We start from the raw sequence: 141,673 nt of genomic DNA on the forward strand, positions 1-141,673 counted from the left end.
GTACATATTAGACGCATGATAAATGGAGTCCTGATTGTACAGATATATAATGAAGAATGCATTCCATACACTGGCAAAGAGCATAAACGAACTCGAAATGTACTGCTCCTTGTGGAAGTTATCTCAGAATATTGATCAATTCATAGCTCTAGTTCTTGATCGATTGATGCAGCTTCCAGGTCTTCAACACAGACTGGTTGGTGCTGCTGCATTGATGAAAAGCAACTTTAACGAAGACTTATCAAAGACTACATCACTAAGTACCTAAAGCAGCGAAAATTAGCAACAATGATAAAGAGACCATACAAATGCATCCAGATCATTTCAATTGCAGCTCCTACATGGATTTCGTCTATATACTCATTTTCCAACATTAGCGTTCATAAGCATTTATCAGAGGAAAGACGACTAACGAAATTAGCCAAACATTTGGTCGCAGATTTGAGATTATTGGACTTATGTGGTACTCCTCCCCACAAAACCAAGTAAGATAGTCTGCAATTCATTTCTTCCTACGAAAAATAGTCAAACTTTGAAGTAGTATAATATACTCAATTTTTTAACCAAATAAGTAGCTGACTCAGTGAAGCATGTTTCGTCATCAAAGCTACAGTCCAAATAACATTTTAGGTGGCCAAGATGTCATGTCAAAGCAGGTATCATAGTCAGTAGAAACTGCTGTTGTCTAGGGAGCAACTTTGATATGAACACTTGCTTAGCAACTTTATAGATAATCAAACAGATAAAGCAGGAAAGGTAATCTCCTGGTAACTAGTATTAAGAAGAAACATACTGCTGTAGCAACAGAAAATAGGTCTAAGGCACGCAAATGAAGCATCGTTTTCTGAGGGAAGAGAATCATGGTTCCACAACGTTATGTTTTGGAACTTTGCCTTCATCTCCCAGCAACTTGAATCTTCCCCGGACCTTTTTCTTTTCTCATCAGGCATTTTCATTCCCAAGACAAACCCTGAAGAAGAAAGTCGAGAGGTTTCAAATAACACAAAGTTAAGAAGATTAAGGTCCTAGTATAAATTCAAACTATAATAATCGTAAGACTTTGGGTGGTGGATGAGTGATATAGGTAGGTTTACCACGAAGTTCAAGAAAGAAAAAAGGAAAAAGATGATATCATTGAAAACAGCAACACATGCGGTGATACATATTTTAGAAGTGCATGTCACAGAATTGAACTATCGAAATTGGAGTGGGGAGAGTACATCCTTTAAATGGTCCTAAATTACTACTTCATGTCCACCAATACTAGAGCTGTAAGATAACGGACTAAATGGCGGCCAGTGCAACTAAGATCTCCCGTACGCACGAGTGTCAGGGAAGGAGCTGGACAATTGAAGGGTCTATCAGAACTTTACAGTTACTCCAAAGCTCCCTTCCGTAATACAATCATTCAACAAACATAGGAATATATCTTAAGTTCATCTGGACATTTTCCTTCCAGAAAACTGTTCTAAGATTGACCAAAGTGTCTAATGAAACCAGAAGCTTAACCATAAGTTCTGTTAAATCATCAGAAGTTGGAAGCCAAACTACAACCCATGTAAACTAGCTAGGATCAACTCTCGAAAGATGAAACAAGCAAATAGCTCACCATTCTAGTTATTCCTCTCCCCCTTTCCCCTCCCTCAACCCCCACTACCCCAAAAAGGGGAAAGAAAATCAAGCAATTATGCTTCTAGTTGCAGGTGTAAGAATTCAATAGCATGCCATTTATACAGGATTTCACTGTGATTACATGGCATTAGGCTCTGCCACCTCAACAGCTAGCTTGTGGCATGTGATTCTCATAAAGTTCATATCAATTGCTTTAGAGCCATCCAGTAACTATGCCTCGTAAACAATTATGCTGGATGGGCAATAGTATCAACATATCAGTGTTTCCCCAGTACCATAGCGTATAAAGCAAATTTATATTGGCACCAAGTCAGCAAAGTAGTAATGGATGGTTATTATCCAAGAAGTAAGTATCCCTTCCTTATTTTCTAACGGCACCTTAACTTGGCCTCAACTGGTAACTAAGCACTCCAGCTATGAGAATGCACATCTAGACATCTAAACTCGTCCCCACTGTATCTCGTGGACACCTGACGCTGACGTGACACATACATTTTGGAGGTGTCTAGATGATCATTTTGTAAAGTTGGAGTGTTCAATTGACACATTGGAGACGAGTTGAGGTGTCTAGATGATCATTTTGTAAAGTTGGAGCGTTCAATTGACACATTGGAAACGAGTTGAGGTGTCTAGATGATCATTTTGTAAGTTAGAGTGTTCAGACCAAATATAAATGTCTATCTATATATTATGCCTTTTCTAACCATACTCTTTGCTCAATTTTTAATTTTAAAAGGCAAGCCAGTCCTAACAGCATTGTTATTTTTTGAAGAATAAAAAGAAGAGAAATTACCAGATTATCCATGAGGAATAGCAACAGTAGTTCCCTGAAGCTTCCTTCCTCTAAAATGAGCTTCCTCCACACTTAACCCATCAACAATCACACCTTCATTTCATTCACAAATTCAAACACCAATTAACCAAAACAATGAAAAAGGAATATTCTTTGAGTAACTTAATTTTAAGGAAACTTACAGAAACGTACCCTTCGGCCGTCTAGTTTACCAAATCTAGCCGAAGTATACACTTTTAGTATGCACAAGGCCGACCAAATGAAAACAAACGTAACATTATTCAACTTTTAGTTTTTTTTTTAAAAAAAAAAATTATCGTTCACCTTTATACCAATAAATTAGAAATTACGAAGCTGAGGGAGCATAAGCTCAACCCACTGTTCTAGTTTGCAAGTAATAAAGCGTAAAATCAAGCATTAGAGGGGTAAGATCTAGAAAGGCCATTCACAGACTCAAGAGAATGGTCAACAAATACAAGCTCGATATGGTTGCTATTTCGAGCCTCACGGTAAAATAGTAACAATATAGAGGGATACAAAAGATTTTTGGGATTCAAGCATTGCATTTCCAACATCAATGGAAAAAATCGTGCTTCCGGGAGAGATGGCCGTGTAGTCAATAAATACGACAAATAACCATGAACAACAAATTACCCTCAAAATCCAAAAAAAAAAAAATGTCGAAATGTATGTTCTGCCGTTTATGCTAAATGCACGCTGGTGAAAGAATGGAGCTTTGAGTAGCCTCGAATATTCTTAACAGGATATTAAGCTCCCATGGTGTATTGGAGGGGATTTTAATGTAATCCTTTATCCGAGGAGAAAATCGGAGGTTGCCCGGCAAGAATCCGAAAGCTATGATTTCTCTGAATGTATGGACTATTGTGGTATGGTGGATGTTGGTTACTCAGGATCCAATTATACCTGGTGCAATAATTGGAGGCCAAGCTTAAGGATTTGGAAAAGGCTTGACAGAGTTTTCATAAATGATCATTGGGCACAAAAATATAGTTCTAAGACTGTGAAACACTTATCGAGAGTTGGCTCTAACCATAGACCTCTATTTCTTAGATGCAAGAATGATTAGGTAGGGGGGATCAAGTATTTCAAGTTTCTAGAATTTTGGACCTGTCAAGAAGATTTCTTGGATGTTGTTCAAAGTGACTGGAATCTGCTCATAGATGGCAACCCAATGTGGAGATTTCAACAAAAGCTAAAAAAATTGGGGAGAAGACTTGCTACTTGGTCAAGAAATAAGATTGGTGATGTTCATGAAAATGCCAAAGTACGGGAAAATAAAATGCAAATCACAGGATTTAGACATGGAGAGCCAGGATCGAAAATAGTATAGAAGAGGTTAATAGGTCACGCCGAGTATATATCCCGGTTAAACAAACGAGATGGTATTCTTAAACAAAAATCCCAGGTTAGATGGTTTGAAGAAGGGGATAGCAATACCAAATATTTTCATGCGGTTATCAGGGACAGGAGAAGGAAACTCAAGCTAGAAAGAATCAAGAACAATAGACGAAGATGGGTATCTGGAGATGAAAAAATGGCAAAAGTGGCCATTAAGAATTTTGACGATTTGTTCAACCTCCATCCCAACAGTGTAGATCCTAACATTCTTAATTGCATTCCTAGATGTATCAACTCTGAGGATAACAACTATATGCTAAGTTGTCCTCAAGAAGATGAGATCAAAGATGTCGTATTCAACATGAGTGCTGATAGTGCCGCAAGGACAGATGGGTATTCAGGTAAGTTTTATCATAGTTGCTGGGAATTAATCAATATATGTGATAGAATTTGTTCAGTTTTTCTTTTCTGGAGGAAAACTGACAAAATTCTTTGCACATACTCTTCTAGTATTAATCCCTAAGGTAGAATACCCCCTCGATTTCTTCGAGGTCGTGCCTATCACCCCCAGCAATTTTTCTAGCAAAATAGTTACCAAATCATTTCTAGAAGGCTCAATCCTTTGCTTCCCACAATGATCTCTGATAATCAAAGTGGATTTCTCAAAGGAAGGCTTATTACCGAGAATATTCAGCTAGCCCAAGAGATTGTACAGGATATTAAATGTACTAACAAGGGAGGCAATGTGGTGATCAAGCTGGATATGGATAAAGCTTACGACAGGATGTCATAGCCCTTTTTGATTACCGTGCTACAAAAGTTTGGGTTTTCTGAAGATGCTACCAATATGCTGATGAGAGCAATATCAAATGTATGGTATTTCATTAGTATCAACGGCACCAGGAATGGCTTCTTCTCTTCAAGTCAAGGCCTTAAACAGGGAGACCCTCTATCACCTTCTCTTTTCATTATAGGAGCAGAAGTTTTAGCTAGATTGCTTAATGAGTTAAATTCCAATGATCATTTTATTCCTTTCTCTATGTCAAAGACAGGTCCTTTAATTAACCATCTTTCTTATGCGGATGACTTAGTGATTTTTTTCCTGGCAACACCAAGTCTTTAAAGATGGTTATGAAGCAAATTCATTGGTATGAGAGGAATTCGGGGCAGTAAATGAACAACAACAAATGCTTCTTCTTAACTGCTCCAGGAACCGGCCCCTTTAGGATCAACAAGATCAGAGAGGCCATGTGTTACATCCCGTATTCTCGTGCGTTGAGTTGCATCATAGGTTAGTCACATAAGCTCAAAGGACAGAATTATGTTTGAAGTTATAAGTGTTTATGTTATGTTCAACAAGTGATAAGTAAGTGCCGCGAAGGTTGGAGGCTAAACGAATCGGAAAAAAAAAAAAAAAAAGTTTCGCTGAGTTTGGGATGTTGAATAACTTATACGGTAAGGAGTTTTGGACATATCCAAGTATGCAAATAAAGAGATCGGTGTATAAAAGTTTTAGGTCTCGAAATAATTTCCGCGGATGAACGAATAACAAAGAATTCGGTGAGAACAAGATCGCTACAACACTTTTAACCAACTATATAAAGGGGTTTAACCCCTCATTTTCAGCCAAGAAACCAGCCCAAAAAATATTTCCCAACAATTCTAGAAAGTTCTCCAACCTTCCCTCCATTAAATTTCAACGCGAGTTAAGTAAAAATCTCCGGATTCGGGTTCCGAGCGGCGTATAGTTACGATTATAATATTGTGTTGCGGTGAATTTGTGGCTTGGGAGTAAGGCAAGTATTGGAGATATCACGGTATTAGCGGAAGTAAGGTATGAATCTTTCTCTTTTTGGTATCATTTAAGGCTTATTTACGGAGATAAATTTATGGAATAATTATGTAGCGAATTCGTTTGTGGAGGAGTTGGAGAAAATATCATATGGTGTATTTGATGAAATATTTTGGTAGTAATGAGATTGTTGTTGTTTCGTTGTTGTTATTGGTTGTTGATTGTTGGTATTGAGAATTCGGCTAGGCATATAAATAGGGAGATCTTTGCCCGATTTTTAGAGTATAGAGTAGTTTGACTTGAAAGTTTAGTATAAGTATACTATGATGAGTCTAATGATAGTGTGAATCCTCTTAAATGTAGACTCACGAATTCGGACGAATAAGTGTGGATAACTGGAGGTTGAACAGGTATGTTAAGGCTAGTCGCTTTCTTCTAAAGGCATGATTCCTATCTTATGAATCCAATAAGTGTTTTCCAAATGTCCCATGATCCCTTTATGTGAATCCATAAATGTTTTCCAAGAATATTCTTATTCTCAAAAGCTAGAAATTCATGATTCATAGAGTTCATGATTCAAAGGCATGACTTATTTCTTGATAATCCATAAATATTTTCCAAAACGTCCCTATTTTTTGAGTCAAAGAGTTATGATTCTATAAGCTTTTATGACAACAACAATGGACATGTTTTTACAATATGAATGACGATGTTAAAAATGAGAATGTTTCTATGATGATCATGATGATGATGATTTTAATTCTAGAAATTCCAAAGCTTATGATGTTAATACTATTATGAGATTATTGAGATTATTTCATGATTTTCTCGATTTTATTCATTGTTGTTGATCTCACCTTATAATAATTGTTCCCTCAAGGTGAGATATAGCGATGATGATAATTCCATAATGAAAATCGGAGGTTACCGACCTTACGTCACTCCGATGTATTTATAGCTTTTATTTGGCTCTCATGCATGCTTTATATATATGTATGTATTTTCTCACACCAAGTCGCGCTATAGTCGGCCGGGTACATCACCTATTATGCAACCATTGATCAGTTGGTATTACACACCGAGTCCCGAAAGGGCCGGGTACGTTACACACCGAGTCCCGAAAGTGGCGGTACGTTACACACCGAGTCCTAAAAAGGTCGGGTACGTTATGATGATGATATTATATATATGTATGTAAGAATATTTTTTTTTTAAAAGCTGAGCATGCATGACATCCGCCTTATGAGGCATCCAGATGTACAGGTTATCTCTCTTATTCCATGTTACCTTCCATATCTATATTATGTTGTTATTCATGCCTTACATACTCAGTACATTATTCGTACTGACGTCCCTTCTTGTGGACGCTACGTTTCATGCCACGCAGGTGTATACAGATGAGTAGAGGATATTAGTAGAAGATGTTCCAGTTTGGATTGGCAGCTCCATTTCCTTCCTGAGTGTTGCCGAGTCGAGTATCTATGTTATGGTATCTTGATTTATGTTAGAGACTTTGCGGAGACAGTCACGTATATAACATGTCGGTCTTGTAAGCGTACGTAAGCCGATGTATCATTATGCATTATGTTACAAATTTCATATGACTACAGATTTTACTTGATTTGAGAAAGACGAAAAACATATTTTGAAAAGCTTTCATTATGCATTCATTTCATGATTTAAGAGTCCAGTAAGATTATGAGTATAATGAGAACCGGCGGGTTTGCTCAGCCCTAAGCAAGGGTCGGGTGCCCATCATGCCCTATCAAAAGTTGGGGTGTGACACCATGGGATTCTTAGATAAGCAGTTCCCCTTCGACTATCTAGGGTGTCCGATCTATCTGGGGAGGAAAAAAGGAGAATACTTTGAAAAGCTACTCTCCAAGATCATTAAAAGACTCAATGGGTGGCAAAGTAACTTGCTATCCTTTGGGGGGGTGGGGGAATTGTTCTCATCAAGAATGTTCTCCAATCCTTGCCGCCTATACCTTATCGCTCTAACTCCCCGAAAGGTATTATAAATCAAATGGAAAAGTTGTTTGTGAGATTTTTACGGGATCCTGCAATGGGAAAAACAACTATCATTGGAGTTCTTGGGACAATCTTTGCCTGCCCAAAGAGGAAGGAGGGGATAGGAGTTAGGAAAATGAGAGACATTTGCGAGAGTCTAAATGTGAAGAAATGGTGGAGATTTAGGACTCAAGAGTCTCTTTGGGCTAAGTTCACCAAAGCCAAATATTGTATTAGAGCTCATCCCACAAGAAATGTTGGGCACCCGGAAACTCTCACTCTTGGAAAACTCGACTAGGATTAGAGTCAAAGCCGAGCCTAACATGATATGGAAAATTCAAGGTGGGAATAGTAGCTTTTGGTGGGATAACCGACGAGCTTGGGAACTGCATAAAGATTGCCCCGAATATGTCCACTCTGCAAACTTGAAAGTCAAGGATTTTATGGTTGATCGAAACTGGGACATGGATAGACTAAGTGTTATTCTCCCTAATTGGATTTGCCAAGTTGTTCAGAATCAGCAATGGAGACATTAATGCTAGTGACTATCTTATATGGAAAAAGGCCTCAGATGGAGTTTTCTCAAACAAGGAAGCTTGGAAAGAGATTAGGTAGCATCATCAAACCCATCCTTCGGATCGCAGTTGTTTGGCATAAAAACGTTCCTTTTAAAATTTCATTTCTTTTTTCCGGAGATTGTTTATGAATAGATTGCCCTTTGCTAATAATAATGTTTGCGTGTTTGTGGAAGATATGCCTACGACTGTTTATCTTTTATGGCTAATCCGTTGTTGGAAACAAGCCAACATTTCTTTTTTGAAGGAGAAACTACTCAGAGGCTATGGAAGTTTTTCGGACAACCATTGGGCATCATATACCAAAGGAAACATGGAAAAATCTGGCTGCAAGAGTAGGCACATACTCAGACAAAAAACGTCATGCATAGAATGGTTATTCAAGTGCTTCCAATCTTGATCTGTTGGGAAATATGGAAGGAAAGGTGTAGATGCAGATATGGGGAACAAACCAAAATGTACACTAGAAGGATAGAACATCAAATCATTTGGAACTTGAAAGTTGCATTGGATAATGCCTTCCCTTGCCATAAGATAGGTATGCAATGGCCACAAATCTGTTCTATGTTAGAAAAACTCAGGCCGAGGACCATCAACAAAATCGTTAAATGGACACTGCCTCAACATGGGAGGATTAAAGTAAACACAGATAGGAGTTATATGGAGCAATCTGGAAGAGCTGGCATTGGAGAGGTGGCAAGGGACGAGAATTGCAATATGATTTACGCATTATCGCCCAGTACAATGCAACAACCCATAATATTGCGGAAGCCATGGTCGCTAAGCACTCGCACAATGGATCAAGGAGAACGGAAAGCAGACACCGCATATTGAACTCGGATTCAATGCCGGTGACAACCGTTCAAATGGAGCAAACCAACAACTTGAAGTCAAACAGATTATTGATGATACCTTGGCTTTGATTATCAACAAAGAGGTGACTTTCAATCATTGCTATAGGGAAGCCAATAGAGTTGCTGATTATCCCAATAGAGTTGCTGATTATCTCGCTAAGCTGGCTACGAGTCTAGAAGATCCTCTTATCATCCATGACGTGAGGCATCTACCTAGCGGGGCTGTTGGTCCATACATTCTTGATAAAAGTCAAGTCCCTAGTATTAGACTTAGATATGACAAAGCCATTTTTTTGTTAGCTAGATGCATAGGTTTTGTTAATCTTTGAGAATGCGTACTGTAAGTTGCATTCCTTTTTTGTGTTGGTTTCTCGCAATCACGAGGAGTATGTATATTAGGGGTAAGGTCTATTCTCCCCCCCCCCCTCGATTTCAATAACAATATACAACCTTTTTAAAAAAAAAAAAAAAAAAAACTATGATCAAAACAATAAACGTCATTAGTAAAACAATGTTCAAACAACGCAACAGTATTTTAATAAAACCAAGAAAATAAAATGACAGAATAATATCCGAGACCACAGAATTCACTGTGTGTCCTTAAGGAATTTAATCCCCTTAAGTCCCGAGAATATAGATTACTTCCTCTAAAGATAAAACGGATAAACCTGTCAAAGGAGTAGCAGTATCTCGAATATCTATGACTTCACGCGAACTCAAAGATGGCAACAAATCGCACAAGTCACTGACTCGGTTTTTATTTTGTAAAAGTCTGCAGAATGCAAATGGTATGCAAAAATTTTGTTGTGCAGATAGGCATTGCCTCTGTATTTATAGCCAACGAAATACCTGTTCTAAACAGGTATGCTGTCTGTTCGGAAAGCCCATGCCTTTTCAGAAAATAGAAATGTCTATTGGGAAAATATTCCACGAATTTCTAAATTAATTTTAGCGGAAAAATACTAGAAATGGAAAAATGAATAAAATAAATTTGGTCTAAAAAGATTATCAATTAATTGACCGAAGCCGAGCCAAGTCGAGCGACAATGACAGTGCGAGGACAATCCCTCTTCTCAACTCTTTAAGAGCTAAAGAAGTGTTTCTCTATTTAAGCACGCTTATTTTCCTTTCCACCACCTATGTGGGAGAAAGCTCCTTTCCAAAAAGGACTACTTTAAATCTCATTTTCCCTCCATTTCCCTTTTTCCTCCGTTTCTCATTCACACCCCCTTAGCTAACTTCATTCGTTAGCTAGCTTCAACAATAACTGCTCGCAAAAAATAAAGCACAGGCAAAAGCTATACAATGTTTTGCACAAACATACAAGTCCTTTGCTCTCTCTAAGTTACCGTGTGCAGATGTCTCTAGGTCTCGTTGTCTTTTAGATTCTTCGTCAACTACTTTTCCTTTTCTCTGAACTGCATGTGGCTCTTGCTATTTCTATTCTGAAGATATATTCAATGTTAGAGGCATTGTTTTGTTGTAAGCTTAATGCTTCTACTTTTAGTTATCATGAAGTTCAATATATGAGTGTAAGAGATCATATGATTGTGAACCATAGTTTCATTCATGATGCAAGCAATACAAACACAACTAACAAATTAAATATATGTAAGAAAACACACTCTAACAAAATACATGGAACAAAAATGTGACTTTTAACTTCAGCTTCCTCTCTTATTTCACTCCATCAGCTAAATTAGCTTCTCTCTGTCAAGTTTACACAATGAATTTTGAGACCTCCTTTCCACTTTTTGTTCCAAACTTCATACAACCCAAAACAAAGCTTATCATCGGCATTCCCCTTCCCTTTTGTTATTGTAATAGTTTTTCGTATCATCTTTTGGTCCTTCTCAGTTGTCAAATTTACCTTTCTCCATTGAGTGTTATCTCCCCATTTAGCCATAATATAAACTGGTGAATCATTCCAACCGAACGCATCAGTCATCAATGACACTGTAAATCCAATGTCATATGTTTTCTTTTGTACAATATTGTCAATGCAACCAGTTACCTCCAGCCAATTTACTTGTATAAGTTCTGCACCATCATTTCTGTAATACAAATATATTTAATAACAATGTTAGCTCAAACAACAAATTAAATACGTAGTAGTAACACGTTTAATATGATAAACTTAATTAGATTTGATATGCCCAATCTTACTCGTATTTGGGTAACCTCCAAAAGCGCTCATCGTTTCCCCAAACAATATTAAGAGCTTTGGGATATACTATATAACCCTGCAAGCAACAAAAAAAAATATTTATTATTTGTCAAAGATCTTCGCAAAAAAACATAAACTAAGCATAATCCAAGAAGCAAAGTAATGGGAGAAACAAGAATTGCAATATTGGAAGAAATGCATGAAATTTCCTGCACCTTTTCTGTTTTACAGAATGTGTGATTGCCTTGATAGTGACATTTTGAAGCCATTTGCTATATAAGTTGAACTCACAAAATTACAAAGAATGTGGAGATTTGAGTGCCTTAGAATAATTTGGCCTACAATAATCAGATATATATATATATATATATAGACATGAAATTTTATGCACCTTCCAGCTGCATGCATGCACTAGCCGAAAGGAGGTAAAGCGAATCAAGTCATTAGCTAAGAATACCACCAGCCAACGTAGAAACAGCTTTCTCACACGGTATTATATTCTCACACGGCAAGTATTGGCCTGGAAACAGCTTTCCATTACTTATAAGTTAACTTTTAGACCTTTTCTCATTGCCTTTTTTAATTCAAAACTATCACCTGATCCTAGTCAGCCCAAATTATCTCAAGCGAAGTCATAACTTTCTAAAGTTCTAGAAAAAAGTTGCAAGTTGTATTCTAATTGACTTTTCTTAATCTTATATTCCCTCCGGCCTCCGTCCCACAATATTCTTCATGTTTCACTTTCCTCAAGTTGTAGTCTAAGTGACCGTTCTTAATATTATAAATAGTACTTTTTGTATAGTTTTTTAATATCTAAATTGTAATTTTAAAATATTGAACTAATCTAATTCAATTTAATTCAGAATTAGTTTAATTAAATGGACTCTTGAAAAACGAAATATGACAACTAATATGAAACGGAGGAATTAATGATTTTTCAAATTCACTCTTTAATTTGCTCTATTTAAGTTTACTATGCAACCTTCCACATAGAATATTTGACCACTTGATTTTTTTTTTTTAAATAATAATAATAATAACAATAATAATAACTTAATATTCGGTGATAAGGAGGCAAATAATCAATTTATGCCTAAGCCGACAGAAAGCATAATAAGCGAAGGGCCTAAGTGCGACCAAATTAAAGGGTCAAAATTCCTCTTATTAAATGTTGCATTTAATAACGAAAAAGAGAGTGTGGAGTTCCTTTTAATATTTCCGGCATATATCTTTATATACTAGTATGGAATAGAATAATCCTATATTTAATGTGAGATCAATGCAACTTTTTTACTATAAAGGAACTATTATATTGATCTCATCTCTAAATGATCTAACGATATTTTGAAATCACCTAAACTACTAATAAAAAGAAAATGTATCATAACTTTGCCGGTCCCAACTCCCAACTATTACGATGAAAGGTGCAATTTAAATGAATTTAAATGGAAGTTTCATTAAATAAGCAAGAAATAAATAGCTATGTTTTGAATCTCTGGCCAAGTTTTGTCCCAACTTCATCCCTTTATAGCACACTCCTTCTCTTACTTTTTCGTGAATTTTCCTTAATTTAAGCCCTTTCTGGTAAATACGTTTGAACAACTCTTATTTGTCGTGATTTCTAACAGTTGTCTCAAATTATTTGTCGTTTTAGAAGTTCAAGATAATTAATTCTTCCTTTCCTATTTTACCCTTAGCAGCAATTATTTTTGAAGACTACAAAATCTCAATTATGGAGAGATGACACAAAAATAGAGTAAATATTCAAAGAAAGAGATATTATATGTTAAGACATAAATTATGGTAAAATGGTCGAAATCCCTCTTAATTAATATCTTTTTAAAGATCGTGTAAAAATATAAATGCGACAAATAATTTGAGACAAAAAGAGCATCAAATTAGTGGCTCCATTAAGTTAGACTGATCATTTATTTGAAGAGACAATTGCAACCCTAGCTTATTCTTAACTAAGAAATCTAATTGTACTACCTATAATGAGTTAGTTAATTGGTTTGAATCACTATGGGTTGTCATTCTCAGTTTAGTGAAGCTAGTCCGTTTCAGCTCTCTTTCTCTTTTCTTTGACATTTTCTTTGTTTTATTCCCTTTTTAAAATTATGTACTTCCTCGACCAATAAACCTCCCTAAAAAGAAAAAACACATATTCAGTGAAAATTCTTATAACTATTTCAGTAATTCAAGTATTTGGGATTGAAGTAGATTTAGAACCCTAATTGATATTACCTAAATTTCGTTAAATTACTACTACTATTTTACTCTATACTAACCATAAGTACCTATTATGATTACATTTTTATCTCAGATGTAACATCAACCATAATAAGTCCAACAGTTATTAAGGAAAATAAAGTCCCACAATGCAAAATATTATACAATATTGAAATTCAAAAGAAAGTTAAACAGAAGAAAGGGAATATGAAATTATTATATATCTGATATGGTTGGGTATTATTAATGAAATTAAATGGGTAGAGGGCCGAGTAGAAACTTGTAAGTTACTAAAAGAGTAAGTAAGTGTAGAAATAAAATAGAATAATTATCTGCAGGTTGAAATATATTAAATTAATTTAAGAGAACTGAAAAGTAGGGATATGGAATAACAAGAAATGAGAAAGAGATTGCTATGACATAAAAGTAGGAAGTGGGCCCAGAAATATAAAATTATATAATCATCTCTGAAACGGCGGCAAGATGCTCAATATGGTGTGAAATGAAGATTGAAGCGGGATCCAGCTTTCAGAAAATTGTAATTTGAGCAAACTAATCCTGATCTTTTCGTCCAAAAGTGTAAGCGTACACTAACAACACGCTGAAATACAACAATATTAAAGCAGGAAAACGTTTAATACCATATATACCCCCAAGTCGGCAAGGAGGACTACGGGAAGCTCCCCAAAGTCTCCCTTACGTATTAGTACGTAGATGAAAGCAAAAGTAACTAAAAACAAAGAATTGACCGCAAAAAAGGGAGCATTTGATACGCTAGAAGGAGGGGTCGAACCTCCGACCTTGTGGTTAACAGCCACACGCTCTAACCAACTGAGCTATTCCAGCTTGTGCAGTGAAATACTGCTTTCTGGCTAAATTCTTGCATTTCGTTTTGAAATGATCGGACAAACTTCTCTCTTACTGATTAGGAAGTTTATCAAGGCCTAATTTGTTTTTACTAAGATTAAGACGGTTAAATCTGAATGCACATCTAAATATTAAGACACGCATTAAGATATAGATGTTTGAATAGCTGAATATATATTTGAATAGTAAGATGTGCAATAAGATTTAAATGTCTGAATTTGAATACATAACTGAATGCTAAGATGTATTAATATATGAATACTAAATAATTAAGACTCTTTGTTGTCTCAACAATATCTGAATATATAAAACTTTTCTTTATCTAGAAATTAATAAATAAAATACTAAATTAATCTAACCTAATTTATATAATTTTTAAAAAATTATATGGCAGTTGGTGGTGGTCGTGGATGCCGATTGAGGATTGTGTTGGTGGATGGTGATGGTTATAAGTAGTAAATAATGGTGATGGTTGCTATCATAATGATTAATAGTGGTTGTTGATCGTGGTTGTTGGTGGTAGAAGCTAATAATTGTGGTGGACGATAGTGATATCTAATGGTAGTTGTGAATGATGATGGTAATTGGCAATATATAATGGTGGTTGATGGTGGTTATTGCTCAGTATGTAGTGATTGATAGTTGTAATGGTGATTGGTGGTGGTGATTGTAAATGATGGTGGCTGATGGTGGTAAAATCGAGGTCATGTGGTGATTGTGACGGAGGACAAGAGAGGATCTAGGGTCCGGGAGGGTGTTCACCCGAACACCCTCGGCAAAAAATTATATCGTATATATAAAGTTTTTATTTTTTAGTTTTTATGTACATATATAGATTTTGAATACCTTAAACACAAGAGAAAATGTCGATCTAGTGGTTTAGTGAATTCAGAATTCACCATGAGGTTCCAAGGTCACATAAAAAACGGTCACTACATTTTTATAGACTCACTTAATGATTAATAATATTGAAACCTTCATTAAAAGCAAACCAAATGAGTCCTAAAAACGTGTTCAGAAAGCAATAGAATTGAATTTGAGCAATAATTGCACTCTTCAATTCTCAAGTAGGTGATGAGAGTTGATAGTAATTTATAGGGTATAATAACAAGATATGTTTTCAAATTCTCTTTTAGTTTTCTTTTCAAATTTTTATATTATTTTTACACTCTTTCTCTCACATTTTAAACACAAAAGTAACATTTGTTAAAAACTATTTCATATTTTACAAGTTTCGCTTTCTATTCATTAATATAAATATAAAAAAAAAAAAAAAAAAATCTAAACTCGTATGTTTCTTTTTGTTATGCAGAAGATATAGCAAATTATGAATTCCATATTATATTCACAATTTTTCACATGAGTCGTAAGATACCAATAATACTGTATGGTATCAGTTACTAATTTATAGTTACTTATATATGTTTTAAAGAAAATATGTATCTCAAATACTCCTTCCATTTCAATTTATGTGAACCTAATTGACTGGGCACGGATTGTAAGAAAGAAGAAAAGACTTTTAAACTTGTGGTGTTAAATGAGTCACATATATTTTGTGTGGCTATAAATCATTGTATAAAGGTAGGGATAATAGTCAAAATACCCCCTAATGTTTGACCAAAATGCCAACTACACACCTAACCTTTTTGTTGGTCCTATTACCCCCCTGGACAAATTTTTTCAGTATTAAAATGCCCCTTTTTTGCTGATGTGGCAGAGAACGTGAATACACCGCCCAGTGGCGTAAGTGATGGCCTTCAAAAATCTGCATCCGACGTGTTTGGACTCCAACTAAGTCGTCACATATGATGCCACATAGATATATTTAAATTCCCTCCATTTTTACACCCAACTTCTCATTTTTTAGCCTTCAACTTCTCATTTTTTTCTCAATCACAGCCAAACAAGCCCTAAACACAAAACCCATTTTCCTTTCATACCACCACCTAACGGTACCACAATAATCCCGTGGTTTCTTACCGATTGCATAGGGAAATTAAAGATCGTCTATGAGTTTGAAGTGTAAGTTGCCAAGTGAAGATTTGGATGTTTTGGTATCCATCTCCATTTTTTTTGTCAAAATAATATCCATTATAAACAAAAATAATCAAGAAAATCCACATATGATTCCCAACAACTTGTTAAAGAACAACTTTCCACCATAAACGAAAATCAAGGAAAAAAAAATGAAAAATCAAGAAAAAAAAAAAGGAAAAATGCTGAAAAAAAAAAAGTTGAAAAATCTAATGTTGTTAAAGAAAATCATTTGGAAGTTGCTTGTTTGGAGTTGCTACTTGTTGCTTGGTTGGAGTTGTTTAAGCACTAATTCTTTGAGTTGATATCGGGAGAAAATTAAACTCCATTGCTAGGAATTTGGAGAAAGCTATGAAGAACACCAAAATGGGTTTATTTAAATTCTTCATTGTTTGATCAAATTAATGGATGAACTTTGTTCTATTAGGTGTTAGGAAGCTTCCTTTCATATTCGGATTTGTTTGGATTAGATTTGAGAAGTTGGTGTGATTTTTTTTTTTCAACTTCTAATGAAGATGATGATGATGATGATGATAATGTTGATGAAGATGAAGAGGAGAATTGGTTATGGTTTTGGATCCTTACTAAAAATAGAGTATGGAAAATTGAGAGTTTTTTTTTTTTGAGTTGATTTGGTGTGATTTTTTTTTCCAACTCCTAATGAAGACGATGATGACGTGGCACGTGGGCCAGGCGCGTGTATACAAGCGCCTGTAACGAATTGGGAGTTGTCATATTGGACTGCCACATCAGCAAAAAAGGGTCATTTTGATACTGAAAAAATTTGTTCAGGGGGGTAATAGGACCCCCGCAAAGGTTACGTGTGTAGTTGGGATTTTGGTCAAACGTTGGGGGGTATTTTGACTATTATCTCTATAAAGGTAAATTGTTTCCAAATATAGAAAGAGGTCATTCTTTTTTGTACGGACTAATAAGAAAATAGGTTCACATAAATTGAAACGGAGGGAGTATCTAGTAATAAATATTATTCATTACCTTTTATATGTACGGTAGGGTGTGTTTGTGTCACACCCCTACCAGAAGTATGACGGGCTCCGACCCGTAGGCCGGGAACCACCTGACTTATCCGTTACTTTGAACATTATAAACCATAACTCAAAGAACACCTGCACGCAGAAAAGACCCAACATAGGAATATCCGATCATTCAGCACATATGTACATATGCGGACCGACAGGGTTGCCACAACATAACGTATATCATAAAGCCGGCAAGGCTAACAGTAAAGTATCAAGAGCTCAAAATAAGGCCGACAAGGCCATTGATATATTATACAATAATATGAACCGGTGGAGCTATAAAATATTTAACTGTACACACACGTCTACGAGCCTCTACATAGAATACAAATGATCATAGGACAATACCAAATAGACTGCAGCTCCGAAATAAGTGGAGTGCTCATGAGAATTCACTGATAGAACACCTACGGGTCTGATCCGTCTCCCCTAACTTTGCGAGGCATGAGCGCGACGTCCACGAAGGGACGTCGGTCAATAATGTACTGAGTATGTAAGGCATGAATAACAACATAATACGGATATGAAAAATAAACATGGAATATGAGGGAATAACTTTGTACATCGATGCCTCATAAGCGGTGTCATGCATGCTTAGCCTTTTAAAAAACATTTTTATACATATATATAGTACCATGCCTGGCCGTAAGGCTCGGTGTCATATATATATATATAGTATCATGCCCGGCCGTTAAGGCTCGGTGTCATATATATAGTATCATGCCCGACCATTAAGGCTCGGTGTCATCATCATTAGCCCGCTTCCAGGCCTCCCGCGTCCGGGGCGATATCGTAACATGCCCACTGCAGTGGTGTGCACATCTACGTGCCATGCCCGGCCGACTATAGCACGGTGTGGTGTGAGAAAATACATACATATATATAAAGCATGCATGAGAGCCTAATCAAAAGCCATAACTATATCGGAGTGACGTAAGGTCGGTAGCCTCCGATTATATTATGGATCAATCATCATCGTTTATCCCACCTTGGAGGAACAATTATTATAAGGTGAGATCAACAACAACGAATAAAATCGAGAAAATCATGAAATAAGCTCAATAATCTCATAATAGCATTAAAATCATAAGCTTTGGAATTTCTAGAATTAAGATCATCATCATCATGTTCATCATTGAAAACATCTCATCTTAAGTATCATAAGAATTTTTTAAGAATCATGAACTTCTAACTTTTGGAAGTAAGAGAGTTATGGAAACATATATGGAATCATAAAATAAGAATCATTCCTTTTGAGCAAAATCATAAGATGAGATCAACATCAACAAACATAATCAAAATCTTGAAACCAGCTCAGTAATCTCATAATTACATTAAACCATAACTTTGGAATCTCCAGAAATGGGATCATCATAATCCTCATCATGGTCCTTATAGAAAACATTCGTCTTTAGCATCATAAGGATTTTGAGAATCATGAACTGCTAGTATTTTCAGAAATAAGGTATTATGGAAGGCGTGTATGCGTTCATAGGAAATGAATCATGCCTTTAAAAGAAAGAGGAATAGCCTTAACATACCTTTTGGTCTCCTTAACTATTCAACGTTTATCCTTCCAAGCTCGTAAATCTACATGTAAACCATTCATACTATTGTTAGGCTCATTGTCACATGCTTATCTTAAGCCTTCAATTTAAATCCATTTAGGATACGCGAAATTGGGCAAAGATCTCCCCCGTTTCGTACATGCCCGAAATCATAATCCAATGACCAATAACAATACCAACATCACAACAACATTATCAACACCAATAGGCTCCATAAAACATCCCACACGATGTTTTCCAAGTTTCTCAACTATCCAACTTGTTATACGACTATTTAATAACTTTATCTCCGTAAATAAACCGAAATTAATATTAATAAGGAGAGATTCATACCTTATTCTTGCTAGAGCAGCAATATCTTCAATATTTACTTTGAATCCAAGCCAATTCCAACGCAGGACAAAACTATAATCGCGACTACACGTTACCCGGACCTCAATTAATACTCCGTCACTTGAAATTACTTAAAATCCTCACTTTTGTGATGTATATTTGCTCTCTTATGTTGCTGAATTTTCTGGAATATTTGGGAAATTATTATGGAGAAAAAAATGGGGTTTTAACCCTTATATAGGGTGTCCAAGTCGATGGCACTGTAGCGCCACTGTAGCAAAGACGCCCTGCTCTGCCCGCTTAACTTGTAACGTCCATAATTCTCTATTCCGACATTGTATCGATGAGAGATTTGTTGCGTTGGAAACTAGACTCGACGAACTTCATTTTAGGCTTTTGAAACACCTTAAAACTCCCCATATACCTGGAGATATACCCCTCCAAAGTTAACCCAAAATTCTATCCTTAATTCTGCCAACTTGTTCCAAATTTTTGACAAACTTATTTTCGTTGATTTGCTTGGTCTTGGCATCGTCCCCAACTCCCCCTACATGATATTTATCATTTATTATACTTGATAATGGTTATGTTCTTGTGTTTTAAGATTGTCCTTCCCGGTTACGACTTACAAGATCGTAATTCATCCTTTACTTCATTGTTACATACTTCCCATGTCTTGTACCTTCCAAAACTTCATAAGACATCTCCGATACTCTATTACTACGGTGAAGTATGTGGCATGCTCATGCTCTGAAAGTGTGGGGTGTAACAGTTTGCTATGGAGGAGACCATTTTCTAAAGGATGTTTTTAGTTTTTTCATGTTTGGTTGGTCAAAAAAAAATTTAAATTATTTCTTTAAAAAGAGGAAAATGACTTTCTATGAAAGTAGGTAAAACATATCAACAATCTTGATATCAAGATCAATGAGGTGCTTCAAAATGGTGTGTGGATTTGGGAAAACCTGAACATCAACATCCATGAGGACCTGAAGATTACCATCATGGCTAATAGCATTTCCATCAACTCGGACAATAATGACAAACCAATTTGGACTATATCACACACTGGAAAGTTCTCCATTGGCTCAGCTTGGAAGAATCTTAGACAGGAAAAACCACACAACCAGCTTTACAGTAGATTATGGCATACCAACATCCCTTTCAAGATGTCTTTCCTCACTTGGAGAGTTGTCCACAACAGACTCTCAACAGATCAAAGTGTTGCAAGACTTGGAATCCCTATGGATCCAAAATGCTACTGTTGTAACACTAACAGAGTGGCTACTGAAATTGAATCAGTAGATCACTTATTTTGTCATTGAGAACTAGCTAATAGATTATGGGCTTACTTTGCAGGTCCTCTTGGCATCAGCACTAACAATACAAATTTGAAATTTACACTCCTCAACTGGTGGAATCATAAAACAAAAAATCCATTTTGTGCCCTCATCATCAAGATCATTCCAGCTCTAACTTGTTGGGAAATTTGGAGATTGAGATGTTGCAACAAGTTTGAAGCAGAAAGGTACTCACTTTACAGATCAATTGCTAATATTCTCTTTTCTATCTTGCAGGTCCTTAAAAACAAGTTTGGAAATGCTAGATTTGGAAACTCATGGAACACTATTTGTCAAGCCTGTGAAGCAATATCCATCAGAAATCAACCTTACAAGTCAAATGGATCAGGCCCAACTCAACAGTGTCAAGCTCAATAGTGATGGGAGTTGTTTAAATGGGATCTGTGGAGGTGGAGGAATAGTCAGAGACCCCAATGGAAAGACTTTATTTTCCTATTCTATCCCACTGAGCCAAGGAACCAGCAGCATGGCCGAAGCTGCTGCAATGCTATATGGATTGAAATGGTGCTCAACAAATGGCTTTAACACAGTTTGGGGAGAAACTTATTCTCTACTAGTAACAAGATGCATAAATAGAGAATGGAAACCCCCCCTGGAAGATTGCAAAACTCATAGAAGATATTCAGAAACTAGTTGAAGAGAATGAATTTATCATCACACACTGCTATAGAGAAGCTAATAAACTAGCAGACAAACTAGCTGCATTTAGTCATGGAGGTGGTGTAATCCAAGCCTTGAACTTCTTCTCTGATATCCCAGCTTCAATCAAAGGGCTCCTCAACATGGATAGATGGGGTACCCCTTCTTTTAGGATCAATGCTATTAAAGACAACAACCTTGTTTATGATCCTCCATAGAAGAACTGGTTTGGAAGTTTTTGGTTAGGATAAAGGTAGTCTAGTCTCACCTCAATGATCATGTATAGTTTGAGATGCCAAACTCTTACTCAAATGTAACTTTTTGCACATCAATGATCAATGGAGACAAAGTTTGAATTAAAAAAAAAAAAAAGAGTAGGTAAAACACATTCCATAAATGACATCCCACATTAATTGTCTCATTGGTACACTCTAACACACCATGCCCCATATCCCCCATTCTCACCACCCCTGCCTCTATAGGGTTTGAATATTTTGTATATAAATGCTTTTGGATAATATCTTTTACTTAATTACTGATCACCACAAAAAAAAGTAAGAAAAACACTTAGTTTCCAAACATTTTCCTTCCTATACACACCCATAGTCGTTACAAATTAATACTCATTTACTTATTCATCCGGAAATAAAGTTTATTTCATTATATATAACTAACTTTTCTTTGAAATCAAGAATATCTAAATATTTAACTATATAATTACACTTGTGCAGCCAAACATGATGTTGCGAATCACAGTGTAATTATATTACGGCAAACAAACATATCTTTATAATTACACAGCCTAATAATTACACGGTGATTTTTAAACACATCCTGACTTTTGCTTTGTGTTCCTTAAATAATCATGAATCTTTCGCGTTTTACACTGTTCATTTTTTTGGAACCATTAAGTCCACTATACTTTTCTATATAAGAAAAATAGTTGACAGGTCCGAATAAAGGAAGGAATTATCATCAATTTGAACTCTTCGCTAAAAATAGTCAACTTTACATTCAACATGTGATAGAGCTCATACTAGCTATCGGTCTTCACTCATCAGTGTGACTATGTAGTAAATGCATTACTCCCAAGGATGTCACATAGAATGGGTATAAATCTATGTCACATAGAATGGGTATAAATCTATGAGGCAAAATACATAAATAGTCCCTTAAACTTGACCTCAGCTGGCAAGTACGCCCTCCAACTTAGGTGCACAAGTAGGCACCTCAACATGTCTAAAGTTGAACATGTAAACACAAATGCTGACGTGGCATTGACTTGGCACTAACGTAGCCCTTCAAAATTTATGTGCCACGACAGCATTTGTGTTTACATGTTCAATTTTATACAAGTTGAGGTGCCTACTTGCGCACACCCAAAGTTGGAGGGCGTACTTGCTAGCTGAGGCCAAGTTTAAGGGTTTGTTTATGTATTATGTCAATTTAGGACTATACCTCGAGAATGCGCACAATCTTACAGAAACGAACGAAATTTTTTGAGATATAAGAAATACATGTGTTAATATGTTCTCGCGTGTACATATTAGACGCATGATAAATCCTGATTGTATAGATATATAATGAAGAATGCATTCCATAAACTGGCAAAGAGCATAAGCGAACTCGAAATGTACTGCTCCTTGTGGAGGTTATCTCAGAATATTGTTCAATTCATAGCTCTAATTCTTGATCGATTGATGCAGCTTCCAGGTCTTCAACACTGACTGGTTGGTGCAGCTGCATTGATGAAAAGCAACTTTAACAAAGACTCAGCAAAGACAACATCACTAAGTACCCAAAGCAGCGAAAATAAGCAACAATGATAAAGAGACCATACAAATGCATCCAGACCATTTCAATTGCAGCTCCTACATGGATTTCGTCTATATACTCATTTTCCTACATTAGTGTTCATAAGCATTTATCAGAGGAAAGACAGCTAAAAAGAGAACCAAAATTAGCCCAACATTTGGTCCCAGATTTGAGACTACTGGTGCTTATTTGATACTCCTTCCCACAGAACCAAGTAAGATAGTCTCCTATTCATTTTTACCTAAGAAAAATAGTCAAACTTTGGAGAAGTAAAATATACTCTCAATGTTTTAACCACAAAACTAGCTGACTCGATGATGCATGTTTCTCAAAGCCCCAATCCGAAGAACATTTTAGGTATCAAAGCAGGTACCATATTCAGTAGAAACTGCTGTTGTCTATGGAGTAGCTTTGATATGACCACTTGCTTAGCAACTTTACAGATAATCAAACAGATAAAGCAGGAAAGGTAATCTCCTGGTAATTAGTATTAAGAAGAAACATACTGCTGTTGCATCAGAAAATAGCTGGAAGGCACGCAAGGAAGCATCATTTTCAGAGGGAAGAGGATCATGGTTCCACAATGTTATGTTTTGGAACTTTGCCTTCATATCCCAGCAACTTGAATCTTCCTAAGACCTTTTTCTTTTCTCATCAGGCATTTTCTTTCCCAAGACAAACCCTGAAGAAGCAAGTCGAGAGGTTTCAAATAACACAATGTTAAGAAGATTAAGGTCCTAGTATAAATACAAACTATAATAATAGTAAGACTTTAGATGGCAGATGAGTGATGCTGGTAGTTTTACTCTATGAAGTTCAAGAAATGATACCACTGAAAATAGCACTAAGCTCCCGCTATGCACAGGGTCTGGGGAAGGGCTAGACCAGAAGGGTCTATTGTAACTTTACCAGTTACTCCAAGGCTCCCCTTCCTGTAATACAATCATTCAACAAACATAGGAATATATCTTAAGTTCATCTGGACATTTTCCTTCCAGAAAACTGTTCTAAGATTGACCAAAGTGTCTAATGAAACCAGAAGCTTAACCATAAGTTCTGTTAAATCATCAGAAGTTGGAAGCCAAACTACAACCCATGTAAACTAGCTAGGATCAACTCTCGAAAGATGAAACAAGCAAATAGCTCACCATTCTAGTTATTCCTCTCCCCCTTGCCCCTCCCTCAACCCCCACTACCCCATAAAAGGAAAAGAAAATCAAGCAATTATGCTTCTAGTTGCAGGTGTGAGAATTCAATAGCATGCCATTTATACAGGATTTCACTGTGATTACATGGCATTAGGCTCTGCCACCTCAACAGCTAGCTTGTGGCATGTGATTCTCATAAAGTTCACACCAATTGGTTCAGAGCCATCCAGTAACTATGCCTCCTAAACAAGTATGCTGGATGAGCAATAATATCAACATATCAGTGTTTCCCCAATACCAGAGCGATTAAAGCAAATTTGTACTGGCGCCAATTCAACAAAGTATAGTAATGGATGGTTATTATCCAAGAAGTAAGTATTGAGACTGAGATCCAACTATGAGAATGCACATCTAGACATCTAAGCATTCCAACTATGAGAATGCACATCTATACATCTAAACTCGTCCTCATTGTATCTCGTGGACACCCGACGTTGATGTGGGACATAAATTTTGGAGGTGTCTAGATGATCATTTTGTAAAGTTGGAGTGTTCAATTGACACATTGGAGACGAGTTGAGATGTCTAGATGATCATTTTGTAAGTTAGAGTGTTAAGGCCAAGTATAAATGTCTATCGGTGTATTATGCCTTTTCTAACCATACTCTTCTCTCAGTTTTTTATTTTAAAAAGGCAAGCCAGTCCTAACAGCATTGTTATTTTTTGAAGAATAAAAAGAAGAGAAATTACCAGAATATCCATGAGGAATTGCAACAGTAGTTCCCTGAAGCTTCCTTCCTCTAAAATGAGCTTCCTCCACACTTAATCCATCAACAATCACACCTTCATTGCATTCACAAATTGAAACACCAATTAACCAAAAAAATGAAAAAAGAATGTTCTTTGCATAAGTTAATTTTAGGGAAACTTACAGAAACGTACCCTTCGGCCATCTAGTTTACCAAACCTGGCCGAAGTATACACTTTTAGTATACACAAGGCTGACCAAATGAAAATGAAGGTAACATTATATTCAACTTTTAATTTTTTTTAAAAAATTATCGTCACCTTTATATCAATAAATCAGAAATTACAAAGCTGAGGGTGCATAAGCTCAAACCACTGTTCTAGTTTGCAGTAATAACTGTTATTCAAACTGTGATCAAAATAATAAACGTCGTTAGTAAGACAATGTTCAAACAATGCAACAATATTTTAATAAAACCAAGAAAACAAAGTGACAAAATAATATCCGAGACCACAGAATTAACTGTGTGTCCTTAAGGAATTTAATCCCCTTAAGTCCCGACGATATGGATTACTTCCTCCAAAGATAAAACAGATAAGTCTGTCAAAGGAGTAGCGGTACCTCAAACGCCTATGATTTCATGCGAACTCAAAGATGGCAACGAATCACACAAGTCACTGTCTCGGTTTTATTTTGTAAAAGTATGCAGAATGCAGATGGTATACAGAAATTTTGTTGTGCAGAAAATGAGACATTGCCTTTGTATTTATAGTCAGCAAAATACCTATTTAGAACAGGTATGGTGTCTGCTCAGAAAGGCCAAGCCTTTTCAAAAAATAGAATTGTCTTTTGGGAAAATATTCCATGAATTTCTAAATTAATTTTAGCGGAAAAATATTAGAAATGGAAAAATGAATAAAATAAATTTGGTCTAATTAAGAAGATTATCAATCAATTGACCGAAGCCGAGCCGAGTCGAGCGACAATGACGGCGCAAGAGCAATCCCTCTTCTCAACTCTTTAAGAGCTAAAAGAAGTGCTTCTCTATTTAATCACACTTATTTTCCTTTCCACCACCTATGTGGGACAAAGCTTCTTTCCAAAAAGGACTTTGCTCTAAATCTCATTTTCCCTCCATTTCCTTTTTTCCTCCATTTCTCATTCACACTCACTTAGCTAACTTCATTCATTAGCTAGCTTCAACAATAACTGCTCGGAAAAAAATAAAGCACAGGCAAAAACTATACAATGGTTTGCACAAACAGGGGCGGATCTACGTGGGTGGCAGGGCGTTCACCCTCAGCAAAAAATTATAGTGTATATATAGGATAGATTTTCTGTGTTTGTGGACATATATTAAGTTTTGAACACCCTTAAAGCTCTAGTGGTGCAGGGTGTTCAAAATTGTCTCTAGTTTCCTAGGTTTGATCCCCGCGGCTGACAACATTATTCTTAACATTTAGCTTTTGTTGTTTTTTTCGACCCCTGAGTAAAAATCTTGGATCCGCCAGTGTGCACAAACATACAAGTCCTTTGCTCTCTCTAAGTTACCGTGTGCCGATGTCTCTAGGTCTAGTTGTCTTTTAGATTCTTCGTCAACTTCTTTTCCTTTTTTTCTGAACTGCATGGCTCTTGCTATTTCTATTCTGAAGATATATCCAATGTTAGAGGCATTGTTTTGCTGTAAGCTTAATGCTTCTACTTTTAGTTATCATTAAGTTCAATATATGAGTGTAAGAGATCATATGATTGTGAACCATAGTTTCATTCATGATGCAAGCAATACAAACACAACTACAAATTAAATATATGTAAGAAAACACACTCTAACAACATACATGGAACAAAAAGATGACTTTTAACTTGAGCTTCCTCTCTTATTTCACTCCATCAGCTAAATTAGCTTCTCTCTGTCAAGTTTACACAATGAATTTTGAGACCTCCTTTCCACTTTTTGTTCCAAACCTCATACAACCCAAAACAAAGCTTATCATCAGCATTCCCCTTCCCTTTTGTTATTGTAATAGTTTTTTGTATCATCTTTTTGTCCTTCTCACTTGTCAAATTCACCTTTCTCCATTGAGTGTTATCCCCCCATTTAGCCATAATATAAACCGGTGAATCATTCCAACCGAACGCATCAGTCATCAATGACATTGTAAAGCTAATGTCGTATGATTTCTTTTCTACAATATTGTCAATGCAACCAGTAACCTCCAGCCAATTTACTTGTATAAGCTCTGCACCATCATTTCTGCAATTCAAATATATTTAATAATAATGTTAGCTCAAACTACAAATTAAATACGTAGTAGTAACACGTTCAATATGAAAAACTTAATTAGATTTGGTATGCCTAATCTTACTGGTATTTGGGTAACCTCCAAAAGCGCTTATCGTTTCCCCAAACAATATTAAGAGCTTTGGGATATACTATATAACCCTGCAAGCAACAACAAAAAGTATTATTTGTCAAGGATCTTCATATAAAAACATAAACTAAGTGTAATGCAAGAAGCAAAGTAATGGGAGAAACAAGAATTGAAATATTGGAAGAAATGCATGAAATTTCCTGCACCTTCTCTGTTTTACAGAATGTGTGATTGCCCTGATAGTGACATTTTGAAGCCATTTGCTATATAAGTTGAACTCACAAAATTACAAAGAATGTGGAGATTTGAGTGCCTTATAATAATTTGGCCTTACAATAACCAGATATATATAGATATGAAATTTCATGCACCTTCCAGCTGCATGCATGCACTCGCCAAAGGGAGCAATGGGAATCAAGTCACACGGAAGAGGCCTTTGATTAAGAATACCACCAAACAGTGCAGAAATGCCTGAAATTTAATCATATAAAACTTCAGATACAATATATTTTGATGTTTGTCAAAACTGGCCGGTGCAAATTAAACAATTTTAAAACATTGACTACAGGTTAAATAATAGTGGTATCCAGATATGGTACCCGTAAAATTTTACAAATTTTTTTTCTAAGAATATGTTCTAATTATCCCTTATTGGCTTACTCGGTGCTAGTCTAACTAATCGAACCAGGACCGACAAAAAAAGTTAAGAATATACATACTCCGTGCTATAAGTTGTCAAAAATTGAAGCGAATATTGGTTAGAACCGCTCTTTGTTTTTGTACTAGAGATTGTGTCCAAATTGCTTAAAAATATTATACCCACTACAAAGTGCCTTTGTACTATATTCTCACACGGTTAGTATCATATTAGTTCAGATCTTCCACTTTCAGATCTCTTTCCCATTGCTTTTTGAATCAACTATCACTTGATCCTAGTCAGCCCAAATTAATTACCTCGGGCGGAGTCACACTTTCTAAGTTCTAGAAAAAAGTTGCAAGTTGTAGTCTAATTGACTTTTCTTAATCTTATAAGAATGGTTTCTTAATTCACTTTTTTCCTGTAATTAAGTTTCCTATGCAACCTTTCACCTGGAAGATTTGATCACTCACCCACGACCGGTGAAGTGTGGAAATCTAAATGAAATGGGAGGGAAAAAAAAAAACAAAAAAAAAGAACAAAAAAAAAAAAAAAAAAAAAAAAAAAGAAGATTTGATCACTTGATTCTGTTTTTCTTTTTTCTTTCTCTTTTTTGTAATTAAGCACGTCATATTTGGTGATAAGGAGGCAAACTAAATAATCAATTTATGACTAAGCCGACAGAAAGCATATAAGTGAAGGGCCTAAGTTGGACCAAATTAAAGGGTCAAAATTCCTCTTATATAATATATATATATATATATATATATATATATATATATATATATATATATATATATATATATATATATATATCCAAAGCAAGTGTGATAGTTCAATGAGTACAAGAACAATAAAGTAGTGGCTTAAAGATGATGGCTCGACTAATTCTAGAGAACGCTGATAATTAACAACAACGCGCATTGTTACTTCAATTCATTTTTGGAAAAGTATGTTTCAAATTTTGGACGAATTTGCTACTTAAACAAGGCAAAATGAAAACAAAAATGAAAAATTACTTATTTAAGCTATTTCCCTATGTGCCGAGGCAAGCAAAGTTGATGACTTGATGCTAATTTGTTATTTGATAAATTGACATAAACACTGAGTACTTGCCTCCATATTTCTATTATTTCTTATAATTCTTGATGATTGTTAATTCAATTCATTTTGGTAAGTATATTTCAAATTTTCAACGGATTTGCAATTTAAACAAGGCAAAATATCGATTTCATGAATGATCACTTAACTTTTATTTATTGCATTAATAACTCCAAATTATTTTTATAATGAATAATTTATTCACCTTTTACTTTTGTCGTCATAAAAAGTCGCTCAACTTTATATTAGAAAAAAAACATATAAAAATTCGAAAGAGAAAACCCCTCATACAAAAAAAGAAATTCTTAAGGTACGTTATTATTGTATTGGCGTGGAAGCAGAAGGTGGGGTGGGCGGCGAGCACACAAGATCATTAAAAATATAAAATATATTATGCAAAGAACAAAAAGAAAAATTGAACGCTAGAAGGAGGGCTTGAACCTCCGACCTTGTGGTTAACAGCCACACGCTCTAACCAACTGAGCTATTCCAGCTTGGTTACTAGGGCGCTGTTTCAAATTATAATTGTCAAGTAGGTTTCGGTTCCAAATATATTTGTCTCTTACTGAGTAGAAAGTTGGAAAGCCAGCATGGAATTGATTTTGTGTGTAATTATATGGGAAAATGATCTAATAATACCTATTTAAGACTCTATATTACAAAACATAAGGATACTTTTTCTTATTTATAAAACATACCAACGAAATTACAAAGTATATCAGATTTGGGCTTAATGGGATACCCACGATTTTAGGCTTTTTTTAAGGAAGAAAATCTGATTTTAAATGTGGACTTAATTCTAGGATAGTTACTATTCAACTTCTTCTTCTTTTTAAAAATATTTCTCTCTCTCCCTCTATGATAGACACCATTTTCATACCTAAAGTCTATCTTCTCTCCTAGTATAAATTTTCAAACCAATATTATAAAGTACTTTTGATTACTAACTTGTGTATTAATTGTATATAAAAATTAATTTGTATCGTTTTGAGATATATATGATCATTGTGTGTTTTGAAAATCTGTATAAATTATATAAACTGTAGTGTTAAAAAATGTTGAAAACTAATATATGTATGAAATGTGTATGGAGCCTGCTATATGTCATTTTTTAGATATGTGAGGCACAATGTGTATGAAATGTGAACAAATTCGATATCAATTAGTCTAAAAAATGTTGAAAACTAATATGTGTATGAAATGTGGATGGAATTTGGTTTGTATCAATCAGAAAACTTATTATACATATATACTTTCTCATAATCTATACCTACTTTGACCAAATTTTATACAATTTATATGTATTTTATCGTAATCACAATATACATACAACTTTTATACATATTTCATACGTAGAAATTATAAAGAATTTATACATTTATACATATTGCATATAAATATTAATATATATTTATTTTCTGGTGTATGAACTTTGTATGGAATTTGCTTTGTATCAATTACAAGTTTATTATACATATTTTTCTCAAAATTTATACATACTTTGATTAGATTTTATACAATTTATATGTACTTTATAATAATCAAAATACTCATATAATTTTTATACATATTTCATATATAAAAAATATAAGAATCTATACGATTATACATATTGCATACGAAAATTATACATATATGTTTTTTGGTGTATGAACTTTGTACATAAAAATTACCGATTATAATGGACTTTTTGAGTAAAAGTGGGAGAAAATTAGGTAACAATATCTCTTAATTTTGAATGGGGAGAGAAAAGTAGATGAAATAAGAAAGCAAAAGTTGGAGAAAATCAAGGAACTATATCTCTAAATTTTGAATGGAGAGAGAAAAGTAGATAAAATAAGTAAACGATTTCCTTACCTTATTTAATGTGTTTTATTTGCTTCTTTTTAATTTACCTAATTCGTGTAAATTTTGTAACAAGCCTACTGATATATTTTGTAAACTGAAAGATATCGTCATGTTCTGTAAATATATCCCCTTATCATGTACATATATGTTTTTTGCCCTTATATAATTTTGAGCCTTATTTGTTTTCATTAAAACTAAGACGTCTGAATTTGAATGCACATCCGAATCATTAAGATGTTATCTTTAGATCTGAATACTGAATAATTAAGACTGTTTGTTTTTGAACATCTGAATGTGCATAATGTATTTATTTAAACATAATAAATATACAATTCAAATAAAAAAAAATCACTAATTATTAAAAATATAAATTTAATAAAAAAAACATATTTGATTACAAAAACATTTATGTTTGCTAATAATGGGAGAGACGCTTTGTAGTGGTGGTGGTGGTCAAACGCGGACCTACATCAAAAGGCAGGAGTGCACGTGCACTCCTACCCTTCGGTAAAAATTATGTATATATATGTGTATATACCTTGAGAAATTAGTATATATTTAATTGTGCACTCTAACAAATGAAAGTGTCTTTGGGGCACGTTGGTTGCAATTGCTGCTTCCCTTACATGTCACCCCAGATCAAACCCGAATGTCACTTTTAATTATTTTTTTGAGCCTATTTTTAGAAAAACAATGAGCGTTAAATGAGCTCGCCCAGATTCAAACCTACACTATCACCATATGTTGCACCTGACCTTAGCCACCGAGCTGTCTCTTTCATTTGCTTCACTGTGTTAAATTTTGTTTATTACACATATTTGGCATTTATACTTATATTTTCACCGTTGCTACCCTATTAATGACCAGTCCGACAAGGTATTATCCCTCAGTCGTCATTAAAATTTTTATTGACGTTTATGTTAAGATAATAGTGTCCCCGCGGTCTTAAAATCCTGGGTCCGCCTCTGGTGGATGGTGATGGTTAATGCTAGTGGCTAGTCATGGTGATAGTGATAGTTCTGACAGTGGAGCTGGTTAGTGTTGTAATAACTGGCGTCATGGTAGCGTTTGGTAGTGGTAGTGGTGATTGTGATGGTGGAGTCTATTGATATTAGTAATTCACGATGTTGGTGGTGGTTGACGAAAGTGTTCGTGGTAGTTAACGGCGATGCTAGTTATGATGGTAGAGGTGGTTGGTAGTAAAATTGACCGTAGTGGTGGTAGTGGTGGTGGTGGCGGCGCCGGCGATGACGGTGGCTATTGATATAATTATAATGATGGAGGAAGTAGTGACTGACAGCAGTGATTGTTAGCGGTAAATGTGATAGTAGAGTGGTTGGTGATGGTGGTTGGCGACGGTGGTAGTAATTGTGATGACAGAGATGGTTAGTTGTAGTGGGTAGGGTGGTGGGGTTGAGAGTGTGGTGTGGGGGTGGGAGTGTGATGGTGGTGGGTGGGGTGGAGGGTCGGGGTGGGGTGGGTGGTGGTGGGGTGGATAGTTGGGTGGGGATGGTGGTAAAAATTATGCATATAAAAATACCTCTTAATGATATTAAGACTTTGTTCAAGATATTTATGATTTAGGCCTATTCAAACCAAATAAGTGTTTAGATCATAATGTAAATAAATACACTTAATGGCCTAAGGTCTGAAATATTCAGATTCGGTCCTTCATTAAGTGCGAACATATGAAGCCTTAGGGGTCGTTTGGTGTGAAGGATAAGCAAAAATAGTCCCGGGATAAAAATTTAGTGCCTCCTTATCTCATATTTAGTTGGAATAAAATTCCAGAATAACTAATCTCGGGATTAGAGTGTTTGTCTCGCCTTGATCAGCAGCGGGTCTAACCGAGAGGGAACAATTACATTCTTCAAGTATCAAGAAGGAGGTGAGAATTGATTTTGATTACATGGTCTCTTCTCTGATTCTCTTTTACTTTTTTCTCAAATATATACTAATATGTTATTTCACACTCCTTTGCCATTTCAAATATATGACGAACACTTGTTAAAGACAATATCATATTTTACAAAGTTTGCTTTCTATTCATGAGTATTAAGTATTATTATGAAAAGAATATTTTCTAAACTCATATCTATACTTTTGTTATTTAAAATTATATCAAATCATAGTTTCATATTATATTCACATGAGTTGGAACTTGGAAAATACAGACCATTCTTTATGGTATTAATTACCAATTTAAAATTACTTAATATATTTTTTTATATGTGTATTTGAATATCTAGTAATAATTAATATTTAATATTTCTTATATATACATAGTCGGTACACATTAAAGTTTCTTTACTTGTTCGTCTATGAAAAAAATGTTTATTTCATTTTTTTGTCATTAACTTTTATGTTGAAATAAAGAATATCTAATGTGTAATTGTATTTATGCAACCAAATATAACGCCGAGATTACATTGTAATTATGTTATAACAAACAAACAAGTCTTTCTTATTACGATCCTTAATGGTTGCACAGTCTAATAATTACACAGTGATTTCCAAACACACCCTAACTTCTGATTTGTGTTCCTTAAATAATCATGGATCTTTTGCGTTTTACTTTCTGATCATTTTTTTCAGAACCATTCAAGTCTACCATATTTCCTATATAAGAAAAATAATTGTAAGATGATGTATTAACAAATCCAACTAAAGGAAAGAATTATCATCAATTTGAACTCTTCGTTAAACACAGTCAACTTTACTTTCAACATGTGATAGAGCTCATACTAGTTATCACTGATCCTCTTTGTTCTCACCCTTTTATTTTGTGGAGAGAGGGATAAATGCTACTATCGACCTTCCCCAACCACCTCCACACCCAAAAACTTAAAAGGGAAAAAGAGGAAATGGAATTGCATGGACCTCTTCACGGCTTATTAGGAGTATGTAGTAGATGCATTACTCCCAAGGATGTCACATAAAATGGATATCAATTTATGACTATACCTCAAGAATGCACAATCTTACAGTAAAGAAGGGAGTTTTTGAGATACCAGAAAAAATACATCTGTTAATATGTTCTCGCTTATACATATTAGACGAATGATAAATGGAGTCCTGATTGTATAGATATATAATGAAGAATGCTTTCCATAAACTGGTAAAGAGCATAAAGGAACTCGAAATTTACCGCTCCTTGTGGAGGTTATCACAGCGTATTGATCAATTCATTGCTCTAATTCTTGATCGATTGATGCAGCTTCCAGGTCTTCAACACTGACTGGTTGGTGCAGCTGCATTGACGAAAAGCAACTTAAACAAAGGGCTCAACAAAAGATTGCTTCACTATGTACTCACAGCAACATAATGAAGAATGTACGATAATAAAGAATCAATACAAAAGTATCATGACCATCCAAATTGCAGCTCCTACATAGATTTCGTCTATATGCTCATTTTCCAACATTAGCGGTCATAAGCATTTATCAGAGGAAAGACAACTAAAAGAGAATCGAAATTAGCCAAACATTTAGTCGCAGATCTGAGATTTTTGGACTTATGTGATACTCCTCCCCACAAAACCAAGTAACATACTCTCCAATTCATTTCTAACTAAGAAAAACAAACTTTGGAGAAGTAAAAGATACTCTCAATTTTTTAACCAAATAACTAGTTGACTCAGTGAAGCATGTTTCGTCATCAAAGCTACAGTCCAAATAACATTTTAGGTGGCCAGGATTTCATGTCAAAGCAGGTATCATAGTCAGTAGAAACTGCTGTTGTCTAGGGAGCAGCTCTGATATGAACACTTGCTTAGCAACTTTACAGATAATCAAACAGATAAAGCAGGAAAGGCATCTCCTGGTAACTAGTATCAAGAAGAAACATACAGCTGTTGCAACAGAAAATAGGTGGAAGGCACGCAAGGAAGCGTCATTTTCTGAGGGAAGAGAATCATGGTTCCACAATGTTACGTTTTGGAACTTTGCCTTCATCTCCCAGCAACTTGAATCTTCCTCAGACCTTTTTCTTTTCTCATCAGGCATTTTCCTTCCCAAGACAAACCCTGAAGAAGCAAAGTCGAGAGGTTTCAAATAACACAAAGTTAAGAAGATTAAGGTCCTAGTATAAATTCAAACTATAATAATCGTAAGACTTTAGGTGGCGGATGAGTGTTATGGGTAGTTTTACTGCGAAGTTCAAGAACAAAAAAAGGAAAAAAATGATACCACTGAAAACAGCAATACATGCAGTGATACATATTTAGAAGTGTGTATCACAGAATTGATGTATCCAAATTGGGACAAAGATAGTACATCATTTGAATGGAGCTAAATTAGTACTTCCAGCCACCAATACAAAAGCTGAAAGCCACCAAACTACCATTTAAAAAGCATATATCATAAGTTCATCTGGACATTGTCCTCCCAGACTATTGCTCTATGATTGACATAAGCGCCTAATGAAATTGGAAGCTAAACCAAAATGTCTGTTAAATCATCAATACCATGGTGGTTACACAGGAATCCATGACCTTAGGCTCTATCACCTCAACAACTAGCTTTTGGCATGAGTTCATATCAATTGGTTCAGAGCCATCCAGTAATTAGCCTCCTAATGAATTATGCTGGATGGCCAATAATATCGACATAGAAGTGTTCCCTCAAATACTATAGCGTAAAAAGGCGCAGCTGTATGGGCACCAACTCACCAAGAGTACAAAGTAGCAATGGATGGTATTATCCAAGCTGCAACTATTGAGACTTAGATCCAACACTTGGGATTCGAGTGTTTAGCTTTGAGTTCTGGTCCCCCTTCCTTAATTTCTAACCCTACTGTTCACTCAATTTTATTTTAAAAGGCAAGCCAATCCGAAGTACAATTTTATATTTTGAACAAAAAAAACAGAGATTACCAGAATATCCATGAGGAATAGCAACATTAGTTCCCTGGAGCTTCCTTCCTCTAAAATGAGCTTCCTCCACACTTAACCCGTCAACAATTACACCTTCAATTCAATTCACAAATTCAAACACTAATTGACAAAAAAATGTTCTTTGGATAACCTAATTTTAAGGGAAACTTACAGAAACGTACCCTTTGGCCAGCTAGTTTACCAAACATGGCCAAAGTATACACTGCCTATCCACTTCGGCCGTATACGTATGTAGATTATGTGTATATATTATACTCCCACTGACCTTTCGAATTTCGAGAATCAAACTTCTTTATTTTGACTGTCAATTCGAACATACAATCTTTAAGTTTTTGAAAAATAATTTACATACTTAGAAACTGAAAAAAAAAAAAAAGAATTATAAGTATAAGTCACAATAATTAACAATTTAAAATATTTAAAGGGCACAAGAATAAATCGCGGTCAAAGGTTTTCTTGTTTGAATCTCAAAAATAAAAAAGTATCACATAAATTGGGACAGAGGGGTTATGGTGTAAACTAGATGGTCGAATGTAATTTTTCCCTAATTTTAATACCCCCAAAAAATGAAAAATTAAGTACAAAGAGGAGTATGGAATTGAGTTGCATAAATAGAAGAATTATTATACCAGTGGATTTAGGTTTGAAGTAGTGGGAAACATCAGATGGACCGTTGAACTTTATACAGCACGGCAGCTGGTGCACTTTTCCCGTGAGATCCACCACCAGATTGTTGTTTAGATCAATTGTGCCTGATATTCCACTGTTGCTTCTCTCCATTGAACAATTCATTTGGTAACGAGCATCAATAGAAGCCCTAATTTAAGGTTACTTTCTGTTTTCCCGCGCTTTTTCATGAGTTTTATCCTATATTTTTTTATAGACCACTTAAAATAAAAAAATAAAAACAGTGAAATCGCACAAAGTGGGATCTAGGAGGGTAGAGTGTATATGCACCCGTTTGCTTTGTACGTAGAGAGACTGTTTCCGATAGATACAAAAAAAAATGTGACCAAATATTATCTTGTTTGGCCAAACTTCTAGGATGTTAAAAGTATTTATTTAAAAAACAAACGAAGATATGCTTATATTAGAGAATTAAGATGTTTAGCCAAGCTTTTACGGAAAAAAAATAAGTGTTTTTGAGTAATATAGGAAAACCTGTTTTTCAAAAGGTGAAAAAATAATTTTTTTCCAGAAGCACTTTTGGAATCATAGTCAAGCACAAATTAGTGCTTAATATTGGTAAAATTATTTTTCAAAATGATTAATCAAACACAAACTGTTACTCTGTAAAATTACTTTTTCGAGAAAGGCTTATCAAAATAAATAGATTTTGAAAGTCTAGCTAAACATGTAATTGACTATGGAAGGGTGAAAATTTACTCCTACCCGGTGTTTACACTAATATAGTAGTAATTTACCTTCGTTAAATGATAAATTTAGGTGAAAATAATGATAATAGTATATCTAAAGATGTAGTCATTGCATTAGTATAAACATGAGGTATGAATGAATTTTTACCGGAAGGCAAGTGTTGGAAGGTGCATAATGTTTAACTAGGCTAACCCCACAGTTTGGAGACAAAGATAAGAGATAAGCTAGGTGAGTGAGATAAACTACACACCTCTTATTAGTACATAGCTTGAAGGGCACAAGGCTCTAGAACACTTGTACAAGGGTATTGTGGCTTGAGGCTCGGAAGCTTAGTTGATGAACTAACAAATTGGACAATGATCCTTGTTTACTTCAAAAATCAAAGGGGAAAAGGGAAAGAAAAATGTAAAATGAACTACCTAATTCTTCATAACAGAATCTTGCAGCCGATAACCCTTTAATGCCAAATAATTAATTGATAACGTTACTACTATTTGGATACAACAGAACAGGGGAAATAACAAGTACAGCGTTTCTCCTACCATCCTAACCTAACACATCACTTGCAACAGATACAACTTCTATGCAAGTCACTCTTTTTCTTTGGTACATCTAAATGCAAGTCACTGGGAAGTAATTAGACAATAGACAGCATTGTTTCAACTCTCAGGATCAGATAAATACACAGGGCTATCCAAATCACCCATTTGTGCTGAAGCAAATGACTCAGAACTATCTGCACTAGAGAGGGGAGAAGGCGATCCATCAGAGTCCGACATCCCCCCATCATGCATAATGATGTGATCGTCATCAATCTCAGATGCATCTGATCCAGAACCACCTAGGAGAAGCTTGTTTATGGCTCCTTTTGCAGTTTCGGTGAACCATTCGTCCTCAGGTAGCGCACTGATAAGAAAGATATTTTCTTTGATGACCATATATTAAAGGAGAAAAGAAGTAAGCTAACTGAAAAAGGTATACCTTTGTGGATCTATGCCCCTGGCAGAAAACGTCCTGACTGCACGTGCAATTATATCTGATGATATTTGATGCACATGCCTTGATGGATAGCCCGCAAATCTCGCGATTTCAACAGTGAAGTGCATGTCAAGAATTAACTGTCAAACAAAAAGTTGATATCAAGATAAAAGGAACGTTCTGTCAGAATATCAAAATATTTGCTTAAAAAGGCAGCATTTCTAAAGATGAGGAAGTAATAAGTGCATGGACAAGATACCCTCATTTTTAAACACCTAGACACCCAGAGAGTTACTTATAGAAAAAAGTATGACAAAAATGGCTGTCCTATACCCAACTACATATCCTTGAAAAATGTCCATCCAGGAATTTCTAAACAATTGAGGACTTGAATCTGCGATAGAGCCATACAATTTATTCCGTTGTGCTACTCTTCATACTGAGTACAAATTAAACAAAGCTATAACAGCTCCTACACACTATTCCAAATTGAATGAAAATCCGGGTAGGAGGTTTGATGTCAGGTGCGAAAAGTAAAAAGAAATTGCGCCAATACTCTTAAAATATATTCAGGTAGTACAGCTAACAACAGGGTAGTATATATCACAAAATACCTGCTGCAGACCCAGCGCCTGCAGAGGAGCTGACTCATCCTCTAGAACACTCCAAAATTCTTGTTCATCAGACAACCACATTACCACAGTCTCTGTCAGCCTGGCAAGCAAAACCTTCTGTATCTTCTCTCTTCCTAGAAGAACATCTCCTGCCACAGTTGCTAATTGCTGCAGCTTACCAAATAATGCCTACAGATTTTAACAGTTGTCACCTTTAAGTCACATAACAGGATTTCTAATATAAGCATTTTATGAGGTTCTCATTTAGCAAAAACTATTGAAAGCACTTAAGAAAAAGATCACAGAATATTAGCACTTGGATAGGTTGATAAGAATTGGCAAACAGTTGTAAATAACAAGCTAGAGAGACAACATAAATCTGTGTTTTCAGTGCCCAATGGTCCAAAATATCAAATCCCAGGGAACATCCGCTGCTTGAACTTTATAATAAAGACAAACAAGCATCTGTGGAATAATATGATGAATGACTGTCTTATAAAAAAAGATTTAGATTCTCCTTAAGGTCTCTGCAATAAAGCAGTGATAGATGACAAGCAGAAAAACTGGAATTGAAGGTTTTGACAGGGGAGTTACGTACTAACAGCAAAGCAACGCCAATGATGAACCAGAAACTCAATAGAAGCAGCACTAATCCACTTGGATATAGGGCTACACATCCGGTTCTCCCAATTCACAAAAAGGAAAACTTAATTAACCTTGGACCATTGTAGCGAAAAGGAAAAAGAAGAGAACACACTAAAGATTGGTAAAAGAATTAACTAGGGTGTGGGTTAATAGCATCAATGAGTAAGGATGAATTTGAAAACTAGGACAAAAATAAGGATCAATTTGGAAACTAGGACAAAAATCAATGTCAGTACCTGAAATGGCAATGATGGTAGCGGATCAGTGTCCCAAATTGAATCTTCCCCGACACCACTCAAATAAATCTGTGCATCTAATCGTGCATCGCCATCTCTTGAGTATATGAAATTAACAACATATTGTCGACAGAAATTATCTCTAAGTTTGTCCAGTGAATGCTGAAGTTGACGCCTCCAGTCCTTGAGTTCTACGGTATTGTTTGCGGCAGGCATAATATTTTCAGACCCCACTTCCTTGCTTTCATTAAGAACATTCCAAATTCTAGATACAACCATAGGCAATAGTTCCTCAGCAATGGTAAATGCAGTTCCCAATAGTGCAAGCTGCTCAGAGTCTGTTTCAGCTCTAAAAGGAACAGGTTCTTTCAGCTCTGTGAGATTATCATCCTCAGAAAGACCAGGTAGAGCTTTAATCAGTGAATCCACATACTTGTCAAAAAGTCGTGAAATTCTGGTCAATATATTAGCTCCAAAATGTAGAATGACTAACTGGGTGAGCTTCTCCACTATTTCCTGCAGAGAAGGTCAAAATTGGAATAAACTATTATCAAGCCATCATTAAAAGAAACAGCTATCTAATGCACTGCTATTGTTCTCTTGTCTTCTTGTTTCACATGGTGCAGTTCAAAGCAATCTCAAACATCTATCTGTGTTCCTAATAAAGCACTGACAAATACTTGAGACATCTATTTAAGTGGCACCACAGTGAAGGTCGTCGTAAAATTTGCAGCTAGCAGAAACCAGCAGAAAGAGAGAGAAATCACGTGCATTTATGCAATATATAAGTGATATATATATATATATATATTTGCACATACATACATATACACACACATCATATTCATATATAATTAATGCACTATTGTAAATGGTAGTTATTCCACCATGTTGAATATGCAGCTATAAGTATGTTACATACAGGACTAAGCTTTTTGCCCCTTCTTCATCGGAAAAGAGGAAATGTTCTGCGACACAGTGTACTTCCATTTTTTGAGACTATTTTCAGCTCAAGAAATGTTTGTTTTCCTGGACCAAGGAGACACACTTTAGTGCCCAAGGTTCTTTCTATTTCGGCTTAATGAATCAAGTAGTTGAATATAAGAGAGAGAGTATGGATAGAGAGCAAGAAAGAGAAAATTAGAGAAGAGAATGAACTATCTGGATTCAATCTACCAGTCAGTTGTGTTTAGAGGGGGGCGGGGGGGGGGAGGTCAACAGAGGTCTATCAAAAACAACATTATAGGTTACAAATTACTTAGAGTTCTTGCAATAATAGGTGCACACCAATAACAAGGGGAGGGAGGTCCTTATAGAGGGGAATAAAAAAAGCAAGGCGAGGGAGGTCCTTATAGAGGGGAATAAAAAAAGCAAGGCGAAGGAGGTCCTTATAGAGGGGAATAAAAAAAGCAAGGGAGGGAGGTCCTTATCGAGGAGAATAACAAAAACAATGGGAGGGAGGCAGGAGTGCAAATCTAAATCTGCACAGTGCAATTTTGTGAAGCTAGGTGCATTGAGAGATACAGCATTAACACATAAGCAATCAGATGATCAAACATTAATAATAAGGATTAAGACCTTACTTTGACTACATATATGAATCTCATTCCACTTTCAATAAGCAGAGTATCAGATGTAGTTGCAAATGTAGATAAAGGAGATGCAAAGCGAGGTGACAATGGTTTCCCTTCATCACTTGAAGCATCAAGAACCGCTTTCCTGGCTCGTATAAAGTTCAACTCAAGGACTTCTTCTATATATGGGCTCAAAAGCACCAAGAGTAATTTTGACAGTTTAAGGCCCTGTTTCTCCAAGGCGTTACAGTGGTTAAGACTGGCCTGAGCACAAACACTTGCTGCATGTAAAGCAGGAGCTCCATCAGAAGGCGGTGCATGTTCTTTAACCAACCGCACAAAGTATTCAATTTCCCTTTCTGCCCACTGAATAATTCTGTTGCTATAAACAGGATTGTCACCAAACATCGCACTGGATTCCTTAGTAGTCAAAGAAATGGTAGAGAATACAAGGTTAGATACTGTGGCCGAATAAGTCTCGGGATAACAAGGACAAAGGGGGAGGAAAGCCTCAATACTTTTCTGGAGACGAGATCTGTACGACTTAACAAGTAGCTGATGTGCCAAAGAACCTTTCCCGAGCTTGAGCAAATCAGACAAGGCCTTCTTAAGTTCGACAATGCCAATTGAGGGTCGTTCAGTGATCTCAACCAGCTGATTCTCAAGCATCTTTTTTCTTTTAGACAAAGCAGATTTAAAAGATGATGGTTCAGTAGATGAAGTGTCTCCTGAACTTTTCAGCTCAGGATGACTTCTTTCTTTAGCATCTATTGCATCTATTACTTCATCAATCTTGTGCTCAGCCAGAAGAACATCAATATTTTCCAAGAATAACACGTTTTCATCTTCCATGTCATTTATGAAAGTATCATCATAATCAGAGCTTCGGGAACTTTCATTAGCTTCTTGGATATCACCACTAGCTCGGCTCCATTCATCCAATTCTCTGCGTACACCATTCATGAGATCTTGAACAAGAATCCCCTGGGCGGATATATGCTTTCTAAGCTCATTGAGCTCGTGTTCTGTTTCCACAACTTCCTCAGACAATCTACAATGACAAGAATAGATTATAAGTTGACCTCTGCATGTAGAGGGGTCATGTACCATTACACGGACCATTTTTTACGTATCTGATGAGAGAGTATATAAGTATCCGATACGGATATGTTTTGGCCAATTATCCAGTGTGCTTTAAGGAATCTGCACAAAGGACCCATATCCAAATCGCACCCATTTCGCATGGGTGCATCAATGCAAAAAAAGGACAAAGATCGGGAGATTAAATAGAAGGTGATAGGTAGACAAAAATACATAATGCATAAAGCAGCCCTATGCACAAAGTGCCAGTGAAGCAAAAAAAAAAAAAAAAAAAAGAACAGCTGGACATGCAATGTCCAGAAAGACTAGTTGCAAGTATTCAGTCTAGCTAAATCTGTGGAGATTGTTAACACCATCTACATTTTCATCTAGAGATAGTAAGTAACTTTCTCTTTCAATGTGTTTTTTCATCTCGTGTTTTGTCAATAAGAAACTATGTCTTGTAGCCTTCTCCAATATAAAAGCTCCCATATAATAATTAGGAAAATATGAAGAGCAATGTGAACAGTCAGTAACTTTCTCTTTCAATGTGTTTTTTCATCTCTTGTGTTTTGTCGATAAGAAACTATGTCTTGTAGCCTTCTCCAATATAAAAGCTCCCATATAATAATTAGGAAAATAAGAAGAGCAATGTGATGCACATATTATGTCACATCTCTTTGAGGTGGTAGTACCTGTATTTGTCATACGATAATACACATGTACTCATTTAATGCAAAGTTTTAAGACACTTTTGCTATTGTGCCCTTGGAAGTTTATGTTTTTAACAGACTGGTAAGCGCAGCTTCCATAGGAAAGACAGGAAAACGGTTTATGAAAATGTGGGATTGAACAGAATATCTTTCACTTTTCTTTTGGTCTAGTGAAAGAGCTTCATCAACCAATACCTCAAGAAGGCCAAGCACTTTGTTCGAGTATTACCACACAGGTTCTCTACCGCATCCTTCAAATCCAAAAGCTCAAAACAGATTTTCCTGATTCCCTGCACAACCCAGAAAATTAAATTGGGAAACTCATCAGAAAGACAAAATCAGCAAGCACTCCAGAAATAGCAGAAAAGATAGACTTCTTTGATTTCACACGTGAAAAAAAGCATTACACCATCATATCCCAACTTTTCGAACACGGTTTTAACCATCATATCCCAACTAGAGAAACTTAAATCTCAAAACCATGGTCCAAAGAAAAGACCACATTGCAGCCTCCAAAATAATATCCTCAGCAAAACCCAACAATAATGATAACCATTTCCCCTGGGAGCTATTAAAATATTTATGAAAAAAAAAACGGAGAAAATCAAGATGCAGAGTAGCACTACCTTCAATAAATTTCTACTCAAGGAAATGGAGAATGCATTTTCTGGGAAGAAAGAGGTAGAAGTTTGGCACGTAAAAAGCACTTAAAGATGTTTGTACTTTCAAAAAATTTCCTATATATTCATGGTATACATATTCCTGTATCAACATAACAGATATTGTGCTTTGCTATTACAAGCTTGTTGACAAAGTCTCCCCACAAGGGGAACAGGTCCAAAAGGAAATCAGGTTCTCTTATTGCAGCCAACAGATATAGTTCAACATAAAATTAAGAAGAAAACAAGAAGTTAAGGGAAGTAAGATACTAGTCTTGAATATAAATGTCAGAATATACTGTCAAAGATTAATAGAGAACTCTTATTGTATTGGTTGAAGATATATAAAAGAAAAGCTCTAATACAGGAACCTTAGTCTACCTACTATACAATAAGTAATTATTCTGTATGTCCAATAATATATACTTTTTGGATAATGGGTTGTGTTAGCGTCAATTTGAGCATAAATAGACTAATGCATCGGCAGCCTGTCCAGCCCACAAGGACAGGTTGTCAAGACAATTCTGCCCACCAATGATGGATCATATAGGTGCACACCAAGTATTGTAGTGGGATTCGAACATGGGATTTCTAGGTTGTTACTCTCATGACTCAAACCTCTAGGTCATCCCCTTATGGACAAATAGGGGCATCTATTAGCTCTCTTCTTGAATCTTTTATTTGGGGAAAGCACTGGTTACAGTTTTGCACTTGTTGACAAAGCAGATTTTTCACTCCCCTACCTTGTTTTCCCAACCCTTCTTATTGGATCATAATTCCTCACTTCTACTCACTGATCGCCCACTATTTCCCCTATCCTAACCTTTACCCGAATGATGGTCGCAAGCATTCTAGTATGAGCCACTACATTTGCTCATTTTAACACTCAACTAAAGTTTGGAACTATTCTGGTCAAAACCAAGAACAGACAGTTTTCCAAACTCTAATATCATTAAAGTTCTCATAAATGTATTCATTTCAGGATAAGGTCCTCATAAATTTACTCATATTGTCAAGAATCATGTCAAACTACATATACAGAGATTACAGTAAGAACTATCCACTTGGAAGATGATTTGAAGAAATTTACTGAATCCACAATTAATAAAATTAAAGAAGGCACTACTAGCACATTAATACATCAATAAGTTAATATAGAGATGTTGAAAATTTTATTATTTGTAAAACTAGGTTTTTTTTTTCCCCCTTCTTTTAATACTATAAGAGGGACACCCCAAGTAACCAAACTAAATAAGAATATCAAAGAACAAATAACATCCACAAATTTAGCTCAGGAAATAGATCAACTTCAAGGAAAGAATAAATACAATTCCACATTTCATCTAAGACCAAAATTTTGACTTGCAGCACTTGAAATGAAAACCCAGCAAACAAAATTGAACTAGAACTCCAAAAATAATGAAAAAAATACAAACTTGGTTCCAGAATTGATCAAAATCCAAGAAAAAAGAAAACCCAACAACAATTAGAGCAGTTGAATTTGCTATTTCCTCAGCAAAGAAACAAAATGGGGGTGTCAAAAGCGCAAAGAGAGTACTTTTTCAGTGTTGGACTGGTAAAGGGAGTCGATCTTAGACTGTGGAGTAACACTTTCAATACATGGAAAATCATCTTCTTCTTCACTACTTTCCATCCTCATTTTGCAATACCAGTAGATTTTCCACTTCCTATGAAAATGGGAAATGAAGAGTGACAGAGCTCAGTGCATTTCGCCTTTAAAGTAGCCTTTCTATATATGGGAGGGTGACCCTCTATGTGTGTGTGTGTTTTGTGGGACTTGCTTGCGAATGGAGGTGTTTAATAGAAGAGCGATTATTTGTTTTTTACTAGTTTTATTTTCATAGAAAAGAATTATGGAGAATTATAAAAAGGCAAGTCTATCTCTCAAAATTCAGACTCCCTTCCCTCCAGTCTAAAATAAATGAGGTTTTAGCCTCTAAAAAAAGGTCTAAAATAATTGATCATTTTATAAAATTAAGAAAGTATTTAGTTCTCTTTCCCAAATTTGTCGCCAACATATTTGCTTATCTCCATAATAATTATGTCAATCTAAAAAGATAAAAATATCATAATTAATAGTATTTTAGTCAAAATCTCTATTAAAAATTAAGAGATAGTGAATTTCTTGATCTATACGTCCAAGCTTAAAACCTCAATTATTTTGAATTGGAAATAACGCTCTGCTAATGAGGCTAACTGTAGTGGTATAAGCATAACGGAAGTAAAATGTAGATAACTTTTGAAAATTAGGAGGTAAATCTGACCCTTTTCCCCTTTTTTTACTTAGTGGAGTGAGTAATCTTGATTATTGGCAAAACTAAAGGTAAATTTTCTAGAATGCACAATACTCATTTCAGTACCCTTTTTTTTTCATTTTATTATGTTAGCTTGAGTTTTTATTGTTAATATTATGTTATATGGTTCTATAATATTATGTAAGCTTTTCCTTAATCAAGGTCTCGAGTTCGAGCCCCTTGGATACGGAGCTACCATTATCAGGGAGTGCTTTGCCCCAATGTGGAACTATCCGGCACGAATCCGGATTAGTCGGAGTACGTCGGGGATACTGGACACTGGATGGGAAACCAAAAAAAAAAAGTAAGTTTTTCCTCTTTTTTGAGATTTTGTGAAACAAAACTAAGTTTAGTGCACAAATAATCATTTTGCCCGTCATTTTGATTAAATTCACTTTCTTTCATATATCCTAGTATCATTCATTCATCTTCTTCAAATAAGCTAATTATATTGACAAAGACAAAAAATTCCAATTAGACATATACAAGTTAAAAAATTTGATAATTAGAGCTAAATATCTAAGATGGGAACAGAAGGGCGGAAATAAAAGTAGCTCCACGAGAAGTATGGAGTATTTCACGAGAGGATGGGTAGCATAAAACAAGAGTAGAATCTGCATTAAAATAACAAAAGATTGTGTACATTTAAGTGCAATTTAATCTATTTATTATGCTATAATATAGTTTTGTAACGTAAACAGTAAAAAAGGGACCTTTATATAATATGTTTAAACTGTGACGAGTCAACAAAGAAGAATAAGATAGATGAATGGCATCAATAGGTGATGCGTATGCCTTTCTTTAATGAATACAGTACTTTTACTGCCAATAGTTCTAAGATCTCAAAATTCTATTTAAATGTAAATAACATCTAAGCTCTTATATATCTTTGTGAATTTTTCAAGTAAACTGAAAGATAATTCAAACATGATTCCATGTAAGATAGGAGTAACAAAAAGTTTTTATTTGCTTTAAAGACAATACTAAGATGTCACAATTCAAATCGCAATGTCAAAGAGATTTTCAAATTTCTATACATATCACAAGGATAATAATTAACTTCAGATAGCAATATCAAGCGCAAGTTTGATCACAACAGCAACAAGAAGGTACAATCCATTAAGAAAGTTTAGTACAATACATAATAATGTTACAACATTGCCAAGCTTGACAGAGTACTTCTGAAGAAATACATAACAGATACAGAAAACAGTTCCATTGATAATTAAGATTGTGGAACAATTGCAGATTACAGATGCTGCAGACAAATTAGGAGGGGAAGAATATGAAGCTTAAAATGTTATTATTCCCCAAGTCTTCAGAAACTTGAATCCTATTTAGTGTTTAGTTGAAGAATTAGCATTCACATTGAGGCGTCGAGGAAAGCATCAGAGACATCAAGTTCCACGTTCAGGTTTCTGGCTGAAGGCAATCCCCCAACCACTTCTTCTTCAATGCCACACTCGTTTGTTCCTCTTCTGATTTTAAAGTAGCCATCCTGCAATGAAGACAAATATACATTTTGAGAAGAACCTTATAAAGATGTACGCGCTGCTCAATTAACACATCTTCAAGAAGTAGCAATTCACCGCCCCCCAATCCAAACCAAAAACCCCAATAGGAGGAGCTCCAAATCCCCAAAGAAAGAAGCAGTTACTCAAGAATGCACATCTACAAAGTATTAGGAACATGTCGTGAACATTATGAGTGAAGTGTGTAAAATCAGATTTAGAAAGGGAAAAAAAGCTACGGTCTATCAAATTTTAGTCATTTTGCCGGATGAAGGAATTCTTCTCACTCAAGTGAAAGAAAAAGGATTAGATTGAAGACATACATCACCCCAGCCTCTGTTCCATTGATTGGCAAGAAGCTGCAAAGCCAAAAAAAAAAAAAAAAAATAAGATGATCAAGTTTAGAAAGGACAATGATTTTGAAGATCTTAATGGCACAATTTGAAGATGTAAACAAACCCAATAGTCCTCTCCATCCTCAGAGGTTCCCCATCCGATGAGCTTAACAGCATGGCCTCCCATTACATCACCAGTTACGTGCTTGTAAACTCCAGATTTGTAGTGAGCGAAATCCTGTGCTTGAGAAACAGTTTGTCATTCAGTACAGGAAGGACAAGGTAAAAATAGGAGTTAATAACAGATAGAGTAAAGAAAATAATCCAAGTCAGCGAATTGTAATTTCACCAGAATACACTAAGGACACCATGCTGAGGCAAATGAAAGAAATGCACCTATTGACAAACAGTACATTTATGCACAAATATCCCAGACTAGGATATTAGCACATTTACAATGACCTGTAGATATTACTCCCAGTACAATTAAACTTATCATTGGACTTCCCAACCGGTACTTCTTCATTTTCATGGACATAATTATCCTGGAACACTAAACCTCTACAGATCACTAATTGGCACAATTTTTCCACAAACATGGTTGATGGTAACACTAGAATTCAGAAAGGTAGAGTTGGTGACCAACAATTATTTTGAACTATGTCTAGCAGCTTATCAACAATTATTTGACATTGACCATAGAAAAAAAGTAGTTCCAATTAAATTTTACTATTTAATTCAGCCAAGCATTATCTAGTGTCCTCACATATACTTTGTAAGGAAATCTTGTAAAAACTTTAAGAAAAAGGTACTTCATATATTTAACTGAAGTTTCTCAAAGTATACTAGAGTTAGTCTGAAAGAAGCCTGCACAAGCTAACAATATTATAGGTATAGGGTATATTAAGAACTGCATTTTGATTCTTGTTTGAGATTGAGACATAGTTCTTGTTCGCTTAACAGGTTTATGCAACATCCAAATTTATATCATATAATATGAATTGTATCCCAAAATTCAGGATCGGAACTTTACTCTAATTCATCAATCATTCTTACCTCATAGACAGTAAAAGAGACCTCAACTGGTCCATTCTTGTAAACTTCAAGTTCTTGTTCGTTTAACAGGTTTATGCAACATCCAAATTTATATCATATGATATGAATTGTATCCCAAAATTCAGGATCGGAACTTTACTCTACTTCATCGATCATTCTTACCTCATAGACAGTAAAAGAGACCTCAACTGGTCCATTCTTGTAAACTTCTGTCATAATACTGTACGGATCGGAGCTGATAATGTATGCATTGACGCCGAAATGCTTGGACTTGGTCCAGAGTAGATTCTGTTTAACACACTTCCTCTGACACTTGGGGGTGGGATATGCAGGTTCACATCCAGGGTGGGAACATCCCTCATTATCAAAGTAAGGGTCACACTGCCAGAATATACTATATATTAGTTGGGTACAAGGATCCACTCTATCATTTTTTGATTGGTATAAGGATCCACAATATCTGAATGATGTAATTTCTCTGAAGTACAATGAGTCAAGAACAAAACCATATACCTCTTCTGTGACCACACCCTTGCGGACAAAGTATTGCCAAGCTTGTAATGGATATCCACCATCACAACCATCCCCACAGAAAAATCCACAGCATGCTAAGATATCATTTGCTGACAAAGAGATATTCTGCGACACACATTAAAATTGAACATTAGTGATACTAGATAGAATAGAACTTGCAAGTTTTTGCACCAAGAAATGAATTTACCAATCCATAATGAATACAGAAACGATCAGACAGTGACTCAGCAGCACCAAAGGCCCAACAAGAACCACAGTGTCCCTGAAATACAAACAATCAGATTATTAGAGTAACTGGAAAGAGCAATTAGCAAATTTAGGGGGAAAAACAAATAAGTGAAACTACAAGTCACCTGATCTGCGACGCGAGATAGTACCAGCGCGTGACATCAAAACATAGAAATCATCAGTACCCCTATGTAGAATTATAGCATTAAGCCAAGCACGAAAGTGAAGAAACTAACCAAGAATTCTCCCAATAGTGCTACAGTTAGGCCAAGCCACTCGTGCATCAAACTCTTGTGGTAACTTCGAAAGTTTTGGATGACTTAAAACAGGAATGCCCTTTAAATCTCCCTTTCTTGTGGGCTTAACTCCAAGAAGACGCTTAAATTGGGAAACCTGTGAATGAAGGGCGCACGTACTCATGAAATGAGTGGTGATGGATAGAGCATTGCACAAAAGAAAGTGCAACTAAGTTTGTCCTAACAAAATATGCAGCTTTACAGAAATCTCACCGTTAGATTCGAGAATCGAGGGTTAAAGGCAGCTTTCCATCCAGCTTTTTCATTTTCATTAACTTGTTTAACAATTGAGTCCTGTATGACCATTCAAAAAGAGTCCATCACCTTTTAGTTAGATCAGAGTACAACGACAGTAATATCTTCCCCATCATGAAGGAAATTGTACCTGAAGGATTGCAGATTCAGCTTTGGCTTGGGATATTGGATTTTCTGCAACAACCTGCTTGCCGTTCAAAAAAAATATGATCATTATAACAAAGGTGCTCAACGATGGACTACACGAGGAATAACTAATCCTATGTACAGGCTTCAGTAAATATGGTACTTTAACCAACCAAGACTATGCTTTCACATTAAAACATCCACCAGCGAAACATCCACCAGCGAACTGTCAAACTTCTTAATACTCCTAAATTAAATCCATAACATCCTAGACATTGACGATATAACCCTCGGGCCTAACTCAAACCCAAAAGTCAGCTCATTAGAGGAGGATTCTCCAAGTCCATATAAGCAGATCACCAGTCCGCTACATGTAGAGATACATAAACATATATTCCAGACAATATCTACACACATAAGACTATCCCCCCACCCCCCACCCCACACACACACAAAGGGAAAACAAACAAACAGACCCAAGCAGACCTCCTCCTCATGTATTGCAGGCAACCTAAACTGAAGCTTCAAGAAACAATTAAAAGATTTCTCTTTTAGGAGTACATTGTTAATCAATTAACCATCATCATGATTACCAAGATTAGGCCCAAACCAAAAGCTAAAAAGAAAAGAAAAAACACAACAAGTCAACAAAAAAGACATGTGGGGCTTTTGTCTGATACAATCACTTAATCCATCTATTCATCTAAAGCCATATAAACCAAACCAATCATCCAAAAACACAAAAATATGAAGAATCAAGAAACGAACCTGTAAAATAAAAATAGAGACAGCAACCAAAAGCAGAAGTGTAGCTAAGGACATTTGATTCATCCCCATTAGTTGGAGTTCTCCAATTGTTGTTTTGGTAATGAAGGAACCCCAAAAATATATAGATACAGAAAAAGGATAAATCAATTATTGGCTCGTCTTTGTTGACGTATTGAAATAGACTATCTTTATTATTGATCTCCTTTAGGATATTTTGAATTAAAGAATTGGACAGTGAAAAAAAGCTTAACGAATATTTGTCGTGCTTAGTTAAAAGTATTTGTCATATTATTTATTCAAGATAAAATTAATTAATTTTTTTTTTCATTTTACTATTTTATTAGTTATATTAATGGGCTGATTTTGTGAGTTTTTACACTAATATTTAGCAGGTTTTATTAATAGAGTAAATATTTGTTGAGGAGACAACATGATAAAATATGTAAAAAGGATAAAATAGTCAAAATGTTATTTTTATAAATGCTTTCTTAATAGGCCTATAAACGAAAAATCGACAATGGAGATGTTGGAACGAATATTTTGTGAAATGATGGATAGGTTTAATTGGATGTTTGGGGTTCGTTAGGAGGGAGTAAATATTTCTGATTCCGATGTCTGCCAAACTGAAGGTGTCCATATTGAGGACCACGTGTGATTTTGTTATTGGATAAGGGAGTGTACTAATTATGTCATTTTCAAGATGAATTAACGAGTGAGATCTCTTATCATGTTTTTGGCTGAAATTGAAGAGGAATTCCTTCAAGTTGGGAGTCCATTTTTTATATTATATTCCTTTGAAGTGAATGACACTCTGCACTTGCTGTTTTAACATTATTGGAAGAATGGGTGGCAATTTCAATTTTTTGTTCTTTTATGAAAATAAAATATAATGTAGTGGGTCCGGTAAATGTACTGTAATGAATAAAGTTGCACGGTTCGTCCTTCAAATGGGCTGATTTTAAGTTTTGTCCTTCGAAACCGAGTTTATGTGTAACGGGGCATAAGTTCTTCAAATAAATCAATCAGGCATAATTTATAAATATTATGATATAAAAATATAAATTTATACTCATTAAAGTTATTGGTCTTGGGTGGACAAAAATTAAAGACCAGGACAAAATTGGGACACAAGTGCAAATGACCCATTTAACTTGTGTGAACAACTCGGATGGGATGGCAAGGCAATTGGCGCAGGCGTGCCCACTGTTTCAGTTAGTAGCCTAGTCCCCAAACTTTATTGTTAGCAGTAACAAATAAAATTATTCTCAAGTCATAAAGTTGAAAACCGAAATGAATAACATAAATGAAACAGGATTATTATTTATGAATGATACACATAAAATCGACGAGATAAATTATTATGCAAGTACATATATAAGTTTTTCTCGTCCCCAGTAGTATCATATTATTTATGTAGTGTCCTGTTGAAGAAATACTAGTACTCGTAGCATTTCATATTGAGGCATCAAGGAAAGCATCATCAAGTTCCACTTTCAGATTTCTTGGTGAAGGCAACCCTGCCACCACATTTTGTTCAATGCCACACTCATTTGTTCCTCTTCTGATCTTGAAGAATCCGTCCTGTCATGTCATCATGGAGAGATATACATTATATTCATCATTTGGAGAAGAAGCTTTATACAAATAGAATTTAACTTCACAATGTGTGACTTGTTTAAGCAATCAGATTAAGGTGACATATGACAACATTCTATAATTATTTTAATTTAGTATAAATGCAGTAATAACCCGGTTAAAAAACGTCGATTGATTTTGCAAAACATTATTTACACTGTCAGTATAGTTAGCGCATCTACTACAACAAGTTCGCATGTCCATGTTCAAGGAATATGAAAGCAAAGGGAGAAAATAGAGGACATACATCACCCCATTCTGTGTTCCAAGAATTAGCAATGAGCTGCAAGAAGACATAAAGAATTAAGGTGATTAAATTTTGACAAAGTGATATGATTCTTTTAAATACAAGATAGAAAACCACAGCTTGAACATATACATCAACATACCCAATAGTTCTGTCCTTGCTCACTAGTTCCCCATCCAATAACCTTAACAGCATGGCCTGCCAAACGTTTCCCTGTTACATGCTTGTAAACTCCTGACTTGTAGTGAGCAAAATCCTGTGATCAACGAAAAAGTTTTAAATCATTGAATACAGGAAAGTATTGCTAAGAAAAAACAATCAGTTCTAATCAAAGTAAACAATTAATGTTCTATTTAAAACTGTATGATGACAAAACTTAGAATATTGAAACTTTACACTTCTTGTTAATTACCTGGTACACAGTAAAAGAGACCTCAACTGGTCCATTTTTGTATATTTCCGCCATGATATTGCGGATATTACGGTTGATCCTGTATGCATTGACACCATAATGCTTTGATTTCCCCCATAACAGGTTCTTCTTGACACACTTCCTATTACACTTTGGGGTGCGATATACCGGTGAACAACCAGGGTGGGGACATCCAATACTATCAAAGTAAGGATCACACTGCCAGCATAAACTTTTAATTTGTTAGCCATTGATCAGAAAAAGCTACACTACATTACACTACTCTAGATGTAATTTCACTGAGGTGATAACAAGTCACCATTTTACCTCTTCCGTGACCACTCCCACACGTTTAAAGTATTGCCATGCTGCTAGAGGATTTCCGCCATTGCAACCTTTCCCGCATAAAAAGCCACAGCACGCTAAGAGATCATTTACAGAGAGAGAGACACTCTGCATTACACATTAAAAGTTGACATCAGTGACCATACTGTAGTGAGATTTCATAAATGTTCTGTGCTAAGATGAGGTGGTGGTTACGCGTTTGGCCCATCAGAAAGAATCAGGCTTGTGCAAGCTAGGCAGTCACAACGTTCAACAGAATTTACCTTGTTTAAATGGATACAGAAACGATCAGACAGCGCCTCAACAGCACCAAAAGCCCAACAAGAACCGCAATGTCCCTGATCTGTGATTCAAATTTGTCCCAATGATTGATGTGCAAAGATGGAAAATATTAGCATCTTCTATTATAAAATTATAACTTAAAGGACCAAGCAAGAAAGTGAAGTAACTGACCCAGAATTTTTCCAATTGTGCTGCATTGAGGCCACGCCTTTCGTGCGTCAAATTCCTTGGGTAACTTCATAAGGTTTGGATGAGTTACAACAGGAATTCCCTCCAAATCACCTTCTCTTGCAGGCAGAACTCCAAGTAGGCGCTTAAATTGGGAAACCTGTGACGACCAAATTATATGGACATAATTATAAATGCATGTTTTGGGTGTATAGCTGCAAAATTGAATTGGGAAGTATGAGACATCCCACTAAAAGAAAAAGCAAATGTACGTCATTGGTTTACAAGTTGCTTTATTTTCAAGATTACTGATCCACTTATCTTTTAGGTGACATTATAGTGTAAAAGTTCTTTTACACTGTTAGACATTTAGAAGTTAAATTCTTTAGGTACTATATGATATGATGGTCTCACCGTGAAATTCGATAGTTGAGGGTTGAATGCAGCTTCCCATCCAGCTTCGGCATTCTCATTGACAGTTTTGACGATCGAGTCCTACATTATATTATCATCCAAAAATTAAGGAATCTCATTTTTAAAACTAGACCTTAGCACAATGACAATAACATTATCTTGTTGAATCATGAAGAGAAGATCATACTTGTAGGATTAGTGCAGATTCATCAAGTTTAGCTTCAGATATTGGCTTCTCTGCAGCAACCTGCTTTCAAGAAGAACACATGCAGCAATTCTTTATATTCATCAATACCAAAAAGGGTAATCCAAATAATCAATATAAACTAAACCATCAGCTATATAACAGACCTGTAAGACAAGGATAAACAAAGCACCCAAAAGCAAAGGACTTGCTAAAGATTTGAAAGTCATGGCCATCTTAATTAGCTTCTCTTTTAGCTTTCAAATTTTGGTGTGGAAATGGAGGAATTTCAAAGGTATATATAGATAGAGGAATACAAGAATAGGAGATTAACAATCAATTTTTAAACACAACGTGATGGCTACTGGTGGTTTTTTTATAGTAAGATATTTTTGGATACTCTTTGATTAAAGAATTTGATCAAGTTAGTCAGGTAAGATATTTTTGGATACTCTTTGATTAAAGAATTTGATCAAGTTAGTCACGTTTTATATTTCCCAAAAGTCTAGTTCATATTGGAACGGTAGGTATTCTAGTTGACTATTTTATAAGCAATACTGAATTCTCTCTCTCTCGTACCTTATGATTTATGAGTTATCACACGGCGAAAAATTTTAATAAGGAGATTTCAAGAAATAATACACTAATTTTATTTATTTATATATAGTGTATTTATGAGTTATCATAGAGCCAGAAATTTTAATAAGGAGATTTCAAGAAATAATACACTAATTTTATTTATTTATATATAGTGTACATAATTTTTATTTATTTATATATATAGGACAATTTTTCAGGGAAGAAGATTCATTTAGATCAGTTGGCCATACATAGCTCCGCCAATTTTGGTCCACATCAATTTTTAAGTCTCCATGTGAGATTGCTTGAGGAAAAAATTAGTCATAGGGATGTGAGTTACATGTGCACAACAGTTAATGTTGCCCTTAATCGAAGTTAATGTCTCTTAGCTTCCGTTAATCATTGGATTAAAATGAATATTTAATTTAATTGAAAGCCAAACGTGCTTAGATAAATAATGGAGGAACTATAACTAGAATAAAATAATCACTCAAGGTAATAACACAACACTCGGCATCATGCACCAATCGGAGCTGTCGTATCGGGTTTTTAAGCGCGGTTTACGTTTCACCATGTGGTTTGTAGAGTTTACGAGGCCGGGGAGTTATGCTATGTGCACCTAAAAGATAGCGGCTGTGGGTTTCCTGGAATTTCAAAAATAATAATTCAAAACACTATTAGTTGTAAAAGCAAATGGATATCACGTTTTAGCTGCGGCCTGCGGGTTTCCCCGGAATTTCAAAAAAATAATTCAAAACATTATTTTTATAAAAGCAAATGGATATCACGGTAAAAATCAACATTATCTCCCAAAATTGACTTAAAAATCAAAGCCTCCCCCATTTTTTCTATGTATAATTATTAGTTCATCTTTTAATTAGTGATTCAGTACACCCATCATTAAAAAAAAAAAAAAAAAAAAAAAAAAAAAATTAAGAAGAAGATCTTGACTATTTTGAAATTGAATCTCTATATATTAAAAAAATAAAAAAATCCGTTAAGGTCATAAAATGCAGTAACAAGCAGGATAAACAATTTGAGAAAGTGAATGAAATGTAAAACTAAATGATATTTAACCCAAAACATATGTGAAAATTGGACAGATATTCTATTCTGAAAGTATAAATTATTCCAATTATATTATTCAAGTCAATCAATAACGTGAAATTCTCAGGGATAACATGTTAGCTTATTTGTAATTGTGAGATGTGACAGAAGACTTAGTATTGTACTAATATTATAGAATTCGATTAAGTCAGTTTCATCCTTCCCAAAGCCAGTTATATACAAAAATTCAAACTATTTTTTGTTAATGATTTTCTTTTTGAGAAATTCACCCACCTCTGCAAAGTAAGAGGTGTTTTCACTAAATTACCTTAATAAAATAGTGTCTATTTAATATGATTTCTCGGTTGTGCAACACTTATTTAAATTAAGGTAAATTTATAAAAAATAATCAGCATCTTCTTGATTATGTAAAAACAAATTATTTAATTTGCACTAAATATAAAAGCTAAAAGTGTCATATTAAATTATCTGGGGGAATAGCTTCAAAAATTTGTCAAATTGATAGTTTGTTTGGTCAAACTTCTAAAATCAGCATATTTTAAAAAGTAATTTTCAAAAAAAGTACTTTTATCGAAAAGCAATTTGGACTTTCAAAAACTTGGCGAAACAGGCTATCTCCAAAAGCGAACCATGACAAGTTGATAACTAATTTGGGATGGATATTTACATATATATATATAAAAAATAAAACATAAAACTATTACAACATCTTAAAGAACTGCAAAAACAAAATGATTGATTGATTTTTTTTTTTTTTTGGGGGGGAATCCCAAAAGGGAAAATCACTTGCCATTCTTCTTGAGTCACACCGAATAGCACTATTCTCATTTGTCTGATAGCTTGCAACAAATTGATTGATTCTTAAAAAGTCAAATGTTTAACTAAACTAGAGTGACATGAATATTTAATAAGTTGAGATTAATTACAACTTTGTGGAGTTGATGTATTTGCTTATTTTAGATTCAATATATTTAAATGATTCATTTGTTTACTCTTAATGAAAGTCTGCAAAATAATTCTTCACTTTTTTGTCATAAAGTGTGTTTATTTTAGTTTGAATCTTAAACATCCAAATCTTGACCATTAAATACGTCTATTTTTTTTTCTGCAAGCACTTAATGAGTTCAAATAGATTTGAGTTAGTAAGATCTATAAAAAGACTTTATATTATTTAGATGTTATTCATTCAAAAAATTTCGCAGAGAAAAAACATTTCACCACTACTTGATCCATCTTCATTGCTATCCACCATTGTAATTGCCACTACCTAACATCAGCACCACTACCATCATTTTCTATCACCGGTTAGCACCCAGAACCACCATCTTTGCCATCACCATCACCAACCACCATATACATTTAGTTGTTTTATAATATGTTGATGTGGTACTAGATTAGTTAATATTGAGAAATAAACAGTTTTAATTATGAAATATTCAAGTTTAAATATTCATATGTACATTAAGACATCATAATCTTAATATTCAAATATCTATTTAGATTCATACTGCATATTTTTCTAATAAACGGGTCCAGGAGTCTTTTGAGTTGTGTAGGAGATTTGAGTATCCGTAAAAATGTAAAACAACTTCTAGTTTTAGATGTCTATATTATGTAATGTTGGATTGATATGAAAGTACACCGAGTGATATGAATGCACGCATTCATACAATCAACCACAACTAGCTTGAAATTGTCTATTAAAAAATCTTTTGTATAAAAATTTCAAATATGCACCTTTCGAAACTCGAAACTCCTAAACGAGAAATAATCTGAAATACTTGAGAAGGTAGAGAATATTTCACATTTTGTACACATAAGAAGCGTTTATTCTTTTTTAAAAATATTGTAAAATTAGTAGAAATTACCATTTGTATAATTTATGTTTTTTCTAACCTTGCGCCAAAGTTGTTATAGAAAATTGTGTAACTTGTGTGAACAACTCGGATGGGATGGCATGGCAATTGGCAGCCATGCTCACTGTTTCAGCTCGTAGCCTAGTCCCCAACCTTAGTTATTAGTAACAAATAAAATTATCCTTAAGTCATAAAATTGAAAACTGAAAAGTGACTATTGCAACAAGTATTAATTATGAATTATTATACAGATTAAATCGACGAGATAAATATGCAAGTTCATAAGTTTTTCTCGTCCCGGCATCATATATTATTGCTAGTATTATGTAGTGTCTAGTAGAAGAAATATCATTTTACATTGAGGCATCAAGGAAAGCATCATCAAGTTCCACATTCAAATTTCTTGCTGAAGGCAATCCTGCCACCACATTATGTTCAATGCCACATTCATTTGTTCCCCTTCTAATCTTGAAGTAACCATCCTGTCATCATGGAAAGATATACATTCACATTTAGAGAAGAAGCTTATAAAAATAGAATTCAATTTATGTGCACGGATAATGTACAATTTGTTTAAGCAATCAGGTTAAATTGACATACAACAACATATAACTGTCTATAGTAATTTTTAACTATCAGTATTACCTATATACGATGTCAGTATATATAAGTTAAATTCGTACAGATATAGGTCAGTTTAAGTCTTCAACAAGAAGTTAGGATGTCAATGGTTAAGGACTTTTTGTTCATATAAATGGTGAGAGAGAAAATCAAGGACATACATCACCCCAGCCTCTATTCCAAGAATTAGCAATGAGCTGCAAGAAGAAATAAAAAGGTGATCAAATTCTGTCAAAATGATATGATTTTAAATAGAAAATAAAAGACCATAAATTGAACATAGCGACATACCCAATAGTCCTCTCCTTGCTCACTAGTTCCCCATCCGATAAGCTTAACAGCATGGCCTCCCATACTTTGCCCAGTTACATGCTTGTAAACTCCTGCCTTATAGTGAGCAAAATCCTGTGATCGACAAAAAGGGTTTTAAGTCATCTAGCACCAGAAAGCGTTGCTAATAAAAAGAGACAATAACAGCTATTTGCAAACTGTTATTAAGGTTACCAGCTCAGACAATGTCTTGTATGAAAACTGTTCTCACATAATTAACAAATACTAGAACTTTACACTCTTCCTTCTCCTTGTTACCTGGTATACAGTAAAAGAGACCTCGACCGGTCCATTCTTGTATATTTCTGCCATGATACTTTGAGGATCATGGCTGACCCTGTATGCATTGACACTATAATGTTTTGATTTCCTCCATAGTAGATTGTCCTTGACACACTTCCTATGACACTTTGGGGTGGGATATGCAGGTTCACAACCAGGGTGGGAACATCCCTCATTATCAAAGTAAGGATCACACTGCCAGAATAAACTTAATTTGTTAGCGATTGATCATAAAGAGCCACATTACTCTAGATGTTTTTACAATAAGTCATCATTTACCTCTTCTGAGACCACTCCCCTACGTTTAAAGTATCGCCATGCTGATATAGGATATCCACCATTACAACCACTCCCGCATAAGAAGCCACAGCATGCTAAGACATCATTTACAGACAGAGAGATACTCTGCATTACACATCAAAAGTTAACGTCAGTAACCATAACTACAGTAAAAATTCACAAGCGTTTTGCGCTAAGATGAGGTGGTGGTCACTTGCTAAGATATAAGTAAGTAAATAAAAGTATGTCATTTCAAACAATTTAAGTTAGGCAGTCACATGGTTCGACAGAATATACCAAGTTATAATGGATACAGAAACGATCAGATAGCGACTCAACAGCACCAAAAGCCCAACAAGAACCACAATGTCCCTGAAATATATAGGATTAGACCACTAGAGAGAACCTGGAATGTGCCATTTAGTACGTATAATGGAAAGATATTCACCTGATCTGTGATGCAAATTTGTCCCGGTGATTGACGTGCAAAGATGGAAAGCATTAGCATCACTATAATAGAATTATATCTCGAAAAGACCGAGCAAGAAAGTGAAGTAACTAACCCAGAATTCTTCCAATTGTGCTACATTGAGGCCATGCCTTTCGTGCATCAAACTCTTTTGGTAACTCCTTAAGTTTTGGATGAGTTACAACAGGAATTCCCTCCAAATCACCTTCTCTTGCAGGCTTAACTCCAAGAAGACGCTTAAATTGGGAGACCTGTGACAACCAAATATTGACATAATTATAAATGCATATTTTCGGTGTATATAAACTTGAACTATTTTCAAGGTTACTGATCCTACTTTTATAGAAAGTTATTGGTAGTTATCTTTTAGGTGGCATGATAGTGTAAAAGTTCTTTTACACTGTCCGTGTTTAGAAGCTAAATTCTTTAGCTATATGATGGTCTCACCGTGAAATTCGATAATTGAGGGTTGAATGCAGCTTTCCATCCAGCTTTGGGGTTCTCATTGACATGTTTGACGATCGAGTCCTACATTATCATTCAAAAATTGAGTCTCAGTTTAAAAATTGACCTGAGCACAATGACAATAACATCTTCTTGAATCATGAACAGAAGACCATACTTGAAGGATTGCAGATTCAACTTTAGCTTCAGATATTGGCTTCTCTGCAGCAACCTGCTTTCCATAAGAACGCAGCAATTCTATTCATCAATAGATAACTTAAAAGCTTTTAGAAAACAGAGTTGCAACTCAAGAACAAAGGTATGACGCTGTGACAAACGAAGAACTAAAGGGCTTCACTCTAATCAAGATGAGCCACTTATACAATTCATATTGTCAACATCATAATACTCAGCCTGGATTTGTTTTTTTGAAAGACATATGTAGCAAATACATCATATGCTTAAAGCACTATAACATGGAAAAATATGATGAATCATAGAAGCAGAAGTTGTGACTAGTTCACTACTCCATTTCTCTTCTTCTCCCCCCTTTCTGTATTTCTCTATGAAGCAATACTTTCTCTCATGTAGACTCATGTATATATAAAGGCAAAGAATTTATGTATATATATAATATCTTGAATCCCCTTGACTTCTTTATATGTTTATTTCGTTATACTTGATTCCCCTCAGTGAATATTTTAGCCCGCCACTGTATAGAAAGAACCATGTAAGTTAGCCAATTCATAAGTATTTCACATCAAACCATATACTGACAGGGCAGAACCAGTTATGGTTAGGTAGAACCCGGTAGCTTAGGCTCAAACCTTATATTTGTACTGGAAAAATTCAATTTAATATGTATAAATAATATATCCAGAACTCAATAAATAAAAAGAATTATGATTCAAAACCCATAACTAAAATTCCTAGCTCCGCCTATGTTAATACTGAAGCTGCAGAAACATGTCTATACTTCTCTTTTTCTATTAGGTAATCATAAAATCATTAAAATTCAAGATTTCAAGTCAACGCTGAACTAAAGCACATGAATACAAAACAACCATGTAATCATCAAAAGCTATATAAACTAAACCATCAGCTAAATCCATCTAAACAAGATCATCAATTCAATAGCCAAGAACTACCCACAAAAGATCATTATAAAAAATACTAAAGACAGGTTCAAAGAATCAAGAAACAAACCTGTAAGATAAGGATAAAGAAAGCACCCAAAAACAAAGGAGTTGTTAAAGACTTCAAAGTCATGGCCATTTTAGCTTCTTTTTGAGCTTTCCAATTGTGGTGTTGAAATGAAGGAATCTTGAAGGTATATATAGTCTACAGATAGAGAAAAAGAAGAAAAGGAGAGTAACAATCAATTTGATTGGCCCATTCTATGACATATAAAAATGATGGCCTTATCAAACAGAAGATGATGGCTACTGCCTACTGGTGGTTTTATAAGATATTTTTGGATGAATGAATTTGATCAAGTTTAGTCTGTTTCACCTTTCCCAAATCCAGTTCAAGTTGTAGCGTTAGGTATTCTAGTTAGATTATTTTACAAGCAACTAAATCCTCTCTTTTCCATAATGGCAGTGCCAAAAATATTATAATATGGAGATTAAAAATTAATACAGTAACAGTTTTTTTTTTTTTTTTTCGTATAAAACAAATTTAACAGGTTATATATACATAGTTCTTTTCATTTATGTATACAAGATAATTTTTCGGCGAAAAGGATTCATTCGGACCTTTCGCCATACATAGCTCCAATAATTTTGGTCCATAGCAATTTTGAAGTTTCATGTGAGATTGCACGCGGCCCTTACATGTGTATCAAAATTAGAATAAAATAATAACTCAAGGGTAAAGATTAAAGACATTTTTTTGTAAAAAGTAAATGGATATCATTAGTAAAAATCAACAAAGCTCCCAAAATTGACTTAGAAATTAAAGCCACCCCGATCTTTGATGGTGTGCCCCGATTTTTTTTATTTTTTATAAAGCTATTAGTTTATCTTTTAATTAGTGATTCAGTAAACCTTTCTTAAAAAAAGAATATCTTGACTATTTTGGAATTGAACTTCTATATATTAAAGAATTTTAATTTTGTTTCGTTAAGGTCATAAAATGCTGTAATAAGCCGGATAAACAATTTGATAAAGTGAATGAAATGTAAAAAAAAATGATATTTAACCCAAAACATATTTGAAAAGTGGATTTCTAGAAGTATGAATTATTCCAACTATTATTCAACTCAATCAATATAGTGAAATTCTAAGGGATAACATCAGCTTTGCTTATCTGTAATTGTGAGATGTGACAGAAGACGTAGTATTATACTAACATTATAGAATTTGATTAAGTCACGTTTCATCCTTTCCAAATTCAGTGATTTACAAATATTCAAACTATTTTTTGTTTATGATTTTCTTTTTGTTTCCCTTGGTGTGTAGTGGATAGGTGAGTCAGGTGTACAATTTTCCTTCACAAATAAGTCCGCTACATGCCATAGGGAATTACTCTCTCTCTCCAATTAGTTAAATATTTCATTTGTAGCTTAAATCGTATAAATTTTGATTCATATTTTAATACGTGTTTCATCAAATTAACATTAGAAATGTTGCAACTTGTATTACTTTATATAATTTTTAAAAACCTATTTTAAATTCGTAAAAATTGAGTTGATTTAATCTAATTTAACTTAAAAATTTTGTCGAATTAACTCTCAAGAAACGAAAAATGACCGCTCCTTTAGGAGAGAGGAGGTATAAAACAACATACTCCCTTACTTTTCATCTCTTTTCCACTAACAATGTTTTTATCTTTTTCTCTCTCCTTTTTTTGGTACATTAGAAAAGGTTAAATAGACATGTTAATTTCATAAGCTACCCAATAAACTTCATTTTTTTGAGCGCATCTTCACGGATTAACAAATCTTCATGGTAGTTGTTTTATTAATACTATGAAGGCCAGTTTATTCTTCTCTCTTTTATATTTTGGTGAGCAGAAATAACTTTTGAAGTTTATAGAACATGACCACCTTTTATCTAATTTAACAAAACACTAACAACAGAAACAATAAAAGAGTTAAAATCTTTCTGTAAAACCTTGGTGATCTTTTTTATCGGATGTCCCCGAAGGGACACTTATGCTTTTTATGTTTCCGACTCGGTGTTAGATATCTGCATTGCAGCCCAACTAAATTCGAATTCAGGCTACACTTATACGGGTAATCCATAGTGGAAATTTAGAAACGTACAGCCAATTAAATCCATGAGATGAAGATATATTTTACAATAATTTTGGTTCCCCAGTTTCATAGACTTTGGTAGTATTATGTAGTGTCTAGTTGAAGAAGTAGCATTTTACATTGAGGCTTCAAGGAAAGAATCATCAAGTTCCACATTCAGATTTCTTGCTGAAGGCAATCCTGCAACCACATTAAATTCAATGCCACACTCATTTGTTCCCCTTCTGATCTTGAAGTAACCATCCTGCCATACACAAATACACATACACTCAGACAAGAAGCTTATAGAGATATTAAAACTCTTGCTCATATAAAGTGGTGAAAGTACATATGGTATAAATCGAAGGACATACATCACCCCAGCCTCTGTTCCAAGAATTCACAATAAGCTGCAGAAAATAAAAAAAGAAGGTGATTAACTGCTGATAAGTTAACATAGTCTATATAGATTATAGTTACAACATACCCAATAGTCCTCTCCTTGCTCGCTAGTTCCCCATCCGATGAGCTTAGCAGCATGGCCTCCGATATAATTCCCTGTTACGTGCTTGTAAACTCCCGATTTGTAGTGAGCAAAATCCTGTGATCGACGAAAATTTTCAAGTCATCAAGTAAAGGGAACCCCAGCTAAGGAAAAGAGAAAATAGTGGATATAACCAATTCCAACAAATCCTTATTCTAGGAGGGGAAAATATTGACCATTACATCACCAAGCAACTATGTTATTATTTTGTGCTAAGAGATAGGTGTTTTACTTTAAAGTATTTTGCCAGTAAATCCCACACAAGTTTCACAGAATAGATACTTATCCTTCTTACCTCGTAAACATTAAAAGCAACCTCAACCGGTCCATTCTTGTAAACTTCAGCCATGATACTGTACGGATCCCAGCTGAGTCCATATGCATCGACACCGAAATGCTTGGATTTACTCCACAGTAGATTCTCTTTAACACACTTCCTATGACACTGTGGGGTGGGATATGTAGGTTCGCAACCCGGGTGAGAACATCCAATATTATCGAAGTAAGGGTCACACTGCAAGAACGAGTTATTATTAACTTATGAGTCGTTGAGCATATCTCTCTGAGGTGACTCTACGTCGAGAAGAATATTATTTACCTTCTCTGTGACCACGCCCTTGCGGACAAAGTATTGCCATGCTGATATGGGAGATCCACCGTTACAGCCATCCCCACATAAAAAGCCACAGCATGCTAATACATCATTTACGGATAGAGATATATTCTACATCACACATCGAAAGTAAATCATCAACAACCATGGTTGAAATGAAACAAAAACAAGTGTTTCTTCGATTAACATGAACTGACCAAGCCATAATGAATACAGAAACGATCAGAAAGCGATTCAACAGCACCAAAAGCCCAACAAGAACCGCAATGTCCCTGAAATATATAGGATCAAAACCACTATAGAGCATTTGGCTTTAGAGGAAGAAGGAAAAGAGCGAGACTAGTAGCAAGAGCAGTCACCTGATCTGCAATGTAAAATATGGAAAACATCAGCATTCTTCTGATAGGAATATAGCATAAAAGGTCTAAGCAATAAGATGAAGAAACTGACCGAGAATTCTTCCAATAGTGCTACACTGAGGCCAAGCTGTTCGTGCATCAAACTCTTTTGGTAAATCCATAAGTTTTGGATGAGTTAAAATAGGGATGCTCTTAAGATCACCCTCTCTTGGGGGCTTAACTCCAAGTAAGCGCTTGAATTGGGAAACCTGTGAAAACAGGAGTGGGGAAGGATGAGATATCCCTCTATAAGGAACTATAATTGTTATTGGTTAGAAATATATAAAGATCTTACTGTGAAGTTCGAGAAACGAGGGTTGAATGCAGCTTTCCATCCAGCTTTGGAATTTTCATTAACCTCTTTGATGATTGATTCCTACATGATTATCCGAAAATCTCTCTCAGTTTTAAATTGAAAGGAACAAGGGGTATACAGGGGCGGAGCCAAGTGGTGGCCAGGGTGTTCACCCGAACTCCCTTCGGCAAAAAATTACCATGTATACACAAGGTTAAAATTATTTTTTATGTATAAATAGTAGATGTTGAATCCCCTTGGCTTCTTCGTTTCTTACTTTTTATATTTTGAACCCCCTTAGTGAAAATTCTGGCTCCGCCACTGGGAGTATAACATCTTATAAGTGAATCATGAACAGAAGGGTAGACCTGAAGGATTGCAGATTCACCTTTAGCTTCAGATATTGGCTTCTCTGCAACAACCTGCTATAATTTCCATAAGAACAAATGATAGATATAGCAATTGTGTTCATCAATGAATGACATAAAATAACCTTTTTGAGAATAGGCTTGCAACTCCAGCTCCACTAAGTTACATGACCAAGAATAAAGGTCTCAATTTTTAAGCAAGATGGAAAACATTTATAATTCTTAGTATAAACCTTATAAATACTTCTAACCTGGAAGGTTAATGTGAATATATGTTACAAAAGCATCATAGGTTTTAAAGTGGATTTACATAGGCTATCTATTTGGTTGAGCAAGCAGAACTTGTACACAGTCCACTTATTTCTTCTTCTTTTTCCCCTTTTCCTACTCCTCTACTTACCATTTTCAAGCAAATCTCACAACAGAACACTGTTCTCACTCTAGGTTATTTTAAATAAACTTTTAATTTCCTAGTCATAATACTCCATAGCTCTTCTCTTCCTTATACTAACTAACACATCTTTCTCTTTTTTCTTGTATTCATCAAACACACAGCCACAAAGTCTACAGGTGAGTAATGCAAGTGAATCTTGTCTTACAATTATTAGCTACCAGTTGGACATGAACCTTAGCTATAATCACATCTGTTCAATTAAAACAACAGCTACTAGCAATGGTAATCGATAGCATCAGAGAGAACTGAAATCCATGACAGTAGTATTTTACAAGAGGACTAGTTTTCAACAAACAAAAAAAATAGTACTTTAGCTCAGCATAATCCCTGAAACTGCAAAAACAAAGTCAACATGTACTCTCTTTTACACTAGTAAAAAGAAAATCAATTAAAATTCAAGATTTCCTAAGATTTTGCTCAAGTCAAAGCTGAACTAAGGCATAACAAAGTCCAAGAAAATACACAACTAACTGTCTTTGATCTTCCTCAACAAATACCAAAAGGTTAATTCATAATTCATCAAAAGCAGTGTAATGGAAGCCAATTTGCTAAATCCATCTAACTAACATGCAAGAAATTTCCATAAGAGATGGAGACAAACCTGCAAGATTAAGATAAGGAAAGTACACAAAAGCAAGGAAGTTGCTAAGGACATCTTGGTCATGGCCATTTTTACTATTTTTTTTTTTTTTTTTTTTGAGTTCCAATAGTAGTTGGAATATGGAGGAACCTTAAGAAATATAGATACAAGACAATAAAAAACATGGAATGATAATCAAGTAGTGGTCCACTCTTTGACATACAATAACTATTGGCTATATCAAGCAGAAAAGATACAACAGTGATTGGTGAAGAATTTTAGATTTTTTTTTTTTTGTTGGATACTGTTGTTATGTACTAGTGGAAATCCATTTAGCTGGTTTTACCTTTTCGATCTAGTTGTTTATAACTGTAGTATTAAATTGTCTTTCAATTTTAAAAAATACTGAAAGGTAAATTTGCCAATCAACTACAAATTTGATCTTTGTTGAAATTTGAGGAATGGTCGGGAGGATTTTGATTCTAAATGAAGGATATTACGTCTATGATGCTGCTCAATTATTACATGTTCAACAGTTCTCTTTACTGATTGAAAAATAATTATAGTGTCGAAAATTAGGTTTTATTAAACACAAAGTGATTGATATAAAAAAAAAAACTCTAGCATTAGCTGATTGAAGTTTTATAAAGCAAAAAAGGAATTGTGTCATCATCATTGCTTTATTTAAAGGACGGAAAGCAAAACGTAAACTTGAAATGATTGGAGTGCTCCTATTATTTTAATTTCATTTGTAATGCATTAGCAGGTATTTCTTTCTTCTTTTTTCTTTAACTAAAAATATACGGAGTACTAAATTGAATGCTTTTCGACAAACATGTGACCCCTTGACCAATTGATTTATTATTGCTTTATTGCAGAAAACTAGAAATGCAATTACCCTATGATTAATGAAGTACATTATAGTAACTGATTATAGATTTGAGCAAAAACAGATGATTTTAGTGGGTTTCTGAAACAATTACAAGAGAAGGACAAATTATTGGAAATTTCCTGGAAAAAAGAAACCGAATATTGGGAAACGTGTGAATATATAGTACAATTTTGTTACAATTATAAACAACTTTTAATTTATTTTTTTACGCACATTCATTTTTAATTTATTAGGAAAAGTAAATTCAATATTAGAAATTCAAAGGAATAATTTCACTAAATTCAATATTAGAAATTCAAAGGAATAATTTCACATACTTGTCCTCTCATGCACTAAATTATGTTAATTATACCACTATTAAATGATGAATCGAGGTAGACACACATATACGTTGATTAACCAGAATTCAGTGATAAATCTTATGCAAAATACTCATGCCATGCTGTCACAACAAAACTTATGCAAAGACTACACATATGATCGCCTTATTTTGATGCAAATAGTTCGATGTAGGTTATCTATAATTTGTTTGTGAGATGTGACCGAAGATATATCGTTTAGATAGCAGAATTTGACATCTTCAAGTTTATCTAGGCCAAAACTCAATCGAAATACACCTAGTTTTTAAAAAAAAATTATTATTGTTTTTTCTTTTCTTTTTTTTAAAGAAAAGTATCATTATCCATTTTTTGTTGCTTTTATTTGCGAAGGATGCGGCAGACACGTGATTCAGATGTACAATTTTCGTTCACAAAAAAGTGTCTACGTACCATAGTAGAAACAATTAAGCAACACGTACCCTTATCTTGCTCTCTTTATCCATTGGTGATATATCTTTTTCTCTTTCAGTTGGAAGGGGTGGGTCAAACTATAATGGACATTTATTAATCTTGAATTCATGATCATGGAGGAGGAAATTATACAATAGTAGAGAATATGTGGAACTGGTAATGTCTTACGTCTATAATCTTCACATTACAACTTGTTTATAGCGAAATATTCTTTTCTTGAAAAAAAAATTATACCTGTTCATAAATAGTGAATATAATGATGTTCAACTTAAAAATCCTAAATAAGAGACGTCTATGAATTTCGTCAGCATTTTGCTTACCATGTTTTTCATTTTCCCTTTGGAGTGCTTTTGCCATTTTGGTGACAGACTTCTTTCAATTAGTGAGAGCTTGATATCCAGTGTCGAGATAATAGATAAAAATTTACTTTGTAGCACAGTAAGAATAATACATCAATATAGTTTTAAAAAAAAAAAAAAATGATAACATCATTGGAATCTACGTTTGCATGATATTTACAGGTAATACACTTGTTTCTTCTCCGTTTTTTTTGCCCCCTCCACGTTTTTGTCTTTCAGAAATCCAAACTTGTCTTTCACAACTTTGGGTCAAAGGCCCCTTGCAAATTATCTTTTAAACCATTGCAACTGTTAATAGTTCTGAACTGCGTTAAATAAGCCAATAAACTACATTTCATTTCGTATTAATACAAGAAATACGTATATGATAATTCATCATTCACATGATCAACAATGCTGAAACGAGGTCAGCCCATGTCCCAACGCAAAAGCGCGCGATAATCTGGAAAGTTTACAGCTATAAAGAGAAACAGAACTACATAGGGAGCAAAAAGAAGCTCAAACCTTAGATTATAAGGCCAGAGCAATTATAAGGCCAGAGCAAATATAAGTAAAGACTGATAACCACAAAATCGTCACTTATCAGCATTCTCAGTGGATGCAGCGTCTGCAGAAGTGTAAGCAGCATCAGCTGAGGCGGTGTCCATGTCATTAAGACCCAACTCCTCGTTTTGCTCAAATGATCTAACGTACTCTTCATCTGCAGTAATGTTGTGATATGTTCACAAATGAGCAAAATTTAACATGTCTATCGTCAATTGAAGGAGGTTTATGTAAAAGAGGGAAAGCAAAAGATCCACAAACTTCGGGTTTCTTCTCAATATTTCCAAAAGAAATCACAGATATACCACTTAAGCGGAAAACATGGGGAGGAGGGGACATTTTGGCAAAAGTTATAACTAAACCATTCGATTCTTATTTTAGCGCAAATTTTCTCATCTGTCTGAGGTTCTTTCTCCTCCTTTCTCTCGTCTCAAGCCGCACCCTCATTTTTCCTTTTTTTTTTTTTTTTTGGTGTGGGTTGGATTTGCTCAATTCTGACCGATAAAAATATCCCAGTACAAACTTTACAAATAGGTAGAATCAAATGACATGAAAGACAAATGATGACCTTATGTGCTAACCTAAAAGCATGAAGTTAACCAGCCATCGACTTGTTTCCCATTGAAATTTCATATTATATTATCAAAACAATTCGAGGACCGTTTTGCCTGAACTACTCTGGAGCTGCAAAAATGACTTACATTTCAACTGTTTGTCATCCTTGATATCATCGGTAGCAGGTGCAACGAAAGAATTTGCAAGTGCATCATCGATGATCAATGTCCAAGGTTGTTCCAAGTTCAAAAGCTGTGGAATGTTTGAAATGATTACAAAAAATATATTAAATAAATATATCTTGGAATGGAGTTATATAGGGGAAAGTTAAAAGGAGTCTTGTATTTGGAAATACGGATTGTATCTTTACATCTCAGTCATGGACCAAAAATGGTTACAACCACCTAAAATAGCTCCTCCGAAGAAGACTAGAGGTAATTGAGGCATATTGGAAAATATTTTCCATTAACATATTCGGAGAACCAGATGATTCAGATCTCAAAATCTTGAATAGATATGAAATTCTTAATACGGAAATCACATATAAGCTTAAAATATGTGATATAGCAAGTAAGGAGGTATCTCTCCACATTTACCTTGTCTAGTCTTGCTCGGAAATCCAACCACTTGCTCTTCCTGTCTTCGGGAAGACTGTCACCAAATGTGAATCCATGTACTCTCTCAAGACCTACATTTAAAAGAAAATGTTCATCCAAGAGGATGTTTAAATGACAGAAATTAAAAAAGATCAAATACAAACACCACGAAAGTATAGGTCATTCAGATTCAGTAGTCCATGTAAACTAATCAGAGTATTCGCGCAACTCAAGATATTGATTAGACAAATGCCATTTGACACAAAAAGTTACTCAGTTAACGGGAGTAAAATAAACGAAAGAAGAAATCAGAAACATGTAAAGAGTCTTAAATACGACGACTAATCTACAGTGTTCAACTGAAGCTCGACTTTCGGTGAGTTTGAAAATTTAAGTATCGAAATAATCGATATGCTGAATGTGCATCCGAGATATTGTTGTCCAAGAAAGTGAAACAAGGAAAAGGAGAAAAAAAACAAGGTAAAAGAAGATACTCACTTTCGCTGATCTTTGTGATTAAACCCTCAACTGTCGTCACCATTCCACCCAAAGTACCACTAGTAAGCTCTAACTCAAGCTCAGGAACTTCCACCCCAGCACTATCCGACTGGTAAATACAAAACAACAATTTGTAGTCAGAGAATGCAAAGAAACAGAGATAGGTCCAAGCCGTTAAACACACTTTTCCCTATTTGTAACATGCGGAATATCAAGCAGACTCAAGACAATTAGGGCTCAACACTTGGGATGGAGGAACTGCAAATAGAAGTCTGATACTGTCAAGATGCCTACTCTTGAACATGATCTTGATGCTATTCCTCTCATTCCATTTCTTATTCTTTTTACTAAATAAATTAAATTATGAGCATCTGGGTGAATCCAGAAAGGCGCGCTCCAATGTTGAGCGCTTTGCCTAGCTTTATGTGCGCTTCAGTGTCGTCATCAAGGCAAAACATACTTTTCCTTGCCATTGAGCCTCTCTTGAAGAGGTGACACTAGATGATTGATATTTCACTTCACAATTTCTTTGTCCATATATTTGTTATTCATGCTTACTATTACCTAAACATACATATATTTGTAATTTTGCACTTTTTTTTTTTTTTTTTTTTTTAAAGTAACCTGAGGGTTGAATCCAATCAGTATTAAAGCACAGAATTCACAACAAAACCACTAATATTTTGAAACTTTTTTTTTTTGGGTTAAAACTAACAAACACTAATATGAGGAGAAAGGAAACGGACAAAAATCCTGAATAACCCTATTCAAGACAACAGAGGATCAGCATATAACTAGTGCGCCACTGCAACAAAACTACCAAGTGGAACAAGAAGCAGCTGCAAATAAAAAGATGAAGGTCAGAAGAAACAGCAGCGAAGAAAGTGGATCCTTCTGCATTGCTGCAATGGCAAGGTATGGGGCGCTCTTGTAGTTTTTTTTCTTTTGATGATGGTTATGTCTGAGCCTGCTTGCAGCACACTCAACTATTCTAATGGGCATCCGCAACCTCCGACCACCACAAACACCGGATAATTCTGCCACCAAAGTTTAGGCAGATGGGAAGAAATCACTTATTTTTATCTCTGTGGGGATTTGAAACCTGCTCATGAAAGTTTTCACCTACTTCATTGACTACTAGGTCACAGCCTTACCCTTAGGTGTCGTGAAAAAACAATTCTCTCAAAGCTGATGTTGGAAAGTTGGAAGTTGATATCGTTTGTTCATTAGTTTTTTCTTTGCCACCCATCATGTAATTTTTTTGCTTTTTTACTTGTGGCTATTATAATCTTGGGTTATAAGCATGAAATGCATTCCATTTTCGGATACTGTGTCGTCTTTGTTCTTCAAGCATGTTCTCAAATGCTGTATCAAGTATCAACAAATCCACAAGAGAAAGAATATAACAAAGATGATACAAGCATCTTGGCATTCATGCCAACATGCTGGAAATTTTACATCCTTGCTTTACTTTGCTTTCACTGATCATGATCTTCAAAGTTTGAGAAGTAGATGATACATGTGAAAGCAGTACGCAAATATGCTTTCTAAAGTCAAATGTAACAGAGTTAATTAAAAAAAAAAAAATTGTGAGACAAGTAACAACAGTGTAGATAGAAAATTTATTAAATATGGTCTTCGAAATAGCAGTATAAGAGTAAATATAAAAGTAAAATCAAATGTTGCACCTTCAGGGAAGTTGCACAATGAATGAGATCACCAAAAATAAAACTAGAAAACAAAAAATTAGCTAGTATTTCTGCCAAATACAGGCTGGAGAGTTATACCTTAATCACATCACGGCTTAGATCTTTAATGTTTTCCACACGAAGTGTAATTTTCTTTCCCTTCTCAGATATAGGACCACCAGGTTTCAGCTGCAAAGACGAGCATAATGTCATCAATAAAAATTCCATAAGCTATTCTTTTCTAGTACATGACAGCAATTACCTCAGAGTTGCGATAACCACACGCATCACAAGCGGATGCCATAACTATTACTTCTTGAAAGTATGGAATATCTTTAAGTGGTCAAATTCAACAATACCATAGAAGCAAAAAAGCTTGCAGCAGATGGGCAACAATTGCAACTATTAATATTCCCTTCTATCTCGCAGCAAGGGACCGTGTGAGCGAGGAACGCATTAATCATGAGGTTATCTATTGTGTAAATGTAGAAAAGGATACTGGTAACAAACATTTTACAGTCACACTTCGCAGCACATGCTCCACAAGTTGATGGAAACATCATCACCTGTCGAAAAGAGGAAGCTATCAGAAAAGAAAGTTTAAAAGGGAGAGATATATGTAAGAAACCCCAGCAGGTCGACGTACCTCTTCAGGAGCTGAATATCGAAATAGAGCTTCAGCCATTTCTGCACTGTTACCCTGAGCAATAGCCTGACGTCCTGCTCTTGCTCCAACTGATCCATGTGGTTCATTTAGTTGTCGATGAGGAATATTATTTATCCCCTCACTTGATACCTCATCACGTTGTCCTCCAAGCTGTGAAGGGTCAGCAAGATACCCTAAAGCTGCCTGTTGTTCAGGAGTTCGCTCATAGAATGTGATTTTCAATGAGGGATCAGCAGATGGAGCTAACCTGTAAGATAAGCATTGATCTGAGCATAAGGTCAACAATAATACATAAAACGTAGTGTAGCTCAAGTAAGCTACTGCTTGCACGTTTTATAAATCACATACTAACAAAGACGCTTTTGAAGTGAAATGGACCTAACTTCATACTCCCTCTGTCCCAAAAAGATTGTCCTCCTTTCCTTTTTAGTGTGTCCCAAAAAGATTGTCACCTTTCTATATTTAGAATAAATTTAACTTTATGAGATGATTTACAGCCACATAAATATCTAAGGCTTGTTTTGGACCACACATTTCAAAACTCTTCCTTTATTTCTTAAATTTTGTGTCAAGTCAAAAGAGGACTGTCTTTTTGGGATGGAGGGAGTACTTTTTTACCGTCAAATTAACAAACACAGTTTTGAGATGAAATAGACATGAAAAGAGCAAATTGGATACAGAGGATTCATAAAGCCAACCTGCACTGAGCCATAGTTAATTAATTGATCGATTCATGAACAAAGGCAGTTCGCATAAGCTAGGCTACACAGAATTCTGTTTATTGTTCACCAGAAAGAAAAGCAACTCCTTCAGATGAGTAGTGGCAAAAGATCAGCCACATTACAACTTAAACTCAGATTTTTAGATGAAGAAGTTATTAAGCGTAAACGTTGCACCTCAAACTTCCCATATTTTAAGTGATTAAGGTCCACATGCAGAAGCCTACTTGCTAGAGTTATCCTTCCTAAAACCTGCGGTCTCACGGTATGTTTTCAACAATTGAACATTATTTTGTTTCCCCTGCAATTCATCGTTGCTACCTTCTTTTTCTTCTTCTTTTTTTTTTTTTTTTTTTTGAAATGGGATTCATCATTGCTACTTTCCCTACCCTGTATTCACCAGTGAAGAAAGAAGATTAGTTTTAGGTTTTGTATCAGAGACAACTAGTCCGACACGGAATACCAATAGCAGTACCACTTAAACAAGTCTTATCATCTAGCAATTACTGTACTAATTATCTACTTGATTTTTATTATGCAGGGTGGCGTTACCCCAGTTTAAACATTTGCTTTACACAATACTGCACAATGTCCGGGCCGTACTCAGTAATTCACTTCCTAATTTTATGTGAGTTGAAAGAAAATTTGTTCTTTGAAGGACAAGATAATTTTTTTTTTAATAACCACTAAATCGTTAATCAGAACACACAGCAAAACAAAACTCTTAGCCACTCTGTAGAACGAAAACCTTGATCAGAAAGGAAAAAGAGACAGCAATATATAACCATTCAAGTTAGATCTTTTAAGTTGTTTTTGTATTCTAATGACTAGTATTCTTCTAAAACTTGACTGTGATCATTTCTTGATCTGTATTAATGGCATATGTTCTGCCTATATATTCACATTTAGTAATAATGCTTTTTCTTTTTTGAAAGATTAATGGCTAGTTCCAAATTTAAACCCTAAAAGTATTTTGGTTCTACTCATCCATCCCCAAAAAGTTCAGAATTTCAGGTAACAGCATCCAGCATGCCGCTAATGTCTGTGATGGTACCATGATACATCCGTATTATTGATCAGCAATATTTTCAGTTTCAGGCATGAAGCACTCCAATATATATAACTAGATAGGGCAAGGCAAAAGCCATAACATTTTTACTGTAAGAAATGAGTTTCTTACGGGTTCTCAATGAAGCTGTTACCAGCAGGATCATCAAGAATGAAAGTGAAGGATGAATCTCCTGATGCACATGCTCTTAGTTTTATCAAGAACTGATCTATTGCTTCAGCCATCTGGGGATCCACTTTCTGCCAACACCATGAGATGAAAATATCAGAATGCGAAAAATATAGAGAAAAAGACAAAACCAGAGCGTGTAAGCCTATAAAGCAATAGAAAAACTCCACCTTCCGTTCATCTTGAAGGGCCTCCAGACCTTCGGCAGCTCGAGCCAGTATGCCTTCTATCTGTAATGTAGCACAGAGATATTTATTATAACAAGAGGCGAGCATAAGTATTTTTCTGTTTCTAAGGTTTTCTGTATTTGCAGCTGGGAGAACAAACAACTACTGCTCCTACATCCTTTTGCCTTTTGAATCTCCCACAAAATCATAAACTCCACATCCTAACACACACCATCAGGATGTAAAAGAAAAAATTTGAAGACAAGAATGAAGATATCTGAACGACTTATGCCTAAAATTGCATTAGTGGAACATTGAGATGAAGGCATAACATAAACCATATAGTGAAACAGGATAATTTTTTAAAAAGCCAAGCTAGTAAAAAGGCAGATACCGATGACAATGATCCACGTTGAGCCTCAGGCGGGATCTCAAAATCCAGTTCAGGGATCTGCACAGCACAACCATAATAAATATGTATACGGGTAACTCCAGAAAAAGATAGCTTGCTTAGGACCCTAATTAAAATTTGCTGATCATTCACTAAGAAGTACAAGCATCCATCTAAAATATACATTATGTTCTATTCCTGTATGTCTGTATCTGTTAAATACAGCCGACATCAAACATGGAGATTTAAGAGGTTTACTAACAGCGCATGTGTCAAGACACTAACAAATTACAACAGAGTTTTAATTAAAGTACCTTGATGGTAGCACTTTCAGACTTCACAACTGTTCTGTCGAGCATCTGTAGTTTCAAAATACCAGTAAGTCAAGTATCGCGAAGAGTTAAACTCAAAATTATCATTGGCTTAAAACTAGCCCAGGATGCACAACATTCTTTATTTCACAAAATCATGCAGGCCTACTAGCTTTCTAACATTGCCAAAATAAACTTTATTGTCATGAAATAAAGAAAAGGAGAATCAAGATGAGCATTCAACTACGTGCCGTATAGCAATAAGACATTATGCTACTTTAGTAACGGCCCGAGAACTTCTTGGAGAAAAGATAGTAATTTTTTTTTCTTTTTTATATCTTGATATTTTTTAGTACTACTCTAACCCAAGCTTCGGAGTTCTGATGGTATCCGGCGCACTAGTGCTGGTATGATCGCATTCTTAAAGGTTTTTTTGTCATAAAGACATACAGAGACCCACACCAGCCAGAATCAAACTTGAGAACCTTGCTCTCTTTGAACACCCTTGACCACTGGGCTGCCTACCTCAGTATTAAAATAATACAGAAGAAAAATATAAGGAATTCAATGTCCGCCCTTTTTCCCAACTTTTTTTTTCTTCTAAGGATTAGTTGTTTTTCCAAACTACAGCTGTCCGCTCAACCAACTGAGCTAAGGTCGGAACTATAAAATGGTTCTAATAATAAGTGGAGATGCGGGGTATCGATCCCCGTACCTCTCACATGCTAAGCGAGCTACCATCTAAGCTACATCCCCTACTGGAAACTGATCCTTATTCTTCTGGATAAATAACTCAGCATTCAACGTGCACCATTCAACCTTATTTCTTTTCCTTGGCGCTTTCCGCGTAAAATGACTTGAGGTTTCCATTGAAGAAATCCCTCCAAAATTGGTGTATGCCACTATTTGCAAGAGCACAATAAAGAATTCATTGTGCATCCTACTTCCCAAATCCTTTTTTTCTTCTAAGAATTAGCTGTTTTCCAAACTACGGTCTATGCTTACCAACTGAGCTAAGGTCAGAATTATAAAATGGTTGTAATAATAAGTGGAGATGCGGAGTATCGAGCCCCGCACCTCTCGCATGCTAAGCGAGCGCTCTACCATCTGAGCTTCATCCCCTTATAAAAGGAAGTATCCTTATTCTTCTGTATAAGTAACTCAGTATTCAAGCAAGTGCACCATTCAACCTTACTTATTTTCCTTGGCACTTTCCTCGTAAACTGACTTGGGGTTACCATTGAAGAAATCCCTCCAAAAATTGGTGTATGCCACTATTTGCAATGAGCACAATAAAGAATACATTGTTCATCCTTCTCCCCAACTCCGTTTTTTCTTCTAAGGATTAGTTGTTTTTCCAAACTACAGTCCTCTGCTCTACCAACTGACCTAAGGTCGGAACTATAAAATGGTTGTAATAATAAGTGGAGATGCGGGGTATCGAGCCCCGTACCTCTAGCATGCTAAGCGAGCGCTCTACCATCTGAGCTACATCCCCTTATTAAAGGAAGTATTAAGTGGGAACTGATCCTTGTTCCTCTGGATAAATAAACAAGTGCACCATTCAACCTTATGTCTTTTCCTTGGCGCTTTCCGCGTAAACTGATTTGGGGTTTCCACTGAAGAAATCCCTCCAAAAATAGCTGTATGCCACTATTTGCAATGAGCACAATAAAGAATACATTGTTCGTCCTTCTTCCCAACTCCTTTTTTCTTCTAAGGATTAGCTGTTTTTCCAAACTACAGCCCTCCGCTCTACCAACTGACCTATGGTCGGAACTATAAAATGGTTGTAATAATAAGTGGAGATGCGGGGTATCGAGCCCCGTACCTCTCGCATGCTAAGCGAGCGCTCTACCATCTGAGCTACATCCCCTTATACCAAGTGCACCAGTCAAACTTATGTCTTTTCCTTGTCGCTTTCCGCGTAAACTGATTTGGGGTTTCCACTGAAGAAATCCCTCCAAAAATTGCAGTATGCCACTATTTGCAATGAGCACAATAAAGAATACATTGTTCGTCCTTCTTCCCAACTCCTTTTTTTCTTCTAAGGGTTAGCTGTTTTTCCAAACTACAGTCCTCCACTCTACCAACTGACCTAAGGTCGGAACTATAAAATGGTTGTAATAATAAGTGGAGATGCGGGGTATCGAGCCCCGTGCCTCTCGCACGCTAAGCAAGCGCTCTACCATCTGAGCAATATCCCCTTATAAAAGGAAATATTAAGTGAGAAATGATCTTTGTTCCTCTGGATAAATAAATCAGCATTCAACCAAGTGCACCATTCAACCTTATGTCTTTTTGTTGGCGCTTTCCGCGTAAACTGACTTGGGGTTTCCACTGAAGAATCCCTCCAAAAATTTCTGTATGCCACTACATGCAATGAGCACACGGTATCCTTTAGTAAAACGCGAAAGAATAGTTTGCAATGTGCTCATCGTCTGGCTGTGTAAAACCCCGGTCTATTGCTTGGAAGGAAATTATCCTAACCGTTGAACTAAAGACGCTATTGTATATAGCAACTTATTGCTTTATCTAACAGCATATAACAACGTCAACAGATGCAATAGAGGAAATACCTTTTGATCGCCTGAAGGAACACGCAAGCTATAGCAACATCCTCGAGGCTGAATCTCACCAGCAAACTCCACTTCATTATTTCTTTAGAAGGGAAATGAAAAGAGAAGGAAAACAGGGTAAAGTAGGTTATTGAGCTGAAAGTTACTCCAATTTCCAATGTCTTCGGAGATTAAATGCCTTACCTTTCACCACAATGTGGACAGTCAAATGCTGACAATAATATCTGGAACAACATTCAATGTACCATTTAGAATGACAACCATTGATACAAAAGAGAGAGGGTCTCACACAAATGAAAACAAGGTTTCTAACACGCCTTTTTTTCTTTCCAAATTTTCAAGAAGCTATAACTTCTATCCCACATGCTGCTGTTCTTTTAGGTTTTCAAATGCCAAAAATAATTCTGGTCCAAAAATTGCCGATAAGGTTTAATTGGTTTAGGATGAAAAAACAAAAACTTACAACTATAAGCTAGGCAGCACTATAGGAAAGAGAAGGAGGAAGCCAAGTACCTTTCTAAAATGTGGAATCAGTGTTAAGAGAAACCTTGTTGTACCCTGTCAACAGAAACAATAAGACCATTAGGCAAAGAGAAGTATCCAACTGATATTTCCATACAAAACTGATACAAGCACAAATCTCGAAAGCAATAAAGCGGAAAAAAAACAACACATTTTCCACCAATGTAGCTCTAACAAAAATCCCAAAATTGGAAAAGGAATTTAATGCACCACAATATTAAACAAAAAGCTAACTTCATAGAAAATAGTCAGATAAATACCATGTATAAGAAGTAAAGAGACAAACCAAAGCATATGAATTCTTCAATTCAGCATATTTTCAAGAAGAAAAAAGCTATAGCACTCTTTGTCCCTTCTCCAGCTAACCACCAAAGGAAAAGATTTAAGACGAACAACATCTCATAAAAACTGGAACTTTATATCATACAAGAGCAGATAATCTCTGTAAAAGTAGATTAATCAAAAAAAGCTTCCACATTTTATAGCTAAAGCAAACTTTCCATGTTTTATAATCTCTTCAACCTCTTTCGTAAACGTTCTAACGAAGCAAAAAAAGATTACCCTTTTCCTCAAATAACACAAAAATCATCAAGAAAGAAAAAATAAAACTCCTTTCTTCAAGTAAGTTTGGAAAACAGAAAAAAAGACTTAAAAAACACATCATCTCATAGAAACTGTAACTATATAGCAGACACATATCATATCTGTAAAAGTAGATTAACCAACAAAAGCTTCTACATTCCTCAACTAAAATAAATTCCCCATGTTTTATAATCTCTTCAACCTTCTATAGTAAACGTTCTAACGAAGAAAAAAAATTACCCTTTTCCTCAAATAACACAAAAATAATCAACAAAGACAAAAAAGAACTCCTTTCCTCAAGTAAGCTTGGAAAAGAGAAAAAAGACTTAAGGAGCACAGCATCTCATAAAAATTGTAACTTTATAGCATACGCAGAGCAGATAATCTCGGTAAGAGTAGATTAACCAACAAATGTTTCTACATTCTTCAGCTAAAGTAAATTCCCCATGTTTTATAATCTCTTCAACCTTCTCTAGTAAACGTTCTAACCGAGAGAAAAAAAGAAAAAGGCTTACCCTCTTCCTCAAACAACACAAAAATCATCAAGAAAGACAAAAAAAAAAAAAAATCTCCTTTCCTCAAGTAACCTTGGAGAACAGAAAAAGCAAAGAAGAGAAAGAAGCACATACATTTTCAGCATACTTTCATGTTATTACCCTTTCATCATTCTTTTACAGTAATTTCAAGAAGAAAATAGCTATACAACTCTTTGTCCTTTCCCCTATTAATTAACCCCAGAAAAGAAAAGACTTCAGAAACACAACATCTCATCAAAACTGTAACTTTATAGCATACACAGAGATCAATTAACCAACCAAATCTTCTATTTTCACCAGCTAAAGTAAATTCCCCATGTTTTATAATCTCATCAACCTCTTTAATAAATATCTAACGAAGCAAAATAAAGACTACCCTTTTCCTCAAACAACACAAAAAACATCAAGAAAGACAAAAAAAAAAAAAAAAAACTCCTTTTTCAAGTAACATTGGATAACAGAAAAAGGCAAAAAGAGAAAGAAGGTAGATACATTTTCACCACATCGCATACAGAGGCTTTCAACAACATAAAGAGGGGTATCAATCTCAACATCATCTCCAGCAGCTTGAACTGCTTCCACCACTGACCTTACATCCATTATCTGTTCCTTTGGCACTGCCATTTCAAGAAAGTATTTTGATTATTTCCCAATCAACCTTCTCTTCTCCTCTATATACTGCAACGGTTAAGGTTTTAGACAATGGTGGCGGAGAGGGAAAATATTAAGTTCTGGAAGTTTGGGGTTTAACGAACCAGAAGAATCCAGTGCATACAAGAGATTATACTAGATGTCGCAATTAAATTAGTGATATAAATAATTTGGATGGGCTATATGCACAAGCCGTCTTAGCTCAGTGGTAGAGCGCGTGGCTTTTAACCACGTGGTCGTGGGTTCGATCCCCACAGACGGCGTTTTATTATGTTTTTTCATTTTTACGTTTAAAAATAACTTAACGGCACTGATAAAAATAAAAAAATAAAACTAATTTTGCCCCTTACCAAAAAGGAAGGCCAGAAACGTGGAGGAGATTAAAAAATAAAAAATAAAAAAACAGAGAAGAGAAGGAAAGCCAGTCTTGAAGATGACAATGATTAAACTAGTTCCATTACCATTACCATGTCCAACATACCTATATTCATGCCATGGCCACAAAAACTCTTTTGCTTCCTGTTCTTCAAGCCCCAAATCAAGAAGAGTTATTTCTCTTTCTGCAGTTACTCTTTCACTCTCTGCTCTATCTAGTTCTATTTCTTGGGCAAATCCTCAAGTTCCAAAGTTCTTGGAGCTGCCCAATTCAGGTGGTGTCAAGGCATTGGACCTTCGTATTGGTAATGGAGAAACTCCACTTGATGGTGATGTGGTACCCTTCTTTCTCTTTTTCTACTTTCTTTTTTTTTTTTTCCCCACTGTTTTCTGTACTAAGCTGTGTTAGCCAAATGCAATGAACTTGTGCTTTATATGTAATCACGTATTTGTTGGTAACAAAAGTCGATTCTTTGGAAACCAATTAGTGAAATACAACAAACAACATACCCAGTGTAGTTCCATAAGTGGGGTCTCGGAAGGTAGGATGTACGCAGACCTTGCTCCTATCTTGTGAGCTAGAAGACTCTTTCCGATAGACCTTCGGCCAAAACCAATTAGTGAAATATGTTTGCAAAATTGTGAAAGGAAAGGATTATTAGTTAGCTGGGATTAAGGATTGTTGAAGTATTTAGTGTGGGGTTTAAAGAATCTAGTTTAAATAACTACTAATGTGCTCTAAAAGACAAATTAATTGGAAAGAAATGAGGCCAATTAGAGAGAAATGGATATTGGATTCAGATAGCTCGATCCAATTAGCTTTCGATTGAGGCATAGATAATAGATTGATAGAGAAAAAAAGTCTCTTCCTTTTCAAAATTTCTGCTGTTTCTAGAGAGTTGGGTTTTCCTTTTTTCCCCATGTAGTGGAGAAGATTTTGAGTTTGGTTGAAATTCTATTGTTAAGTTTTCACAATCATGAAAGGATGATGTGTATGTTGACATAGTGAAGAACATGTTTTGGTTTTTGCTTAAAAACAGGTTTCTCTAGCATATATATATTGTCTACTGAACAATTTACCTAGACAAGGCTCTTTTTATCTGGAGCTATCTGCTTTTACTAGATTATTATGGCATATGCTATATGTGCACATTAACTACTTTTTATGACCTCTAAAACTAATAGAACCAAAATATTAGTAGTGGAATAAGTCCGAATTCAGGAAGTTTTGCTTAGATAACTCTGTCACTGCCGATCAATGGTGTTGCATATGATTTCTCTTTGTGCTAAAGGATAGGATAAAAGTTGAGGAAAAGCAAGGAGGAATCAGTGGTCATGCTTGAATGGAAGACGCTCTTGCACATTTTTATCAGCTTTACATAGAACTGTACTGGTAGTGCTTTGTGATGTCTGTTCAGTTGTGGAGAGTAATTATGTGTGATTGGACAGGTTGCAATTCATTATTACGGGAGACTTGCTGCAAAGCAAGGATGGCGCTTTGACTCAACCTATGATCACAAGGACAAAACTGGTGAACCAATTCCTTTCTCTTTTGTCCTTGGTTCAGGCAAAGTGAGTTAACCTGTCTTTCACACTTGTCCATTGAAGTCTTTTAATTTGAACAAAGAGAAGTCAAGGTAATCAGTTGAACCTGAATGTGGTTGATGAGTGACTGTTTGATGCTTTGGCCAAGAAGCATATAAAACTGCTTGACCACTAATGAACTCCAATGCTCAACTTAACCTGGCGTTTGAGTTTTTCTGTCGGACATGAATTCATCTTTTTTTCTACTTTGAATTCCTTGTTGCTCAATCTCTTTGAAGTGGTATCTGTTCGACTGTTCTGAACCTACTAAATTACATAGCAAATAAAACTGTAGCAATTAATTTCACATCTTTGTCTATCTATTTTTGCAGGTTATATCAGGGATTGAAACAGCTGTGAGATCGATGAAAGCAGGCGGCCTTCGTCGAGTTATTATCCCACCATCTCAAGGATATCAGAATACATCCCAAGAACCCCTGCCACCTAATGTGTGAAGTTGCTCTTCTTCCTTTATAATCATAATTTGGTTCTTCTCAGTTGCATTCTTTTGGCAGGGAAGTCTATTTAGTCTTCTGAATACTAGAGCTCTTTCTACATAAATTAAGCTGTGGGGGAATCATGTATTTAATCTCCCCTTTTCTGTTTGATGTATGTTTCTGTGAGTGAGCTCTTACCCTTTTTCAAGAAGATGTATTACATCTCTAATAGTTAGTTAGGAGAAGGGAAATTTGTGCAAGAATTACTTTGCTCTTTTAGACATAAATAAGATCATAATTCTACTGTAATGTTATAATCCCACCTTCCATGTTTTAAATTGCAACCCATCTACCATCTTTAATTTTAATTATAACAACAAAAACAACAAACCCAAAGATAGTCCCACCAAGTGGGGTCTGGCAAGGGTAGAGTGTACGCAGACCTTACCCTTAACTTGTAAAGGTCGAGATAGTTTTAATTATAAGAAACAAAATATTAAACGTGTTATCACCATTGGAGTTTCTTATTCTTGAGTTTGAAATCATAGGGTTTGGAATCACTGGTCCAAGCCTGCCACACTGGATTAGAATTCCCAATACACCCAATGACAGATAGCTACCAAAAAGCATTAGTTAGAAAACACAATATGTGCTTCAGCTACACCTTCGTGATTGAACATGCATAATAGGAATCCATACAACTAATTATTTTCTCTTTCTTTCCTCCTTTCTATTCTGGTTATTCTTGGACCATCTAGATTTTGGGGATTATGTACTCGAATTTGGTAGAGTCTTGAAATGATTTTGGAGTTCTATTGTGCCAGCCTTTTTCTGTTGGACGATTCAGTCATTCATAATACCTGCAGTAGGAAAGTCTTTAGAACTGATTGATTGTAATTGGTGTTGAAATCGAGATTAATATTACTTTAATTCTTATTAAAAGAGATTAGAAGTATTTTAAATTTCATGAATATATTTTCATTTGGGACTTAAGTTAGTAAACATTTTCTCCTTGTTTCAGTATTTTGATCGGCAAAGGCTTTTTACTACCATTTTCAACCCAACCCGTCTTGCAAATGGAGAAGGCACAACATTGGGGACAGTCATATTTGATATTGAATTGGTCAGCCGGAGGCATCTCTGATCTCGATACTTAGGCAGCCGTTTTTCTCCTCTTTACTGGAGTATGGAGCAATTGTTGTCAGTTCGATGATGACGGAAGGTAAATCTATTGTTAATAGGAAAAGTTTTAATCATTATTAATGGTTATCACCTAGTTATTGCTTTCTTATTTGGAATAAATATTAGACAATGTGTTTCATTAGAAAGTCTGTCCTGAATCTCTACTTAGACTGCACATATTTTTGACAATACTCGTTGTACAGCATAACCTATATAGTTGTTGAATGCTTTATAGAGGATTTAATACTAAGGTGAGATAAATATCTCTAACTCTCGGCTATGTAGAATGGAGATCCATTAGCCTGTTAACTCGAGCTCACTTTGTTTCTCTGCTCGACAAAGTTTGTTGTTTCTAGTTTTGCTTATACTGTAGCCTAGTATAATACCTATAAGTTAAAGATATCTCCTTCTTAGTCAATTCATTGTTGTTCTTCCAGGTTTACAGATAATGAAATAGTTTCTAGCTAATGCCTGTGGGTGTTAAAGAAGCCTCGGTGAAAAGTTTGGTCCTATGATATGCCCAATTGCCATATACACAAAGGCAAGGAGAGAGTGCTTGAAGGAGTTTTTAGAACTCTGGACGAAAGAGTACATGTGTGTGTATCTATATATATATATATTTTATTCTTCATTTAGTTTATCGATTTTTATACCATTTAAAAGAAATCGATATTCTACGACTTGCTAGAGATATCTTTGTTCAAATTAGAAGCAGGTTCGGTTGTTCAGTAAGAATGTTGTAAATTTAGGGAATTTATCTGAGAAAAAAAAAAAAAAAAAAAAAGGAATGTGTGTGGCTTGAAATAGGCTTCAACTAGCCTCAATATCCCAACATCTACTTACTTTGATCATCTGAAAAATTCTCTCCAAAAGTAGCATTTTCAGTTTTGACACTGCCATCATTATTTAGTTTAATCTTTCCTGCGAAAAGAGAAGACCAAGCTATTAGTGTGACTTGTTTAGATTGAGAATTCTGACAATGCGATGATTCATCAATTTTCCTAGCATAATTTTTTTTTTCTCTGCATAAATAGATAATTTTTTTTCAGTCAAATTTCTGTTATGCTCTTCATATACGTCACATAATTTTAAATATATTTATAGCACAGGAAGGTTGCCAGGTAATATTATTTATAACTAGACGGTCTATGCTCGTGCTGCGCACGGGCTCAACACTTTAGATTATAGTGCATCTATGTGTATGTAGTTGTGTTTAGATAGTGAATATATATATATATATATATATATATACATTATGTTCAAAACACGATTAATATAATATTGTAGTTTGTGCTCCGTATCTAAAACTTTATTATATTAATGTTTGCTACGAATACAAAATCGGCAAATTTATTAGTATTTTTTAAAAGAGAAGACGTGTTTAAAAAGAAACTATTTTCCTCTCTTTAAGATAAAACAATAGCAATATTTAAGCATTAGTTGATACTTTCAATTTTAATTCTATTAATTTAAAGGTGTAAAATACTTATTATTTTTTATCAAATTTTGATTTGGATAATTCTAATTCTAATTATTAAATTAATTTTACTTGTTTAAAAAACGAAACAAAAAGTAGAAATTGATTTTCTATTTAAACGAAGAAATACTATTTTTTAATTTTTGGTAAATATTCTCAATTTAGCTCATTACTTGTCATGTTATCTTTTGCATGATTTTTTAAGAAAACGTTGATTAGAATTATAATTTGACATTTACCTTATTCATTATTTGATCTTCATTTGGTATATTTTTTTACGACATTAATCTCTTTTCACATTTATTAGAGTAAGAATAAAAATAAAAAAGTAATTAAATTCTATCTTATTTTAAAATATGAATATTTTAAGTATATTTATTTTAGTAAACATAACAAATAAATCACATGGCGAATAGCAAAAAAAAAAAAAAAAAAAAAAAAAAATTGTATGGTTTGACTACTTAACCTTTTGAAGAAAAGCAATTTCATTTGCTCCCACTAATGGATTGATACGCACGTGGCAATGAATCCATCATTATTAACTTAATGAGATACTTTAGAAATTATATGAATATTGTTTGATTTTTTAATAAGGGGTGCACCTTTTTTTTTTACATTATTAATTTGCACTATTTTTATGCATATATATATATATATATATATATATATATATATATATATATACTATGTTCAAAACATGATTAATATAACATTGTAGTTTGTCTTTCGTATCTAAAATTTTATTATATTAGTGTTTGCTACGAATAAAAAGGCTGCACTTTTTTTTTAACATTATATTTTTTTTAATATGGGGTTCACTTTTTTTTTTTTATATTGCTTGATTTTGTTAATATGGGGTTCACTTTTTTTTTTTTTTTTTCCGAGTTCGGAGATGGTGAGTTCCACTTTTTTTTCCTTCCTTTTTTTGTTTTTTTAATATTGCTCGGTATTATTTAGTATGGGGCCCACACCATTTTTTTTTTTGGGGACAACGGACGACGAAGCATGGGTCTAAACCCATGCTTTATATGTTTTTTTTTTTTTTTTTTTTTTATTTGCTTGGTGTTGTTTAGTATGGGAGTTCCTACTTTTTTTTTCTTCTTTTTTTGACATTATTAGTTTAGCACTATTTTTATGCATATATATATATATATATATATATATATATATATATATATATATTCAAAACACGATTAATATAACATTGTAGTTTGTCTTTCCGTATCTAAAACTTTATTATATTAGTGTTTGCTACGAATACAAAGTTTACAGTTTTTTTTGTTACATTGTTTGTTTTTTTAATATGGGATTCACTTTTTTTTTTTTTTATATTGCTTGATTTTGTTAATACGGGATGTTCAAAATACGATTAATATAACATTGTAGTTTGTGCTCCGTATTTAAAACTTTATTATATTAGTGTTTGCTATGAATACAAAGTCTGCACTTTTTTTTTTTAACATTATATTTTTTTTAATATGGGGTTCACTTTTTTTTTTTTTTTTTATATTGCTTGATTTTGTTAATATAGGGTCCACTTTTTTTTTTTCCCATGAGTTCGGAGATGGTGAGTTCCACTTTTTTTTCTTCCTTTTTTTGGTTTTTTTTTGTATTGCTCGGTGTTATTTAGTATGGGGCCCACACCCCCTTTTTTTTTTAAAGGGACAACGGACGACGAAGCATGGGTCTAAACCGATGCTTTATATGGTTTCTTCTTTTTTTATTTTTTATATTGCTTGGTGTTGTTTAGTATGGGGCCCACCCTTTTAGACATTGTTAGTTTGCACTATTTTTATTTATATATATATATATATATATATATATATATATATATATATATATATTCAAAACACGATTAATATAACATTGTAGTTTGTGCTCCGTATCTAAAACTTTATTATATTAGTGTTTGCTACGAATACAAAGTTTACACTTTTTTTTTTTTACATTGTTTGTTTTTTTAATATGGGATTCACTTTTTTTTTATATTGCTTGATTTTGTTAATACGGGATCCACTTTTTTTTTCCGTGAGTTTGGAGATGGTGGGTTTCACTTTTTTTACTTCTTTTTTTTTAATATTGGTTGGTGTTAATATGGGGACCACACTTTTTTTTTTTTTTTTTGCTTAACTTATTGAAGACGGGTTTTAACGCTTTTAGATTACGGTCGTATGTGTATGTAGTTGCGTTTGAATAGTGATTATATATATATATATATATATATATATATATATATATATATATATATATATATATTATATTCAAAACACGATTAATATAACATTGTAGTTTGTCTTTCGTATCTAAAACTTTATTATATTAATGTTTGCTACGAATACAAAATCGGCAAATTTATTAATATTTTTTAAAAGAAGACATTTTTAAAAAAAAAACTATTTTCCTCTCTTTGAGATAAAACAATAGTAATATTTAAGCATTAGTTGATACTTTCAATTTTAATTCGATTAATTTAAAGGTGTAAAATACTTATTATTTTGTATCAAATTTTGATTTGGATAATTCTAATTCTAATTATTAAATTAATTTTACACGTTTAAAACGAAACAAAGTAGAAATTGATTTTCTATTTAAACGAAGAAATACTATTTTTTAATTTTTGGTAAATATTCTCGGTTTAGCTCATTACTTGTCATGTTGTCTTTTGCATGGTTTTTTAAGAAAACGTCGATTAGAATTATAATTTGACTAATTTACCTTATTCATTATTTGATATATTTTTTTTATAACATTAATCTCTTTTCACATTTATTAGAGTAAGAATAAAAATAAAAAAGTAATTAAATTCTATCTTATTTTAAAATATAAATATTTTAAGTATATTTATTTTAGTAAACATAACAAATAAATGACGTGGTGGAATAGCAAATACAACGGTTTAATATCTAGATTAGATCTCGAGTTAAATATAAAAAAAGAAAGAAAATTCTATGGTTTGACCACTTAACTTTTTGAAGAAAAGCAATTTCATTTGCTCCCACTAATGGATTGATACGCACGTGGTAATAAATCCATCATTATTGACTTAATGAGATACTTTGGAAATTACATGAATATTGTTTGATTTTTTAATATGGGGTGCACTTTTTTTTGGACATTATTAATTCGCACTATTTTTATGCGTATATATATATACACTATGTTCAAAACACGATTAATATAACATTGTAGTTTGTACTCCGTATTTAAAACTTTATTATATTAGTGTTTACTACAAATACAAAGTCTGCAAAAAAAAATTTGACATTATTTTTTTTTAATATGGGGTTCGCTTTTTTTTTTATTTTTTTATATTGCTCGATTTTGTTAATATGGGGTCTACTTTTTTTTACCGTGAGTTTGGAGATAGTGGGTTCCACTTTTCTTCTTCTTCTTTTTTTTTTTTTTTTTTTAATATTGCTTGATGTTGTTTAGTATGGGGTGCACTTTTTTTTTTTGACATTATTAATTTGCACTATTTTTATGCATATAATATATATACATATACTATGTTCAAAACACGATTAATATAACATTGTAGTTTGTGCTTCGTATCTAAAACTTTATTATATTAGTATTTGCTACGAATACAAAGTCTGCAATTTTTTTTTTAACATTATATTTTTTTTAATATGGTGTTCACTTTTTTTTTTTATATTGCTTGATTTTGTTAATATGGGGTCCACTTTTTTTTCCCCATGAGTTCGGAGATGGTGAGTTTCACTTTTTTTTATTTTTTTTTATATTGCTCGGTGTTATTTAGTATGGGCCCACCCCCCACCCCCCCACCCCGTTTTTTTTTAGCGACGAAAAAGACGACGAAGCATGGGTCTAAACCCATGCTTTATATAGTTTCTTCTTTTTTTTTTTTTTTTTTTTTTTTTTTTATATTGCTTGGTGTTGTTTAGTATGGGGCCCACCCTTTTAGACATTATTAGTTTGCACTATTTTTATGCACACATATATATATTCAAAACACGATTAATATAACATTGTAGTTTGTGCTCTGTATCTAAAATTTTATTATATTAGTGTTTGCTACGAATACAAAGTTTACACTTTTTTTTCTACGAATACAAAGTTTACACTTTTTTTTTTTGACATTGTTTGTTTTTTTTAATATGGGATTCACTTTTTTTTTTTTTATATTGCTTGATTTTGTTAATATGGGGTTCACTTTTTTTTCCGTGAGTTTGGAGATGGTGGGTTTCACTTTTTGTACTTTTTTTTTTTTTAATATTGGTTGGTGTTTTTTTTTTTTTTAATATTGGTTGGTGTTAATATGGGGACCACACTTTTTTTTTTTTTTTTTTTTTTAATGCTAACGGACGACGAAGCATGGGTGTGTAAACCCATGCTTCTATATAGTAGTATTTTTTTTTTTTAATGCTAACGGACGACGAAGCATGGGTGTGTAAACCCATGCTTCTATATAGTAGTAATATATTGTCAAGCCATTCAAGCCTTGACGTGGCATTCATAGTAGCAATCTCATTTGGTGGAGATGAACTTGTTCCATCATTTGTTTCGATATTGGACAAGCCATAATATGTGAAGGGTCCTTGATATCACAATTACATGTTCACATTTCGGTGATTTGGTGATCTTCGTGATTAATCTAAGCTCATTTGTCACAAGCTTATTATGTTTGACATGCCACGTGAATTTTTTTTTTAAATCAAGTCAATGTATTGCATATCATAATCAAGGTCATAAAGCTGTAGTATATAAGTGGCATACCACAAGTTGAAGAGTCTACTAAAGTAAATGATTCTGTACGAACTTTACTCAATCATATACACAATAGGGTACTTTCTGAATGCACCAAAAGAAAATAAGAGAACGAAGGCTACTCCTTAACTGGGGGAAGCTCGATTCTACACCTTCAAGAGCTCTTCTATTCCTCTCTCCAGACAACCCACATTAATGCAAGTGGCACCACATTCCATGCCTTTCTTCTTCTCTTCTCCTTCCGCTCTTCCAACTAGACATCAACTCTTTCACCATTTTTGGCATCACCCATTAAGGAGCCGTTTGGACATAATTTGAAACCATGGTTTCAAATCACGTTTATTGGGATATTTTAAGTTGTATCTTCTCTTTAAAAACCCCACAAGTTGTGAAAACTATCAAAACATTCTCAATTCTTATACAATCTTACCAAATGAGCAAGTCATAGTTCATAACAAAATTAATACGCTACTAGAAGGCCTTTCTAAAAAATATAAGATCAATTGATCAAACTTTAATTCAATAAAAACGAAAATTTAACATGAATATTAATGAGGTTGGTAGACATAAATAAAGGTTGGTAGATATAAATAAAGGTTGGTGGATGTTAATGAGGTTGGTAAATGATTGGTTGGTTATTGCTAAAACTATCTACCAACTTATGGGTTTCTTTTTACAAAATATGAACTTATGGGTCAAATTTTATATTTAAATTTTTTGAAACCATGAGATAAACTGCATGTCCAAACGCTAGTTTCATCTCATGGCTTCAAACCGCATGTCCAAACGCCTACAAAATGTCAAATCACCTAAACATATCCCACCATAATCTCATGTCAATCCGCACCATGTGAAGTATTTTATCTTCTCATGAAGGCAAAATTTCTATATATTAGTCCATGCCATTTCATTTGGGGTGATTTCATTATGACAAGCACTCTCATACGTGGATTTGGTACTTCCTATTATCAGTTTCATTCCAAGTGATTTTATCTGTAAAATCAATATTATCAAAAATAAAGTGAGATGAAATAAAACTGAATTTCATATAGATTAAGGAAAATAGCTATAGAGGTGATACCTCATTACCATGTACCAACACGTCAAGAACTTTAATAGAAGTGTCAGCCTGATTAATATCCATATTTATTTTGTGTTTGTCCAATAAGTAGCTACTAGTATTATTTTCTGCAAATTAAACAATTAACCCTGAAAGAAAGAACTAAAGGAAAAAAGAAATCATCAAGAAGCCACATGAGATAACAAAATCTAGTGGGGCGAAATTGCCTAATCCTACTTTTGCAGGGACCATTTAGAAAATTCAGTGGTAAAGCTTAAAAAAAAAAATAAAAAAAAATAACAGTTCCCTTCAGCTAAAACCCTAATAAACGTGATCCTTCTACTTCGATTTTCATTTCTTCACTGTGGCGTCTCATACACTGGGAAAATATTCACTTTACCCTAAGCAATTTTCATCATATGTTATATTTCCCTTCAATTTAAGCAATTCAAGGTAATTCTTTTTCCTATTTTTGTCACTTTCTCTTTTTTTTTTTTTTAACCTCTCAATTCTTGAATTGTACTTTTGTTAGTAATAGTGTTAATTTTCTCGAACCAGATCATTATGCTTGATTTTCTTTCATTTTTCAAATACCCATCATTCTTATGTTGAATATGAATTATAAAGTGTCAGTCTTTGGTGGGTTCATTGATAAGTTGTTTTTATTTTTATTATTTATTTTAGTTTATAGTAGTAAGTGTTTCATAGCCATCATCCTTAATGCTGAAAATTTATCATAAAGCCTCAATCTTGGGTAGGTTCATTGATAGGTTACTTCTGTTTTTATTGTTTATATTAGTTTTTAAAGTAGGTATTTCATTTACTTAATTGTTTGGATGTAGTTTTTTCTTTCTAATTCTGTTCTGCTGATATTTTCAGTTTACAAATAGTGTTTGATTCCTCCATTGCAGATAGGGCCTTAAATGAAACTGTACATGGTTCTAACATTACGTGAATTTCTCTTACTGCAAGCTGTTATGCAATGTTTGTACTGGTTGTTATTTCATTTTTCATGATTCATAATTGATTGTTGTTAATGTCCTTATCACATTATTATTATTATTATTTTTTTATTTTTTATAATTGATTGCTGGTAATGGACTTAGTTGAGATCAGGTAATTCCTATGTTTCAGCAATCTATTGAGTATTCATTTTGGGACGCGGGGGTGGGGGTGGGGGGGTGGGGGACGGAATTAGACGCTTAAGCAGATTCCTTTTGGGTGGTCCAGCAGTTTGGTCGTTTTGTCTTTGTAGCAACTTGTTGGTTTCTTGAAGGAGATGGTAACTGGTTTACTATTGCTCTGTTCCATAATTGCTCCTCGTGAGGAAGACTCGGAAATTCTGTGAGGCGTATGGAATTGATGCCTTGAGATCACTTGTTATTACCGAAGATTTTGTTTTGGTTATCATAGTGTTCCAGAATATTAAGTTATCACATCTATTTGTGTATGCGATGTTAGCCTGTGTATGCGTCGTTACGTGGTTTTAATGTGAATAAATCCCAACATAAATTAATTACTACATCAACTTTTGTTAAACTACAATTTCTAAATAAGTATTCTACTTCTTTTCCAAATTCCAACTAAACTTCAAATGGATTTTTTTTAATGAAAATAAATCAACCAATTCATATCTTTTTGCCTACTGAATTGGTTCTCAATTTTGTAATTTTGTATTCCCTCCTGTTCAAAATAAGTGTCCACTTAATTTTTTTCACATTCCTTAAGAAAACAGTAATTTCTACAAAAAATAATTATTTTGACTAAACTATTCTTAATTAATAAGACTCTTGTTTACTTATGACTTTAGTAAATAGGAGCAAATGTTATGTAAACGCTTATTTTCAACCAAAATAAACAGGTGAGTAGACATTTATTTTGCACCGGATGGGAGTACCATCTATGTCAAAGGCTGCCCAATTTTTGAAAAGTCAAAGCGTTTTTCATTTAAAAAATATATTGTTTAATTAAAGCCAAGTTTTCGATAAAGACCTAAGTGCTTTTAAGTAAGCCATTGTTTTCAAAATATAGTTTTTCCAAAAAATAAGTGTTTTTTAGGACAATTATGAAGATATAATTATGAAGATGTTCTTCTGTTATGATTTTTCCTATTTTATCAAGATTCTGCAGGTTTGCTGATAGAGAAGTGATGGCAGAAGAAGGTGGCAGAAGTTTTGCCCGAAGGAACCAATTGTTAGACATAGAGAAACAGGTCCATAAGTGGTGGACAGAAGGTGATGTTTTCAGAGCTGAACCTAAAGAATCGCCTCCTAAAGTGGGTGAAAAGTTCTTTGGGAATTTCCCTTTCCCTTATATGAATGGATATCTTCATTTAGGCCATGCTTTTTCATTGTCGAAGCTTGAATTTGCAGCTGCATATCACCGATTGAGAGGTGCTTCTGTTCTTTTGCCTTTTGCATTTCACTGCACAGGGATGCCCATAAAGGCATCTTCTGATAAGCTTTCGAGGGAGGTGTCGATGTTTGGGAACCCTCCTGTGTTTCCTGTTGTGAAGGAAGAGGAGAGTGTTGAAACAGAAGTGAAGGTTGAGACCGAAGGAAGTCAGCCCCCACCGGGTGGAAAATTTAATGGAAAAAAATCGAAGGCAGTTGCGAAGACCGGGGTTGTTAAGTACCAGTGGGAGATAATGAGGAGTTATGGTCTGTCTGACGAGGAAATTGGCAGGTTTATAGACCCATATTACTGGCTAACATACTTTCCACCACTGGCTGTAGAGGATCTGAAGGAGTTTGGCTTGGGTTGTGATTGGCGTAGAACTTTTATTACAACTGACATGAATCCATACTTTGATTCGTTTGTACGGTGGCAAATGCGGAAGCTGAAAGCCACGGGAAAAATTGTTAAAGATCTTAGGTACACCGTATATTCACCCCTAGATGGTCAGCCATGTGCTGACCATGACCGTGCTTCTGGTGAAGGAGTTATTCCCCAGGAGTATACTCTTATCAAGATGGAAGTTCTTCCACCTTTTCCACCAAAGATGAGTGTTCTGGAGGGGAAAAAGGTATATCTCGCAGCAGCTACACTGAGACCAGAGACCATGTACGGGCAAACAAATGCTTGGGTTTTGCCAGAAGGAAAATATGGGGCATTTGAGATTAATGATACTGAGGTTTTTGTGTTGACATATAAGGCAGCTCTCAATCTAGCCTATCAAAGGTTGTCTCGTATCCCTGAGAAGCCTACTTGTTTGGTTGAATTGTCTGGTCAGGATCTTATTGGTTTGCCCCTGAGGTCTCCCTTGGCATTTAACAAGACAATATACACTCTACCCATGTTATCTGTTCTTACTGAAAAGGGTACTGGAATTGTAACTAGTGTTCCCAGTGATTCTCCCGATGATTATATGGCCCTACATGATTTGAAGTCAAAGCCAGCTTTCAGGGCCAAATTTGGTGTGAAGGATGAGTGGGTCTTGCCATTTGAGATAGTCCCGATTATCAACCATCCAGATTTTGGAGATAGGTCAGCTGAGAGAATTTGCATTGAAAAAAAAATCAAGAGTCAGAATGAGAGAGATAAGCTTGATGAGGCAAAGAAAATAATTTACAAGGGCGGGTTTTATGAGGGAACAATGGTTGTTGGGGAATTTTCTGGTATGAAAGTCCAAGAAGCGAAAGGTCTGATCAGGAGCCACCTTTTGGAGATGAATCAAGCTGTAGTATATAGTGAACCTGAGAAGAAGGTCATGTCGAGATCTGGGGATGAGTGTGTTGTAGCTTTGACTGATCAATGGTATCTCACTTATGGAGAATCAGAATGGAGGAAGGCTGCAGAGGAGTGTTTGGCCAGTATGAATGTCTACTCTGATGAGACGCGGCATGGCTTTGAACACACTCTCAGCTGGCTTAATCAATGGGCTTGTTCTCGCAGTTTTGGGCTGGGAACTCGTATTCCTTGGGATGAGGATTTCTTAGTTGAGTCCTTGTCAGATTCCACTATTTATATGGCATTTTACACCGTGGCACATTTCTTGCAGAAAGGGGACATGTATGGTACTGATCATTCTTCAGTGAAACCAGAGCAGCTGACAGATGAGGTCTGGGAATTCTTGTTCTGTAATGGACCTTTTCCCGAAAATTCTTCTATATCTTCTTCTCTTCTCAAGGAGATGAAGAAGGAATTCAACTACTGGTATCCGTTCGATCTCAGAGTTTCTGGCAAGGATCTTATTCAGAATCATCTTACCTTTTGCATCTATAACCACACCGCCATCTTCCCTAAGCACCACTGGCCACGTGGTTTCAGATGCAATGGGCATATAATGCTGAACTCTGAGAAGATGTCCAAGTCTACTGGAAATTTCCGTACTCTCCGGGAGGCAATTGAAGAGTTTTCAGCTGATGCCACACGCTTTGCTCTTGCAGATGCAGGTGATGGGATGGACGATGCTAACTTCGTCTTTGAAACAGCTAATGCTGCCATCTTACGTCTCACAAAAGAAATAGCATGGATGCAGGAGGTTCTTGCTGCAGAGTCATCTCTAAGAAATGGGCCACCATCCACATATGCTGACCGTGTATTTGCGAATGAAATAAATATTGCAGTCAGGACTGCAGAGAAGAACTATAGTGAATACATGTTTCGGGAAGCTCTGAAAACTGGTTTTTATGATCTTCAGGCTGCCAGAGATGAGTACAGGCTTTCCTGTGGTTCAGGAGGCATGAACCGGAATTTGCTATGGCGGTTTATGGATGTTCAAACACGGCTTATTGCTCCAATCTGCCCACACTATGCTGAATATGCATGGAGAGAGCTTTTGAAGAAGGATGGCTATGTCATAAAAGCTGGGTGGCCAGAGGCTGATTTGCCAGATCTTACCCTTAAGAAGGCCAACAAATATTTGCAAGACAGGATTATCTCGATGAGGAAGCTACTTCAGAAGCAGGTTTCTGGCTCAAAGAAAGGAAATGTAAATGTGAGTAGCCAAAACAAACCTACAGTGGGCCTGATATACGTGGATGAGCAGTATGGTGGGTGGAAAAGGGAATGTCTGGAGATTCTGCAGAGGAAATATGACACTTCAACCAGCTCCTTTGCACCTGATAAAGAAATCCTCTCCGAATTGCAGAAGAGTCATATCGCGCAACAAGGCAATTTCAAACAAATACAAAAGCTCTGTATGCCCTTCTTGAGGTTCAAGAAAGATGAAGTTTTGTCAGTTGGAGTTCAAGCATTGGACTTGAAGCTTCCTTTTGGTGAGATTGAAGTCCTTGAGAAGAACTCGGACTTGATCAAGAGACAGCTTGGTCTCGAGAGATTGGAGATCTTATCTATGATAGATGATGCTCTGGAGAAAGCGGGGCCTCATGCTGCGGTCGTGAGGCAGAATCCTCCGTCACCAGGCGATCCAACGGCAATCTTTCTATGAGTAAAACATTTTTGCAGCATAAGACTTCTTGTTTGAGACCTAAATGATGCGATAATTTTCTCTTTCTAGGTCTTCATTTATTCAGATCATATTTGTAATGGTTTATGCACGTCCCATTTCTTTCTTCTTATGCAACCTTCACTTCAGTGGATCTATAACGTTACTTCAGTGAATGAGTTAATAGAAAGGTATATGATGTTTGTTTACTTCTCTGTTCCTTAGAAACCTTTTGAAGTTGTGATAAACTAGTTTCCATTTAAGGTTAAGTTGAATGAGGAGGTATATTGATATGGATTTATTCTACTCTTTGATGTGATGATTTAATTTACTCGTGCAATATGATCAAGTCATTTTGCCTGAAGATTTTGAAGTGGCATTGAGGTTTTCGCCTTTGTTCATTAACATGATCAATCAATTGTTGAAAAAAATTAATGAATCATCTTTGCTGTTGTTGTAAAAGGATGAAAGAAAAACCCTGGTTGAGGAAGATTGTGAAGACTAGAAATTACTAATTTGAAATCCTATTCTAAAAGTAAAAGATAAAATTGGGAAAATAAAGTAATAGTAAAGCAAAGTCATAGTATAAAACAATATATTTCATATTCTGAGAATGCTGCTACTTTAGATTTGGGACCTTGTACTCTGCTGGATTATAATCCATCAGTCTCAATTGAAAAAGACATGCGTTTTTGCAGCTTATTGAAGTAATCGATATAATTAAAAGAAATATCATATTTTAAATGATTAATTTATTTATATAATAGACATTCTCTTGAGTGGATTATTTTATATCAATGTTTAAATAAAATATAACGATAAATCTAATTGTTTATTTGTTATCAAGAGCTGACCATTCTTCTAGGCAGATATGAAGTAACTTAGTAGTATGAAAACCAATATTTTTTTTTTTAATTTTATTTGGTATAAGAGTTGAAGATAGATAATTTTTTGAAGGGTTATTTGAATCTCATCTTTTAAGTTGGTGAAAAAAATTACATTTTATATCTTGTTTGGATACAAAATTATGTATAAATTTATCCCATGATGAAAAGTATTTATAAATTCGTGATTAAAAATTCTACCAAATATGACTTCTAAAATAAAACCCTAATTTCCTCTAAAAAATTAGTACAGGCTGGATATATCCAACAATTATTTGTAGCATTTTTTCATACAAATTTACGGAGAAATATGCACCAAACGACCTCTTAAAGTCTGCAGATATTTTAGAATGACAAATATAAAGACATCAAAAAAATGTTACTACTAATATTCGCTGAAGAACAAGATATTGTTTCCTTACCTTCCTAATATGAAAATAAATAAATAGGACCTTCTACTTTTTTCGGTGCTTTGAAGTGTGAACATTTAATATGAATCGTTACAAATAATTAGCTTGTTTTAGCACTTTATCAAATAGTAATAATCATAATTATTAATTTATTAAGTAAATTTTGTACCTTTTTTCTTTTTCTTTTTTTGTTCGATATGATGCTGCTACTTTAGATTTGGGGACAATACGAATCTTTGGCAGACCATGGATCTTGTACTCTGCTGGTGAAAGCAATTTTTTTAGTTTTGAGTTAGGTTTCTGAGATTTGTGATATATTTATGTGACATACAATCTTTAAGTTTAAACTTGTACATGAAAAGTACTATAAATCACAGTAGAAAATATTTAAAGGGCTATGTTCTCTCGAAATGCGAATTGTATCACATAAATTGAGGAGGTGTGTTCACATCAATCTCAATTGGAAAAGACATGTGTTTTTGCAGCTTATTGAAGTAATCGATATAATTAAAAGAAATGTCATATTTTAAATGATTAATTTATTTATATAATAGACATTCGAGAATACATGCAAAAGCTTAATTTAAAATTTGAGTGGTCAGAAGTGTTTAACATGAGCATTTTATCATGTATTAAGTTGTTCAATTGGAAGATATCATAGTCCTAATGTTTAAATAAAATATAACGATAAATTTAAGGGGTCCGTTTAAAATTAGGAAAATAAAGTAATAGTAAAGCAAAGTCATAGTTGATGTGTTCGGCCATTGGTTTTTCTTGCTTTGGTTGTTTCTTGTTGATTTGTTATCAGAGGATGGACCATTCTTCTGCAGGATTTTAGAATGACAAATATGAATCAAAAAAATGTAACTTATTCGTAGGAACGTTTGGCCTTTATTTCCTAATATGAAAACCAAATATTTTTTTGAATTTATTTGGTATTTTGGAGTTGAAAAAAATTAATGAGTTGAAGATAGAGTTGTGTTTGGTTATATTTTTTGCAAAGAATATTTGGTTATTTGAATGTATTGAAAGTGAAAAAAGTGGAGAAAAAAATAAAAAAAAGTGAAAAAATAAGTTTTGGTTGTTTTTCAAATTCCAAATACAAGATCAAGTTGTATTTGGAATTTTTATTTGAAGGCGAAATATAGTGACAAAAAACTTGTCTAGGAAAAAAAAATTGAAAAAATAAGTTTTTGCAGCTTATTTAATCCATATAATTAAAACAAACACCATAAAATGAAAAAAGTGAAAAAATATTTCGGAAAAAAGTAAATAATTCTCATGGACGAATGGGCCCTAGTACTAGATGACCTCCCAACCAGTTAATGATTATGCTCAATTTCTTTGATTTAATCAAAGATTTTGTTACTCTTTGATTTAATTATGTGACGCTATTTGATTTGACACGAAGTTTAAAAGAGAAAGTATTTAAGATTTTTGAAATTTGTGATTCAAAATAAACCTTACATATTTGTGTGACCGTAAATTATCTCATAAAGTTAAATTATTTTTAGATATAAAAATGTGATATTCTTTTTTAAACAGACTAAAAAGGAAAATGTGTCATATAAATTGATATAGAGGGAGTATTTTATTGTAAATATTTTTTATAATGTTTAAAATATTCTTCTAAAATAAAACCCTAATTTCCTCTAATTTCTATTTCCTTTGTTCATCCTCCTCCCTATAAAAATGTTTTTTAATTTATATATATATTTTTTGAAATACAGGCAAGGATATTCTAGTTACTTTCAACAATTATTTGTAGCATTTTTTCACTAAACATATCAAATTTATAGAGAAATGGATCTCGAAAGAAATGGATCTTGAGCCTAACTCAATCAAAAGATAGATTATGAGGGAAGAATTACTCCAGTCTATATAAGGGGATTATCCATCTTATTAACCGCTTATGTGAGACTTTTTTCACTCTTCAACACCTCACCTCACAATAAGATCTCAACATATGAAGTGTGAACGATTTAATATGGATCCAACATCTACTACCATGTGAAAAAATGGATCTTGGGCAAAAGCCTTATAATTAGTGTTAGCACTTTATCAACGCGAGACAATTTTACTCTTCAACACAAATGCTTATAATTAGCTTGTTTTAGCACTTTATCAAATAGTAATAATCATAATTATTAATTTATTAAGTAAATTTTGTACTTGAAAAATGCTTTTTTTCTTTTTCTTTTTTTGTTCGATATGATACAACTTTGGGTCACACTTACGCCAAAGGTGACCCCTTGTATTGTGGTGGAATCACTTTCTCTCTCTAACAAGTCTAAGAGAGAGAAAAAAAAAAAAACCCACAAGGATATAGAGAGAGAGAGAGAAGTGTATCTATCCATAGTCTACACTTTTTCTCTCCTTTGAAATTCAACTTTGTTTACTTCCTAAGCAAACCCAAAGAAACCCCAGATCGGCAATCAGGTTATCAAATGGGTCAACAAAAGGCTTTGATCTATGCATTTGTGGGTCGTGGGAATGTAATATTGGCTGAATACACTGATTTCAGTGGTAACTTCAACTCTATAGCTTATCAGTGCCTTCAAAAGCTGCCTGCTTCAAATAACAAGTTCACTTATAACTGTGATGGTCATACCTTCAACTACCTTGTCGATAATGGATTCAGTTAGTTCTCTTTAAACCCCCCCACTTCCATTTTTCTTCTTAAAAATTGTGTTTTTGCTCTAAATTTCTAGATATAGAAGGGATCCAAGAAATTTTGAGTTATTATCCATTTTTGGTTTCTGAGATTTGTGATTTGTTAGGTATTTATGAATTTGGACATACAATCTTTAAGTTTTTTGGAAGAATAATTTACGTTTTTGGAAACTACATGAAAAGTACTATAAATCACAGTAGAAAATATTTAAAGGGCATACGAATAAATCGCGGGTCAAAGATTCTATTGTCTGACTCTCGAAATGCGAATTGTATCACATAAATTGGGACAGAGAGTGTAATATATTTATTCTTAATCCGAAAATATGATGATTTAAGTCTAGTAATGGGAACCGTACTGATCTTGACAATAAGGGCTTGTTTTTTGCCCACGATAATTGTGAAATTTGAAAAAAAAAAAAAAGTTTTTGTTTTCAAAGTGAAAAATGGGGAGTATTTGGAAATTGGAGTTTGAATTATTGTGAGTGATTTGGAGTGAAAGAACTTTTTGGGGTTTTTAAATTCCTGAATTTATGGCCAAACACGATTTCCAGAATTCAAGTCTGGAAAAAGTAACAAAGTATTAATTGCCAAACGACAACTAAATCTAGTACTGTGAACCATGATATGCTTGTTGAATGGAGACAGAGTAAAATTTTCTCTGATTCTTGATCATATTGGGGGTTCCTAAGTACCTTGCCGATAAGATATAGTGCTCAAATGTTGTTCTCCATTGGTTTTTGTATGCTTTCGAGTTGTTTCTTGTTGCATCTGAATACGGGAAATGAAAGGGGTCTGTGGATTTGTGGATTGGTTTTTTTTTTTGCTTCATGAAAACCATGGAGGACAGGGTTCAAATGCCAATGGATTCAGAAAAAGCTAGGTGATTTTTTCCATCAGCCTTGGTGGGCAGAATTACTCACTACCTATGCTGGTGGGAGATTGCAGGCACTGAGTGGAATAGTTGATGTGCGCGCAAGTTGGCCAAGACGCCATTGTTAGCGAAAAATACTATATGAGGCTTCACTTTTGCTGTGACGTTGTTTCTATCACATTTTTTGGATTTTTTATGCTTGTCTATGGTGGAAAGACGAATGTGGTGGTCAAGATCATTTAATTTGCTCTTTTGATATTTCTAATTCCATGTTGTGTTGTGTTCTTCTCTCTTAACCTCTCTTCCGTAACTTGTCATCCCACTGACAATTGGATTCATAGTTGTATTTTTCATTAGATGCACTTTTAATTGTTTTCAGTTACTTATAGTGCATTGAAAGCACCAATGTGAAATCTACGATCACCGTTAGTCAAAATTGTTTATTTCATAATTCTTAGCAACTGGAAAGCATTTTTTGAAAGAAAGATAGATGTATGTTTAAGAGAATGTTTCACCTTCCAAGATACATTACCATAGCTTCTTACTTTAATGTGATCTGCTGATCTTATATTTACTTTCAAGTGAAGAGCATCATAGCTTACTGTCTAACCCACAAATTGAATAGCTATTATGAGGAAAATCTGAGTGCTATTAGTAAATTGTTTGTTATCCTGCTCTCTTGCACTTCCCGAAATATACTGATATTGCACAGTTAGTTGATTAATGGACTTACCTATGCTAACTTTATGATTCATCTTACAGCATACTGTGTGGTTGCTGAGGAGTCAGTTGGAAGGCAAGTTCCAATAGCCTTTTTGGAGCGTGTTAAGGATGATTTTGTGTCAAAATATGGTGGTGGAAAGGCTGCGACAGCTCCACCAAATAGCCTGAACAAGGAATTCGGGTAACTTAGAATTAAAATTTTACTTTAGTGGCATGTGAAGGCAGAATATTCTGTTGAGTCATCTAATTGCAGTATTCTCTTAAGTGCAGCCCTAAGTTGAAGGAGCATATGCAGTATTGTGCTGAGCATCCTGAGGAAATTAGCAAACTTGCCAAGGTGAAAGCCCAGGTTTCAGAAGTTAAGGGTGTTATGATGGAAAACATTGAGAAGGTAAAATGTCTTTAATAATTGCCTACCTTTGTATTATTGTATATGGTAGATGGTTTAACATTTTACATGAAATCTTGACTTTCCATGTCTTCTCTTTCTGTGTAATAATGACATGAAATAATACAAGACAAAACCATCCATGACGGAGCTTAAGTATTATTTGGATCTTGGAAAGGTTCCTTCCATTAACGTGACATCAAGGAAAATAGTTATAATACTATTAAGGACCATAATATTTTTTAACTAGCAGCTTTCTGCATGTATACTATTCTAAAACTGCTTGCTCACCAGACCAGAGGCTGGACCTTTTAGAGTATTTGAAGCCTGTATGCTTCGTTATTTTTGTTTAAATTATGTAACTTACGCGAAACAAGATGGGAAAGGTTGTGATTAAGGGGCGATAAAACAGGCTTTTGTTTGAATAAATGAAGAGGGTAACTGTCCTTTGTTATCCTCTGATCTTGGTTTCGAAATTGTCACATTTGTTTTTTGTTTATACTGACAACATAAATAACAGCGCATAACTATTCCCCCGGACAACCACCTAGCTCAAATCTCGGATCTCTAGGTGAGCGATGTTAATAATGTTGTAAAAATCTATACATTGTGGTGGAACAACGTCCAACTTCTAAGTCTTACATAGAAGGAAGAACTTTTAAAAAAGGCAGAAGAACATGCAAGAAAGCTATGTGAGAATTAGATCATATCTATCCCCTATTTTCTTGGACAAGGTAACAGTCATATCTATCCCTATTTACAGAAGGAGTAGATAACTAATTAAGTGAATGGAAGAGTCTCTCACTGCATGTTAAGAAACAGAACGATGAAATCTAAAACTTGGAATGCCTAACATCTCAATTAAGCATATTCTTCTTATCTTGGGGATAGAGTCAACAACAAAGTAATAAGAATCTTGTTGACCATCAGCTGCATAATAGCCAAGGCTTCAGCAATTCACAGACATTGACCTCAGTAAAGCTTGTATTCTTGATGTTAAATAGGTGTGAATTCTAAGTTGCTCGGACTCAGCTGCGGTATCCTATACGGGTACGGATCTAAGTGTCGGATTGGGCAAAATCTATAATTTAAGATTTGGGGGTGCGGATCCAGGTATGGATACGGGGGTGCGGAGTTGGCTAAAAAAATTCAAAATTTATAAAAATAGAGCTATAAGTCCGAACTCAGAACACGATCCCTTGAATTCTTGGTTTCTCTCTGTTTGGCCTGAAAAAAAGCAGTGAATATGAGACAAAAGGACTATTAACATTGAAAGTATGCCATTTCGCATGTCTTAAATATGTTTTATCTTTCATTTTGAGAAATCAAGATCTCAATTTTCCCCCCAAATTTGTCCATGGACTCCTGTCAAAGTATCCGAAGTTGGTTGACCGAATCCGAGACGTATCCCGTACCCGCACCCGTCCCAGTCTCATGTGGAGACGGGTTCGGCATCAAAAACGAAGAATCCGCGCAACTTAGGGTGTGATGAGTTACTTAGGTTATGTACTAAATTTCTGAGTGTAGTTTATAGATCTTCCTACTTGATAGATAGAGGGTGACAGTGGGATCGTAATGATACTTTATTTACTCTCTTTATCTATCATTTGATGGTTGATCAGTTCTTATTTTCTTACATGATATTATTATTGAAGGCCCATATCCCTGGAGCAACTATGTGATTTCTCATAATATTCTGAAGATATACTCGCCCTTCTTTCCTTGTGCTAACTGTAGAGATCCTAGAGCTAAATTAGTAAATTTCCTTGATCATTACACTAACTTTCCAAATGGAGTGAAATGAGTAATGAGGATTCATATAAGTCGACCCTAACTAGCCTGGGTTTGAAGCGTAGATACTGATGTTGTACTCCACTAACACTCCACTGCAGTACATTCTTAGCTCAAGTTGTTCTGGATAGAACAATGCTATTTTTCAGAGCGCAAGTTGATCAATTCATGTAAAGAAATGACTGCCTACTCAAAACTTGTAGTTATGGAGTTTTTGGAAAATTTACTACCAAAGGGGAAGTGATTGATTCAGAATGGGATTTTTGGGTAGCTCTGTTATTGAAGAGTGAACTTCTCAAGTCTTCATAATTTCGTAGAATTCAAGCTTGCATAATATGAACATATACATAAAACCTTACTAATTAGTCCACTTGAATAAACTTTGGGTGCATCACTCCAATATAAACTATTAGATTGAAGGTAGTACTCTTCTCCTATCAACCCAATTACGGTGTTATAATGTGATCCAAGGATGAGTCCGAGGGATTAATATATTTGAAGTTTTAGTGTTTATAATATTTGGCGAAGAGTGTGGAAAATGTAAAAGATCATCATATCAAAGTTGCAAGTGTATAGTATAAATGTTTATATTCCATTAATTGCATAATTTTTAAGTTGAAGAAAGAGGTTCTTGTGGACGGGATAGGTCAATAACTAGTAGGCAGTATTAAGTATATTTTCGATTCTTTGGGGTTCTACATTCAGAAACAATTAACCGTTATTAATATCCTTAACAGAAGGAAGAGGTTCTTGTGGACGGGATAGATCGATAACTAGAAGGAAGAACCTCTCTTTTAAAAAAATGCAGAAGAACATGCAACAAAGCTATGTAAGAATTAGATCATATCTATCCCCTATTTTCTTGGACAAGGTAACAGTCATATCTATCCCCTATTTACAGAAGGAATAGCTAACTAATTGAGTAAATGGAAGAGTCTCCCCATTGCATGTTAATAAACAGAACGATGAAATCTAAAACTTGGAATGCCTAACATATCAATTAAGCATATTCTTCTTATCTTGGGGAAGTAACTAGAGAGTCAACAACAAAGTAATAAGAATCTTGTTGACCATCAGCTGCATAATAGCCAAGGCATCAGCAATTCACAGACATTGACCTCACCGAAGCTTGTATTCTTGATGTTAAATAGGTGTGAATTCTAAGTTGCTCGGACTCGACGGATGCGAGTGTCGGATTGGGCAAAATCTAAATTTTAAGATTTGGGGGTGCGGATCCAGGTATGGATACGGGTGTGGGGAGTCTGCTAAAAAATTCAAAATTTATAAAAATAGAGCTACAAGTCAGAACTCAGAACACGACCCCTTGAATTCTTGGTTTCTCTCTGTTTGGCCTGAAATAAGAAGCAGCGAATATGAGACAAAAGGACTAAAGTATTGAAGTTATGCTAATTTTCATTTCTTAAATCTGTTTTATCTTTCATTTTGAGAAATCAAAATCTCAATTTTCCCCCCAAATTTGTCCATGGACTCCGGTCAAAGTATCCGAAGTTGGTTGACCGAATCCGAGACGTATCCCGTCCCAGTCTCGTGTTGAGATGGGTTCGTCATAAAAAACGAAGAGTCCGCGCAACTTAGGGTGTGATGAGTTACTTAGGTTATGTATTAAATTTCTGAGTGTAGTTTATAGATCTTCCTACTTGATAGATAGAGGGTGACAGTGGGATCGTCATGATACTTTGTTTACTGTCTTTATCTATCATTTGATGGTTGATCAGTTCCTTTTTTATTTACATGATATTATTATTGTAGGCCCACATCCCTGGAGTAACTATGTGATTTCTCATAATAGTTCTGAAGAGGAATTCGCCCTGCTTTCCTTCTACTAACTGTAGAGATCCTAGAGCTAAATTAGTAAATTTCCTTGATCATTGCGCTAATTTCCAAATGGAGTGAAATGAGTAATGAGGATTCATATAAGCCGAACCTAACTAGCTTGGGTTTGAAGTGTAGATACTGATGTTGTACTCCACTAACTCTCCACTGCAGTACATTCTTAGCTCAAGCTGTTCTGGATAGAACAATACTATTTTTTTAGAGCGCAAGTTAATCAATTTATGTAAAGAAATGACTGCCTACTCAAAGCTTGGCAGTTATGGAGTTTTTGGAAAATTTACTACCAAAGCGGAAGTGATTGATTCGGAATGGGATTTTTGGGTAGCTCTGTTATTTAAGAGTGAACTTCTCAAGTCTTCATCATTTCGTAGAATTCAAGCTTGCATAATATGAACATATACATAAAATCTTACTAATTAGTCCACTTGAATAAACTTTGGATGCATCACTCCAATATAAACTATTAGATTGAAGGGAGTACTCTTCTCCTATCAACCCAATTACGGTGTTATAATGTGATCCAACGATGAGTCCGAGGGATTAATATATTTGAAGTTTTAGTGTTTATAATATTTGGCGAAGAGTGTGGACAGTGTAAAGAATTATCATTAATTGCATAATTTTTGTGTTGAAGAAAGAGGTTCTTGTGGACGGGATAGGTCAATAACTAGTAGGCAGTATCAAGCATATGTTCGATTCTTTGGGGTTCTACATCAGAAACAATTAACCGTTATTGATATCCATAAGTTACATATTGCCCCTAGGGCTTTGGTCTAGTGGTAAGAGCGCTACAAGTGATGGGCAGGAGTTTGAACTCTGCTGTAGACAAAAGCCCGGTACTAAGTGGAGAAGGGTAGAGGGGCGGACCCAATATCCACCTAAGTTTAGAACCTTGAATCACTTGCCCTAAGGGATTTCTTGGTTATCAAATCATAAATTCCGTTTAAGAAATGATTATTGTGATTATGACTAATGCTTTTGTCATTTCAAAATCTTGTTTAGAACCTTGAATCACTTGCCCTAAGGGATTTCTTGGTTATCAAATCATAAATTCCGTTTAAGAAATGATTATTGTGATTATGATTAATGCTTTTTCTCATTTCAAAATCTTTCCTTCTTTCATATGTTATGATTTTTGCCCTACTGGCTGACATCATGAGAGTTGATGTGGTATGTTTTCTTTGTTTGAAATTTTAGGTTCTTGATCGTGGTGAAAAGATAGAGCTTCTTGTTGATAAGACGGAGAACCTTCATCACCAGGTGATCAATTTAATATATATTTTTTTAAAAGCTTACATTTAAATCCTTCTTTGAGAACGATTTAAATCAGATGGTTTCAATTTTATTTTACAGTTTGCTTTCTGTGTTGCCTTACCATTTTGGAATGGGATCGACTCTTACTGGTGTTCAATCTTCATATGGACCACTTTCCTCATAGGATATCTATTTTATTTTTTGCATGTTAATTTGTACTTGAGGTTACTTATAGCTAATGTTACTATCTGGTTTCTAAGTGCGCAAGAAGTGTACAACCAACTTGCTTCTCAATGTCCTTCAGTTGTTGGGCCCCAATGCAGGTACCGGACACGGGATGGGAAACCAAAAAAAAAAAAAAAAATTCCATGGGTTGGCTGCCAACTTTACTGAGGGTGGGGCTCATCAAGCATTTGCTTTGCCGGTTGCATGGCATTCTAACTTTATCCGTAGGCTGAGGTGGTTTGCGTGTCAACAAGATGATGTCGCCTTTGATTTGCTTGATTGTTGCCTACCTTATTCTTCTATTAGTCTGTCTTTTTCGTAACCCAATTACGTGGGGAGACACTGGTGCGCATATCTTCCTCAACTTACATAAAAGAACTAAAAGAAGCTTACCTGTTTGCTTGCCCCTTCTGAATGTTGTAATGAGATGTGTTCTGGTGCTGTATAGATAGGTTACCCATCTGATGCTTGGCAATATCTGTGTGACATCTAAAGATATTATGATATGTATCCTTGTCATATTGATCTGCTTATTCCCCCCAAAAAAAGTTCCTTGTCAAGGTCTGACTTCAATTTTCATCAAGATAACAGCAACTTTTGTCGGTCTTCCCTCCAACTTTTGTGCGATTAGCCTCCAACTTTGTTGTAGTTAACCAATATTATTGAGCCAAACGCAGTATGGGGCTCAACTGGCTGTTGTTACCATGTTTTCTTTTGCCAAAGTTTTTGCTATCTGTACAAGCACCAATGCTAGTGGTTTTTTTTTTTAATTTATTGTAACAGGCACAGGACTTCAGAAATACGGGAACCCAAATCCGGAGGAAAATGTGGCTGCAAAACATGAAGATCAAGCTGATAGTGTTAGGCATCCTGGTAGCTTTGATCCTCATCATTGTTCTCTCAGTTTGCCATGGATTCAATTGTGGAAAGTGAGCATATTTCTGTTGTGATGCTACGGTTCTACGAAAAGCTTTGTCCTATATCCGCATTTACGAATAGAGACGATGTTATGTTCTGTATGTATTAGCCTACTAAGAGTACTCAATATTTCTGTTTGCTGGAGCAGAAAGGATCCGTTTTTCTTTTCTTTATGTTTGGGTCTAAATGTCGTAGTATATGATGCCGCCATTGAGAGGTCATTTTGTGCTGTCAATGATTTGTTCCTTTTTAGAAGAAAAAGACCTGCAATGCTCGACACTCTTATTAATGAAATTCAATTTTCATCCAGTTGGTTTATGTTGAATCTTTTGACTATTTTATATGTTTGTAACCCTACATACCCTTGAGCATTGCTGAAGAATATCTGCTATTCCGTTTGGGTGTTCTATAGAATTCTTTAGGTGAAAATGCACTCGGAGAGTTCTCAAGCCCTGTGAATAATGTTGACATATTACGAGTGTTTCTGAGTGAATACTACAGGTGTTAAGGCGGTGTGTAGATAGAGCTTCTGGGCAGTAGCAACAAATAAGCTCAGGAGCAAAATTGTCCAAAGTTATTTTATACACTATGGGTGTGTTCGGTATATCGGAAAATATTTTTCAATTTTCTCATGTTTATTTGGTAAAAAATGAAAAATATTTTCTTTAGGAAAATAAGTTCCTTAAAAATTGGGAAGTGACTTCCCTAATAAAAGTAGGAAAAATAAGTCCACAAATGCATTGCAAATCACCCTATCACCCCCAATCACCAAACCCTCCACCCCAACAAAAAAAAATTGTTTTGAAAAAAAGGTTTTGAATTTTTTTATTTTTTGCACCACCTACCCCTCACCCCCACCTATCAAACCCCAATCACTCCCCCACCCCCCAACTATCAAACCCCAATCACTCCCCCGCCCCTCAAATACCAAACCCCAACCACTCCCCCACCCAACCCACCCCAACCACGAAATCCCAACCCCTCCCGCAACCCATGCACCACTCCATCGCCCTCCCCCCCCCCCCCCCCCCCCCGCCCCAAATTTTATTTTTTCTTTTGGGTTTCTACACCATCACATCCCTCCGCCCTCCCCCACCCCCACCTCACCAACCACCAAACCCCAACCACTCTCGCAATCCATGCACCACTCCCCCCGCCCGCACCCAACCCCCTCGCCCCCTCACCCCACATTTTTTTTTTCTTAAAAAAAGTTTTGAAAAGTTTTCTTTTTTGATACCCTACACCCACCCCCCGCACGCACCTCCTACCCCCTCCCGAATTTTATACTTCCTATTTAATTTTATCTTTATTAAAAAATTATAAAAATTGAAATTTTGAGTGGTTAAAAATTAAAATTTTTGGAGGGGGTGGGTCCACGCGGGGGGGGGGGGGGGGGTTGTGTTGGTTTAGAAAATCAAAAAAAAAAAAATTAAAAACTTAAAAAAAAAAAAAAAAATGCGGAGCCGTGGGGTTTGGTTGGGTGGTTTAGAAAATCAAAAAGAAAAAAATTAAATTAAAAACTTCAAAAAAAAAAAAAAAAACTTATTTTCAAGAAAGCACATTGGGTGGGGGTGGGGAAAACACCCTACATAAGCAAACTACTGGAGATTTTTAGGGACTTTTGTCACGTTAGATTACCTACTGAAATGCAGCAGCAAAGACAAAGAAAGCTCCAAGTTCAACATCGAGTTTTTCTTCTCTTTGGTTTTGAGGGAATTTTGTTCTTTCAGTTACCAACCAAAAAGGGAAAATTACACTTTGAAAAATAGTAAGAAATTTACTTATTTTAACTAAATTATACGAACATCTTATAGGGTCAAAATAAGTAGAAATTCCTACTTATTTTTCAAAATTATTTTACCCTCAAAACATTTTTTACTCCATAACTCAAACACCCTATATAAGCTAACTACGGATAATTTTTCCAAAAAAAATATAAAAATAATGTCACGTAGATTACCTACTGAAAAAAAAAAATGCAGCAGCAAAGACAAAGAAAGCTCCAAGTTCAACATCGAGTTTTTCTTCTCTTTGGTTTTGAGGGAATTTTGTTCTTTCAGTTATTGCTTATTTCCTTTATTTATCCTTGTGATCTTGGACATAGCACATTCATCCTTCAATTAAATGGAGCGTGTGAAGCTCACAGAAAATGTTATGTTAATTTCAAGAAGGCTATATAAATTTTTGAATCCACTTTACATGAAGGAATTTTTTTTAGTTTAGAATTTTGTTTAAATTGCAGGTTCTGATCCCAAGTGTGATATTCTTATATTTCTTTTTGAATCTCGACAGTATTTCAGACACCCAACCAAACATTACACTATAGTCAATTGGTTGTTTGTTAGAGTTGTACAAGTATAAATAATGAGGGGATTAGTGTTACAGAGATTAGTTATGTAGAGTTTAATTGCACAGGATTTAGTTATTCATGTAGTAGTAATTAATACATAAATTTTCTCATAACTTATATATATTAATTACGTGGTACTTTATACATGTATTAACTATGCAACATTGTAACTGGTAACCAAACCCCATACTTGGTGTGCTGACTTTTATACATAGCAATTAAAATGCTACCAAACATAGTACAAATTAATCTAATTTTTATACGTGAATAATTCACTTCCTAACTAGCAATTATAATCCTTCCGACCAACGAGGATCCAAACGTAATATATACATTCCGGAGCGAATCCAGGATTCCTACGTACGTAATATATACATACGATCCCAAACGTAATATATACATCGGTAGGAGCGAATCCAAGATTTAAATTCTACATACGCTATGCATATCGGTACATCTGATCTTTTAATGAATCATCTTTTCTGTTCTTGTAAAAGAAGAAAAATCGTGGTTGGAAAGATCCTGAAGATTATCTGGACTATTTCAAGTCTATGTAGACTTCAAATTGGCAAAACATAAATAATAGATGTTAGAAACTCGAAATTATCCTTGCTTCACTGAGAAAATGACAATGTTCTTCCCAATCTTCCTGATATGAACATAGAACGGACCTTTGAGTTTCCAATCCTCATAGAATGGGGACGTTACATGAATTCTGTTGTTAGTAAAAGCCAAATCTAGGTTCCTCTCTCCCCTCTCCAAATATAGGTTCCAATTAATTGCACAAAAGAAGCTCATAATTAAGTAAAACATCACTAATCTCACTCCATTCAGATAAATTAATAAATTAACATCTTTGCACTAAAAAACTGAATTGAGTTTCTGTTTGTTACATAAACTAATGAAACTCATGACCACTTTAGCATAATTAATAGACAGAAGATGCGACCCTCTCCATGTAAGGCTCGAGTGCAAATGGTCATAAAATCAAAAATGTTTGTTTTGTCGACCAACACGTCAAGGGTTCAACCCCTGCTAAGTTCAAACCAATAAAATAAGTACTAGTTAGCAACGTTGCCGCCCTCTTTTTCATACATACTATCATCATCTCATTTTTTTTTTTTTTTTTGTTCATCTGGATTACCTCTTCAAGCTTTTCTTTTGATTCTCATCATCAAAAATCCAATTGTCACATAAAACTCTCTTGCCTATTCCACCCCTTCTTCTACACACCCCTAACACCCCCAATCTTAAACCTCACTCTCCCTCCTCTCTTCAATGGCAATTCAATTCCTTTCCTTTCCCTCCCATTTTCCTCCTTTTTCAATTCCCTATGTCTTTCCTCAGTTTTACAGGTAACGTGCGTGTACACTCTATTATTTCCTGACCCCACTTTGTTGGATTTCACTGCATATGTTGTTGTTGTTTCCCCATCCTCCCCAGACTCCACGAAAGATTTCACCGGTTGAGTCGTCGTTGTTGTTTCCTCAATTTCACCACAAAATAATCCCCAAATATCCTTCCTTTTCTTCTTTTCCTCCTCCGTCTCAATCACCGGCATTACAGGTAACCATTTCGGTATATGCTTCCTCTCTCCTCCAATATACTCATTATTATTAATCCCTATATTTCTCAAACCTTTTCCTCTATCTACTTTAAATATCTTCCTCGGCAACGATTTTGCAAACGGAATTTCTTCAGAATAATCCGAAAACCTAGCGAGTTCCTTAACCGCACCGGAATTGAGAAAAGTCCCTCCGGTAGAAACTCTCCATGCTCCGGCGAATCCAGTGACGGAGCTCAGCTCCTCCACGCCGGCGACTGTGTCGACGATATTCGACTGCGTACGGCCTGCTGAGTTTGCTGAGTCAGCAGCGGACTTAGCGATTGATCTCAGATACCTTGCGGCGATGTCCGATAGGATACGGAGAGCGGGAGTTTCCGCTGATGCGAATCCGATTGAGTTGCAGATCTGCGCAACGGCGACTCTGGTTAGGGTGACGGCGTAGGAGGATTCTGTTGATGACGTGGACGGAGGAGGAGGAGGAGGAATCGGCGCTATAGGACGGTTGTTGCGCTTTGATATCGGTCTCATTGTGGCGGCTGATACCTAAAACCCTAGGTTTTCATTGGTGGAAAGTGAGGCAGAGTGGGGGCTCGAACTCGTGTTCCCTTCATGTATCTAGAGGGACTCGACCTGTACACCTCTTGCTTTTCTTTTTTTGGTTTTTTATGTGGTTCGGTATTCACATTGGGGTCCGACTAAAATCGGATTCGGGTCGAAAAATCACACTAATGTGATAAACGCTCCTTAACAAAGATGACTGCGTACCAGGAGGACTCAACCGGTACACCCTTGTCTATACACCGTATCGTAGCCTATAAATTTATCGTGTGATAAATGAAGACAAAAATGTATGTCGATAAATTGTATTATATTTTTCCTTATTTGTTTACCAAAAGAATAGAGAAATGCTTACCTGTACATAGGGGTGGGGGTTTGGGCCGTTCGGATTGGATATGAAAATTTTATTGTGGATATTTTTTATTTTCAATTTTGTCTTTTGAACTTTTAACACAAGCTATAACAATTAACACCCTAAATTCACTTAATAGTGTGCTCCTTATAATGTGTACTTTTCTAGTGTAATTCCATATTAGACCTAATATTATAATTAGGACTGGGCATAAAATACCGAAAATCGAATTACCGAACCGAATCGGGGATTTCGGTATTTCGGTTCGATTTTCGGGAATAAAATTAAAAATACAGTATTTCGGCTACGGTATTCGGTTTTAGATAATAATATCGTTCGGTAATTTAGTAATACTGAATACTGAAATAAATAAAAGGCCCATTAAATTAATATACCCATCAGTGATTGAGTTCTGCTTCAGCCCATACGTATTCGGTAATACCGATCCCAACAAAATGATATTTAACTGACGTGACTAGTAACTGTGTTTGTAAATGAATAAGTTCTCATTCTAATGATTAATTTGCTAGTTGTAAGTTCCCCTTTTCACACTTTTGAGTCCTTGGATTTGCATTTCTCATTATGTTGGCTGTATTGAAGCTTCCAATATGATATATCTTAATTGCTATTACAAAAGGTAGAAGAAAGCTTGATAGAATTTTCTGTTTGTAGGGTCAACATGATGAACTGCAAGTTAAGTTTTTGGAGGAGAAGGTTGCACTCGAAGCTAAATACTAGAAGCTGTATGAACCGTTGTACACAAAGGTGAAAAGGATAGTTAAACTTTGACCCACATCTGCATGTATCTTGACAATGAAATCAGCTTCACTACAACGGACTTTGACTTTAACATGGTATTATCGAATACCGTACCAAATCGAAGTTTGATTTACCGATTGCCGAATTACCGAACCGAAGTCTGAAAGTTCGATATTTGGTATTTACTTTCAATTACCGATTACCGAATTACCGAACTCGAACTTTGAAAATACCGAACCGAACACCGAACGCCAACCCCTAATTATAATGAGTAGAGTCGTATGGTATTTATCTGTTGGTCCTTTGAAAATTGGACTTATTAAGATTGGACATGATATGAGCAAGGCTGAATACAAGGCATAAAAATATCAATATTTTGGATATAGTACTTATCAAGGCCATTACACTATACCAAATATACAGGACTCGTCTACAAGTCTCTAAAGATAACAAAACGGGAAAAGGGTCAAATATACCCCTCTACTTTGTTTTATTAGTTAAATATACCATCCGTTAGTGAAAGTTAATAAAAATACCCCTGCCGTCTTCAAAGTTCACATTTATGCCCCTATTTGGATGGAAATCCCCAAATTCTCTCAAATTATCCAATTTCAAAAAAATTACCCACTTTTTTTACCCGCCCCGCCTGACCCGCCTTTCATCATTATCAAGCTCTAGCTTCATCTTCTTCCATGGAGAAAAAAAAGAAAAAAGTAAGAACACACCCAAATGATAAAATCCCAAAACTCATCTCAAAATTCATCTTTAAATCCAACTCCAAATCTTGGTGCAGTCAATACTTGAAGTCAGAATAATTAACAAAGTATAAATCTTTGAATCATAGAAACAATCTGTTCTTAAAAATTAACACAGACAGTGAATACCAAATTACATCAAGAATTAAAAAAAAAGGAAGTTTGTCTATGTTTGATGAGATATCAGCAACTTTTACAACTTCTTCCTTTTCCTCGTGAATTGGGACATTGTATTACTGCTGCTATTGCCACTGTCCTTTTTTATTTATTTTTATTTCTTATAAAAAAAAATTAATTCTTGATGTAATTTGGTATTCATTGTCTGTATTGGCTGCACTAAGATTTGGAGTTGAATTTAAAGATTAAATCTGAGGTGAATTTTGAGATTTTATCATTTTGGTGTGTTCTTGTTTTTTTTCTTTTTTTCTCCATAGAAGAAGATGAAGCTAGAGCTTGATGATGATGATAAAGGCGGGCGGAGTCAACAAAAAAGTGGGAATTTTTTGAAATTAGGTAATTTGAGAGGATTTGGGGATTTCCATCCAAATATGGGCATAAGTGTGAAGTTTGAAGACGGCATGGCTATTTTTGTTAACTTTCACTAACGAAGGGTATATTTAACTAATAAAACAAAGTAGAGGGGTATATTTGACCCTTTTCCCTAACAAAAATGTAATGTGGTCGGGACAGGGCCTCGACCTACCCATCAGGTCTATACATACATAAAGGACTCCCAAAATCTGGACTTGATAACTCTGGATGAAATGGAGCTTACCAATCAAGCAGATGTCTGGCACTGTCTACTGGGTGGTCTATCCGACTGTCTATCAGAACCTGTAGGAATAAAATGCAGCGTCCCTGACAAAGGGGCGTCAGTACAAAATAATGTACCGAGTATGTAATGCAACTGAAACTGAACTGATAAACATAGTAAACTGAAGGTCAAGGAATAATCTGAGATGTACTTACCAGGTCTGACTCAACACATCAATATATAGTAATAATATTGTCACGACCCAACCTGAGGGCCATGACGGGCATCCGGAGCTAGCCTACCGAGCACCACCTAGCATGTTTCTTTAATCATACCTCGGTGGACCACATATCTAACTCACAATTAGCATCGTCTTTACGGGCATAAATTCTCAAATAAAAGCTCATTTATATGATTATCATCAACTCTGCCCCATAGAAATATATATACAAGCCCACAAGGCTACAAAAAAGATATACAAGAGATGAACCGATGGGGTTATGAGACGTCTAACTGCACACACACACACACATGTCTACGAGCCTCTATACAGAATGCTAAAAGTCATAAAGACAGGACAGAACCCCGCCATGCCCAATCATGTACACAAAATAGTAAAACTAATAAATTGTAGCTTCGAAGCAAATGGAGCGCTCCTAAGACTCTGCGGATGAAGCTCCTAGGGATCAGATCCGTCTCCCTGCCTACCTGCAGGCATGAACACAGCGTCCACAAGCAAAAGGACGTCAGTACGAATGTATATCTGATTGCCTCTCAAGGCGTATACCATGCATGCTTAGCTTTAAAAAAAAAAAAACATTTTTATACATAGCATACTGCCCGGCCATATAGGCACGGTGTTATCATCATATCATCATTATCCCGCGTCCGGGACGATATCATAAGCTGCCCACTGCAGTGGTGTATATATCTACATATCTACTCCTACGGCTATAGCACTAAGACATACATAGATATATATATATATATATATATATATATATATATATATATATATATATATATATATATATATATATATATATATATATATATATATATATATAAGCATGAGAGAACCCAAATAAAACGTTACTACTCTATCGGAGTGACGTAAGGTCGAACCCTCCGATTTCTATTATGAATCATCATCATCACCATATCCCACCCCGGAAGAACAACTATTATAAGATGGGATCAACGACAATGAATACAATCGATAATCTTGTGACAAACTCAATAGTATCATGAGAACATTAGAATTTCAAGCTTTGGAATTTCTAGAATTGAAATCACCATCATAATAGTCATCATTATCATCATAAAGATCATTATCAAGTATGTCATAAGAATCATGAAAATTATGGGCTTCTAGTGCTTCTAGGAATAAGAATATTGTGGATATCATGTGTGGGTTAACAACTATGGAATCATGCATTTAGAAAGAAAAGGGTTAGCCTTACATACCTTCATGTCTTCTTAACTACTAACGTTTCCTCCCAAGCCCGTAAAATCTACATTCAAGAGGATTCATAACAAGGTTAAATCTTGAAAACATGCTTCAGTTCAAACTAGAGCAACTAAAAGGCTACGGAATTGGGCAAAGACTTCTCTATTTCATCAACTTCCACCATATTATAAAACAGCTCCCAAATAACAATAACAACATCCATAATATCATAATAAGAAGTTATATTCAATTTAATCTCAAATTTAACCAAAATCCCCTTTTCGAGTTCACCTCATAGTCATCTTCTTCATTACAACACTCATAGCTTCTCCACTTTAATTCTTTTCCTTTCTAAGGGGTACTAAACCTTTACATCAACTCAACCATATGAATAGGATGAAGAACATACCTTATAATCAAGGAACTTCCCCTCACTCAAATCCCTCTAAGATCAAGTTCACCACAACTTTGAAAGGAAGTAAGGATCATCACCTTCCATGGATTTATCTTGAGGTTTTGGTGTTTGATCCTCCTCTTGATGATATAGAAGGGCTTGGAGTGATAGGGAACCTTCATGAACTCTTTAGAAGCCTCTAGAAATGTGGGGAAATAAATGTGGTAGTTGGAATGAAATTGAGGTCTCTTGGGGATTTAAAAAGGTGGCAATTTCGCACCCAGCTCCAATTGGCGATGAGTTTGCGGCCTAGCATACTGAGTATGCAGCCGCATACTCCCTCCACCACTTGGGGCTGATGTTGGCCAGTGAGTTCACCCAAAATGGGGAGTTGGCGGCCAATATGCGGCTTAGCATACTCAGTATGCGATCGCATACTACCCCAATTTCTTCGATTTCGCGAAATCGCACTCTTTTTTATTCGTTTGACCTCCAATCCTTATGGAACCTTCTTGGCACTTGTATAAAACTTCATTAACCATCTAATGGGCCCTATGGCTCCCCCTCAATATAATGCTAAGCAATGTATAACTCAAATGCTATGAAATCTTTCCAAAACATGACTCCAACAAACTTGCTTTCACCACTTCATATAACTTCGAAACCTTAAGGTATATACTTAAAATTATCAAATATCCTTCCTAACCTTATGAAGGCTTCATGTCCACTTTAGGCTTGCGTTAGTTCACTCATAACGCAAACGTCTCGAAATTTCCAAGGTGTAACATTAGTTAGCTGGCCACATATTTGACTTGGTGTATCTCTCACTAGCTAATAAGCCAGGGATCAATATCTCTTACTGACCGAAGGGCCAGGTATCAACAACTTTCACTGACCGTAAGGCTAGGCATAAATATCTTTCACTGACCATAAGGTCAAGTAGGGATGGGCATGACACGGTATAGTACGGTATTTGAAACTTCGGTTCAAAGAATTTCGGTTTTCGGTATTAAAAAAAACTATACCATTACCATACCAAATTAATTCGGTATTTTTAAGTTCGGTTTCGGTATTTTACGGTACGGTAATTCGGTATGACTTACATATATACATATAATAAAGAATTAAGACTTCCTCTATTCAAGAAACGTTTCAATTTTATTATACTAACACCTTACACGTGTAAAAATATTCAAAAGAAAGTACAAGCAATGCCCTTCGTTAATCAATTACACAAAAAGGGCATTTCAACCAAGATATATATACTTCGGTACACAAAAAGGGCATTTCAATCAATTATATCATACTAACATCTTACACATGTGAAAATATTTAAAAGAAACTACAAGCAATTCCAACGTCTAAACAATTAGTTTGTACTAATACTAATTATATATTTGTTAGTATTATATATATATGGAATACTTCGGTATGGTATTCGATATTTTCGTATTTTCTTTATCAATATCGAATACCGTACCAAATATCATAATACCGAAACCGCGATATCAAAAATTTCGATTTCGATATGGTAATCGATATATACCATACCGTGCCCACCCTTGAGGTCAAGCATCAATAACTCTCACTAACTGCAAGGGCAGGCATCAATAACTCTCACTGATCGAAGGGCCAGGCAACAATAAAAATATATATGCATATATTTTTGTATATCATGTATATAGTAAAGATGCAAAATAATATACATATGATCCGCCATCACTCTATCAACATGGAGTGGGCCTGAAATGGATAGGAACTCTCTTAGGACATATGAAAGTAAAGCACCTATAGATATAAGAATTCGACGATATACACTTCTCTTATACAATTCATCTGTCTCTCTCATTATGGATTCATGCCAATGGAGGAAGGGATATCCTTTACATACCTCTTGTTTTTCACCCAAACACAGCCACAGACTCAAGTCACAACTCCTTAGTCTACAGTAATATGACAATGAAACTTATGTCAACACAAGAAGGTGTAGGATACGATATATCAAACGACAAGTTGGACTTATAACAACAACCAACGATCCTCTGAAGGATTCCTCTTTTTTACAAAACCATCAAGACAGTACCACAATATAATCAAGCTACAATTCAAGAGTTCTAGTCATTGCAACCCAATGATATGTTCAAAACAGTCTGATATACACAATACCAATTATACCATTCAAGTTTCCTCTTTCATGAACATGTAGGTCATCAACCACAAGAATAACAAGCACTTAAACTATTCTCCCCGATATCTAAACACAAAAAGGCTCAAGAACACAACCCAAAACAGTTTTCAATTAAAAGTGGGCCCTTTGCACGATTGTCCTTCAAAGGCACTGATCTTTAATTTTCGTCCCTCAAATTGTTGGTCTTTAATTTTTGGCCTTCGCCTAATACCCCGAAGATCTAGGTTCGAATCTCGGCTCAGTAAAAAAAAAAAAAATCGCGAAGCAAAGGTTTGCCTTAAGGCAAACTTTTACCCAAAATTAGGCCTTAAGGCAAACTTCTGTCTGAATAGGCCTAACTTTACTATTAACTTCTGCCTTGCGAATTTTTTTAATATTTGACTGAGCGGGGGTTCGAATCCGGAGCCTATGAATTTTAGGTGAAAGATAAAAATTAAAGATTTCAAATTTGAGGGCCAAAAATTAAGACCAATGCCTTTGATGGCCATTCCGCACAAAAAAACGATTAAAAGTACTATGTTCAAGTGTGTTTCCACGGGCAATTTGTAGGATTGCCCTTCATTGGAGGTGGTCTTTAATTTTTACCCCTTAAAATGGTGGTCTTTAAATTTTGCCCTTAAAGACCACCCCAAATGAAGGACATTTTCCACCTCTCTACCTAGGTGCCATTTAGCAACATTTTTTTTTGCGCGAAGTGCCACTTCTTTTGCAAATTTTGCCCCCGTGCGTAAATTATGCCCTCATTTGGTCTTTAATTTTGCCCTTCGCATTGCAACTTTGAGCTTTCGCAAAATTCTGCGAACCCCGCTCTAAATTAAAAAAAAATCACAAGACAAGGTTTGGGTCGCGTGTATACGGGCGATTTTTTTTTACAAATTTTATTTACTCATGCCTTATAAGCGTACTTGGCATAAGTATGCTTTTTTACCGAGTCGATGTGAAGGAATTCGAACCCACAATCTTGGGGTGTTAGGCAAGGGGTAAAACTTAAAGACCACTAATTTGAAGAGCAAAAATTAAAGACCACCCCAAATGAAGGACAATCCGCGCAAAAAAGAAAAAAGAAAAAAGGTGTTTCCACCTCTCTAAACTCTAGGTGCCATTTAGCAACGATATACTATAATGGGCCGAAGATATCAACTTGGACACCTTCTTTACAGGCTCAAATTCAGTGAATGAGGGTCTCATTCCTAAAGGCTGTAGCCGAAAGAACAAAAATTACACCAGTAATATATTTACTAAGTCAATTATGTAGGAGAATTTAGTTAGGCCTTGTTTATTTTTATTAAGATTAAGATTCTGAGTCTTAATTAATACACATCCGATTAGTTAGACATTGTAATTAAACTCGAATATGAGTAATAAAAACTACTCCATTTGTTATCTTAGCCTTTGAATGCGTGTAATTTATATTTACTTTAAAGCTAATAGATGTCAAGTTAAATAAATTAAAACTAAAGGTTGTACTCTAAATTAGTCAATATATTAATCGGTATACATTTTTGTTTCTAAAACTGGAGTAACTATAAAGTAGTAGTATTAGTTTACATGGTGTTTTGTGCGATTTTGCTCACTCTTTCTTTCTCTGATGTTCTATTTGATGTCACGTCTTTATTTAGCTATCATTTTGTTTATTATCAATAGCTTTAAAAGATTGAGTATAATTTATTTTTTCTTTAATCCCACAATATGGTAGTACTAAGTAAAGCATTAGGCCATGGAGACGCTATCAATTGCGATTTTTACCTCTTTTTACCCGAAAAGATAACTGTTGAAGGATAAGTTTGAGTCTTCAAAGTTTTTATACTACCAAAAGTCGAATAATGACATATGTAAAGACAAAATATAGGAGTAGAATTAAGAAAATATTTAACATGGATATACACAAGCACAAATGCTGGGTCCAACAGGTTGAGGTACACAAGTTGCTCCAGATCCACCTCCCACTAAGTGCTTGCATGCAGGCAAGCAGTTTGGTTCAGGGTCATCATTCTTGCAAGTTATCTTATTCACCACTTTGAAGCAAGTTTTCCCTTCCACTCTCCCAACTTTTTCATCAACTGCATATGATTAAAAAATAAAAGAATACGTTAAAAAAATCATATCCTTAATCAAGCGCCTAAAGCTGTTGCCTAGTTGTCTATGAACTAGTTTGGTCAAAATCTTTGAAACTAAGTATTGTAGCCCCAAAAATCGGGAAAGTGCAAACCAACTTCCGGAGGTCGGTATTACGAAGAATTTTTTTTTAAAAAACCTAACTCTCAGGAGGTCTAGGCTCTTGATGTCGGTACTATCAAACTCCGGAAGTCGGTTTTTGATCGATTTTTTTCAAAAAATGACCTCCAACGATCGGTTTTTTTCTGTTTTTTTTAAGTAGTGACATATCATGTAGCAAAACTTGATTCTCCAAAATTCATAAACGAGCAGTGACATATTTGATTGCTCAAACAAAATTGATCACAACTAAAAATTACGATACAGACGAAGAAGAAAGTGTATATCTTACCAAGGATGAGGGAAACCAAAACAACAATACAACACAAGGATGCTAAAGACTTTGCCATATTTTGGCTATTGAATTTGCTAATGTTACATATTTATAACAAATATTAGCAGTGTATAGAGATAATCTGATTGAGATTAGATCTCGTCAACAAGAGACTATTTGAGGATGTGTTAATAATGTTAGAGATCATCTTGTATTTATCACAAACTTATCTTGTATTTAGTCAATGCTCAATAGTCAAACTCGATGCGAGCAGAGTGTAAGCCCTTACTAATACATTATCTCAGGTGTGACATTTTGAATTTTTTGAATCCCTTTATTAGAATCTTTTATTCTGCAATTTAATGCAAGCTCTTAGTACGTTATATCAAATGCTTTATATATAGAGGTGTTAAATCTTTGTGGAATGAACCAAAAAGGAAGGTATCATATTAAATTACATTAAATAAAGGGCAAACTACATAAATGGCAAAGATTTGGGCTTAACTCAAGCCACATAGCATATGTTTCACTAATTACATTTTATAGCAACAATCAGGATCCATGCGCGTGTATACAAATTGTGATTTGTATACAATAATTTTTTTTCCTGTTTTTTTCACTGTATTCATGAAAAATGACTATATGTATTCATAAATTGACTTGTTGTATTCATAAATACAACGAGTAACAAATGAATACATAAAAACATATATACACAAAAAATTAACAAAATCATATTTTCCGGTATTGTATACAAAAATGCAAGGCATACAACATAGATACACCAAAAAATTAACATTGTATACAACATAGGTACACCAAAAAATTAATGAATACACTCAAAATATTGAATACAAGAAATAAAATTGACTGTATTCATTTTTATACACTTCAAATTCACTGTATTAATTTGTATACAACAAAAGATCTTCGAAAAACGCAAAAATTATTGTATACCAGTGTATCACTGTATGTATACACAGATCTGGAAAAATTTCCGGTCAGATCTGAAAAATTCTGGTATGTCTACGACAATTACAAGCGAAAAAATGTTGTATACAAGGTAAATACAACAAAAATACAACGAAAAATCCGGACTGAGTTTTTCCGGCGTAGATTTAAGTTTTTTTTTTTTCTTTTTGCTTCCAACAATGCTTAGATCCGTCGACTACGGCGGTGGAGGCTACGGTGGTGGAAGACGTGAAGGTGGCAGCGGTGGATACGGTGGAAGACGTGAAGGTGGCGGTGGTGGTTAGGCTGCGCATCCATGGCGGCATCAATATTCTCATTAGCTCTGTGATTAAAGCCCAAATCCATTTCGCTGGAGCTCCGGCAGTGGTGGCTAGCGGCGAAACAGTGGGGAAGAGGGGGGAGAGAGATAGGAGGGTTGGGTTGGGTTGGAAGTGAATAATGTGATGGGTATTCTATTTTGTGTGTGTGTGTGTGTGTGTATATATATATATATATATATATATATATATATATAGTTACTAAATGCCATTAATATACAAATGTTTGCTATGAGAAGTAATTAAGTTAAACCAGTGGCGGATCCAGAATTTTTCATTCAGGGTGTTCGGAAAAAAAAAATCTAAATATACACTGTAATTTTTGCCGAGGGTGTTCAAAAGTTAATATATGCACATAAATACAGAAAATTTATCCTATATATACACTGTAATTTTTTGCCGAGGGTGTTCGGGTGAACACTCTCACTTACACGTAGATCCGCCCCTGAGTTAAACTATAGCTATTAAATGTCAATAACCACTATATGTTTGTTATGTCATGTAGTTTTCCCTTAAATAAACTGGTGACTCTGGGCCTTTTGAAATCTATCGACTAGAGTTGACGATTGCTCAAGTTTCAGCCCAATGAAAGAAGAACTTAAGGCTCAACAATAATATTGAATGGGCAATTTAGAGGATTGTCCTTCGCTGGGGTGGTCTTTAATTTTTGTCCCTCAGATTGGTGATCTTTAATTTCTGTCCTTCGCTTAAAAATCCCTTGATTTTGGGTTCGAACCCCCGCTCGAAAAAATTTTAAAAAAAATTCACAAGACAGAGTTTTGCATGCTTCAGGCAGAGTTTTGAAAGCAAAATTCTGTCTTGCATCCAAACTTCTGCCTTGCGAAATTCCTTCTTTTTTTTACTGAGTTGGGGTTCGGACCCAGAACCTCGGAGTATTAGGCGAAGGACAAAAATTAAAGATCACCCCCAAAGAAGATCAATCCGCGCAAAAAAATGATATATGGGTCTTTGACATATATATACATCTTAAGGAGAAATATTTACGAAACGTGACGATAGTTTTATATTTACAAAACATAACATTACAAATCCTATACAAAACATGCTTTATATTTTAAAAAAAAAAAAAAAATTATTTTTTAAAAAAATATTTTTTTATTTTTAAAAAAAAATATTTTTTTTAAATTTATTTTTATTTTTAAAAAATTATTATTTTTTTTGCTCAAAAACTTATGTATGAAAGTTGTATGAAATGTGTATATCTCGCTCAAGACTTAAAAAGTTTGCTCAAAATTTAGTGTATGAAAAATGTATGAAATGTGTATATCTCGTTCAAGGCTTAAAAAATCCGCTCAAAATTGTGTGTATGAAAATAATATGAAATTTGTATCTTGCTCATGTCTTAAAATTTCGCTCACACATTTTCATGTATAAAGTTCATGTTAGATTTACGCTACAACAACATTGTATATAACTTTGATACAACATTCAAGACTTAAAATAATCGCTCAAATTTTTGTGTATGAAATGTGTATATCTTGCTCAAGGCTTAAAAAGTTCGCTCAAATTTTATGTATGAAGAACGTATAAAATGTGTATATCTTGATCAAGGCTTAAACATTATGCTTAAAATTTTATGCATGAGAATGGTATGAAATGTATATATCTTCCTCAAGACTTAGAATTTCATTCACATTGTTTGTATATAAATTTCATATTAGGTTTCTGGAAAATTAATACAACTACAACAACATTGTAACAATTTTCATACAATATTCAAGGCTTAAAGTTTTCGCTCAAAATTTTGTATATGAAAATTATATTAAAAATTTTGCTCACACATACACATTTCATACAACTTTCATACACAGAAATATGAGGTAATTTTTTAAGCCATTGAGCAAAAAAAAAAAAAAATTAATATTTAAAAAAAAATATATAAATTTTTTTTTTTTTTTTTTTATAAAAAATATATATATTTTGTGGAAAAAAAATAAAAAAACGAAAAATATATGAAAATCCGTCATGTTTTGTAATATATCGTTATGTTTTGTAAATAAGAAAAGATCGTTACGTTTCGTAAATATTTAAAAAATATATATACGATTTCATTGAATTCCATCTTCCACTTTGGGCTGGTAGAGAAGTATGAAAATTTCCACCAATTGTATTTGACATCAGAAGTTCTCAAGGCCCATTGGACTTGTCTTTGTTAAACCTTGACTGACAGATAAAATCCCACAAATAGCCGCTTTTGATAAAGTTTTACTTGCGGAACATGAACCTTTAGTACAAATGACCAAAGAGTTTGATAGCGGGATTTCAAATCAACGTATTAGTCTTATGGTATATCTAAGTATCAAAGATGAGATTAAAATTTTGTATTTGTTTATAAGCTCTCCTTGCAATTGGTAATACCTCAGTGACTAATTATGATGCTATACAATTTGTGCGACTAGTTGTGCATATAATATAATAAGCATTCGATTAGTTGCTTCGCTGAGATCTTTTATCCAGGAGAAATTATGAAATAACTAGCATTCTTCACTCTTGGCATCCTTGGAGGTTTTCATGACAGGAATAAGAAGATGCATTCATCATATGAATACTAAGTAATATTGGTGTTTCACCTATGTAATTTAAAATCTTACGACAACAACTATTTTTCAATTACCTGATCAACCGGTGGTTAGTGAGCGCTAATTTTACGAATTTGGACATGATGGTTTCAGGCATCAATTCCACACCCTAATACGAGAAAATGATCTTCTATGCTTACAGTGATGCATGCTTAATTTTTTGCATATTATTTCTGTTATTATGACATTATTTTCACAATCTTTATTTATTTATTTATGCTGTCCTCGTTTCAGTTTTACAAAAATAAGCAATCATAGAATTCTGTCATTACGTAGCCAAAATAAACAATGCCCCTCTCCTCTGGAAAACATGTGAATGGGCTCGGACGTGACATTTGATGTTTTTGTTGTTTTGTGCATCTTTGTCTTAAAACATTTAATAAGTCCTAGATTTGTTCATCAATTAATTGAGGCATACACCAAAATTTAGATACTGAAAAGTGCTGCCAACTTCTCAAAATAATGGCACAAAACAGTGGAATTAATTTGTTTTATTTGACACTGGACCAGATCAATTAATAAGTGTACTCAATCATGTACCTCCTACTTTGCTTCCTGTTTTATTTTTTGAAAAATTAGTATTTTGTTGAATTAGGAAGTTTGACATGACATCCACCCTGTTAATTAGTTGTACTTGCAAGTATTAGTTGAGAGCTTTAATCATAGTGGTTCATGTCATGTGCTTCTAGCAATTGCTTGTGAACAAAGCACTTATATATGTAGTCATTTGTTTGGAAAAAATCTTCTAGATATGACTTAGCCCAAATGGATGTATTTATCACTTTTCTTTTTCATTATGTGTGCATAAATAGTGGCCATTGTCCATCAAAATTTTGGTATTTCAACCTTAAATTAAGTCTATAAAAGGAAAAATTGAAAAAGAATGGAATTAGGGTCCTTTTTTTAGCTACTGAAAAAATGCATTGATTAAAAAGTTAATATGGTTCATTACAATAAAGAATTTAATTAAAAGTTACAGTTCCAAAGGTATCCCAATAGAGTTGAGGATTAACAAAAATTGGAGAATCATTAAAGATGAATATTTTTCTGCTACCATCCAAGTTAATCGTGCAGCAAGTTTGTTGACAATTTTTAAAATTTAACTTGGTATATTTTATTTTTCGAAACGTTATATTGGTCGGATAATTAAAAAATTTAATGACATCTTTTCCATTAATTTTATCTTCTTTTTATTTTGTACATCTACAATATTAGCGTCTAGAAGAGATCAAATTTTCCTTCTTCATGACAATAAAATGCTTAAACTGAATTCATTTATCGAGAAAGTTATTGTCTCCTTTCTATATCGAAAATGACATTTTTGGACTAGGGCAAAACCATTAACGGGCAAAATCAGATTGATCCTTCGATTTAATTCGAATTAATAAGATTTCAAATTTCAATTACCAGTATTCTTTGCTTTCTTTCCAATTTTTCTAAATTTAACTTAAGAGTTTAGCTTAAAATTTGTAATGGTTTTGTATTTATATATCACACGTCAACATCAAGTCCAATTTCCATTCTTCGATTGGCCCACCGATGATATAATGGATCAAGAAGCAAAAGGCCATATCAATCAATAAATATGCACAAAAAGTATTTGTCTACAATATGTTAATCTACTAGCAGCCCCTAATGGATAGACTTTTTAATTATTACATAAGGGAAAGAGAGGTCTTATCGCTAATCCATCTTGTTCCCCTGCCAACTCATTGAAACTTCGATTTAACTTCAAAATCAACCGTTTTCTAAATTTGGATAAAATAATACCATTTGGAAGCACACTGATTATTATTGGCACACATGGGCGGAAATAACCATTTTTTACCAATGAAGAATTTCTTATCATTTTAAATTCAAGTCAATAGATTTACACCAACAGGAGCCATAAATTTCATATCAATAGAGGGATATGATAGATTTTTTTATTTTTTTTTTTAAAAAGATAATGAATAGAATTCCTTTTCCCATCATATCCCATTCATCGCTTCTGATCAATGATATTGTAAAAATTGTTTTCTTGCTTTTATGTCAGTTCATGATCTATTCGAGTCGCACACATATACCTTAGCACATCTCCCTCGACGCTGAGGGCACCCACAAAGAGTGGAGAATTTCGTGACATTTCTGATAGGTTATTTGGCATTGTATTTCTAATAAGTTGTTTAATAATTAGCATGTTGAACTAGGGTGGGTGATATGGTAGATACCGATTATCATACCGAAACTGAAATTTTTTATACCGCGATTTTAGTATTATGGTATTTGGTATGCATTTTTAAAAAGTTTGGTTTTCAATACGATAGTTGGTATGCATAAAGAATATATCGAAATGCCGAATACCATACCGAAATATATAATTACATATACAATTCACATATCTTAGTAATATAATACTAACAAATATATAAACTAGTGTTATTAGAAAACTAATGGTTTAAACGTTGGAAATTTGACTACTCTATCTTGATTAAAATGTCTTTTTTGTGTAATTGATTTACGAAGGGGATTGCGTGTACTTTCTTTTGAATATTTTTACATGAGTAAGGTATTTAGTACATAATAATTGAGACGTTTCTTAAGTCGGGGAAGTCATAATTCTCCACGATATGAGTATATATAAGTCGAAGTTGGACAAATTATGATACCGATTTACCGTACCGTAAAATACCGAAATCGAACTTTAGAATACCGAACCATACCGAATTAATTTGGTACAGTAATGGTATAGTATTTTTAGAAATCGGAAATTGAAATTATCGTACCATGCTCACCCCTATGTTGAATCATATACATAAGATGATGGGTTGGTTTACACAGATCTTAACTAAGGGCCTGTTTGGAAAGCCACCCAGGTAATTGGAATTGGATGTAATTACACAGTTTGGCCTGTTTGTTTGACCAAGTAATTACACAGTTAGGTGGGAATTTAGTGTAATTGAGAGAGTGTAATTACACTCTCCAATTCTCAAGGGGGAGGTTGAGAATTGAGTGTAATTACACCCTGTAATTACAGGGTCACTTTTTAGTTTGTTTATTTTAATCTATTTTTTATTTCTATCATTTTAATCTCTTTTTCTTTTTCTTTTTTACTTTTTGATTATTTTAGTTTTTAAAAATGTATTTTTTTTATATTATTTATTTTTCATTTCCTTTCCTCTCACTACCAACCTTTACTTCTTGTGATTCCATGTAATTGCTCGCATTTTTTTTATTTCATTTGTTCATTTAACATAACCGTGTTATTATTCTATTTTTTGAAACTACACATCTTAATATTGGAAAGAATGAGTCATTAACAAACTTGACATATAACGAGTGGCGTTGTTAAAGAAGAATTTCGTTGTGAATGAGGTTATAGACTTATATTTTTCCTTTCTTTTGAATTATTTACTTAAGTTACGTTGGAACTTACTTTTGTAATGTTGGAATTTGACACAAAAGTATTATGTTAAACTTTTCCTTTTGGATTTTCAAATTTAAGTTATTTGCTTTCACATTGCATGTCGTTTATTTTTCATTTATATTTGATGGATTTTTTGTGTCAAACATTTGAATAATGTTATGGAACTATATTTTTAAATATTATTTTTTTGTCAAACATCCAATCCATGACATTCTCACAAAAAAAGTCTTCTTTTAAGTTTTATAATTAATTAAAATTAAATATTATTAACCCCCTTCTCCAGAAAATTATTCAGCTAAGGAGCACAAATATGATTCATCTTAACCCCCTTCTCTAGAAAATTATACGGGATTAAAATTGTTATTTCTATATATGTAGCATATGTTGAATCCTTTTAATTTATTCGTGTGCATGTTTTGAATTCACTTACCGAAAATTCTGATTATGCTATGATTGATGCACGTCAAATTGAAAAATTAATGCCAAGAGAGAAAATCAAATACCAAGTTAGTATGAGGCTATGAGCTACTATTAGGAAGCCAAGTTGGAATATTTAAGGTTTGCTCTCCTTTTTGGTTTTTATTCTTCCCTAATTGTTTGCCTTGAAAGTTGCAAGCACGAAAAGTGGTTGAGGTTAAAGTCAATCTTCACTTTCATTATGGGCGTAAAAATAAGTTACAATCAATGGTTTCACACTTGAAAAAGTATACTAGGATCTGTTAATAATATATGCAACATAGGATCTAGATTGTTGAGGTTAAAGTCACTCATTGTGGGCCAAAATTAAGTGGAGTAATAGTGAATGATACATAGGATCTTAGATTGTTTGTCACACATTACAATTGTGAATAGAAACGTCAAGTTTCACTTTGCCAAAATTTCGTGCTTTTTTATGTATTTAAGCAACTATTGGCTGGCATTTCAAATTTGAATTTAAATGGTTCTAATGTTTAATGCCTTCGAATTTACTGTTTGCTGGTAGTATTGCTCTTTATGAGCATAATAACAACTAGATGACTCCAAATTCACTTTTTATGTTTACATTATGAATCTATGATCCATTTGTCCACAGTTAATATTTGAATTCTTTTTCCAAATAAGGGCATGTTTTGCAAGAATCTGAATTTCGAAAATTTTGTTTGACGACTATTTCGAATGAAATAACGATAGCATTCGCTAACATGTAGTTAAGATTGAATCAAACTGACTGATGAACACTGAGAAGTTAAAAAGATATTCAAGCCAATTCCTACTCAAAAGTGGAAAGAAATAAAGGAAACTTTTCTCTTTGTTGGTTTTCGAGTGTTATTGGGATTTAGATACTTTCTAGGAAAGGATTAGACCTAGTAGTAGAAATACATGCTAGCTTGGATTAATTAAGCAGGATAGAACATAGAGCCAAAGAGTATTCAATCTTGTAACTTACTTTCTCCCTTGATATTAATAAAAGTGCCGGCTGTTCTCCGTGGACTAGAATCACATCGATCCGAACCACGTTAATTACTGTGTTTTTATCGTGTTCGTGCTAACAATTGGTATCAGAGCCTACAGGTCGTGAGATCTAGGAGACGAGGAGACTATGGCATCTATGAAGTTTGAGGTAGCGTATTTTGATGGGCGAAGTAATAACTTCACCATCTGGATGATCAAGATCATGGCGTTGTTACGGAGAGAAAGATTAATCTATGCTTTAGACGACTCGTATCCCGAAAATACGAAAGAGGCCGAGAAGCAGAAGATTGAGATGGATGCGTTTAGCGCAATTCAATTATCCTTATCAGACAGCGTGTTATGTGAAGTCAGTACCGAGAAAACATCTGCGAGTTTGTGGAAGAAAGTTGAAGATGTCTACCAGAAGAAATCAGTAAGAACTAGAATGTTGTTAAGGCAGCGTTTACACGCCTTCAAGATGAAGACAGGTACAACTTTACAGGATCATCTTGATGCTTTTAATAAATTGGCTATGGATCTTACTCATGCTGATATTAAAGAGGGAAATGAAGAACTAGCGTGCACTCTATTATTTTCATTATCACCGGTGTACAAAGACGTAGTTAATTCAATGATGTACAGTAAGGAGGTGGTCACGTTACAGATGGTAAGACATGCATTGAATTCGGATGAATTAAGAAACCATATCAATAATGGTGAGAAAGAGGACCATGGTGAGGGTTTGACGGTTATAGGTCGCTCGAGCCAAAGAGGGAGAGACAAATCACTAGCTAGGCCAAAATCTAGGAAAAGGGTGAGTAGGAAGAATGCTGAATGTTGGGGTTGTCATAAAAAAGGTCACTTGAGAGGGATTTCCCAAATAAAAAGATTGACCAAACAATAGCCAGTGCATCTATGGTTCAGTTAGCTCAGACATCTGGAGAAGATTATGTGCTAACTGCTTCAACAGATGACATTCAGACACACAAGTGGATTTTAGATTCAGCTTGTACTTTCACATGTGATTCAGAAAAAAAAATTGGTTCACTAGCTACGAGCAAACGAGTGGGACTGTGCTTATGGGTAACGATGCAGTATGTAAAATAGCAGGAATTGATTCAGCCCGTATACGATGTCATGATGGCATCATAAGAACATTGTCTAATGTTCGACATGTTCCTAATATGAAAAAGAATCTGATCTCTCTTGGTACTCTTGATAAGCTCGGATATAAGCCCGCGGGTGAAGGTGGAATCTGCAAGATGATCAAGGGTTCTCTAGTTATGTTAAAGGCCAAACTGGAGGGTGGTATTTATGTACTTATGGGCAGCACCATTCTAGGAACAGCGAATGCTGCAACCTTACAGTTATAAGATGATGACAAGGCTAAGATATGGCATATGAGATTAGGTCACATGAGCGAAAGGGCGTTGGTAATTTTGGGCAACCGAAACTTTTTGAAAGGTGAGAAGATTAGTACACTTGATTTTTGTGAGCATTGTGTACTTGGAAAGCAGAAATGGGTCAGTTTTAGCATGGGCAAGCACAAAGCCGAAGAGGTACTTGACTACATTCATTCGTATTTATAGGGTCCATCTCAAGTTCCATCCAAGAGTGGAAAGAGGTATCTTCTTACTTTCATTGATGATTTTTCACCCAAGGTTTGGGTATACTTCTTAAAGGCTAAAAGTGATGTCTTTGAGAATTTCAAAAACTGGAAGACATTAATTGAAAATCAATGTGACAGAAAGATTAAGTGTCTTCGAACATGTAATGGCTTGGAGTTTTATAATGAAGAGTTTGATAATTTCTGCAACATTCATGGTGTATTAAGACATAGAACTATTAGGCATACACCACAACAGAATGGAGTAGCTGAAAGGATGAACCGCACTCTTCTTGAGAAAGCATGATGTATGCTCTCTAATGCCAAGGTGCCTAAGGAGTTCTGGGAAGAAGCAGTAAATACTGCTTGTTATGTTGTTAATCGTTCCCCAAAGATCAGCGTTTAACTTCTAAACTTCAAATGAGGTATGGTCAGGTAAACTATCTGATTACTCGTACTTAAGAATCTTTGGATGTCCCACATATTATCATTTAAGTGATGGAAAATTAGAACCTAGAGCTCAAAAAGGTTTATTTATTGGATATGCTGAAGGAGTAAAAGGATATAGAATATGGAGTTTAAATCCTCTTAAGTCTGTAATCAGTAGAGATGTTACTTTTGATGAGGCCTCTATGCTTGATCCCGGAAAGACTTCTATTGAGTTTGCAGGACAGAAAGTTCTTACAACAAAAACGATGGAGGAAAAAGTGAAACTCACCGAGCAAAAGGATCAAGTGACTCAGGTGGAGTCCGATAATGAAAAATCTCAACAGTGGTACCTGAAGGTGAACCATACAACATATCTACTGCCTAGTCCAAAATATTATCCTCAGCCTTCGCAAGCTAATCTTATGGCATATGCATTAGCTACTGCCGAAGAGAAAATAAAGGATCTGGAACCCTTAAGTTATACAAAAGCTACTATGTGTGGTGAAGCTGATCAATGGCGTTTAGCCATGACCAAAGAGATGAAGTCTCTGCACAAGAACCAGACACGGGATTTGGTAAATCTACCAAAGAGGAAGAGAACTGTTGGTTGTAAATGGATCTTCAGAAAAAAAGATGGCATTCCGGGTGTGGAAGATGCTAGATACAAAGCGAGACTGGTTCCTAAAGGCTTTTTTTAGAAGGAGGGAATCGATTACAATGAGATTTTCTCACCAGTCGTGAAGCATAGCTCAATTCGTTTGTTACTAGCTTTGGTTGCCCATTGCGAGTTGAAGCTTCATCTGCTTGATGTCAAGATTGCATTTTTACATAGTGAACTTGAAGAGGTGATCTTCATGAATCCGCCCGAGGGTTTCCTTATTGAAGGAAAAGAAGACCGGGTTTTTCAATTGAAGAAATCTTTGTATGGTTTGAAGCAGTCACCATGACAGTAGTACAAGAGATTTGATGCGTTCATGATTACTAAAGGTTTCTCGAGAGGTGCATTTAATAGCTACGTGTATCACATGACGGTATCTGGTAATTCAAATATTTATTTACTGTTATATGTCAATGATATGCTTATTGTTGCTAATAGTATGATAGAGATAAATGATTTGAAGAAACTGCTAAGTAAGGGGTTTGACATGAAAGATTTAGGTGAAGCTAAGAAAATCCTTGGAATGGAGATTCACAGGAAGAACGGTGAGGTACATCTCTGACAGAGGTTTGGCATGACTAAATGTAAACCTGTTACTTTACCGTTAGCACAACATTCAGACTTTCTTCTTTGATGGCACCGCAATCAAAAGAAGCTGTGGAGTACATGTCAGAAGTTCCTTATTCTAGTATAGTTGGTAGCATTATGTATGCTATGTTTTGCACTCGGTCTGATATTGCTCAAGTAGTGAGTGTGGTAAGTCGATTCATGGCTAATCCGGGTAAGACACATTGGAAAGCAATTAGGTGGATATTGAGATATCTTTAAGGTTCTTCGAGTGTTGGTCTAACTTTTTGTAGGATGAGAAATGAAGGATTCTCGGTCCTTGGTTAGGTGGATTCTGATTTAACAGGTGATCTTGATAGAAGGAGATCAACAACGGGCTATATCATTAGTACTCTTGTAGGCAGTGCCATAAGTTGGAAGGCAACTCTCCAGTCTATAGTTGCTTTATCCACGACAGAAGCTGAATATATGGCATCAGCAGAAGCAGTAAAGGAGGCTATATGGTTAAAAGGTTTGCTGTCAGAATTGAGTAGGGTTCAACATGAACCAACTCTAAAATGTGATGTCCAGAGTCCTATTCACTTGATAAAAAATCAGAGATTTCATGAAAACACCAAACACATTGATATTAGATTTCATTTTATTCGTGATGTTGTTGAACAAGGCACAGTTAAGGTCTTGAAGGCTGACACAAAGGACAACGCAACAGATATGTTGACCAAGGTGGTTCCTCTTGTCAAGTTCAGTCATTGTATGAATTTGGCAGGAGTCGCATCAACTGATGCGTCAAGATGGAGAATGGCAGGGCAAGGTAGAGCTACTAGTATGTACAAGGTTTTGATTAGTGCTCTTGTTTCCTACACGGAGTTAGCTCACATAGGCTTAGAGGCATTGGACTGAATGATGTTCATATGGAAGCTCGAAATTCATCTCAAGGTGGAGATTGTGAAGTTGAGAAGATATTCAAGCCAATTCCTACTCAAAAGCGGAAAGAAATAACATGAAACTTTTTTCTTTGCTAGTTTTCGAGTGTTATTGGGATTTAGATCCTTTCTAGGAAAGGATTAGACCTAGTAGTATAAATACATGCTAGCTAGGATTTTTAAGTAGGACAGAATATAGAACCAAAGAGTATTCGTATTCAATCTTGTAACTTACTTTCCGTATTCAATCTTGTAAGTTACTTTCTCCCTTGATATTAATAAAAGTGTCGGCCGTTCTCCGTGGACTAGAATCACATCGATCCGAACCACGTTAATTACTGTGTTTTTATCGTTTCCGCGCTGACAAACACCCTAGTTAAGATCATTATTTTGTTACAATTACATAAGATTCAAGAAAGGTAAGGCTACCCAAGCATAACACTGTCACACTTATGAAATTCACAAATGCATTAAGTACGATCTGTTCTATTCATATATGTTACGTATGAAAAGAATCAAATATTTGTATTGCTAACAACTATTTGCAACTAGAATTTCATTTTTTAACCCTCTTTTACATGGAGAAAACAATAAATAAAAAAATGGAAAAGGAAAGCAGAGAGAAACAGAAAGGGTCAATTCCAAGATTGCCAACAAACAATGAAATTGCTTTGTCATGTGATATTCGCATCCATCAGCAATGACGTGCCACCATCTTTTCATTTTTCTTCTTCATTTTTATTATTATTATTGCAATTTTTGAAATTTTCTTTTCTCCTAGTTAATTAATGTTGATCACACACATCCACATTCATTGGATGTTTATAGGTCGTACATTGGGTGATGTTAGCTCTTCTTACTTGAAAACAATTATCTGTTAGGTACACATTTTGTGTCATTACATCAATGTTATGTCATGTCTCTCACAAGTGGTTGTCCTTTGTTAGGTACAAATATATTAGTATATATCTTTTGTACGTAAGCTTGAGAGGGAAACACAACAAAATAGGACAATAAGAAGAAGATTGTTACTCTTCATATTTTTCATTATTTTCTTTAAAAATATACATCACGAAGGTGGTAGAATATGAAATTATCCACAATAAATAAGAACAAGCAATATCGACAAACGAAGCAATAGTACTCAAGAACTCTATTCTCTCCATCCCTATTTGCTTAACATAATGTGACAAGTACAGAGAAAAGCAAGCTTTTAAGACATAAACTAAACACGAACATAAAACAAAAGCTACTCTTGTATCGCACAAAATAATTCGTTTTGTATACAATTGACAATAGTAAAATTGAACATAAAATTTGTTTATTTTCTTAAACATAGAAAGTTACCAAAAAATTGTTGACAAAATAAAAAGAAGATAACAACAAACAATTGACAAGACAGTACAAATTATATACATATAATATGGGTACTATACAGAGTCATTGCTGGTAATTTATCTACTTTCTATTGTCAAACATGTTTCTATTGTTAAGAAGGTCTTTCAGTTCGTGGAGCAATGTGAAATTTTCTTGATACTGGCTGATAGATAATTTCAAAAGCAAAATATCATTAAAATGTCAACGAAATTTAAGGGATATTTATTGTCGATGGAACCCGTGCACAATGCATGAATTACGCTTGACTTGTCTTGTGAACTAGTAGTAAGTAGTAGGAGTAATTTCTTTCCTTTCTTTTTCTTGTTCAAATAATGGGATCCATGTTTTTTTTTTTTTTCCCAAAACTATCACCAACATTTCATTTGGAAAGACTATTTATGTTAATTGTCCCACATCGCCCCCTGAGGATTGGGCGGTCTCTTTAGTATGGCTTGGACAGTTCACCCCCTGAGTAAACTTTTGGAGTTAAATTTTTTCAAAGATGAGTTTTGTTTTCAACAAATTTTAAGTGATAGAATAAACATATCACAAACAAATATGTTGAAACAGAGATTTTATTAAAAAAGAATGCGAGTACAATTTTGTTTTGTAAATCTTCTTGAAGTATTTGGTTGTCAAGAAATATTCGGCCAACTATGGACTTCTTTTTGAATACCCGTGAGTTTATGGGATATTTGAAATGTCTATTTAAGGATATGTGTCCCCTTTTTATAGACTTGAGCTAGGGTTTAGGATAGAATAGACTCTACAAGATGAGTTCAATTTTAAATCCGATATAATATCGATGTCTACATCAACTTTTAAGTATATTGCGTGCGAAATATAGGCGAAACGACATCCGCAAGAAGTCTTTGCATGCAGGCAAAATGCATAATCACGGGGATTAAGTACTTGATTAGGACATGACTAATTAAGTGAAATAGGTACTGTAATTTCTTTTCTTCAATTTTTGTTTATATTTTACCCTTTAAGCAACTCGTTTCGGTCCTTCCGACATTAAGCACCTCTAGTATCAATATTCGCACAACCCCACTGCATTTGTTTAAATTGGAATTGAACCTCGCAAGTTTGAGGATAATGGACAGGGTTGACTGTATCATTTAATCTTGGAATTGTGTGTAAATTATTTTCTATTACATGGGAACATAAAGGAAAAGGCGAAAAATAAATTAAATAAGTAAATTTTGAACTTATAAGTCTTGGTGGTGTGTGATGAAAGCTAAAGGGATTTGTTCACTCTAAACTTTAAATAGTTTGTGATATTTAATCAAATATTTTAGTTTTTTTTTAGAAAAATTATTAGTAACAATCATTAATCATTAACTGAACTAATCAAATTTTAATTAGTTTAAGCCTATTGTGATTTTTATTTTTATAATATTTATCAATTACATCACTCCATCAAGTTAAATCGAACTTAAACTTTGACCAAATCGAATCTAATCAAGTTGAATAGAATGTAGTCGAGCTAAAATGAAAGTAAGTCGAGATGAGCCCCGAGCCTCGAGCAAGCCTCGTTTAGTGACCAAACCTAATTATGCTAAAGTTTTAGGTGGATAAAAAGTAATCCTAGGAAAAAATAATGCATCACGTTAGAAAAACTTCGGGTAAATATGTCGAAGCTCCTCAAGATTTTCAAGTGGTTCAAAGGATAATTGCAGTGTAGTATTGACAAAGCGTCGAAACCTCAAATTTGATCGTTCGATCATAAAGCAAAATAGTGATAATAGAAGAAAAAAACATTCAGTATCTAAATTTTGTTTAATCTTTCGATAGAAAAATTCCACATGATAAGTCTTAAATACCGCTACTTTTGCATGATTGGTCAAATTATAAATGTGAGCATGATAACATAGTAGGATCCAAGTAATTAGCTTTTGCTTTTGACAATTTTCTTTTTTTAAGAAAGAAAAGCATGAACACTTTACTCCCATCTTCCATTGAACTGTGATTTTGGTGGTTGCTTTTCCCTCTAACATCTCAAATATTACTCATGAACTATTTTTATCTACCAACCATCAGTCCATCATAAAACAAAATAAGGGAAAGGGCTGAATAAAGAACTTAAATTGTGTAAGAGAGAGAGAAAGCACCGATTTGTGGCCATATCCAAAAAAAAAAAAAAAAAATAGTGGAAGGTTGGCACCTTAGAACTGAATCACTACTTCAAAGAAAGATACTCTTATCTCTTTCTTTTGCATTTTCTACCCTTTTTATGAAACCTTTTATATGAAGATGCTTATATTATATTCACTTTCGATATGATTCTTTTTTGCACTTTAAAGCTTTTTCGAATCATCAAGAGTTAGTTCATGACATGGCCAAATGTGAAATGTTTTCCCCACTCATTTTTTAAAACTACCTTTTACTTTTTGTCTTCAACATATATTAAAAAAAGAAACCCCCTTCAATTGAGAATTTCTTTTTTCAGGAAAAGTGACCCAAAGTGCGAATCTTTTATGTGGTGATTTAGTCAATTGAGGAAGAATTGTGTGTCAATGATGAACTTTGATCTTCTTTTTCTCTTTCCTCTTTGAACCTTTTTGAAGCATTAAGGAGGGATGTGGCTAACGCTTGAAATAGCACTACAAGTTATAATGGAAAACACATCTGTCTTGGAATGATTCTTAAAGCATGAAATAGAGATAGTCCTGTTGATAAAAAGTCCATCATCTTATTGGTATCTAAGCTTACTGACTAGCTAATATATATATTTTTTTCATGTACATTATTCAAGTGTGTAACCATCTCATCTAAAAAATTAAAAAATTAGAGAGAGAGTAACTTTTTATTTACTTAATTATAGTCTCAGGCTCTTAGCACGTGTTCTCAAGCTGGCTTTTTTTTTTCGTGGACCAAGCACATGAAAAATATTCTTAATAATGAGTGGTGGTGAGATTCGAAACTCAAAACCTCTGTTTGCTCAATCCCATGATAATAAATGATCTTGCGTCTAATTCAACCCAAAAGTTAGCTTATAATATGAGGATTATTAAAGACCATATAAAGAGAGAAAACAACTTCATACGAAATCAATGGGTAACCAACACCTTGTACGTCTGAGATATTTGAAGCATGAACAATAAAATATTGGGCGCAACATCGATAAATAAAAAGTTCGAATGATTTTGACTTTGATACCATGCTAAAAACTGAGTGATTTTAATTATGGTTTGGGAATTCTTCGTGTTTGCTGCAAAATTGCTGTCAACATATAATAGGATAAACATTAGTCAACGTGAAAATGAAAATTCGTTTTCAGGAGTATATATTCTCTCTTAATCAGCTCTGGGCCAGTTGATCTTTATATAGTTAAGATTCTATTCTTCCTTCCTTCTCCCCTCTTTTGTTCTTATTCTTTAAGCTACTCTATTTTCCTCCCTTCTCATTTAATTGATTATCTAAAATACGTCGAATAAGGTGCATCTACTAATTAGCTGTCCGGCAAATAAATTGCAAAAAAGTGTGATAGTGGTAATGAAGATTTTGTCTCTAAGGATTGTTTAGAAAATCATTTGGCTCCGATGTGTCGGAATCCATCAACGATTTGAGTGACACAAATAACTTCGTCAAAATAATAAGCAAAATGAAATATGAAGAAGATAGCATTATAATAAGTGTTGATTTTCATTTTCTTGGAATTATAAGTGCTCTCGCACATTCTTGAAAGTTTATTGGGCCTACGGTTAACTTTCTTTGGAACGTTGTTAGTGGCATTACCATAATAGCAAAAGAATAGATTGGCCCAATGTGAACATTGGAAACATTAATATTCCATACCTGCATACATTAACGAAATTTACAAATGAGTATTCTCCTTCCAAAAATGCTAGATATACATTAATGGAAAATTTATATAGGTCAAGGAGGACTGTTTCCTTGAATTTAAAATTCCAGCGGATATTCTCATGATCTTTCCAAATTATTAAGACGAAAGAAAACAAAAAAGATGCAAGAAAACTTATTCTATTTGAGATGGCAGATAAAATGTCAAGTTAGAATAAATTATTTAACGAAATAAAT

The 141,673-nt window shown here is 34.7% G+C and overlaps 15 protein-coding genes and 5 non-coding genes across 22 annotated transcripts; 5 read left to right on the top strand and 15 right to left on the bottom strand.

The window, feature by feature from the left end:
• Nucleotides 1-10,560: 10,560 nt before the first annotated feature.
• On the bottom strand, nt 10,561-11,552 carry LOC132041112 (protein PHLOEM PROTEIN 2-LIKE A9-like). The gene is made up of 3 exons (XM_059431908.1): nt 11,398-11,552; nt 11,182-11,258; nt 10,561-11,069 (listed from the first exon to the last, which is right to left on the bottom strand). Exons 1-3 carry the CDS (start codon nt 11,449-11,451, stop codon nt 10,715-10,717), a joined length of 486 nt encoding a protein of 161 aa, XP_059287891.1. The 5' UTR covers nt 11,452-11,552; the 3' UTR covers nt 10,561-10,714.
• Nucleotides 11,553-14,183: 2,631 nt separating this feature from the next.
• On the bottom strand, nt 14,184-14,257 carry TRNAN-GUU (transfer RNA asparagine (anticodon GUU)). Its single transcript has one exon. It is a non-coding gene; the product is annotated as a tRNA-Asn (tRNA).
• Nucleotides 14,258-20,067: 5,810 nt separating this feature from the next.
• On the top strand, nt 20,068-21,648 carry LOC132048131 (uncharacterized). The gene is made up of 2 exons (XM_059439053.1): nt 20,068-20,513; nt 20,610-21,648. The coding sequence occupies exons 1-2, from the start codon at nt 20,255-20,257 to the stop codon at nt 20,966-20,968; spliced, it is 618 nt and encodes a 205-aa protein (XP_059295036.1). The 5' UTR covers nt 20,068-20,254; the 3' UTR covers nt 20,969-21,648.
• A 1,276-nt stretch (nt 21,649-22,924) lies between these two features.
• Nucleotides 22,925-26,588, bottom strand: LOC132047664 (uncharacterized). Its single transcript, XM_059438677.1, has 5 exons — nt 26,513-26,588; nt 24,964-25,056; nt 23,439-23,500; nt 23,105-23,152; nt 22,925-22,990 (listed from the first exon to the last, which is right to left on the bottom strand). The coding sequence occupies exons 1-5, from the start codon at nt 26,586-26,588 to the stop codon at nt 22,925-22,927; spliced, it is 345 nt and encodes a 114-aa protein (XP_059294660.1).
• A 119-nt stretch (nt 26,589-26,707) lies between these two features.
• Nucleotides 26,708-27,692, bottom strand: LOC132048132 (protein PHLOEM PROTEIN 2-LIKE A9-like). The gene is made up of 3 exons (XM_059439054.1): nt 27,540-27,692; nt 27,328-27,404; nt 26,708-27,215 (listed from the first exon to the last, which is right to left on the bottom strand). Exons 1-3 carry the CDS (start codon nt 27,591-27,593, stop codon nt 26,861-26,863), a joined length of 486 nt encoding a protein of 161 aa, XP_059295037.1. The 5' UTR covers nt 27,594-27,692; the 3' UTR covers nt 26,708-26,860.
• A 1,799-nt stretch (nt 27,693-29,491) lies between these two features.
• Nucleotides 29,492-29,565, bottom strand: TRNAN-GUU (transfer RNA asparagine (anticodon GUU)). Its single transcript has one exon. It is a non-coding gene; the product is annotated as a tRNA-Asn (tRNA).
• A 4,420-nt stretch (nt 29,566-33,985) lies between these two features.
• On the bottom strand, nt 33,986-36,638 carry LOC132041107 (uncharacterized protein C12B10.15c-like). The gene is made up of 4 exons (XM_059431897.1): nt 36,443-36,638; nt 35,793-35,885; nt 34,768-34,943; nt 33,986-34,170 (listed from the first exon to the last, which is right to left on the bottom strand). Exons 1-4 carry the CDS (start codon nt 36,603-36,605, stop codon nt 34,105-34,107), a joined length of 498 nt encoding a protein of 165 aa, XP_059287880.1. The 5' UTR covers nt 36,606-36,638; the 3' UTR covers nt 33,986-34,104.
• Nucleotides 36,639-37,630: 992 nt separating this feature from the next.
• Nucleotides 37,631-45,349, bottom strand: LOC132041122 (exocyst complex component EXO84C). Its single transcript, XM_059431919.1, has 7 exons — nt 45,248-45,349; nt 43,226-43,320; nt 41,247-42,288; nt 39,664-40,179; nt 38,783-38,971; nt 38,172-38,308; nt 37,631-38,096 (listed from the first exon to the last, which is right to left on the bottom strand). Exons 1-7 carry the CDS (start codon nt 45,347-45,349, stop codon nt 37,850-37,852), a joined length of 2,328 nt encoding a protein of 775 aa, XP_059287902.1. The 3' UTR covers nt 37,631-37,849.
• Nucleotides 45,350-47,089: 1,740 nt separating this feature from the next.
• On the bottom strand, nt 47,090-51,269 carry LOC132041134 (cathepsin B-like protease 3). The gene is made up of 11 exons (XM_059431943.1): nt 51,114-51,269; nt 50,350-50,403; nt 50,178-50,258; nt 49,905-50,061; nt 49,794-49,798; nt 49,628-49,702; nt 49,420-49,545; nt 49,069-49,287; nt 47,975-48,088; nt 47,839-47,874; nt 47,090-47,502 (listed from the first exon to the last, which is right to left on the bottom strand). The coding sequence occupies exons 1-11, from the start codon at nt 51,180-51,182 to the stop codon at nt 47,368-47,370; spliced, it is 1,071 nt and encodes a 356-aa protein (XP_059287926.1). The 5' UTR covers nt 51,183-51,269; the 3' UTR covers nt 47,090-47,367.
• A 1,117-nt stretch (nt 51,270-52,386) lies between these two features.
• Nucleotides 52,387-55,115, bottom strand: LOC132041131 (cathepsin B-like protease 2). The gene is made up of 10 exons (XM_059431929.1): nt 54,968-55,115; nt 54,804-54,863; nt 54,617-54,697; nt 54,206-54,362; nt 54,016-54,095; nt 53,735-53,860; nt 53,408-53,626; nt 53,138-53,251; nt 52,996-53,031; nt 52,387-52,694 (listed from the first exon to the last, which is right to left on the bottom strand). Exons 1-10 carry the CDS (start codon nt 55,034-55,036, stop codon nt 52,566-52,568), a joined length of 1,071 nt encoding a protein of 356 aa, XP_059287912.1. The 5' UTR covers nt 55,037-55,115; the 3' UTR covers nt 52,387-52,565.
• Nucleotides 55,116-58,504: 3,389 nt separating this feature from the next.
• LOC132041148 (cathepsin B-like protease 2) lies at nt 58,505-62,262 on the bottom strand. Its single transcript, XM_059431968.1, has 11 exons — nt 61,935-62,262; nt 60,907-60,960; nt 60,732-60,812; nt 60,379-60,535; nt 60,264-60,268; nt 60,113-60,187; nt 59,816-59,941; nt 59,513-59,731; nt 59,216-59,329; nt 59,086-59,121; nt 58,505-58,785 (listed from the first exon to the last, which is right to left on the bottom strand). The coding sequence occupies exons 1-11, from the start codon at nt 62,001-62,003 to the stop codon at nt 58,657-58,659; spliced, it is 1,065 nt and encodes a 354-aa protein (XP_059287951.1). The 5' UTR covers nt 62,004-62,262; the 3' UTR covers nt 58,505-58,656.
• A 1,717-nt stretch (nt 62,263-63,979) lies between these two features.
• LOC132041141 (cathepsin B-like protease 2) lies at nt 63,980-67,398 on the bottom strand. The gene is made up of 11 exons (XM_059431956.1): nt 67,240-67,398; nt 66,185-66,238; nt 65,817-65,897; nt 65,574-65,730; nt 65,483-65,487; nt 65,321-65,395; nt 65,109-65,234; nt 64,806-65,024; nt 64,454-64,567; nt 64,341-64,376; nt 63,980-64,231 (listed from the first exon to the last, which is right to left on the bottom strand). The coding sequence occupies exons 1-11, from the start codon at nt 67,306-67,308 to the stop codon at nt 64,103-64,105; spliced, it is 1,065 nt and encodes a 354-aa protein (XP_059287939.1). The 5' UTR covers nt 67,309-67,398; the 3' UTR covers nt 63,980-64,102.
• A 2,157-nt stretch (nt 67,399-69,555) lies between these two features.
• On the bottom strand, nt 69,556-81,631 carry LOC132041157 (uncharacterized). 2 transcript variants are annotated; one of them, XM_059431979.1, is made up of 16 exons: nt 81,344-81,628; nt 79,725-79,769; nt 79,395-79,435; nt 79,212-79,293; nt 76,636-76,680; nt 76,325-76,381; nt 75,934-75,993; nt 75,707-75,834; nt 73,787-74,054; nt 73,640-73,706; nt 73,403-73,473; nt 73,240-73,329; nt 71,453-71,561; nt 70,955-71,046; nt 70,505-70,610; nt 69,556-69,960 (listed from the first exon to the last, which is right to left on the bottom strand). In XM_059431979.1, exons 1-16 carry the CDS (start codon nt 81,473-81,475, stop codon nt 69,836-69,838), a joined length of 1,518 nt encoding a protein of 505 aa, XP_059287962.1. In that variant the 5' UTR covers nt 81,476-81,628; the 3' UTR covers nt 69,556-69,835. The 2 variants fall into 2 exon arrangements, with proteins under 2 accessions (XP_059287962.1, XP_059287970.1); XM_059431987.1 differs by lacking the exon at nt 70,505-70,610 and having other exon boundaries at nt 81,344-81,631.
• On the bottom strand, nt 78,436-78,508 carry TRNAA-AGC (transfer RNA alanine (anticodon AGC)). The gene has a single exon. It is a non-coding gene; the product is annotated as a tRNA-Ala (tRNA).
• LOC132048435 (U5 spliceosomal RNA) lies at nt 78,964-79,080 on the bottom strand. The gene has a single exon (XR_009412978.1). It is a non-coding gene; the product is annotated as a U5 spliceosomal RNA (small nuclear RNA).
• Nucleotides 81,632-81,693: 62 nt separating the features above from the next.
• On the top strand, nt 81,694-81,765 carry TRNAK-UUU (transfer RNA lysine (anticodon UUU)). Its single transcript has one exon. It is a non-coding gene; the product is annotated as a tRNA-Lys (tRNA).
• Nucleotides 81,766-81,890: 125 nt separating this feature from the next.
• On the top strand, nt 81,891-85,958 carry LOC132041171 (peptidyl-prolyl cis-trans isomerase FKBP17-1, chloroplastic). The gene is made up of 5 exons (XM_059431995.1): nt 81,891-82,214; nt 83,327-83,449; nt 83,794-83,910; nt 84,920-85,120; nt 85,518-85,958. Exons 1-4 carry the CDS (start codon nt 81,936-81,938, stop codon nt 85,040-85,042), a joined length of 642 nt encoding a protein of 213 aa, XP_059287978.1. The 5' UTR covers nt 81,891-81,935; the 3' UTR covers nt 85,043-85,120; nt 85,518-85,958.
• Nucleotides 85,959-92,639: 6,681 nt separating this feature from the next.
• On the top strand, nt 92,640-97,835 carry LOC132041180 (leucine--tRNA ligase, cytoplasmic-like). Its single transcript, XM_059432007.1, has 2 exons — nt 92,640-92,798; nt 94,467-97,835. The coding sequence occupies exon 2, from the start codon at nt 94,495-94,497 to the stop codon at nt 97,735-97,737; it is 3,243 nt and encodes a 1,080-aa protein (XP_059287990.1). The 5' UTR covers nt 92,640-92,798; nt 94,467-94,494; the 3' UTR covers nt 97,738-97,835.
• A 3,474-nt stretch (nt 97,836-101,309) lies between these two features.
• On the top strand, nt 101,310-110,035 carry LOC132041188 (vesicle-associated membrane protein 721-like). Of its 2 annotated transcripts, none has more exons than XM_059432013.1 (5): nt 101,310-101,668; nt 103,338-103,479; nt 103,569-103,689; nt 108,529-108,591; nt 109,594-110,035. In XM_059432013.1, the coding sequence occupies exons 1-5, from the start codon at nt 101,476-101,478 to the stop codon at nt 109,741-109,743; spliced, it is 669 nt and encodes a 222-aa protein (XP_059287996.1). In that variant the 5' UTR covers nt 101,310-101,475; the 3' UTR covers nt 109,744-110,035. The 2 variants fall into 2 exon arrangements, with proteins under 2 accessions (XP_059287996.1, XP_059287997.1); XM_059432014.1 differs by lacking the exon at nt 101,310-101,668 and adding an exon at nt 102,471-102,573.
• Nucleotides 110,036-113,155: 3,120 nt separating this feature from the next.
• Nucleotides 113,156-114,250, bottom strand: LOC132041194 (uncharacterized). Its single transcript, XM_059432026.1, has one exon. The coding sequence runs from the start codon at nt 114,171-114,173 to the stop codon at nt 113,304-113,306; it is 870 nt and encodes a 289-aa protein (XP_059288009.1). The 5' UTR covers nt 114,174-114,250; the 3' UTR covers nt 113,156-113,303.
• Between the last annotated feature and the right edge of the window lie 27,423 nt (nt 114,251-141,673).

The sequence above is a fragment of the Lycium ferocissimum genome, chromosome 2 (assembly GCF_029784015.1).
Source record: "Lycium ferocissimum isolate CSIRO_LF1 chromosome 2, AGI_CSIRO_Lferr_CH_V1, whole genome shotgun sequence".
Classification (NCBI taxonomy): Eukaryota; Viridiplantae; Streptophyta; class Magnoliopsida; order Solanales; family Solanaceae; genus Lycium; species Lycium ferocissimum.

Bases quoted from the DNA above. Each gene is read 5' to 3' on its own strand.
- LOC132041131 (XM_059431929.1), bottom strand. From the start codon at position 55,036: ATGGCCATGACTTTCAAATCTTTAGCAAGTCCTTTGCTTTTGGGTGCT. The intron at 53,627-53,734 runs GTAAAATGGTGA...TTATGCTGGCAG, and splicing joins TGGGAGTGGTCACGGAAGAG to TGTGATCCTTACTTTGATAG. The intron at 52,695-52,995 runs GTATGTCCTCTA...ATGACATGACAG, and splicing joins GGAACACAGAATGGGGTGAT to GACGGATTCTTCAAGATCAG.
- LOC132041188 (XM_059432013.1), top strand. From the start codon at position 101,476: ATGGGTCAACAAAAGGCTTTGATCTATGCATTTGTGGGTCGTGGGAAT. The intron at 103,480-103,568 runs GTAACTTAGAAT...TCTTAAGTGCAG, and splicing joins AGCCTGAACAAGGAATTCGG to CCCTAAGTTGAAGGAGCATA. The intron at 103,690-108,528 runs GTAAAATGTCTT...TTGAAATTTTAG, and splicing joins TGATGGAAAACATTGAGAAG to GTTCTTGATCGTGGTGAAAA.
- LOC132041134 (XM_059431943.1), bottom strand. From the start codon at position 51,182: ATGGGGATGAATCAAATGTCCTTAGCTACACTTCTGCTTTTGGTTGCT. The intron at 50,259-50,349 runs GTACAATTTCCT...ATGGTCATACAG, and splicing joins CTGAATCTGCAATCCTTCAG to GACTCAATTGTTAAACAAGT. The intron at 49,288-49,419 runs GTATATGGTTTT...ATATTCTGGCAG, and splicing joins AGGGTGTGGTCACAGAAGAG to TGTGACCCTTACTTTGATAA.
- LOC132041180 (XM_059432007.1), top strand. From the start codon at position 94,495: ATGGCAGAAGAAGGTGGCAGAAGTTTTGCCCGAAGGAACCAATTGTTA.
- LOC132047664 (XM_059438677.1), bottom strand. From the start codon at position 26,588: ATGCAGTTCAGAAAAAAAGGAAAAGAAGTTGACGAAGAATCTAAAAGA. The intron at 23,501-24,963 runs GTAATTTCTCTT...TTATCTGTAAAG, and splicing joins AATTCCTCATGGATATTCTG to TTGCTAAGCAAGTGGTCATA. The intron at 23,153-23,438 runs GTACCTGCTTTG...ACACTAATGTAG, and splicing joins AGCAGTTTCTACTGAATATG to GAAAATGAGTATATAGACGA.
- LOC132041194 (XM_059432026.1), bottom strand. From the start codon at position 114,173: ATGAGACCGATATCAAAGCGCAACAACCGTCCTATAGCGCCGATTCCT.
- LOC132041148 (XM_059431968.1), bottom strand. From the start codon at position 62,003: ATGGCCATGACTTTGAAGTCTTTAACAACTCCTTTGTTTTTGGGTGCT. The intron at 59,942-60,112 runs GTATATTCTGTC...TGTGTAATGCAG, and splicing joins TCTGTATCCATTATAACTTG to AGTATCTCTCTGTCTGTAAA. The intron at 58,786-59,085 runs GTATGTCCTTGA...CCATGATGACAG, and splicing joins GGAATAGAGGCTGGGGTGAT to GATGGTTACTTCAAGATTAG.
- LOC132048131 (XM_059439053.1), top strand. From the start codon at position 20,255: ATGGCTAATAGCATTTCCATCAACTCGGACAATAATGACAAACCAATT. The intron at 20,514-20,609 runs GTTGTAACACTA...CTTACTTTGCAG, and splicing joins TATGGATCCAAAATGCTACT to GTCCTCTTGGCATCAGCACT.
- LOC132041107 (XM_059431897.1), bottom strand. From the start codon at position 36,605: ATGAATTGTTCAATGGAGAGAAGCAACAGTGGAATATCAGGCACAATT. The intron at 35,886-36,442 runs GTATAATAATTC...ATTGAATTGAAG, and splicing joins CTTCAAACCTAAATCCACTG to GTGTAATTGTTGACGGGTTA. The intron at 34,944-35,792 runs GTAATCTCTGTT...TTGCTTCTTCAG, and splicing joins TATTCCTCATGGATATTCTG to GGTTTGTCTTGGGAAGGAAA.
- LOC132041157 (XM_059431979.1), bottom strand. From the start codon at position 81,475: ATGGCAGTGCCAAAGGAACAGATAATGGATGTAAGGTCAGTGGTGGAA. The intron at 73,707-73,786 runs GTACGTCGACCT...TCTTTTCGACAG, and splicing joins GATATTCAGCTCCTGAAGAG to GTGATGATGTTTCCATCAAC. The intron at 73,474-73,639 runs GTATCCTTTTCT...GACCACTTAAAG, and splicing joins CTGTAAAATGTTTGTTACCA to ATATTCCATACTTTCAAGAA.
- LOC132041141 (XM_059431956.1), bottom strand. From the start codon at position 67,308: ATGGCCATGACCAAGATGTCCTTAGCAACTTCCTTGCTTTTGTGTACT. The intron at 65,025-65,108 runs GTAAATAATATT...TCGTTCTTGCAG, and splicing joins AGGGCGTGGTCACAGAGAAG to TGTGACCCTTACTTCGATAA. The intron at 64,232-64,340 runs GTATGTCCTTCG...TGTGTATGGCAG, and splicing joins GGAACAGAGGCTGGGGTGAT to GATGGTTACTTCAAGATCAG.
- LOC132041171 (XM_059431995.1), top strand. From the start codon at position 81,936: ATGACAATGATTAAACTAGTTCCATTACCATTACCATGTCCAACATAC. The intron at 83,450-83,793 runs GTGAGTTAACCT...CTATTTTTGCAG, and splicing joins TTGTCCTTGGTTCAGGCAAA to GTTATATCAGGGATTGAAAC. The intron at 83,911-84,919 runs GTGTGAAGTTGC...TCCTTGTTTCAG, and splicing joins AAGAACCCCTGCCACCTAAT to TATTTTGATCGGCAAAGGCT.
- LOC132041112 (XM_059431908.1), bottom strand. From the start codon at position 11,451: ATGGCTTCAAAATGTCACTATCAAGGCAATCACACATTCTGTAAAACA. The intron at 11,259-11,397 runs GTGCAGGAAATT...TGTTGCTTGCAG, and splicing joins CATTCTGTAAAACAGAAAAG to GGTTATATAGTATATCCCAA. The intron at 11,070-11,181 runs GTAAGATTGGGC...TTTGTATTACAG, and splicing joins TGGAGGTTACCCAAATACGA to AAATGATGGTGCAGAACTTA.
- LOC132048132 (XM_059439054.1), bottom strand. From the start codon at position 27,593: ATGGCTTCAAAATGTCACTATCAGGGCAATCACACATTCTGTAAAACA. The intron at 27,405-27,539 runs GTGCAGGAAATT...TGTTGCTTGCAG, and splicing joins CATTCTGTAAAACAGAGAAG to GGTTATATAGTATATCCCAA. The intron at 27,216-27,327 runs GTAAGATTAGGC...TTTGAATTGCAG, and splicing joins TGGAGGTTACCCAAATACCA to AAATGATGGTGCAGAGCTTA.
- LOC132041122 (XM_059431919.1), bottom strand. From the start codon at position 45,349: ATGAGGATGGAAAGTAGTGAAGAAGAAGATGATTTTCCATGTATTGAA. The intron at 38,972-39,663 runs GTACTGACATTG...TAAAATCTGTAG, and splicing joins TACCATCATTGCCATTTCAG to GCATTATTTGGTAAGCTGCA. The intron at 38,097-38,171 runs GTATACCTTTTT...CTTTCTTATCAG, and splicing joins AGGGGCATAGATCCACAAAG to TGCGCTACCTGAGGACGAAT.